Source organism: Panthera onca, chromosome A1 (assembly GCF_046562875.1).
Source record: "Panthera onca isolate mPanOnc1 chromosome A1, mPanOnc1 haplotype 2, whole genome shotgun sequence".
NCBI lineage: Eukaryota > Metazoa > Chordata > Mammalia > Carnivora > Felidae > Panthera > Panthera onca.
This window is the reverse complement of record NC_138339.1, coordinates 62,501,856-62,644,276: the sequence shown is the minus strand read 5'-3', so window position 1 is coordinate 62,644,276 and position 142,421 is coordinate 62,501,856. Positions and strand designations below refer to the sequence as shown.

The 142,421-nt window shown below is 51.5% G+C and overlaps 1 protein-coding gene and 1 long non-coding RNA gene across 2 annotated transcripts; one reads left to right on the top strand and one right to left on the bottom strand.

The window, feature by feature from the left end:
- The first annotated feature begins 3,411 nt into the window (after positions 1–3,411).
- LOC132681011 (uncharacterized) lies at positions 3,412–4,638 on the top strand. Its single transcript, XR_009610805.3, has 3 exons — positions 3,412–3,476; positions 3,642–3,902; positions 4,103–4,638. It is a non-coding gene; the product is annotated as an uncharacterized LOC132681011 (long non-coding RNA).
- A 34,588-nt stretch (positions 4,639–39,226) lies between these two features.
- NEURL1B (neuralized E3 ubiquitin protein ligase 1B) lies at positions 39,227–78,081 on the bottom strand. The gene is made up of 5 exons (XM_078446870.2): positions 77,876–78,081; positions 59,542–60,087; positions 46,885–47,604; positions 44,599–44,724; positions 39,227–44,213 (listed from the first exon to the last, which is right to left on the bottom strand). The coding sequence occupies exons 1-5, from the start codon at positions 77,904–77,906 to the stop codon at positions 43,969–43,971; spliced, it is 1,668 nt and encodes a 555-aa protein (XP_078302996.1). The 5' UTR covers positions 77,907–78,081; the 3' UTR covers positions 39,227–43,968.
- Positions 78,082–142,421: the final 64,340 nt, after the last annotated feature.

Genomic DNA, 142,421 nt, shown 5'->3' with positions numbered 1-142,421 from the left:
TAGATTTCTCTCTTCAGGACATAACATAAATGGAATCATCTTTGGTGACTGGCTTTTTTCACGTGGCATATTTTCCAGGTTCATCCGTGTCGTAATGATATAGCAGTACTTCACCGATGGCCAAAGAATCTTCCAGCGTGTGGATAGATCACATTATGCGCACTCTGTGTGTTCATTCATTGTTTACGGACACTTGGGCTGCTTCCGTTTTGGAGTATCCTGAATAATGCTGCTGTGAACATTCAACAGGTTTCATGTGGACGTATGTCTTCATTTCCCTTGGGTATATATCCAGGAGTGGAATCTACTTTCTTCTAAAAGGAAGGAAAAAAAAATCCCTCATGTCAAAATATGTATAGCATGGAGTAGGTTTAAAATGTCACTTGTAACTCTGACAGAACGAGTGAATCTCATGAGTGTGGGGACTGCAGCTGTACCTGGCACATACAGAAGAGCAGTGAATATTTTTGAAAGAATGCTCAACATATTACTCATTCCGATGCTCCCAGTGAAAAGGCCAGGGTGTGGAAATGTGATAAAAATCGGTCTTCATCCATTCCTTTATTCAGTAAATATCATAGCACATAGTAGTTCATTAAATGCTGCTTGAGTTTCATCAGCCATTTAGTTTCTTGGACAAAGATGGAGAAGCCCCAGTCTCTGGGTGAGGCACTCAGTCTAGAAGGGAAAACAGACAAGTAATCCCAGCACCATGGCATCGGAAGGGAAACAGGTCTCTTGTCTGTCCAAGACACTTTCCCTCCATTCCTGGCGTGAGATGCGCCTTGTCCCCAGGGCAGAAACAGCCGTGGGAAGAGAAGGCTCTGTCTTCAGGACCTTAGTTTGCCTTGAAGGCCTCGTCCCTGGGGTGCCCCTAGTCCTGTCTTTTTGTTTGATATTGAGGAGCTATCTTACTCTTCTATGGAGTAAAGAACATCTTGTTCTTATTGTTGACCTGCTTCTGCTGTACTCCTGAGAACAGCCAGCTGTGCTGGGCACCTTGGGTTCGGAAATGAACACGGACAGTTTCTGTCCACCTCGACCTCCTGTGTCCTGCCTGTCTCCTGGCAAGACACAGGGTCCACAAGCAACCCAGAGGGATAAGGACTCAGAGGGGGACCCTGGTGGTGAAAGTGCCCTTGGGGTTCCTGTCAGAGAAGACACACCCTGTGCGATTCATGAACTTCTCGGACACATTCTGACATCAGTTTCTGGTGTACTTTTTGTTCCCGGGTGTATTTTTATTTTTAGAGAAGATATTCACTTGTTCATTCATAAACATTTATTGAATACCTATTATGTGCCAGGTCTTCAGAGGGACACAGATACAACTTTCCCTTGGTGCTTGAGTGTCTCTTGATCCAGAAAGAGAGAAGGACAAGTACATTACAGAGAACCCTGAGTATGTGCTGTGGTGGGAGACTGCTCAGGAGAGAGAATATTGTTATTCTACCTCACCTATAATTTTCTCATCTAGAATATATAAACACACACATATTTATCTTACATATTAGTCACATATATTGTTTTTATTGTGTTTTTTTTTAATGTTTTTATTTATTTTTGAGACAGAGAGAGACAGAGCATGAGCAGGGGAGGGGCAGAGAGAGAGGGAGACACAGAATCCCAAGCAGGCTCCAGGCCCTGAGCTGTCAGCACAGAGCCCGACGCGGGGCTCGAACTCATTGACTGTGAGATCATGACCTGAGCTGAAGTCGGACGCCTAACCGACTGAGCCATCCAGGTGCCCGTGTTTTTATTGTTTTTTTTCTTTTCAAGTTTTTATTTATTTTTGAGAGAAAGAGAACAGGGGAGGGACAGAGAGAGAATTCCTGCACTGACGGTGCAGAGCCCAATGCAAGGCTCAAACTCACAAACCCTGAGATCATGACCTGAGTCCAAACCAAGAGTCAGACGCTTTACCAACTGAGCCACCCAGGCACCCCTGGGTTTTTTTTTTTTTTTAAGTTTACTTATTTGGAGGGACAGAGAGAGGGCACAAGGTAGTAGGGGAGGGGCAGAGAGAGGGAGAGAGAGAGAATCCCAAGCAGGCTCTGCTCTGTCAGTACGGAGCACAACATGGGGCTTGAACCCACGAACCGTGAGATCATGACCTGCGACGAAATCAAGCGTCGGATGCGTAACCGACTGAGCCACTCAGGTGCCTCATCACTGGTTTTTTTTTCCCCTCATGATTTTAATGATAGTGCATTTTCAATGGGAAAATTTTAGAAAATATAGAAACAAGAAATGCATAAATAAAAGTTGCACACACTCCCACACCACCCAGAGACAGGAATTGTCTACCGGTTGCAGTCTTTTCTTCTAGTCTCCTCCTAGGCTGTAGATAATGTGATGCATATTCTCATTAAGACACAGAGAGTTTCACGTGATATTTAATTCTAATGATACTGGTAAGGGCACAGGTGTCTATACTTCCCTTCCCAGAAGAAGCATCTACACCTCCCTTCCCAGAGAAAGTCCTTGATTTTCTTCCTCTCTGGGTCACCAGCTCACCCCATCGTGGTTACTGACTCCAGGAGCCCGGGGCGTAACCAGCCCATGGCTGTGAGGGTTTCTAGGTAAGCCCAGGACTAGGGTTCTGAGGCTGTGCCCAAGGTCGGGGAATCAGCCTGGCTCCAGAGCCAGAGCCCTTGTTCACCCCAAGGTGGGGGTGGTGGAGGGCAGGTGAATTACTGGGTGGGGGGGGGAGGGGAGTTGTTCGTGCCCCCTCCCCCAGCAAAGGTTCTAAATAAGGCCCTGGAATCTGCTGTGTCAGGAGACAGCTGAGAATCCATGTGGCCCAGGATCCTCTGCACCTGGCCCCAGACTGATTTGTGGGGGGTGGGGGTGCTGGAAAGCTAAGACCCGCTCTGCCACATTTTGCCACCCTCTAGCCTTTCTGAGAAAGAGACTTCTCAGAGAAAAGAACAGCGCGTGAAATACACGAAATGTTAAACCTGGCCCCGGGGAAATGAAAAGTCCTGGTTCTCTGTGCTGAGAGGCGGTGGCCACTTTTCCGCCAAGCTAGAAAAGAAAGGACAGTTGTCATGAGAGGTTTGGTGCCGTGGGTGGTCTCACAGAACCCTCCTGGTAGCCCTAGGAGGTGGCTGTCACTGACCCCTTCACAGCCAGCCAGAAACTGAGGCTGGCAGAGGTCGGGTGACTTTGTGGTCACACAGGGTTGGGGTGACTCTAAGACAGGCACTGTTCGCCCCTAAGCTCTCCTGCCCCAACCCCGGGGCCATCCAGGCCCTGTTTGTGGCTTCCTTCCCTCCAGGCACTGAGCATTCTGCAGGATTAAATTCCTCCTCCGACCCCCACCTCCCCTGCCCCTCCTTCCTCCATCCCTGCACAGGCAGGAAACATGGGCCCCCAGCCCTGGCCTTCGCATATAAATATTTGTCTAGCAAATTAATAAACACAGAGGGGAGGCCTGCAGTAAAACCAGGCAGGAGCCGCGTCCTCTACCACAGGTATCTCTATCGTGCACAGCTGCGCAGCACGGTGTGTGCGTGGGAGAAGGGGGTTGATGAGGGGGGTGATAAGCGTCAGATGGCGGGGTGCAGGGGTTTGACACACAGACTCTGGAGCCAGGCTGTCTGGATCTGAATCCCAGCTTTTCTGCTGTGTGACCTCAGGCAAGTTACTGCTCCTCTCTGCGCCTGTCCCCTTCTCGGTGAAACGGTAGAGTGGAACATAGTCCGTGCAACAAGACATTAGGGAAGCCGAGTCGAGATTCCAAGATGAAGTCACTTTGTGACTTCTCTGTGCAAGGAAGAGACCGCTTACTTGCACCAGGAGGATCCTCAGAGGGGGCTAATGCCTGAACTGTTCTGGAATTCTCCTGCCTGAAGCCCACCAATGACTTCTCTGAAGTCCTCAGAACTAACCCAGAGCAGGTTTGTTTATTGTCTCCGTGGCTCGCAAGGCTCCACGCGGTCTGGAACCCAGACTGACCTCTCAGTTTCACCCCCACAGACGTGCTCTGCTCACAGCTTCCCCACCACGGCCTCACTCTCCCCTCCTGCCTCCCAGCAGCCGCTCAGCCCCAAGCCCCAGAGCGTTTTTTGACTCATTCTCTTTCTCTCATACCCCACAGCCTGTATCCTTAAACCAACCTCCTCTTCCGGGAGCCACCACCGCTCGCCCCTCAGGCCTGGCCAGTCCTCTCTGCAGCAGGTGCCTCCTACCTTGAATCCTTGCTTCTGCCTGCACTCTTGGCTCACAGGCAGCCAGGAAGATCCTTTGAAAACACAACTGCGATAATGTCACCTCGGTGCACTCAACAAGCCAGTGGCTTCCCATTGTAGTTGCGGGAAAACCCTGAATCGTTATAGCTCACCAAGCTCCAGACCTCAGGGGCCAGTTCCCCTCAACCTCCTCTCCTCCTGCCTGGTCACTCACCTGCTTTAACCACACAGGCCTCTTTGCCTTTCCCCTCGGAGCCCGTGTACCTGCCGTTTCCTCCCCCCAAATGTCTTTCTCCAGATGCTTCTGTGGTGGATGCCTTCCCTTCCAGGTCTCTGCCCAAATACCACCTCCTTAGAGCTTCCCCGGACCCCCAGCTGCTGTGCCCTCAACTCTCTCTCACATGTACACCCTAATTCTCCTCTTTACCCCTTACCCACCTTAGTGCTTATTTCCACCCGAGATTATTTTACTTATAAAGTGTATAAATAATTTAAAAATGTTACAATACTGTCCATCTCTCTAAAGCCTAATCTCTAGAAGAGCATGAATAGTGAAGGAAAAGAAGAAAGGGTAAAGGAATTAGGGGCAGATCTGGCTGAGTGGAGGCAGGAAGGAGGGAGAGGTGAAACCTGGGCCCTAGGATCTCTGGGGGAATGGTGGGTCGAGCTCAGGGAGCCGGCACAAGGCCCTGTGGAATGAGGCTGAGGGTGACTTTCGGAACAAAATATATGGAGCTGTAAATACCAGCAGGGGAGCCGTGGAACCCAGAAGCAGAATTCAGTATTGGCCCTAAAGCCTCTTCCATCTCTCTGGAAGGCAAGTTATAACTTCTGGAAAGGACAGTGAGGGTCGGATCCTATAGATCGTATTCCAGGCTTGGCCTGAGCTGCTCTCCTGACCATCCTCTGAGCCCGGAGGGTGTGGACTCAAGATTTGGGGCCAAGGAGGAACTCGCAGCGTCACGCCCTCTGGAATGCTGTGGCTGCGATTAACGCGCTCCAGATTTGCACAGTTCCCGTCAGAACATGAAACCAGAGGAAAAAAAACCCATGAGGCCCAGATTGATCAGCGCAGAACTTAGCAACAGCACAACAAGCTGTAGCCAGCCCACTTCTGCAGCGAGGGGCTTTCCGCCAGGCCTGGGGCTTGGGAACTCCGAGCGGGCTCTGCTGTCTCTGGCTGGTTTGCAGGGCCCAGAGGCCCACCCCATTGGCCATTGCGGTGGTGGGTCTGCGACTTGTGCTGGAACCACAGGCATCCCAGAGATGGCCTACAATCCCTATGGGGAGCCTGAGAAAGGAAGGCTGGTGGGTGTCCCCACACTTGGCCACCTTGGGAACCCTGGTTCACTCTGCTGGTTGATGGGCTCACCAGGCCCACACCTTTGCCAGGAGCTGACAAGAGCGTGGGGGGACTTCTGAGTTTCAGAAACATCCAGATTACCCCAGCATTTCATGGTGAGTCACAGCCTCCGGTCTTCACCATGACATCTGGACGGCAAGGAACTTGGCCGGCTCCCGACCCAGTTCCTCAGTGCCTCCTCCCTCCCTCCACCAGGCCAGCTGCACACTCCCTGGGCCAGCATGATCGTGTTATAAAATATCTCAAGCATATGGAGGTTCATAAAATCGTACTGGGGACAAGCACCCCTCACTCCTGTTTAACTCAATGGTTTGCCTGATCTGCCTCATCCTTTCTCTTTCTCTCTCATAAGAAGTCAAATGTACAAAACCTGTGTGAGCATGGCCGTGGTAGGTAGCGCTGGTGGGGTATCCCCGGGCGTGTCTAGGGAGAGAGCAGACCCGCGGAGCTGGATTGCATCTATCGTGCTAATGATGGGGTGCCTGGCAGATATCTGACAATGGATCTGGCACATAGTAGGTGCTCAGGAAGTAGTGGCTTTCCTGCTATCGTTGCAACCCATCCACACGCAGCCTGTGAGCCAGGCGGTCTGCAAATGGGGAAAGAGATGCCAAGAGCAGGGCTCAGGGTCACTCGGCCAGGAAGGGGACCGGGACTATAAGTCTTGGGAGTAGAGAGAGGACAGCCACTGGTCTCCCAGTGCCCTCCCTTCTTGGGGGTGCAGGGAAGAGGGCCATGTCCAGGCTTGGGTCCCCCAAAGAGGTGCTGAAGGTAAGAGCCCACCGGAAAGTGACTGGAGGAAAGTTGCCTTGATTTCCCTAATGCAGCCATTTGGGGAATTCAAGGCAGGGCCAGGGGCTCCTCCAGGGATGGGGGTCTCCAGGCTCACCCTGACGGCCCCTTTCTCTCCCTCTGCAGCAGCCACAACCTGCCCTGGTTGGACGGCTCCTGGCCTCGCTGCAGTGGCAGGGGGTGAGGGCAGACTCGTTGCAGCTGGGGGTCCCCAGGTGATGTGAGAGGATCCAGCATCTGGGAATGCAGCAACCCTCACACCCATTTACCTGACTCACAGACTCTAGCTTAGTGACTGTGTAGTTTATGAAGGACAGGACCCAGTCCTGTACTCCAAGGACCCCATCTTAGGCCCCATCTCAGAGCGGGCCAGTGGTGGGGGATCCCTCTGGAGCCCCAAGTCCCCAGGATGGACTCCCTGCTCCAGCAGTGACCAGCTGTGTGTCCCCGTGTGGGTAGTTCTCCTCCCCAGGTGTCAGTGCTTCATCATCTGTGAGCTATGAGGATGGGCTGATCGATGTGGCCTGTTCCCAGTACCACATATATGACAGCCTTTATTCCAGTAAATACTTGGGTGCTCCTGCCACCCTCCACACCACTGTGTTCTAAACAGCGTTTTTTTCAGAGTGGAGGTCCCCACATCACCAGCAGCAGTGTCACCTGGGAACCTGTTAGAAATGAAAATTCCCCGGCCCCACCCCAGACCTACTGAATCAGGAACTCTGGGGTGGGGCCCAGCAGTCTGTGTTTAACAAGCCCTCCGGGGGATTCTGATGCCTGCCCGTGTCTGGGAACCACTTTTTTAGGGCATCAGCCTGACTGTATCGTGTTCTTGCTCTAGACCCTTCCATGGCTCCCCGTGGCCTTCTGGATAAAGTCCAAGGATCTGACCGGTGGTTGAAGCCCTCCCCTGATGGCCCTGACTGATGTGCTGTGGTCTATTTCCCCGATCAGATAGCAGGCTGCTGGAGGGCAGTGACTGTGACTCACGCCTCCGTCCTGTGTGCCTGGCCCCCAGCTGGGCTGGCAGGCTTCGCAAAGGGCGGGAGAAAATCGTGGCCTGCGCTGACTACATGTGTGGTGCCCAGTGGCAGTCTGAGGTTCAGATTCTGGCCTTCACTCTATGGCTGTGTGAACCGGGCACGTTGCTTCACCGTTTGGAGCCTCAGTGTTCCCATCTAGGGAATGGGCATAGTGATAGTGTCTGCTTCGGCGACTGAGAGGGGATTAACTACAATCACCCGTACAAAGTGCTGAGCCTGGTGCCTGGAAGGTGCCTTAGAGAATCGAGGATCCACACCCTTTTATCCCAAACCTGGGGCCAGAGGTTTCAGAATTCTGAGTGGTACCCACAGCCAGCTGAGCGCCACACACAGTCATTCGGACTTCATGGTAGTCATTGAGGAAGGTGTGGTCACTCTCCCATTTTACAGAACATTTTACAGAACACTGAGGCTCGGGGAGACGAAGTTACTTGGTTGGGGCCTCACAGCTCAGTGGAGGGCAGGGATTGGGACTTGCCGCATGACCTTTGGGGCCACATTTACAAAAATCTTTTGGTTTTCGGGAACGAACTGCCCTCATGCTGACTTCAGGGAGAAGCCCGTGACGGAGTGAAAGAACACAGGCTTGAGGACTCGAACCGGTTCTGCCATTTCCTCACGGTTGCGTCTCAGCCAGGTGACCTTGCCTCACTGAGCCTCAGTTTCCCCATCGGCAAATCGAGATCAGCAGTTGTTCTTTGGCAGGGCTGAGGGAGAAGGGGCTGGGATGAGGCGGGGCACTCTGCGGGCACTCAGGAGGGGCAGCGCTGGTGCTGACTCTGCTCTCCTCTGGGGTGTCAGGCTGAGCCCCAGAATTCCCCAGGCCCCACCCCCAGCCCACACTCCAACGTGCCTGGGCCTGGGCCCTGGAGCGAGGAGGAGCCCTCCTATCCTGTGTTGCCCAGATATTGTGGAGGCCTGTTGGTGTCTCTCCATGGTGACAGTGCCTTGAGCCGGATGGAGGTGACGTAGCTGCCTGTGTCGGGCCCCCGCGGGTGCGGTTGTGCCCCTGGGACACCGAGGGAAGCCGGCTGGCACGGCCAATGCCCTCTGAGTGACACTGCAGGGGCAAGCTGGGCCCTCGCTTCCTGGAATCCAGCAGACGGGTGCCCAAGTCCGTGTTCCGATGCTTCGCTTTCCCGCCAGCCTGGATCGGAAGCAGTCGCATTTCCAATCCGGGCACTGTCTCTACCTCCCTCTCTCGAAAACTCTTCTTTTAAGGTTTGGCATTCGCCAGGCACCACAGCGGGTTAGGGAGCTCCAAGTTCCAAAGCCAGAGGCCTGGGTTCAAGTCTCAGCTCGGCCAATGGCCGGCGGTGTGATCTGGGGCAGGTTAGTTGACTCTGTGCCTTCATTTCCTAATCTGTGAAGGAGCAGACACCTCCATCCTCCCAGGGGCTCAGATGAAAGCCCCGGAGACATCTTGGACTCTCCTCTGTCTCGCATGCCCGCATCTGATCTGACTCTCAGGAAGTCCGGTTGGCTCTGCTCTCAGATGTATCCAGATACCCAGATTCCAGGGACATCTTTCCCTCTCCAGCTCTACCCCGCTGCTCAGAGCCACCGTGTCTCTCAACTCCCTGTCCTTTCTGCTCCCATGCTGGCTCACCGATAGCTCACTCTCAGGGCCCTGCAACCAACGGGAGGACCAAAGTCTTCCCAGTGGCCCACGGGTCCACACCACGTGGCCTCACCTCCCCCACCTGTTGCGCCTCCCGCCTCTCCCCTGGCTCACCCTGCAGGACTCCCCTGGGCTCCCTCGAGTCCTGCCCTGATATGTTGCCCTGGCCATTCTGTCTATCTGGAATACTCTTCTCCAGGTACAGGCCTGGCTTGCTTTCTCACCTTCTTTGGGTCTTTGCTTGAATGTCACCTTATCTGACTCCAGTATTTAAAGGGCAGTCCCCCTCCCCCACTGCCCCGGTCCCCCAGATCCTTTGCATGCCCCTCCTTGCTTTATTTTTCCTCATAGCCCTAATCACTATTTAGTACGTCCTCTATTTTCCTTTAGTTGTCTGTAACTCATTCTACTAGAACATAAGCTGCAGAGGGCTGGGAGTTTTGCGTATTTTGTTCTCAGCTCTAGCGCCTGAACCTAGAATGGCATGTGGCCCACAGTAAGTATGTAATATTGTTGAATGAATGAATGCAGGTAGGAGTAGTGTAAACCATGGTTTTTGTTGTGAGGATTGAATGCGTTTAATGCAAAGCACTTAAAACATGCAGCACTCGCCAGAAGCACTCAATACGGTTGCTGTTGTTGTTGGGGCTGCAGGTCTCTGCACCAGAGAGCTCAGAGTGCAGCAGAGGGAGGGGCCGATCCTGCCCCTGCCAGGAAGATGTCCCGGAAGAAGGCTCAACAACACCTGCAGAGCCCCCCCCCCGCTGGGGCTGTGAAAGGGCCCAGGGCGCCCTGGAAATGGTGAGCAACCAGGTGAGCAGGAGTGGGGTGGTGGAGGGGCCCCAAACAAGGCCAGACTGTCTACGCAGCTCCCCCTCTTGAAGCATTTGGAATGCCAGGCCAAGGAGTTGGGGCTCTCTCTGGGGGCAATGGGGAGCCTCAGGGAGGCCTGGGTGGGGATGGGGTGGGGCCGGGTGGGGAAAGTGGGTGAAGACTCTGAAAACCAAGCCTTAAAGGGGAAGGTCATGGCCTGCAACTGAAAGCTTTGTTGTAGCAGTGAGGGGGTGGGAAGGACCAAGGACCTGAGCTCTCCCTACAAGGGCAGTCTCCATTCTGGCCCCTATGGGCAGGGGGGCCTTTCTGGTGAGCAAGAGGGTCCCCCAGTGACTCCACACTGTGCTGGCCCAGCATTAGGGAGGAAGCAAGTAGCCCATCTCTGGCAGTTTTCCAGCAGAATTCCTGGTGTGCTAGGGAGAAAGGGAGAGTGGCCGGACTGCGTGTCTCCCTTACCGGCAGGAGGGGCACAGACAGGTTCTCAGTGAGGGGCAGTGAAGTGGGTTCTGCAGGCTGGAGGCCTCTGGGGAGAGCCTCTTCGCCAGTGCCTCCAACCTGAGTTCAGTGAGCACCTACTATGGCCCAGGACAGTGCCAGGGACCAGATGTGCAGAGGACACAGTGCAAGCAAGGCCCCTGCCCTCCTGGGGCCAACAGGCTAGGGCAGGAGGCAGCAAACCAACTGCGGAGCAGATGAATGACATTGAATTGCAAATGTGAGGATTTGCCTTTCATGGGAGAGAGTGACGTGGGCTAGAGGCTCGGGGGGCTAGAGGCTCAGGGGAAGGCCTCTCAGGGAAGATGGCATTTGAGCCAATATGTGCAGGGTTAGCAGGAAGTCTTCTGCAAAGAGTGAGGGGAAGAACACTCCAGGCAGAGAGAACAGTTGGCCACTTCTCTAATGATATTCAAGGTGGGGTTGGGTTTTCCAGGGCTGGTCAGAATCTGCATTTGGGGAATCCATTTTTAGCAGCCAAACCATGATAAGTGAGGCCCAATGTCATGCTCATTGTGGTCTCCTCTGCCCTTCCAAAAAACAATGTTTATCACCTGTTCCGCCCTGGCATAGGAAAAAAGGGTTTGGCCAAGCAAGGATTCAAGGGGCAGAAAGGGAGAGTCAGCACTTTCTTCTTTGGAGGTGATAATAATCTTACCAAAGCACAGAAAGAAAACTAATTCAAGTATTTCATTCATTCAAGTACGTATTGAGCACCTACTATGTGCCAAGCATTGTTCTCATGCAGGGCACATGGCTGTGATTGGGGCAAAGTCTCTACCTTCACAAAGTTTACAGTCTAGCAAGAGACACAGACAACGAACAATCAAGTGAATAAAAATAACCATTTCAGGAGTGAGATGACAATGGCTACGAAGGAAATAAGGCCAGGGCAGAATGGTCTAGCATGCGGCTGGTGATCAGGTAGGGCCTCTTCGAGAGAGTGATATTTGAGCTGAATAAAGTGAGGGAGGAAGCATGAGAGGATGTGAGGTGGAGTATTCCATACAGAGGGAGTAGGAAGTGTGAAGGCCCTGAGACTAGGACCCAGTTTAATTGGCGCCAGGAGCCCCAAGGAGGCCAGCGTGGCAGCAGTAATATGAAGAAGCAGAGTGGTGGTAGGACAAGGGGTTAGACAGAGCTGTCGGGCTCCTCAGGGTGTGGGTAGCTCTGTCTTTGGGGCCCTAGGACTGCCATAGATGTCCTAGGATTCAAGCCAAGTGTCTGCTCTCAGGCACAGACCAGATAAGATCCACTCTCTGGGGAGTCGGTGGTCCCACAGCCCACCACACCTCCTCCTCCTTTTGTCCAAGTCTCTCCTTCTAGAACATTCCATTAGTGCAGTTTGGGTGGCAACGATGGCTGCAGAGGTGGAGGGCTGTAGCCAGGGATCTTGCTGCCTTTGGAGAGAGGGCTGCAGCTGGAGGCTTAAGGCCCTTCGTCTCAGGTATGGCCCTTCTATCCCCAGTCGATATACTGGCTGCTACTCTCTCCACTGTTGGCTCAGGATACCCCTCTCTGCTTGGGTTGATCAGAAGTCCCCACATCCCACACTGGGCCCGCTGGGAGCTCCAGGCCACATGCTGGTCTCTGGCCAGCCTTGTTCGAAGCCATCTTCTTGCACCTCTGTGAGCATCCAGCCCTCCTTCCTATCCTTTGCTCTCTGAGTCTGGGCTTCCACTTTCCACCTCATTTCAGCTGGCTCTTAGCTCTGGCCCCATCAGCTGGTGACATGCCCAACTGATGGCCAACTAGTTGATCCCCTGTTGTGGAGGACAATGTTGTGAGTTTGCCCAGTGTTGACACACATCGCTGTGGCCAGGCCATCAGTGGGGCGATGGGGAAGAAAAGACGTCTGCCCTCAGGGAGCTCGCAGCTGGCAGGGGCCATAGATATAAAGACTGGGCTGGAGGAGTAAATGGCCCTCTACCACCCACAGCCATCTTCTTCTGACGTGTGGTCTAGTGTTTGTTTTTTAATGCGGAAAAAATTGAAATCCATAGAAAAGTTGTAAGGATGGCTTAACAAACACCTCTCTGTCCTTTATCTGGAGCAGTGTTCTCAGGCAGGGATGCTTTTGCTCCCCAGAGGACAGGTCTGGAGGCCATGTCTAGAGATATTTTTGTTGTTACAACCGGGAGGTGCTCCCCGCATCTAGTGGGTAGAGGCCGGGGATGCTGCTAAGCAGGCTAGAATATGTACCATGCTGTGACTGTCCCTCGCACCAAAGAATTTTCTAGTTCTCGTTGCAAGCAGAAAAAAAAAAAGTGTGGTGATGGATGTTAACTAAACTGACTGTGGTGATCACTTCTCAATATACACATATATCACATCATTACCTTGTACACCGAAAACTAATGTAATGCTATATGTCGATAATATTTCAATAAAGAAAAAGAGGTACAATGAAATGAAATCACACTGAAAATCTGTGAATGAAAGCCTGGAAAAATGGATAATGTGCAAATAGTAGCCAAAGAAAACTAGTGTGGCCATATTAATATCGGACAAATAGATTTTAAGCAACTATATTAATAGGGATTAGGAGGGAAAATACATAGAATTAAAGAGAAAATTCTTGAAGAAGGCAAAACAATCATAAATGTACATGCGCCTAAAAGCAGAGCCTCTAAATATATAAAAGGAGAAATGTAAAAATCCGTAACTAATTTGGGATGTTTTTAATACACCTCTGTCAAGCAAAAGAGAAAGGTTATAGACTATCTCAGCAACAAAATGTATAATCTTCTATATATATGTATATAAATAAGTAAATATGTATGTCCCAGCAAAGGATGGGGGGCTTCCTCTTACACAGTATGGTACTAAATCTCATGATATTTGGACAGTTGTCCCCTAACAACCCTGGAGATGACATCATTAACGTCCAGCTCAACTCTTACAATGAAGTGACGAATTTGGAATTGCCATGTGCAACTCTGAAGAAAAAAAGAAAAAGAATTTTATGGTCCGAAATGTCAATAATGACAAGATTGAGAAATCCTGCTCTGAATCAACCAATAGTCAATGTTTGACTCATGGACTTTAATCTCTCTCTCTCTGTATATAGATTTATTTCTTCTTTTTCTGCTTCTCTTTCTTGTTCTTTTTCCTCTTCTTGCCTTCCTCCTTCTCCTCCTTTTTCTTCTTCTGCTTAACTCTTTCAGAATGAGTGGTAGACATCATGACTCTTTGCCCATAAATACTCCAGTGTCCCTCTGCATAAGTATAATACACATTTGATACGGAATGATTATCTTATACACAGTTTATATTCAGATGTTGCCAACTGTCCCAGTCATATCCTTGATTGCATTTCTTTTTCTCACCTGGAATCCAGCCCAGAGTTAGGCCTGTATTCAGTTGTCCTGTCCCCTTTCCCTCTTTTAATCTGGAACAGTTAGTTCTTCAGCCCTCTGTATCTTTCATGACCTTGACATTTCTGCAGAATACAGGCCCATTGTGTCGTAGCGCGGCCTTGTCCTTCAGTGTGGGTTTGTCAGGTTGTTTCCTCCTAATCAGATCCAGGTCCTGCATTTTTGGCAGGGATCCTCAACAGCGTTGCTGAGTCCTCAGTGAATCACATCAGGAGGCATGTGATGTCTGATGGTCCTCACTGATCTCTTGGCTGAACTGGTGTCTACCGGATTTCTCCCCTGCAAAGGCTTGCTTTCTCCTTTTGGAATTAACAAGCAATATGGAGGCTGATCTTTGGAGGCTGTGTCTATATCCTGCCCACCCCCAACAAACCACCGCCTGGGCTGATTCTTACCTAAATCCATTTTCACTCTTTTGGAGCCAAATGGTTTTCTCACTCCATTCTTCCTTGATGATTCTGACCTGATGATTCGCCAGCATCCGTTGATGATAAATGAGTTCATTTCTACTATGATGGCTGTCGGTTGGTGATCTTATAAACCCATCATTCCCTCTTCACTTATTAGTTGGCATTCTTCTATAAGGAAGAGTTTTCCCTCCCTGTCCCCCGCTCCTTCCTGTCTTTTTTTTCTTTGTTTTATATTCATCCGAGTGAATTCACAGACTCTTTTTTTATTCAATATGTTATCATCCATTGCCGTCCTTGTTCAATGCTCAGTCAGTGCTCAGGTTGTCCCAGAGTTGGCTGCACTGGTGTCTTCAAGCTGGCTCCTGCCCGCTTTTGGTGTCTCTCCATCATTCTTTGGTCATCTCAGTACCTTCTGCCAAAACCTGATGTTCCAGGCTCATCTTGTATCTTTCCTGTTTCAGCCTTGGAACCATCCGTTTCCCCAAATTGCCCTGCTTCCTTTTACTGGGGAATGATAGATATAAGCCAAGCTCTGTGTGCTTTCTGGGCTCACTGTTATCAGGGGTGTTTCCGATCCTGGGCCCTCTCAGCAGAAAGAACTAGAAACCCACATTCATTTGTGTTTTGATAAATTTACATCATGAGCTCATCCTTTTACCTCACACCCAGGCCCACACCACAGCCTTCTCCCTCATCATCTCCCTTCCATATCTGGATCTCCCCTGCTGAACTCCGCGACAGCCTCAACATTAATTAATGCGTTGCTCGTCTGCTCTGTGCTCCAATAACCACAAAATAGCTTCAGACCTGGTGAGCGACAGGTAACCCTATTAAGTAAAGTTCAGGCTGTCCGTCCATTTCAATTGCCTATAGGTTGAGGGTAACATAGTCTTTCAGCGGTGTTGAGAGGTCTCTTGGATTCGTTCTTTGTCCCCTCTCCGTAGCATCGTGCTATCGCGGGGATGTGATATCAGTTTGTTATACAGTTAGATTCATTTGCTTTGAGCTTAATTTTAGGTTTTACCTATCCTTATTGATGTCACTTCACACCTGGCTTAATTCCGCTTCGCCTCTGCTTCCTGAGATGTTGGACGACATCATGAGCTAACAATGCTGGGGTGCTGGTGGTGCTGCTGGGAGCCCTCTGTGCTTCGTTTCCCAAAGCGTGGGCTGCACACCGCTGGCTCTGGCAGAGAGGACTTTTATACAGACGTGGCATTACGTAGCAGTAAATCCCGCGGTGAGAAAAGCATTCTTTTTCCGGTTCCCCTTCATTCTCTGATGACTTCTGGAGGAACACTTCACACTGCTGCTCCCACAAGATGGAACCCTCAGACACAGCCCGCAGAGGGCAACGATATTTAGGCAGAAGACAACCTTGTTTTCTTTACCTCTTTGTTTCTGAGAGCCCGGCTGTCTGGTTTCTGTGGTAACCCCGCTGCTTTCCAGCGGTGGCCTTGGGCAAGTTACTTAAGGCCTGCGTGCCTCAGTTTCCCCATCTCTATGCTCGAGATATAATGGCACCCCGCCATAGGACTCTTATGAGGATGGATGGGTTAATGGGCCTAGTGGAGTGCCTGGCACGTGGTAAGCACCAGCTATATTCATTTAATTTTTAAATTTTTTTATTTTTAACAGAGAGAGAGAGAGACAGAGAGAGAGAGAGAGAGAGAGAGAGAGAGAGAGAGAGAGCATGAGTGGGGGAGGGGCAGAGAGAGGGAGACACAGAATCCGAAGCAGGCTCCAGGCTCTGAGCTGTCAGCACAGAGGGCTCGAACTCATAGACCTCGAGATCGTGACCTGAGGCAAAGTCGGACGCTTAACCGGCTGAGCCACCCGGGCGCCCCCAGCTATGTTCATTTTCATGCCAATCTTCCATTGATGGGAAGTGATTTGAGCTTTCCATTTGGGATAATGATGCAACATTTCCTTTTAAGATACATTTCGTTCAGTCAGTTGACGAAAAACAAAGATTTCGTTTGAAAACAAGCGGGCTGCAGATTTTGCAAAAAGTAGCAAAGCCCTGTGGTGTGACCTATGGACCTGTGGTGTCCTTGCCACTGAGGCTTTTCAATAAAGTAATGTGTGTGAAAGAACACTGGAAACCGTCAAGTGCTCTCCTCCCTCTTCCCTCCCTTCTCTCCCTCCTCCCTCCCTCCTTCCTTTCCTTCCTCCTCCCTTCCTCTTCCTTCCTCCCCTACCTCTACTCCTTCCTCCCTCTCTTTTCTTTCCCTCCTCCCTCCTTCCTTCCTCCCCTACCCCTCCTCCCCCCTCCTTCCCTCTCTCCCTCTTACCCCCCTCCCTTCTGTCTTCCTTCCTTCCCTCCTCCCTCCCATCCTCCTTCCTCCTCCCTCCCCGTCCTTTCTCCCTCCCTCCTTCCACAAATAATAACAAAGACTCCAGCTAGGTGCTGTGCCCGGTCCTGCCGCTCCAGAGGTGAATAAGTCATGAAGCGTCCTCCTGGAATTCACAGTCTAGTTGGGGAGGCAGACTGGTAACCAGATAATTGTTGCCCTGTGGTAATTGCCCCGACGGTAGATCTCAGCAGAGCATGTCATTGGAGCAGAGGGGAGTGGGATTGCCTCACCCAGCAGAGGTGTGAGCTGGGTCAGAAACAGTTGCTGAAGTCCGAATCTGTCTTGAAGACCGCAGGGGAACTATTGGGGTAAAGATTGGGAAGGTGTTTCCCGTAGAAAGCTCCACCTGTGTAAAGTCGTGTGGCCTTAGCAAGCACCTCGGGCTGGTGGGGTGCGGGGTGCAGGGCTTGGGGGTTGAGGCGCAGGGCTGGAGAGGTCCGCAGGGGTCAGTGATAAAGCCAAGACCTGTACTATCGTGGAACAACTGAAAGAGCAAAGCACAGCGGGACTCGGTCACACTGCATTTGGGGAAGGTCATTTGGGCTCTGGGCCGCCAGCTTGGAGGGGCAGGCCTGGAGTTTGCACTTGAGGACTCTCTCAAGCCTGACCCCATGGTCCCTGTACCCCCATGCCTCTGCTCCCTCCAGGCGCATTTGGCCCCACTCCCTCCTGAGCCTTTTGTAAGCCTGGCTCCTACAAGAGAGAGGCCCCATCCGGCATGGTAAGCAAAGACTGGGTCACCCTGATCCAGTACCCTAACCCAGTTCTGCCATTCTCTGTCTGGACGGTCTTGAACGAGTTACTTCCCCTCCAGAAGTCAGTTTCTCCATCGGCACCATGGGCAGAATCCCACCTGCCTCAAGGGCCACAGTGAAGCTCCGCCTTGGACCCACAAGCGAGAGTCCTTCATGGCGAGTGAGGGGCCGTGTGCGAGTGTGGTGTGGGTATTTGCACCCAGTGTCTCCCACTCCCGTCGTGCCTGGCTGACTCAGGGCCTTGACTCAGGTCTTTGTTGCTCTGCTCTCAGCTCAAAGCACTCCACCCGCTCCTGTCCTTTCCAGCAGATGCTCTGGGTCACGTCTCTGGGTTCACTCACCAATGCTCTGTGCACACAGGAGGTTGTCAGCCTGCGCTGATAGCCTATCCCCGGCACTGACCCCTGCCCCTACCCTGGAAGGCCCCTAGCGGAGGACCCTTTGACCCAAGTCACTGCTGCCATCTATGCTCTGACCACCTTCCTGTGAGTCGGGGGGACAACAGAGGCTCAGGTCAAACAGCCTTTCTCCCGTCCACCACGGTCGCAGAGCCCCTTCTCTGTGCCAGGCGCAGAGCTAAGCTCTGGGTCGAGAGGGATGGAAGAAATGGGTCACGCCTGCTCTCGTGCCTGGTGAGTTTGTTCACTCACGGTGTGTGTTCACATGAACATGTGAGTGTGAGGCGGTGTAGGGTTCAGAATTTGGGAGGTGGAAGCATGAAGCTGGAGAGGCCTGTAAAGTTCAGGGTACAGCTCGGTGGGGAGATGACCATACCCAGGCAAACAAGATCATGTCTGTCAGAGTATCAGGGAGGCAGGAAACAGGGCCCTCCAGGGAAAGATGGGAGGCTTTGTTGGAGCCCTAGCGGTGGAGGAGAGTGAGGCTCCGGGGGGCGTGTGGACCGGACTTGCTGATGGCTGGGACCCAGCAATCCTGATGAGCTGTCGCCGGAGAACTTGGCTGGCCCTCCAGGCGGCTCTGAGACTTCTGAGCCCGGGGAGCCATCTGCGCCAGTGTGGAGACCTGGGTTCCAGTCTTGGGTCTGCCCCTCCCTGACGGTGTGGCCTTGGACGAATCACCTTGGCTCCTGGACTCTCATTTCATTATCTCCAGAAGGGGAATCGTAACCGTACTGTCCTCTTGAGTGATGATGACAAATGCACATAAAATCACACCAAAGAACTCAGCAGGGTGCTGGCACCAGGAGGTGCTAAATAAATGTTAATTTTCACTGGCCATACTCTCTTCCTTCTCACCAGTGACCCTCAAGATTTCCAGGAACCCTGAAGACCCTGCTTGGGCTGTGGCTCCTTCTACAGTTTCCCCATCAGTAAAATCAGGTAATAACAGAACTTGGTACATAGTGAGTGTGCTTGCTCAGTGTTAGTGGCAGCTGGGATTGTCAGATGTCCCTTTCGCCTGTACCTGGCAGACCCCCTTCAGAATCTGGCCACTGAATCTGCCCCTGACCCCACTGGCACCTCTTGCCTCCTCCCCGTGACACCGTGGACTCTTATGCCTCAGGGCCTTTGCTCCAGCTGCTCCCTCTGCCTGGTTCACCCTTCCCTCTAGTTGACTCCCTGCTGCCCTCCTTACTCCCTGTCCTTAGGCACTCTGTCACATCACTCTTATATTTTCTCCAGATACTTGTCAGGATCTGAAAGGATCTTTCTTCTTCTATTTATCTGTTTATTATCTGCCCTTCTTAGTTTGGAAGTTCTAGGAGGCACAGCCTATATCCTGTCTCCTGCTCTGATCCCAGATCATAGTACAAGCCCAGCACCCAGTAGGCACCCAGTGCGTATTTGCTGGGAGAAGGAAGGAAGAAAGGAAGAGAAGGAGGAAGGAAGTAAAGAGATGAAGGAGAGGAAGAGGGCAGTGGAGCCTGTGGAAGGAGGCAAGGAGGAGTGGCTGGGGGTGGGGAGCCCCACACCCTCTCCACGCAGTCCTTTTTCAGGTTTCTGTGGTGACTTTCACCTGAGCTTGCTTGCTTTCAAATTTTTATTTTGTTGTGGTAAGAACATTTAAGGTGAGATCTATCTTCTTGACAGATGCTTAAGTGTATGATACAGTGTTGTTAACTACAGGCAGATCTCTAGAACTTACTCATCTTGTGCGACTGAAACTGTATACCTGTTGAAGGATAATTGTCCTTCCCCCTCCCCCCTGCCCCTGGCACCCACCATTCTTCTCTGCTTCTACGAGTTCGAGGCTTCATGTGGTAACCGGAATCATGCAGTATCTGTCCTTCTGTGACTGACTTGTTTCCCTCAGCACAATGTCCTCAGGGTTCATACATGTTGTTGCATATGGTAGGGTTTCCTTTTTTTAAAAAAAAAATTTTTTTTTAATGTTTTTATTTATTTTTGAGACAGAGAGAGACAGGGCATGAACGGGGGAGGGGCAGAGAGAGAGGGAGACACAGAATCGGAAGCAGGCTCCAGGCTCTGAGCCATCAGCCCAGAGCCTGACGCGGGGCTCGAACTCACGGACTGCGAGATCGTGACCTGAGCCGAAGTCGGATGCCCAACTGACTGAGCCACCCAGGCGCCCCAAGGGTTTCCTTTTTTTAGTTAGTGTTGTTATTGTTATTATTTATTATTGTATTTATTCATTTATTATTATATTATTTTTTTTTTTTTAGAGAAAGAGTGTGTGCACATGCGCACATGTGCAAGCAGGGGAGAGGGGCAGAGGGAGAGAGAGAATCTTAAGCAGGCTCCATGCCCAGGGCAGAACCCGATGCCAGGCTCAATCCCATGACCCTGGGATCATGATCTGAGCCGACATCAAGACTCGGAAGCTCAACCTACTGAGCCACCCCAGCGCACCAGGATTTCCTTTTTTAAAGGCTGATAATATTCGATTGTATGTCTATACCACATTTTCTTTACCCATTCATCTGTCCGTGAACACTTAGGTTGTCTCCACATCTTGGCTATTGTGACTAATGTTGCACTGAACATCAAACCAAAGCTTCTGCACAGCAAAGGAAACAGTAAACAGTGAAAAGGCGACCCATGGAATGGGAGGAACTATTCACAAGCCATATGTCAAGTAAGGGATATATATCCGGAATATTAAAAGAACTTCTGCAACTCAATAGCAAAAAACCAAATAACCCGATTAAAAAATGGACTAAGGACTTGAACAGATATCTCTGTTCAACACGTATATGAGAAGATGCTCAACGTCACTAGTCATCAGGAAGATGCAAATCAAAACCTCACTACTGTTAGGATGGCTACTGTTAAAAAAAACAAAGACAACAAGCGGTCGGTGAGGATGCTGAGAATTCAGACCCTTGCACACTGTTGGTGGGAATGCAAAATGGTGCAGCCACTATGGAAAACACAATATGGACGTTCTTTAAAACATTAAAAATCAATTCACTATATAATCCAGTGATCCCACTTCTGCATGTATGTACCCAAATGAATTGAAACCAAGCTCTCTTTTGAAGTGGTCAGTACTCTCCTTCCCCAGGTGTCTATTGGCCAGAGGTCACTGTCCTTCCCCCCAACAATTGCCTGGGTACCTTGTTGGGGTGCTCAGGAAACATCTGCTGACAGGATTAACAAGCCCAGAAATTTCTAAGTGTGGTTTATCCTTGAACAAGGGGCCTCTGCCGCCACCTACTGGGCATCTGTGAGAAAGAGCTCCTATATTCACCCAAGGAGCCCCTCTGGATATCTGGTCATTTATAAATAAATGCCAAGAACAAGAGCCAATAGCAACAGCCATGATTACTCTAGGTCAGACATTGCACTAGGTGCTTTAAAGACATGATGTCTTAATCTCCAACAACCTTGATATGTGGCTGGGGTTATCTTCATGTGACACAGAGAGATGAGGAAACACTCAGAGAGAAAGAATGGTCAAGGTCACACAGCTAGTGAATGGCCAAGTCTGGAGTCTCTCTGGCCCCAAAAGGGAGCTGAGAAGTGTCCTGGGGAAAGGCAGAGAGGGAATGAGAGGGCGGGCAGGAAAGATGGGAGAATGGAGAGGAGAGCCATAGAAGGCTCTAGAAACTACTCCCGGTGCCCTTCCCAAGAAGGTTCACTCACAGTCACTCTATGTCACGGCACCCATACTGTGACCCCCTCGGGACATCCTCCCAACTACCTTGAGCGCTAATGCTGGGAAGCCTCCTTTCAGCCACCTCCAGAAATGCTTAGTTCCTCTGTCTGCTTCTGGGCCTCCTCTATACCTGGCTACCTCCCCAGCCAGGGAAGGTTAACTAAAGGAGCCCACTGATCCGGGGCAGGCTCATCTCGAAATGTATATCTGATGAATGAGAGATGCTGCGAAATGCACATTTTTTAAAAAAAATTTTAACATTTTATTTATTTTTGAGACAGGGAGAGACAGAGCATGAACAGGGGAGGGTCAGAGAGAGGGAGACACAGAATCCAAAACAGGCTCCAGGCTCTGAGCTGTCAGCACAGAGCCCGACGCGGGGCTCGAACTCACGGACCGCGAGATCATGACCTGAGCTGAAGTTGGCTGCTTAACCGACTGAGCCACCCAGGCGCCCCGAAATGCGCATTTTTATCCCCACCTTACAGATGAGGGAACTGAGGCTTGGAAGGGGGAAGGCGATTTGCCCAGGGCCACACGGTTATGTTGGGGTAGGACCCTGACAGTAGTTCCCTGAGTCGCCTCCCAGAGGCATCCATCAGAGAAAGCGCTGGGTGGCTGGACCCCCTCAGGGCTCGCTTATGCCCCCAGCTCCCACCTGGGATCAAAGGCAGCACTGCAGGAAGCCCTTCCCATCCCTGACTTCCCCAGAACTGGGACAGGCTTTGACGTCAACATGTCCACATTCCTGCCCTCCAGTCCCAGGGCGGGGGCACTGATTTCCTCCCTCCAGCCTTGGCATCACAAACAGGAAGCCGGGTCATGTGGGTGGGTTGGGGTGGGACAGCAGCAGGAGGGGGGAGGGTGCCCTATCCAGGCATCAGCTCCCAGCCAGCACCTACCTGGCTGGGCTCCTGGGGAGGGCCAGGAGCTGGTGTTATAATGTGTCCCCAGGGTCACACTGTTCCCAAGGCACTTACAAAGGGCCCTCCGTGACTCCATCCCTGCTGGCCTCCACTTAGCTACTGCTCTGGCATTGACTGACTGAGCTCATTGTAATGGTCATCGCAGGTTGAGTACTTCACGTGAGTTCTCTCATTTAATTCTGGTAAACAATCCTCTATCTTCCTCTGACAGATGAAGAAACTGAGGACTGGCCGGTGACAGCCGATGCCCAAAGTGCCACAGCAGTGGGGAGTGGGGAGTGGGCAGGGTGGGGACCGGACCCTGGAGTGTCTGGCCCAGAGCGAGCACAAACAGCCCCACGAACCCAGCCCCTGCCACTGCAGTATTGGGAAAATGCAAATCTGCCTGTGTTCCCCCGGGCTAACCCCTCTGCCATCTGACTGTGTTCTGAGGATGGCATTCTATGCCCCTTATCTCGGCATTCTATGCCCCCTATCTCCTGTTGCCCTCACCTCCCCAGTCAGATTTCCTGCTTTAAATGTATTGAGCCACTGCTGATTCCGGAAAACGTCTCATTTTTTTTTTTTTTTTTCATAATGACCATCTTTTATAGAGGAGGGATCTGATGGTCAAAGAGGGGATGGAATTTGTATCAGGTCCATAAAACCAATGGAGGGGGCCCGAGTCAGACTCACTTAGGTGTGGCTCGTCCAACGCCTTCCATGCCCACGTTTCTCAAACGTTAGGAGGCTTGTTCAGATGACAGCTTCCTGGGCCCAACCTGGGAGATGCAGGGAGGGGCCCAGGAACCTGCATTGCCAGTGATTTCCACCCCCACCCCCCACCCTGTGAGTTTGAGTACCTCTGCTTCCCAACACTCTGTGGCCACCAGGGCTGCCTGATGGACTCCCAGTTGTCACAGAAGCTGTAAGACTTCACCTTGGGAGGCTCTTCCAGCCCGTGGGCCCTACCCACCCAGGGATCTTATCAGAGACCACCTTTCCCAAGGAACAGCCTGACTTCTCAATCCCCTTTTCCCGCAGGGCCCCGCAGGAACTACTCCATGCTTCCCTCCTCTTTGTCTCACCTTCCCAAGGGGCAGGTGCATTTCACATACTTGAGGAAGGGCTCGATACCCTATAGGATGCCCTGGAGGGGTGGTAGACACGGAAGGCTGGCCCTGCCCTGAATCTCCGGTTTGGGGGGGCCGGTGTCTCAGGTTCTTCTGCTGCTGCTTCAGGACCACACCTGGAGAACCACTGGTGTAGAGAATGTGAGATGCAGGGGTGGCTAGCCAGCAGGCAGGGGGTGGGTGGTGGGGGGGAGGTCACCATTTTCTACCAGGTACAGTTGTGCCTCAGTTTCCTCATCGACCAACGTGGAGAACAAGAATACCTACTTCTCCGAGTGGTGCTGAGGTTTGAATGGCACATGAGAGTAAGGGGCTAACTGGTATTTGTGTTTTCTTCCCACTCAGAAGTCCTTTTCCAGGCAGGTTCCTTCCACCAATGTTTCTGGGCATCTGTTTCTCCCCATGAGGCTCTCGGGCTCTGGTTCCCACAGGAGCAGGGAGGATTTTTGCCATCACTCTGATTTCTGCGGGACTTAAAGCTTTAGCTCCGTGGGGCAGGTGCTGCTGGTTCAACAACCCTATTTGACAGAGGGGGACACAAGCGGTGGCTGAGCCTCCTCTGTGCATACAGCTGGGAAATGGCAGGGGAGGGAATCAAACTGGGTCTCAAACTCGAGTTGCCTGCGGTGCTTCTCGGGGAGATCACCACGCCCACCCTAAAGGAGGAGACCCCAGGCACCCAGCTCCATTCCCACCCCCGCCCCCTGGACCCCATGGGTCTTAGGGCAGACTTGTCTGCAGGGCCATTTCTCAGGTTATGGCGCCCTCTAGTGGTCCGCGTGCAAAGACGAGGAAGGCCTAGAAAGGAGAGGCTTGAACAGGCATTAACTAAGAGAAGGGGGTAGGGCTGGAGGTGGGCATCTGGTGGAGTTTTAGGCGGAAGGCAGGGTGTATGCAAAGGTCTTGAGTTGGGAAGCAAGCCTGGTGCGTGAGCCGGCTGGATCTGGGCTGAGTGGGGCAGATGGGAGGGGGACAGTGACGGGAGACTCTGGAAGGGGCAGGCCCAACCTCACAGGACCTCCTGGGTCTCAGTGGGAAATTTGCTCATTTCCTCCAGTGCATCAGGTGTCAGGGTTAAGGTGTGGGCTCTGGCCACAGGCCTATGTGGATTTGAATCCTGTCTCTGTGTTATGCCAGCTGTGTGGCCTCTGGCAAGTTGCTGAAGCCCTTTGTGTCTCAGTTTCCTTCCTTGGGTGATTGGGATCTTAATGAGCTGCCCCTGTAGGGCCCCCGTGAGGAGTGAGTCTGCACAGGTAACAGAACGGGAACAGTGCAGGGCCCTTGGGCGTGCCTGTGACTGCTGGCCGATACTATGCTGCTGTTCTAGTTCTTGGAGAGTTCTGGGCGGAATCCCAGTGGCAGAAGGACTGTGGCCTCTGAGGAGGATGGCTTGAAGGAGAGCAAGGAGAGCAGGGAGGGGCTGTTGTAGCCCATCTGCGGAGAGATGACGGGCACAAGGACCAGGGTGCTGGTGGGGAGGAGAGGACACGTTCCGCATAAAGTGAGGAGGTGAAATCAGCGGGGCTTGGTTGATGGATTGGATATGGTGGGGTGGGGGGTGTGAGGGAGAGAGCGGGTCCCCCATGACTCCCGAGACCCAGCCCTGCACCGCTGGGTGGAACTCGAGACCCGGGGGTTGTTATTTGATCAACTGGGATTGAGTAAGTGACTGGTTGGGGGAGAGCTGGAGTATGCAGGAGGTCCGGGGTTCGTTTGCAATCCGGGGTTGGGTGATGGCCCTGAGGAGCTTTCTGGAAGAGGATGGCTGTAAGCACAGCACTCCAGGTGAGAAAGGGATTCTGGATCACCTGCCCCAAGGCCGTCATTGAAGCCAAAGTCGGGGAGGCCATGATGAGGGAGAGGACGCAGATGTGAAGGAGGCCAGGCCTGGTTCTGAGCACCAAGGAGAGCCCACCGGCAATGGCTGGTTAGGGAAGGGTGAGCTGGAGAAGACTCCTGGACCTACCGGCAACTGGCCCAGGAAGGCACATCTCTGTCTGCCAGGCCTGAGCTCCATCCGCCATGTGCATCCTCCCTGTTTCTTTCAAATGCCCCTCCCCTGCTCCCTGTCCTGCACCACGAGGTCATTCCAGGAATGCTTTCTACTCCCTTGCCTCCCCCTCTCTTTCCATACCCGTCCTCTGTGCGGCCCCAATAGCCCACATAGTGAGGGTCTCACCAAATGCCCTCACGCTCAGCTCCTCTCATTGCTTCCCATTATCATTTCAGTCATTTTTCTTTTTCTTGAAAAAACATTTTTTTAATGTCTATTTATTTTTGAGAGAGAGAGAGAGAGAGAGAGAGAGTGTGTGTGTGTGTGTGTGTCAAGCGAGGGAGGGGCGGAGAGAGGGAGACACAGAAACTAAGGCAGGCTCCAGACTCTGAGCTGTCAGCACGGAGTCTGATGCGGGGCTCCAACTCACAAACCGTAAGATTATGACCCCAGCCGAAGTTGGACGCCTAACCGACTGAGCCACCCAGGCGCCCCTTCGGGTTATTTTTCTACAGTGTGCTCGGTGAGTTTTTATTTGGATTTGGTTAGCTTGGAGGTTGTTAGCATTTCTTAAAACTGTGTCTGGAGGTCTTTCATAACCTTTGTAACATTTTTAGCCACCATCCCTTTGAACATTGCTTCCACTTTTCTCAGTATTCTCTCCTTTTCGAGAACAGATCTCATGTATGTGCTGAACTGTGCCCCTCTCTCACAGATTCATAGGGGGAGTCCTAACCCTGAGTACCTCAGAATGGGACTGTGTTTGGAGAGAGAGCCTTTAGAGAAGAAACTAAGGTAACCTGAGGTCCATAAATGGAGATTCTGCCTTCCTGGGGCCCCCCAGGCAGGTTCCCAGATAACTCCCAAGCAGAGGCAAGAATGGGGATGGTATACAGTAAGTGCTCAGTAAATGGTTACTGGGCAAGTGGTGACAGGCAGCAGAGGGAGCATTGGGGAGGGGGGCGTGTAACAATCACCTTGAAAGGTAAAGTGAGATGTGTACTTCAAGAGTTTTTTTTTTTTTTGTAACGTTTATTTATTATTGAGAGATAGAGAGACACAGAGCGTGAGCAGGGGAGGAGCAGAGAGAGGGGGAGACACAGAATCTGAAGCAGGCTCCAGGCTCCGAGCTATCAGCACAGAGCCAGGTGCCGGGCTCAAACTCACAAACCGCGAGATCATGACCTGAGCCCAAGTCAGACGCTTAACCGACTGAGCCACCCAGGCACCCCGAGACGTGTACTTCAAGAGTTTAAGCGAAATAAATTCTAGATGACTCTATTACCCAAATGTTTGTTACAACCACATAAATGTCCTAGAAAATAACAGGTGGACACTTATATAATCTTTGGATTGAAAAGTTATTTTAAAGATTCACACCAAAGGCAAAAAAACAAAGGAAAGGATTGATAGCTTTGGCTAACAAATTATAATTTTTCTCTTTACCTATGAAACATCCAAATAAAATTGAAAGTCAAATCATAAAGTAGGAGAAATATTTTCAACATATCTGGCCAACAAAAGATTGTCATTTTTACTAGCATTCTTACGATGTGGCAATAACTCCTGTCAAAAAATCAGCAAAGGACAAGGAAAAGCAATTCACAATAAGATAGGCAATACTCAAACAATAAAATGTAGTGGTTGCCAATAATAAGAAACGGTAATTGCGACATCAGTGAGATGCCTTATATTTTAAGTATCCCACGGATTGAAGATGAAAAGTAAATCATACCCAGGGTTAGGTTATAGGGAAGTAGATATTCCCACGTTGCTGGGGAAGTTGTAAATTGTTTCAGTGTTTTTGGAGAGCCGTTTGGCAGCAGAAGTCTAAAGCCTTAGATCTTTGCATATTTTTTGACTTAACTTTCCTCTTTAAGGAATTTCTTCTATAGAAATTGTGAGATGAGCAAAAAGAGCTTCAAGGATTGCATGATAGTGCTGTTAATAACTGGGAAATTTTGCATACAATTAACATGTTTATTAATAAGGGAACGATGGAGGCACCTGGGTGGCTCAGTCAGTTAAGCTTCCAACTCCTTGATATCCGCTCAGGTCATGATCCTGGGGTCATGGGATCGAACCCCGCGGTGGGCTCTGTGCTGAGTGTGGAGCCTGCTTGGGATTCTCTCTCTCCCTTCCTCTGCCACTCTTCTTCATTTGTGCTCTCTCTAAAATAAAAAAAAAAAGGGGGGGGAGGTGAATAAATTGTGGATCATCCAATCAACGGAATACTGTTCCATTCTTAGAATTGCTGATAAAAATACATGGTAGCAATTCAGAAAACGGCAAAACGTGGTATGAACCCTGGGTAGCAATTGGCCTAGAGGCCACCACTCAGCTGAGGGAGCCTCAGGGCCACAGGAGCTGAGCAGGGTGACCGCCCATCTCCCTGGCAGACCTTCGGTGATCCCGCCATGCTTCCCAGCCCTCCCTCCCAGCCTTCCGGGCCTTCCTTCTGCTTCCAGACTTTCACTGGGGCCTGTAGCACCAGTAAAACCCCTCAGCTGGCCCGATCCTGCCCACCCCCCTCTTCTCTCTCCTTCCCTCCCTGCCCCCTGTCGCTCGCACAACACACACTCCCGCCTCCACTCACCCACCCACACACCAACCCTCTCTTGCACACCTCACACTCACCCACCCACATTCACATACTCAACACTCCCAGAACCTCACACCCACAAACACATTCACGCTCACACGCAGGGACACTCAGCTACCCATATATTCAAACGCACTCGCACACTAACATGCACACACACTTTCGTGCCCGCACTCAGCACATCCTTACACCACCCATACACACGCACATCACTCCCACCCACATAGTTGCACACTCACACTCACCCCCCCACATATTCGCACATGCTCACACTAATGCCCTTTCACATACGCTCCTGCACTCACGCTGGACACAGGCACTCACGTGCACACTCACGCACCTCCCAGCCCCCGTTCTGTTCTATCTGAGATCAGGGGCTGCTGCTCTGAGCAGTTGCTTCCTCTTCTCCCTGCACTGGAGCCGGGATGCCCCTGAGGTCACGCTCCTACTTTTCCACACTTCCACCGGGTTCCCGGGGGGCCAGGGATGGGATGGATCTGTAGATTCCCAGCAGGTGCCCCCCTCTCCTTGAGATTCTGTCATCTGGCTACACTGCCGTCTCTCCCACCTCACGGCTGCCATCTGCCACCCCCCTGGATGCCCCCTAATTCACAGAAGACGGGACCTCACGTGGGGGGAATTGGAGGCTCACAGGAGTGGCTCACCCAGGCCCTGAGCGTCACCACCCCCCACCTCCCTTCTCTTCCTCTGCCCCTCAGCCGCCTGACCCCACTGCACTGTAGGGACCCTGTTGTCCTCAGACACTGCTGCCTTGCAATCCTCCCGTGGTTCTCTAGGTTTTCTGTCCAGTTCTGAGAACACAGTTTCCTCCTAGCTGTCTTTTCTCAAGCCCGACTTCTTTCCTCGCAGCTGATGATCTCAGCTCATTCTTCGTGGAGTAAAAGAGGTCTCTAGGGGCAAAGCACACATTCCCACCACCAAACCTACCACCTTCCCTCATCGTAGACACCTTCTCGCTCCTGCCACACAGTAGATGTCCTTCTCCCCACCACGGCCGCCTTGCCTTTTGGGCTCTGGATCCCCTCTGGCTTTCTCAGGAGTCTTGCTTATTTGATTTTTCCTCCATTCAACATCATTGACGTCTTCCTTTTTGGCCGATCCACCCACAGCATGGTGGGGCAGGGGGCCACCAACTGTGACCCATGGGCCAAATCTGGCCTGCCAACCTCCGGAGTGCAGACCACCGCCATTTTGCCCTGGACCCCTGCGGTGGCCGGGCACATCTGCCTGGCCTCTCCCCAGCCCCGGGTCATTGCCCACAGCTTCTGCAAAGATCGATTGAGCTCTTACTGTGTGCCAGGTGCTGGGGATAAAAAGTGAGGACGATAGACCCGTCTCTGCTTCCGCCCAGCATCCAATGGGGTGAGAGAGAAAGCAAACCGACAAAAGGTGATAAATGCTCTGAACAACATGTGCTGAAACAGACATCTGCAGAGTGTGGTCTTGAAGGGTATTTCTAAGTAAGTGACATTTACGCTGAAACTTCGACGTGGCAAGGCCTTGCGGCCCTGGTTAGGAACTTTGGGCTGGATGGCAGACTCTTTGGAGGGTTTTAAGCAGAGGGATTCTATAATTTGGTTAATGTTTCGAGAAAGTCCCTGCAGCTGCTGTGTGGATGATGGAGGAGGTGGGGGGAGGTCAGGAGGAGGTGGGAAGCGCTGATTGGCCAGGCTGGGTGCACAGCTCGCAGCCAAGGGAATGAGACCAGCTGGCAGGATCCACAGGGGTGGAACTGGGTAGGATTTTTTCCCCCCGAGGAAAATTGAGGTGCTGTTTCCAAAAGAAGGGGAATGAAGCCTAGACCAGAAAAAATAATAACTGTCCGAAGTCAGCAACCAGAGTGGAATGGATCAAAGGGAATATCATGGACGTGAAAAGCATAAGGAAGTAAAGGGCCGTTTACACCTGGGACGTGTGGAGGCTCAGTAAAAGTTTATTGAATGAAGAGTTAACATAGGTAGAAAACAGGGAGGGCCGTGCACTCTGGAAGGAGAGATCTCTTTTCCCTGCTGCTGATTCAGGTGGAGATGGCAGAAGGCTTAGCAACATTCTATGCGGTTTCTTGAGGGTGATCAACCTTATAAAGGTCCACCAGGTCCAGTCTGAGGGAAGCCAATCTCGGCAGCTATCAGAAATAACTCCCTCTTGGACCCCTTCGCCCCGTCTGTCTTCCTCACCCACCGGGTAGTCATGTCTTTAAGTGGAGAGACATCTGGGGGTGCCTACGAAGAGGTGGGCACCGCTCTGGGCACCAGGGATACGAGAGTGGATTCGATCCCATCCCTGCCCTTGAGGAGCTAATGGTTCACCAAAGGAGGCAGAGACGTCAGCAAATTAGTACAGATTAACCCAGCCTGGCAGTGCAGGGGGGAGGGGTGGGGTCTGCCAGGGAAGGCTTTCTGGGGCAGGTCACGTGGAAACTGTGAGGTTTGAATGGAGAGCAGGCGAATAGGCATGACCCAGGTGCAATGTGTGTGAGTGGATGTGCGTGGAGTGGGGGCGGGGGGACCATTCCAGTGGGGGAGGGAAGCTTGTATACAGTGGGCATGAATCCCAATCCGTAAACCCAGGCGAGCATGAAATGAGCTTATTTTCCTCACAACTTCATTTCTGTTTTGAGACCCCATTCCACTGGGGTGCTATCCCTTTCCCCCAAAGTCATGGCCAAGTGGCAGGGGCTGGTATCATGCCAAGATGTGGATGCGGGGTGGGCGTAGGACTCAGGAGCCGTCCACACAGTGACCCAGACTGGCCCTCGAGCATCTGTTACATGCTGACTGCTTGCACCCTATCTGCTTTTCGCCCTGTGACATCTTTCCAGTGAGTACGGAGGGGAGGGGAGGAGAGGTCCCAGGTAAGGGAGGGAAGTGCCAGGGGTCAGGGAGACTCAGTTAATATTTAAAACCTAAGTAAGAGCCTTCCACTTTTGTAAAGGTGGCTTACTCTGGCTGGGGCACAGAGTGCCCCAAAGTGCAGAGTGGGAGTGATGAGGGTGGGAACTGTAGGGGGACAACAGAGGGGCAGAATTGGGGTGGACCCACATATCCTCTCTCTTTTCTCTATGAAGGAGGGGGTGGCCTGAGCCTGATAGGGTTACTGTTCTCTCTAGCAGAGGTGGGTGGGTTCTCGAAGGCCACCGGTGGGGTGGGGGGGGCGTTCATAGTTTCACTCTTCCCAGATCCTGCAGTGAGAGGTCTAGGTGGTTTGGGGCTATTGCATGACTATTATGTTACTATAGAAACCAAGGGTAACAAGTGCCAATCACTTTGTTGGGGTCATGGAGTTAACAGAGGCCACATCTCAGCCCCCCCCCAGAACACAACTCCCTTTTCCCTTGCAAACCAGTAGAGAATGATAAACAGCCCTTGCAGACTCACTGTCCTGATTTAATCTGATTTAACTGCTTAGCAGTAGTTGGGCAGTTTTGCAATTTATCAGTTTTGCAACTGCCACTCTGGGGAGGTGCTTAACAGGTGAATCAGGGCTTCGGTGTTTTCTATTTTATGTAAAGGAAGAAGGGAAAATAGCAAGGATTATTTAAAAAGAAATATTCAAAAGCTATCCTCAAGGTGGAGAATATATCCTCTCCAAACCAGCTCCTTGATATACTTTTTTTGTTGTTGTTATTATTAGCCTAATGAGTCACCGAGGCCAGAATTAAGCTGCCTCAGGGCCTTTGCACCCACTTTTCCAGCTACCTAGAAAACCTTTCTTTTTCTGCTCCACCCAGAGACCATCTACTCCCCCTTCAAGATGCTCCTCAGGAGTTGCCTCCTCCCAGAAACTTCCCTTGATTCTCTCAGTCTAGATCAGGGTGCCCACATTGTCCTGGGTTTACCCTGGCCCCTCTCTTGTAACATCAACATCCATTTCTGCCCCATTCCCTGGTGGCAAGTTTGGTGAAGCAGAGAGCGTGCGGTGTTAGATAAACTTGCTCCCTGGACTGGGCTCTCCTTGGCCAACTCTCTAGACGGCCACCTTGCCTTGTCAGATCTCTTTTCCCACTCTCCAGCCCCTTCCTGCATTAAACAATAATAACGATATTTCCAGGATTCGTATGTTGAAATCCTGATCCCTTAGTGTGACTGCATTTGGAAATGGGGCCTTCGGGGAGATAATTAAGGTTAAATGAGGTCACAAGGGGGAGCTCATCCAGTAGGACTGCCGTCCTCACAAGAAGAAGAGACACCTGAGATCACTCGCTCTGCGTGTGCACAGTGGTAAGGCCACGCCAGGACACGTTGCCACGGCAGGAAGAGAGTCACCACCCACCCGCCCTGCCAGCACCCTAACTTTGGACTTGCAGCCTCCAGAACTGTGAGAGGATACGTTTCTGTTGTTTAAGCCCCCCAGTCTGTCATATTGTATGGTGGCCCCAGCAGACTGGGACACAAGTGTATGGGAGTCACCCCCCGATGGCCACAGAGGAAGTTTTAGCAGTATTCCCATTCCTCTTCTATATTTGGGGATTTTTTTCCAATTAAAAAAAAATTATGGTAAAACACGCATTAACCATTTTTGAGTTGTACAGGTTTGTGGCATGAAGTACATCTTCATTGTGCAGCCATCATGACCATCCATCTCCTGAACATTTTTCATCTTCCCAGACAGAAACTCTGTGCCCGTTAAACTCTAACTGCCCCCTCCCTCGGCCCCCCGTAGCTTCCATTTGGCTTTCTCTCTCTATGAATTTGTTTTTTTTTTTTAATTTTTTTTTAACGTTTATTTATTTTTGAGACAGAGAGAGACAGAGCATGAACGGGGGAGGGTCAGAGAGAGGGAGACACAGAATCCGAAACAGGCTCCAGGCTCCGAGATGTCAGCACAGAGCCCGACGCAGGGCTCGAACTCACGGACCGCAAGATCATGACCTGAGCCGAAGTCGGCCGCTTAACCGACTGAGCCACCCAGGCGCCCCTTTCTCTCTATGAATTTGACTGCTCTAGAGACTGCATGTAAGTGGAATCGTATGGTAGTTGTCTTTTGTGACTGGCTTATTTCACTTAGCATAATGTCTTGAGGGTTCCTTTTTATTGCATTTCCTCCTACTTGTTTAATTTCAGTGTGCCTGACACACGGTTTTGTGTAGGGCTTAGACTGGGCCAGTCAGCTCAGTGGCCTGAGATATGGACCAGAGTTAGGGGCCAGCTAGCACCCTCCTAGGACTGCAGGGTCTGGGGGAGAAACTTGTCAGGGTCCCAGCCCCAGTCCATCCCCACCAAAGCTTCAGCCCAACCACAGGCTCTGATGTAACCTCAGCCGGGCCGCAGTGTCACCCTAGCTTGTCCTCCTCAAGCTTACCTGGATCCACAAGGCCATTCGCAGGAGTCTGGATTCTCAGGTCATCTGGTGACATCTCAAGGATCTGCTAAAGGTGGGGTGAGGGCAGCAGGCTTAACCAGCGCTTGAACCTTGACGGCCTGTCCGGCAGTTTCTTTCTCTTCAAGTCTTTGCACCCTCTCCCAAGACCACTAGAGGACGACAGTGCTCCATCTTCTGCAAAGAAACTGCCAGACCCTCCCAAGGAGGAGCCCAGGGAGCCCTCTTCTCTGGACCTGGGGACTTGGGCCTTAAGGTGAGAATAGGGAAAAGTTAGTTCCAACGGAATGGGGCCCTCACAAGATCATCCTGCTTCCTGACCCTCTGCCCAGGCAACTCCACTGCCCTGTGCCCTATCTGGGGCTCCGGAGTAAGCCTGCCTAGGGGTCACTACCCAGCAGAGTCCTGGGAACCTCTTGGAGGAAAAGAGGTTGGTTGTAGCAGAAGGAAAATGTCTCCTGGGGACCTCTGCCCGGGGCCCTGGTCTGCTTTTCCAGCACAACTGCCCTGAATCCTCTGTGTTGGGGCAGCTCCCTTCTGCACAGTGTGCTTGGGCCGGTCTCTGCTGGCCGACTGCTATCCACCCCCCAAGGCCCAGTTCTCGTGTGACCTCCTCAGGGAAGCCTTGTTCAGTAGCCTGGCCTCTGTTAAGAACAACTCCAACTGAACCCCTCCCAGGGTGGAAAGAAAGACTTGGCCAGGAGGGATGGCCCTGGAGTCAAATCTAGATGGCCCTGGGACTACCTGGGACCATCTCTCAGAGAGGGCAGAAACTGAAGGAAGATTAGAATTGCTCAGAATAATGGAGAGGGTTCTTTTTTTCTTTTTTTTTTTTTTGAAGGGTGGGGGTGGGGGAGGTGGCACCAGAAAAGGGAGAAGAGCGTTAGCTAGTAAGGGAGACCGGGGTGGATGGGGAAGGCCAGAGACATCGCACCGGGAAATTTCTTACATTTCTGTCCTGGGGTGGCAGGGGGCATCTTCTATGCCCCACCCCCTTCCTCCAATCCTCCATCGTGGGGCAGATCCCCCTGGGGGGTATGGACGTGGGCATGGTCAGTGCTGAGGCTATGAGCGTGGCCAGGCTGCAGGCAGCTCCCCACTCAGCTTAGCTAGGGCAAGGCCTGGCCCTTCCCACGCCCCTCCTGGAATGTAGGGCTGCTCCTGGGAGTTGAGCAAAAGTGTGACTTTCCCTCTGGAGTCCGAGGTCAGTCAGCCTCCCAGGCCTGGGCCAGCATTCTTGATGGGGAGCCAAAACAAGCAAGGGGCGAGGGGCCGGGGCAAGCTCAGGGGCCTGGCAAGCCCCCGCCATCTGATTGCCCCTTGCTTTCATTCCTTGTGGGAAGGAGGTGTGCTAACGCCAGAAATTGCACCCTGGGGGCGGGGGATATAAATACCGCGGTTCTACTATTTGGTAGACCCCGTGCTGGTCACCTGTAGATGCTGCTGACAGTGTCGCGGGGCCACCTCCTGAGGCAGTACAGGACCTGAAGGAACACCCAGCCGGGGTGGGGGCGGGTAATGGGATGAGGAAGCGAAATGGCCTCTAACACTGGTAACAACAATAACCACCATTACTGAGCACCCCCTAAGTGCCAGTCACTTTCTGACTCAGTTGGTTCATCTTGACAAGCCACGAGGGGGCTGAGATCCTCTCAACTCAGAGATCCAGAAACTGAGGCTTAGACAGGGTCAGTGACTTGCTCGTGATCCCACGGAAGAGGCAGGCCTGGACCCCAGGCTCGTCTGTCTTCTGTGCTGTACCTCATCCCCTCACCTCCACCCCACCTCCCTGTTAGGCACCAACACACTGGAAACAGCTGCTCCAAGCTGGGATGCCAGGATGCTGCCTCCCTGGGCGAAGGTCCCCAGGGGACATTTTCTTTCTGCCACAATCAGCCGCTCTTCCTCCCTCTGCGGGCTTGAGGGGATAGTCCTGCAGGCCCCACCTAGAGGCAGGGAAGTGAGACCTACGGGAGGTAGCTCCTCATTGCACAACTCCAGGGGCCACATCCACACAAGCTTTGGGATGAACAGCACCTCTGGAGGCCCCTTGGGGAGGCCAAGTGGCCTTGCTTGTTGGGGCAGAGTGTGGACATGAACTCAGGCCTGTCCTGCGGGCTCCGAAGCAGGCCCTTTGGATTCCTCAGAGGATGGCTAAAGCCTTTCCCCTGGCAGCTGGGAAGAGGCAGGAGAGGGCAGTCTGAGGCTCTCTACCCAGGAAGAAAGGTTTACACCTGGGCAGGCCCCAGCCAGGAGGGGAGAGGGCTGAGGACAGAAGACTAGGCTGCCCCAGGCACTTTGTATTGATGTAGCAGCCCCTGGGCTTCTGGAAGCTTCCCCTGGGTGCATTTAACAGCCAAGGTCGGGGCTCTGTTCCTATTGTGGATGCCTGGAATAGTCATGTTTTCCACGTCCTTGTGTGGGAGCCAAAACCAGTTTCCAAGAGCCAGGAGAATTGAGCCTGAAGGGAGAGGGGAAGATTCCCTGGCCCTAGAATTAGACTAATGGTCATTATGTAAGTCAAGGACCCTGATGGGCGGCTTTCTCTCTTTGTCCTTCTAGACGCACAGCCTGATTCCCTCCCCCCTCTCCCAACCTTTCATCTCTTTTCTCCTCCCCCTCCTCTTACTCCTTCCCCCCACAGCCTCCTTCTGACAATTTACCCACAAACAGTGATGCTGTGGAAAGCGTCAGACCTGGTCAAATTCTGACTCCACAGCTCACACCTGTGTGATTTGGGGCAGGTCACTGCCCTCTCTGAGCCTCTTTCCCCTTGTCTGTAAAATGGGACTATAATATCTACCTCACGGGTGGTCTGTGGGATCAACGAAATCACAGTGTCTATGTTCCGGGACCCTTTGTCCCTGGAAACCACTGGGTCTCGATCCTGGGAACTAAGAACAAAAAGAAAGAGACGAAATCCTTTTGTGTTTGAGAGGCCATATGGAATGGCATGAAGTTGCCTAATCTGAAGTCTTGGTTTCCCCTCCTGCAAGATGGAAGTAATGATACTTCAAAGAGCTGTCGTGAGGATTCAGAGATGTAATGGAAGTCCTCACCACATAGTATGTGCTCATCAGATGATATTATCTCTGTGGAGGATTGCTTGTCCACAGGAACCCAGGGAAAGGGGGAAAGAAAAGTCTCCGTACAGAACTCCTCTGAGGCTGGCTGTGCTTCAGGCAGCAGGATGGCAACGGTCAGGTGGTGGTGAGGGTCAGGGCACAGGCTTCGTACATTGAAACCTTAGAGAAATATGATGTGCCAGGAAGCATGACCCAGGCATCAGTGAAAGCCTGAACAGCCAGGAGAAAGAAGGATGCTTAAATTATATCCCTGAATGATCTACAGCCTTTATGTCTTGAATTTGATCTGTCCTGGCAGCCTCAGAACCACATGGGTCTGAGCACTCTGTTTATGAGTGTTCCCCTCTGGATTGGTTGGTCTTTGAGGGCAAGGGTCATGTCATACTTGGTTTTGTGTCAAGCGTGCGTATGTGACAGAAAGTGATTTAGGGGTTGGGCTTTTGATTCAAGGGGTCAAAAGAAAGACACCCTGGGACTTTTCCTGAAAGGTTTTTAAAGGGTCACTAAGCTGGTATGATATGAGTGAGGAGCCACTGGAGACCATCTTGGTTCACAAAGGGAGAGCCTGCCTGAGAGTGATGTCAACTCAGAGGAAAGCAGAACTGAGAGGCAGATGCCTGATGATATCATGTGGACACCTAGATCCAGCCATTCCTGAAGCCAGAAGTTGACCTGTTTAGTTGTGTGAATTGTTTCTTAAGATGCCTTTTTTAAAAAATTAAAAAAAAATGTTTATTTATTTTTGAGAGAGACAGAGACAGGATACAAGTGGGTTAGGGGCAGAGAGAGAGAGGGAGACACAGAATTCGAAGCAGGCTCCAGGTTCTGAGCTGTCAGCACAGAGCCTGACGTGGGGCTCGAACTCACGAGCTGTGAGATCGTGACCTGAGCCGAAGCCGGACGCTCAACCGACTCAGCCACCCAGGCGCCCCAAGATGTCCTTCTTGAGTTGAGTTTCAGTCTCTTACAACCCAAAGTCTAGATTAGTATGGCCTTTCCCCCCCTTTATTAAAAAGAAATCTTGACGGCACCTATGAAAATGTCCCCTGGCCTAGTAGAAATGGGTGAGATCTTTCAGAGGCACATTTTGCCTTAGCTCTGGAACGGGCCCACCTAGGGTCCAATCCTTCTTTCACCTTGGAGGGACCCTGGTTCCCTCACCTATAAAATGAGAGGAGACTGACATTGTTGTGAAGATTCATTGAGAGAAGTACGAACATCCTGGTTTCTTCTGCTTCATAAATGCAACTTAATTTCTCTTACCCCATTGCTCCCAAAACTCAGTGTCACCAACCCAGGCTGTTTTGGCAAGCCGGGAAAAGCAGATCTGGGCAGCTCCACCTTCTCCCTCCCCCTCCCCCCCCCCCCCCCCCCCCCATGCCCCAATCCTGATATCACTGCAAGGCTCCACCTCCAGAAATCTGGGCCCTGCAGCCCCGCCTGGAGGAAGCCCAACCAAACTGGTCAGCCTGGCCTGGCCTCCACTGGAAGCTTGTAGGCCTTTATCTCCACTGTGACTAAATTTGGATCTCAAACTCCAGACAATCAGCCTGGGAATTCCTGAAGAATTCCAGCAAGGGCTAGCTGTTTTCATCGGTTTTTGCAGAGAAGGGAGATAATTTTTCCGGGTAACAAGTTTAAATTAAAAGTCATAATTCGTCGTTAGAGAGAATTTAGAAAACCCGGTGGGGGAAAGTCAAATAATACCATTATCCAGACACAGCCCCCCTGGAGATTTTGCTTCTTTCCTGTTGGTCATTCCAATGCACAGTCAGGTTTGGGGGCTGTTGGTTGCTGTTTTTAATTCCATGAGATCAGAGTGTATGCACAACTTTATATCTTGATTTTCCCACCATATTTTGACATAACACGTTCCCGTGTTATAAACTCCTTGCCGAGTGCCAGATGCTGTGCCTAGCATATCACCAGCGTGATCTCAATAGCTCACACCCATCCTCAAATCAGGAGCTCTTCTTATTCTTGCTTTGCAGATAAGGAAACTGAGGCACAGAGACCTTAAGTGTCTTGCCCAATGTCATGGTGAGGACGAGGCTGTCTAGCTGCACATGTATACTAGTAACTGGATCCACGTGTGTATCATGGTTCATTCAACGTTTCTCAGAGAAAAGCTGGGTTGTTCCTGCCTGCCCCACACTCAGTCCTCACTGTGCAAATTTCCCACAGAGACTGTGATTCCCAATTCAGTTCTAGGGTAGCAGCAAGGGAGTTGAGCGCATGTCCTAGGTGGCCAATCAGACCGCTGTATTTCCCTGGCCTCTGTGATTGGCTCAGGAAGGGACACGTGATCCAGGTGGGCCCACGCAGGGGAGGATAGGGACTGGGTCAGCGCTGTGGCTAGCTGCGTAGAGAGCCTGCCTGAGAGTGGCTCTGGAGGGCAGAGCGAGAAGGGGGAGAGACCTGCTCCGGCGTTTTAGATTCTGGATCCAGTTGTACCTGAAGTGGGTTCTTGGGTTCATGATACTGGACTTTTGAGTTAGCTGAGCTTTTTAATCCCTTTAAACCAGTTCGAGTTTGGGTTTTGTCACTTGCAACCAAGAGTTCTGGCGAGTTCACTCTGGCTGTTGGAAGTTAGGGTGGCTTATGTAATTTTTTATCATTATAAATACTGCTGCAATGAGTATCTTTACATACAGAGCTTATCCTTGATTAGAATTCTTTCCTTGTGATATTTTCACAAAATTAGGTGGCAAAAGGATCAAACATTTTCAGGACTCTATGGGCATTGTGCAAGATGTTTCCTCAAGGTTGGCAATGCTTTGTATCCCTCACCTTCACTCCCCAACGGTATGTGCAGTTGTGATTTTTAAAATTGAGTACTGAAGAAACTTTCTTTTTTAACAAGCCAAAGTTGTATTTGTTTTTTAAACAGAAAAATTATGTTAATATAAAACAGATAAAAATAGACAAAAACCAAAACACACAACAGGCAAAGCACAACACACAGGACCAGTGCAAACCCTTTCCCAACCACACCCCCAAGTTTTAAAACCTTTATTACAGATTCCCAAAGATTAGATTGTATTGGAGAAGTCACAGTATTGAATCAGAAAAATAAGAATAAGAGACATTTTTAAAAAGGCCTGTACACAGGTAGTGGGGGGATGGGATGAGAGACGTATACTTTATCACTCCTACATCAAAAACATAATGCAGAAGGGTTTAAGTGATTAGCACATATTTCTAGAACACTACCATGTATGCTAGTCCCTTGCCCACTTTTTAACGTTGCTTTTAAAAAGGATAAAAAGTGCACAGACACTTTCATAAGGCACAGACAGATTGTTGTACAAGTCATTTCATTAGGGCTTGGAAAAGACACACAGTTAAATACTGAGAAATGCCAGGAGGCCACGTGTTCCTGAGCGGGCGTCCCTCTGCCAAAACTGGGGCAGAGATGGGATCGAGCAGGGGGAGGTTATTGCCTCTCATTCTCCACGATTTTGTGCAAGCCCATTCTCAACTGGAACTGACGGGGTTGTCTGGGGACTCGGGGATTGATTCCAGCATCCCGTCCCGCCTGAAAGGAGCAGGTAGGCCTCTCCCCACATGTCTCCCTGGTGGGACTTGAAGGTAATCATCAAGCAGTGGAACCTTTGAGGGTTCTGCCCAAGGCCATTTTGGCGGCAGCTCACTGACTGCAAGGTGCCTGGCATTTCTAATGCGGAGGAGGCTTCTGGAAGCATGCAGGAGGCTCTGGGTCAGGAGAGCAGTCGTGGGCACTCACCAGGATAAATCCCCAAAGGCAACAGAATGGCCAAGAAACCCCAAAGGATTGTGTCCCGTGTCTTATTATCCTGTTAATGCCTCTCCTTCTGAAGGTAGAGCTAGGGCTATCCTCTCAGCTCTTCATTCCCAGCACCCCACACCTCGTAGGCGCTCAGCAGATGTTTGTTGAATGACTGTGTGTGTGTGTGTGTGTGTGTGTGAGTGTGATGTTTTACCAACCCCCTGAGCACTCATAACTTGATTTCTGATTCCTTCAGTAACCTTTAATGAGTACCTACTACGTGCTAGTATAGGCCCCAACACCAGAGGGATCAAATAAAAGTTTACACATCTGTCCATCTCCTGCTCTAGACAATCTGCTTCCTGCAGGCTTTGTCTTTAGTCCCAATTCCCAACACTGTGTCCAGAAGAGGCCATGCTGATGAGTGGGTGTTGAGCAAAGTGTTGCTGCACTTAGGGGAGCAGCTGCCCTGTGAGGCTAAATCCCAGAAGACTCCCAGTTCTGGGAATGGACTAGAAAAAGGAGGTTGTTTTGACTTGGAAATGGCCCAGCTTCTCTGATGGCTCAAAATAGGCACAAGACCACAACAAAGGAGTGTCTTCTGGTCTCCCCCTTCTTACCCCTGGAATCCCTGCTTGAGGGGGTGGTGGTGCTGAGGCCCAGGAAGGTGGTGGAACAAGGCGCTCGTTTGCTCCCCCAAGCTGCCTCATGTGTGTGCTCCTGTGTAACAAAAGGAGGCCTTCAGGTTGGACTCGGGACCTCACGGAGCTCAGCTCTGCCAGCAAAAGGTGGGCAGTGGGAAGATGAGCCTGAAAGGAAGGACATGTGTCCTTCCAGAGTATGGGTGGCAGAGGGACCACAGCCTAGAGCTGGAACTCTTCATACAGGTGCGGGTGCCCGGGCTCTCCCCAGGAACTGCCCAGAGAAGTTTCAAAAAAGAAAACTCAAGGCAGTCTCAAGCTTTCGGGGGCTGGGGCCAGGCAGTGGAGAGTGTGGGAGTCAGCACCAGATACTCCTACGTTTGAGTCCCAGCCCCGCCACCTAGTGAGTTTGATCCTAAGTCACTTCATTCATAGGGCCTTGGCTCCCTTACCCATCAGGTGGGCATAACCCCGCGTTTCATCAGTCCTAAGTTGCACGGTTTTTCCACATTTCAAGTCTCTGATTAGAATGAATTGTATAGCTGTGATATCTTGCAGTTAGAATTGGCAGCCTTTTTTTTTTCCCTTAGCAGTACATAAAATGGTGTATTTTATAAACAGTGGTGTTTTTGATATGCCTCAATGGGGTAACAAGACCTGCCTCACAGAATTAGCGCATGAAGATGCCTCGCTAGCCCAATGCCAAGGCACATAATGATGTGAAAGAAAAAAGTGGGGTTCCCTTTCCTCTTTCTTCTGCCATGTGAGGGCCATGTGAGCAGCTAGTTCCTTTATAGCACTGAATAAAACAGTTTAGAGCATCAGGAAATGTCTGGTTTTTAGAAGATAAACACCCCCTTAATTCCTCTTGGAAACAGGGAGTCTATTTATAGCAGCTGCAGAGCAAGTTAAACAGGCCACTAGCTCTCCTTTTGTTCCAGGTAACAGGTCACCAGGAGCATGGCCTGCTCCACCTCAGGTCCAGGCCCTCGGTCACTGGTTTCCTGACGGTGGCTGTACATGACCCTGGCTGGAACCCAGGGGAGATAGTCAGGAAAGGCAAGTGGCAGGAAAGACAAGCTGCCTCCTGCTAGCTTCTGAGACCACCAGAGCTTGTGAATGGCTCAATCCAGTCAGGGGCACTGCTGCCTGGAGAACCAGTCCCGTAGGGGAGGTCATGAGTCCTCTCCCACATGGCCTGTGCCCACATCACCCATGGGGGAAATGGAAGGCTCCTGCAGGCCAAATTCAGCTGGGCATTGAGTGCTGCCTAGTCTTCCCAGCTCTTACACTGGCAAACTCTGGGGTTCCAGTAGCTCCCCCAAAACTTTCATCACAAAAGTAAAATGTGGGCATGTTTCCCAGACTCACTAGGGGAAGATAACCAATTAGGGGTTCTTGCAGGAGTAAGAGTGGGCGTTCTGAAGTTGAGATCAGGTCAGAACACTATGACCACTTCTGGGCAGAGAAGCAGGGGGCCCAAGACCTAGAGCATCACGGAGACCACCTGGGCTTATAGGATTTGATTTGACAAGGGCCCAACTGGGGTGGGCTCTGGGTCCCCAGAGGCCCAGCAAACATGTGTCATATGAATGCAAAAACTCTCTGGATGTTCTTTCCCAGCCATCATCTGTTCAGCAGATGAACAGATTAGGAATTGTCATAAAAATGATACCCATTCTTTGCAGGGTGTCTTGGACTTTTTACATGTTATACTGGGCCTCCCAGGGGTTCTGCAGTGGGCAGGTACTGGGCTTCATCTTGGACGGATCGGTAACTGAGAATCGGAGACGCCCAGGGGCTTCCTAAAAGATACAGCACGAGACCGGGCAGAGGTTGGGCCCAGAACTGGGGACAAAAAGGGAAGAGAGGGCTCGGGCCGGCCCATCAGCCCAGAGATGGTCTGGGAGTCTGCAGAGATGGGCCTAGGCAGGGTGAGGAGGGTGGGGGACAGGGGAAATGCCTGCAAAGAGTCCTGGGAAGGGGGAAGAGTCTCGATGTCAGCATTTCAATATCTAAGCTATTAGTTAACATCTTAATGGTCAACTAACATCTTAGTAATCAGCAGCAAAAGAGAAGCTGAGAGTCAGAACCGGTTGCAAGTCTTTTCCTCCTCCCACTTCACCAGCAGGTTGCCCTGGTGATGCCAACAGCTGCTGGTGAATGCCAGGCCCGGGGAATCACAGCAGGAAATGTGGAGAGCTGTCTGGGAGATGGAGTGGCCTTTCCAATTCCAGGTGAGTCCTCTGCCTCCAGGATTCTTTCCCTCCCCCAGGCAAAGAGAACCTGCTGCTTGTCTTCTCCTTGGTGACAGCAAGGGGTGGACCAGGTGAAAAGCATCTAGGGACCAAGTCAAGGTGCACTGTGCTTATTATTAGGCTGTCCAGGGTGAAGGGGGTGAAGAGGGTGAAAAGGCTTCTGGGGATGACACCACCCGGAGCTCTCAGTGGGCCGTAGCACCCATCAAAACTCCCCTCCAGGACTGAGGAAGAAACTAAAAAAGCAAATTGTTCTTTTATGTTCTTCACCCACCTTCCCCCCTAGGCGTTGCTGCTTTGGAGCTGTAAACAATGAGCTATTTTTGCCTTCCTTTAGAAAATCTGAGTGTCCCTTTTCTATACCATCCAAGGGAGTTCTGTTTAGGTGCAGGCTTCATACATTCAAAACCAGCTGACGTGACAGCCCCAGAAAGTGAACAATTTCTAGTCACGCTACTGTCTGGGCTCTGGATTGCACATTCCTTAGTGTTAAATAACCTCCTAAAGCCAGGATCCCTGGATAAATACCTACGCGTTCTCTCTCACTCATTCTCTCACACATCCCTCTCTTCTCTGTCCACTCCCTCCCCTCACCCTCTCTCACACACACTCAGCCCAACCCCAGCAAAAAGCATTGCACAGAGAATGCTGCTTCCCAGCTGAGAGGTCACCGAGGGACAGGGTGGTCTGCTAGGCAGTTCCTGAGCTTGCTCTTGGGACGGCCTTTTTGGGGGCAAAGCACTTTTGAGCCAGAAGCAGCCCTTGCCTGGGCTCAGACCCCCAGGGCCTCATCTCCATGACTGTCACGCCTTGCCCACTATTGGAGAGTGGCAGACGGGATGGCCACTGCCCTTGGATTCCTTGGCGGCCATGGTGGTTGCCTGGCCCAGGGGCCTTCAGAAAGGTGACCTTGCTCTGGCCAAGGCCCACTGGCAGGCCAGGCTACGGCCTGTAGATCTTAATGACATCCTTGATGGGCCTCCGGCAGATGGGACAGCAGGCCCGGGCCTGCCTCTTGAGCCGCAGGCCGCAGCTGTGGCATAGGCACATATGTCCACACGTGTAGATGACTGTGTCCACTTCACCGTCAAAGCACACTGTGCATTCGCCATTCTTGCTGCCTGCCGGCTCTGGTGGGGAGAACACGGGAGACACTGGGGGGCTCAGCGGGGAGCTGGGTGCCGTCACTGTAGAAAGGGAGAACAAGACAGACCTCAATAATGTGGTTTTCAGGTGGGCTCTGCTGGGGTAACCCCAGGAAGGCAGCGCTTATATGGCCGAACTTGTGGGGAAACAATTTTGTGAGACACCAATTTGGGGTTTTTCTTCTGGGCTTTGTTCCCATTCCTTCCTTCCTTCCACCAGGAAGCAAGCCCCATCATTAGCCTTTGGGATACCAGAGCTCGATTTCTCCTCCCTCCAGGTGAATGTACAGCTGAGACAGGAGAGGATGCAGGGAAGAGGAGGGGGAAAGGTGGCCATCCTTGCTTAGCCTCAAGAAGGCTCTGGCCCAGCTGAAGGAGCCGGGCCGGCTGCCAGCCCCTACCCCCTCTAGGGCTTATACCTCCTTACCCAGGGATGACTCAGATGCTGAGGAGGACTGGTTGACACTGAAGGCCATATCAGAATCACTATCATCCTGGGAGCCGCTGAGGGACCCTGATGGAGACGTGGTCGCAGGGCTGGACTGCAGGGTGCCTGAGACCAAAGAGACTCCATCAGGGGCAGTGTGCGTGTGGGGGGGGTGAGCCCTGTTCTGCTAGTCCCCAGCTCCTCACTCTTGCACCTTACCTTCCCCATCTGTCTAATGGGGGGATAAGAGTTACCTCCCAGGGTTCTGCTAAGGACTAATGGAATCATACATGTGTGGTGGACATCTGTTCTTTGCCTGCCCAGCCTCCATTCCTGTCTATTTCAGAAACAGTACCAGGATTTTATTTTGAAGCACTTACTTCACCCTCACTCACATGATTCAGGCCAGGCCAATAAGATCTTCCACCCCTGCGTCTCAATGATGGTTCAGTTAAGGCTACCTAACCCAACTAAGGTCAAAGAGGCCTTCACTAAAACACTACAGGTGTTGGGAAGGAAGGCACCCACCCATTGGGAGGTAAGCCTGGCACTGTAGAGAGCCTGCCTGAGAGTGAAGCCAAGAGAGGAAAGTGAGCTTTGGGATGGGATCCCGATTACATGCTTTCAACACCTACATCCGTCTGTTCCTGAATCCATCCAATACATTCCCAGACTTTTGAGGTATGTGTAACCATACATTTCCCTTCTGGTACAGGGCACATTGGGGTTTTGTCACTTGCAACTACAAGATTTCTGCCTAGTAGTGTTCGACACAAATGAGTTTTCTTCCTTGCATTCACAGCTATTGAATGCAATAGCTATTATTCAGATAATAATGGGTTATTTTTTAGGTGAGACAGATGTTCCTTCCCTTACCCTGAGGATGAATGGACAGATAATGCAGTCCTGGGGCTGCTGTCAGGTAGAAATCAGGAGGGCAAATCCCTGGCCTCCAAAAGCAGTTGCCTCCATTCTACCTTCTCTTCCTGACCACTTAGGGGCTCATCCTGGTTCCTCTGGAGGTGCTGGGGAGGAGGGCAAGAAAGACTGACTCTAGGCTTAGTTCTTGCCAAAGCCCCAGTGGGAACTTAGGCAAACTCATCTCAGGGTAAATGATGACTATGGTCATCCCTTAAACCAACAAATGATGACCACTGTTTCCTCATTCTTCCTCTTCCTGCAAACAGCAGTCATTGTTAATACAACTTATTAAACATGCTGTAGGTGGCAGGCACCTGCTGAAAGCATTATATACAACTCATCATTTCATCCTCATGACAATGCCAGGATGCAGGTAACTACTCCCTCCCTACACAGAAGGAAATCGAGGCTCAGAGAGGGTCTGTGATTTGCCCAACATCTTCATGGCTGACCAACTATGTGCCTGGGAGAGTCAGTTAATCTCTTTGTGCTTCAATTTTCTTATCTGGAGATGGGATAATGATATTGGTTTCATAGAAGCATCAGGAGTGTAAAACTGAACGAGATGACACGAAATGTTCACCGTTTCTGTACCCTTTGGACCTACTTCTTGAATCATGAAAACGGAGCTGTGCTCTCTGGGAACCTTCCCTTGGCCACCACCCGTTTCACCAAGTGGGAGAAAAGCCACTCAGCGGTGGCACACATCACACAGTGCAGCTCTCCATTCAGCTGTGTCTCTAAGCTCCTCCTATGCATGGCCTGCGTCCTGTCCTCTGCCATGCCCCATCCTGGAGCCCAGGGCCTGGCCCACAGCTGGTGGGTGCTCGGTGTCCATTTGTGGCATGAATGAAGGCAAGAATCATTTTAAAATAAGATGGCTCAAGCCTCCATTCCATTTTCTGTGGGCAGTGTTATTCTTATATCCCCTTTTAAGTATAGTTGTATTCACTTTTTCTCCTACACTTAATATGCATTACATATTAATTTTATGTAATTGTAAAAGACAAATAAGTGATATAATAGAACAACAGAAATAAAAATTGTACTGGTCATTTACCGACTGCACAAAGCCTTCCAGGCCCTGACCCCAGCGGGAACTTAGGTCGGTGGGGGCAGAGTGGGGACTGGGGCCGGGGACTGGGGCCGGGGGGGGGGGGGGGGGGAGGGCAGCCACATGGACATCCCTGGCGCACTGTCAGAACCGCATTTCGGGGCCGCCCTACTGAATCAAGAGACTAGGTGGAGGCAGGAGGGCGCTAATGCGCGCTCCAGGCTGGGCTCCTGCGGTGGCTAGAGCTGCCCAGCGATACCCTCGGGCTCCCGGGGAAACCCCGCGCACGCGCGGTCGGTCGGGAAACTCACCGAGGAGGCGCAGCTGGCCCGCGGCGCCGCCGCGCACGGCGAAGAAGGCCCAGAGCGCCTGCGTGGTGTCGACGCACAGCAGGCGGCCGCGCGGGCGCCCGTTGACGCCCAGGAGCACGTCGCCGCCGGGCCGCAGCGTGAAGCTGAGTGCGTCGCCGCCGTTCGGTACGGGCCCGGCGCGCGCCACGACCCAGTACTCCTTTCGGTCGAGCAGCGCGTCGGGGTCGGCCGGCAGCTCGGCGGGCCGGAGCCCGCCCGGGTCGCACGACGTGATGCCGAAGGCTACCGCGCCGGGCGCCGCCAGCCCCGGGCGGCCCACCTCCACGAAGAGGCTCTCGCCGGGTCGCAGCGGGCGCTCGGAGAAGACGAGCGTGCGGCCGCCGTCGGGCCGCGGGGCGCAGGCCACTTTGCGGTCGGCGGACAGGCTCACGTCGGGTCCGCGCGTCGCGTGGAAGCGCAGGTCAGCCTCGAGCAGCGCCGGCGACGACGCGGGCCGCGGGCGCTCGCGGGGCCCGCACGGGATGGCGGCGGCCGAGGCGTCGGCGGGCGGCGGGCCCGGGGCGCGGCCCAGCGCCAGGTGGCCCAGCTTGGCCACCACTTGGTTGTTCTCGAGCTCGTTGTTGTCGAAGTTGGCGGCGTCGTGGCTGCTGGGCGGCAGGCAGGCGCTGAAGCGGGCCTGGTTGAGGCGCGCGGGCGTCAGCGTGTCGGCGAATGCGCTCTCTGCGCCGGGGCGGAAGGGGGGCGGTGAGGGTGCGGGCAGTCAGCGGGGGAGTCTCCCCCCCCACGCCGCCCACAGGCCTCGGTCCCCTTCCCCCCCCCCCCTCCCGCACAGCCCCTCACTTTTCTAGTTCACGTGTGTACTGACTTAAGAACCACAGGTGCACGGAATCTGATTAAGCATAACCCTTTGACTTTGGGATGGGCAGATACAGCCCTTCCTCCGTTTTTCCCTTCTTTCCTCCTCCCTTTTTTCTCCCTCCCTTCTTCGCTCTTTTTTATTCCTCCCTCCTTCCTTGCCGCATTCCAGAGGTTTTCACGTTTTGGAAAATCTGAAAACCCTATATTGTCGGCCTCCCCAACTAGAACATAAGCTCCAAGAAAAAGTGAATGCTTTTGCTCTTTATTTCTGGCCTTTTGTGACAGGTGCTACTTTAAGCTCCTTTCATGTGTTATCTCAGTCCTCATACAGCCTGTGAGGTATGTTCCGTTATTACCAGCCATCTAGCAAAGAAGGGAGGTGAGGCACAGAGGGGTTAAGGAATGTGACCAAGGGTCACACAGCAACTGTGGCAAAGCCACAACAAGAACCCTGGCTCTTCAGCACATGCTGACTCTGAAAGAAGGCAGCGCGGAGCCCAATGCCTAGGTGGTGCACAAACATGGAATGTGTAAGAGATGGCCTCATTTTATAGGACAGAAAACTTAAGAGTTTTAAGTCAAAGTCCTGAAAATATTTTTGAATAATTTTTAGTGATAGGGAAAAATGTTCACGATACTACATATTATATAGTTAAGTAAAAGGAACAAAAGTAGTGTTTCATTTAGGTAATACAGGTCTTTATACTTTGGTAAATTACTTGTTGATTGTCTCCCCAACTAGAATGGGAGCCCTTGCCTGTCCACCAACACGTTGTCAGGGCTTAGCAGATTGCTGGGCAAAGAACCTTCACTGTTTATTGGATGAATAAATGAATGAATGAGGTCTCTGAAAGACACTGATGACCACTCTGAATAACAAATCAGGAGAAGAAACAAATAGTCATTAAAGTATTGTGAAGTTCTTGTTTTAGAACTTCATACTTAGAAAAATATTCTCATTAACCATAATAGGTAAAGCAAGAAAAAGTGTTTTTCAAACTTCTCTAACCAGCCCCCTCTGGCTAAGATTTGTTAAATGTTACCATTCTGTGGTTTATATCATGGAAAAAAGGATTTCTTTCTCTTTAGTTTTCCAAATATAAAATTAAGTCATAATAATGAAGATGATTTTTCAAAAAGCATGCCATAGCCCCTAGTGAGAATCTGTTATGTTACTCCCTACCCCACCTGTAAAAATCTACAGGTTTTATAAACTAGCCATCCAAGTTCAGACCATGGTTCATAGACCTGTTTGTGTAGCCTACTGGTGTGTTAACTAATACTTCTACGATAAATATGTATACCACAAAGTCTTATCACCAGAAAACCTATATTTTAAAAAATCGTTTTCAATTATTAATGTGGCAAAACACCCATTATATAACATTAAGTGAACAAAAGAAGATCTAAAAGTGAATATATTATTTGATTCTAACTGTGTGGGAAATGTATGTATAGGGTGCATAGAAAAAGTACAGAAAGGATATACATAACAATCTGATGCTGGTTATCTCTGGATGGAAATTTGCTTTTTATAAAGTTTTTAGATTTTTCATTTTTCTCTAATGAACATGTATTGGTTTTGTAATCAGTAAAACAAAGGCATGTGTGAAAATCTAAAGTATTTTTTTGAAAAGGTATTTTAGATAGTGGATGTTTCTGGTGTAGACGTCAACTTCTGGCAAGAGCCTCTGGGTGTGGGATGTGATACACTTTCCCAGGACTCTGCCCCACCCATCCTGCTAGGCTAAGCCTAAAGGCATTGGCTGTGGCAGGCCCTGGGCCTGTGTCCTTGCCAGTGTTTGCTTCGTCCTCCACTCCAGTGCTCCTCCTCCTTGCCCCTGACAGCTCCACATAGGAGCCCATCCTTCAGTGCAGTATGATTAAGAGCATGGCCTGTGGAGATGGTTCAAGTCCTGGCTTCAGCCTTTCCTGGCTATGTGACTTGAGGTAAGTCACAACCTCTCAGAGCCTCAGCTTCTTCATTTTAAAATGGATTAATCCTGGTCTCTGTTGTTACAGAGATTAAAGCAGATGCTTTTATAAGGAGTGTAGCACAGGGGCGCCTGGGTGGCTCAGTCGGTTAAGCAGCCGACTTTGGCTCAGGTCATGATCTCACAGTTTGTGGGTTCGAGCCCTGGGTTGGGCTCTGTGCTGCCAGCTCAGAGCCTGGAGCCTGCTTCGGACTCTGTGTTTCATTCTCTCTCTGCCTCTCTCCTGCTTGTACCCTCAGTCTGTGTCTCAAAAAAATGAATAAACATTAAAAAAATTTTTTTTAAATAAAGGGTGTAGCACAGAACATGGCACAAAGTAAGTGCTCAAAACATGTTAATTATTATCATTATTTCTTCAACATTTTTTGATCAAAACGTATAGAGTACTTGCCATGTGCCAGATGCTGTGCTGGGCACTGAGTGAAGAGCAGTGAAGAAGCAGACATGGCTCCTGTGCCGGTGGAGCTGCTAGTCCAGTGGGAAGGACAGACTTTAGGCACGAAACCGTGTAAGTACAAACTGTGATGAATGCTACTAAGAGCCACTGTCCTCCATGGCTCTGTAAAATGGGCATGTTTCAGTGGGGGAAAGTCAGACTCTGAGATGCAGAGTGAGCTACCCCACGTCATGCAACCAGGGAGTGTCAGAACTGGGGTTCTTTGAGACTGTGTAAAAGGTGGACTTGATCAGAAGTGAGGCCTGAGAAAGGGTCAGAACAGGCCTCCCTGACGGTGACGATGGAGTGAAGGTCTGAAGGCCAAGGAAGTGGTGCCTAGGAAGTGGGGTGTAGCCATTGCAGACAGAAGGAATAGATTGTGTGAAGGAACAGCATCTCTGAGGTGAAAGCTTAGTCTGTGAGGCTGGGGTGACAACATACGTGACAGCATTCAGCCTGGTACCTGGCACACAGCAGCCCTTCAGAAAAGGTTGGGTCTCCTCACTGTATGCAAGGAGCTTTGTCCCCACGAGGCGTCTCTGAGTGAGACAGTCCCAAGATAGCACAGTGCTGGCCTAGGCCTGACACTTGACAATCCATCTCTCAAGAGATTCTCTGTGGAGAACCAGCTGGTGACAGGCAGAAATGCCACGATATCTAAAGGCCACCAAGGGAGCTTATCAAGATTTCTAACCTGTGACCCGCTCTCTGGGCCTGATGAAAATATACACAGCCATTTTTTTGAGACACAATCTACCAGATGCAACTCCATGCATTATCCTCATCAATCCTCCCCATTATCCCACACAGCTCTATAAGATGGGCACTTTTCACAGTGGGAGGCTCTGAGAGGTGGAGTGAATTAGTCAAGGTCACACAGCCAGGGGTGATCCCAATAATGAGATTCCCTCTCAGGCTACGTGACTCCGAAACCGACCCCACGACCACTAGCAGTACTGCTTCCAAAGTTCAGCTGTCCTTGTTTAGCTCTTTGAGCTGCCAGCATGTGGACTCAGCCTCAGGACAAGTGGCTCTTGGAGTTGCAGTCCCCAGGGGGCCTAATGTGACCCCCGAGGGGAAGAGTCCAACCGTTCTGCCCCTTCCCCAAACATCTACGGAGCAGCAGTCCCAGGCCAGGCACAGGGAGACTGGGGTGACTCGGATTGGCTCCCCAACCTCCCACTCTCCCTGGACCTGGGAGAAAGCTGGGTTCTTGCCTTTCTTTTCTTTCCCTAGCTCTCTCAGGTCAAATATGTCTGGGGCTGGACGTAAAGCAGAATTTATGTCCCAAGAGAAACCCCATCTTTGTGTGAAGATGAAAATGAAGGAAGGCTAGAAGAGTTAAGAGACAGAAGGAACCATCCATCAGTCACTTCATTGTCTCCAAAGGACTGATTCAGGACATGCACTAGAGGCAGAAGAGCCAGGACATGCTGACAGAATGGATGCAGGGCAAGGAAAAGAGGAATCAAGGATGACTCATGAGGTTTTGAACCAATCAACCGAGTGGGTGGTGCCCTTCACTGACAGTGGGGATGGCTGCCTGAATGTGTTCAGTGTGGGATGCCTTTTGGATGCCAGGAGGAGATGTGAGTAGGTAGAAGGAAGTCCGGACTTCAGGGGAGGCGTCAGGACTGGGAATATGGACCTGGGCACCAGCAGCCTAAAGACGGGATTCAAGGCCCCAGTGATGGGCTCAGATCATTGGAGAAAGAGGGTAGGTGGAGAAATGGTCTTGCTTTAGGATGGTTTGTTAAACTCCACAGACGTTTTGTACACTTTTCTACATGCGTGTTGTATTACATGATGGAGAAGAAAGCTGATGATAGAACCCTGGGGCTCTCAGCATATGGAGACAAGCAAGGAAGGAGCCAGAAAGGAAGCCAAGGAGGAGCAGCCAGGGAGGCAGGAGTAAAACTGGGGGCTTGTGAAGCCAGGAGGCACAAGCAGGTGAGAGAGGCTGGGAGAGATCACCTGTGCTGAAAGTGAAAGGCCGGGAAAGAGGACGGGGCTGAGCTGTGGATCTGGCAGCGTGGAGCCGTCAGAGAGCTTGCAGGCTGAAGTGTGGTGAAATGGTGAGGACAGCTTGGTAGCAGCCAGATTTCAGTGCATGAGGGAGGAATTGGATAAAATCGTTGTGAGGTGGTACCTGAGCACCAGCCACCCCACTTGCCACTGTTACAGTTGGGAGCAACCTTCTTCAAAGTGTCTGGTGGTGAACTTAACCCAGAAGATGACATTGAAGGACTAAAATGCTGACAGAGATACTGGTCATCAAGATGGAGTCCTGCCAGATTGGGTGATTGCTGACTGCATTGGTAACTGGTAGAGACCAAATTTTGAACCTCCTCAGCATCGACTTTTTTCCTGTACCTATTAGAGCCTGCAGAACCTAAGTTGGTTTTGGTTCAACTTCAAGAGAAAGCCTTGTTTGCAGTGCCTAAAAATTACAAGCTGGTAGCTGTACCATCGTCTGAATTGTATGACAGTGCATCAGGCTATCGACCCATCATTTCTTGTCTCCTTCAGCTTCTGATTGGTTCAGTTTTATACACAACTGAATTCTGTGCAGTGGAGAAGTGAGCACACAGCCATACACAGCGTAGAATAAACATGGTATAAAAGTCTTTCTGAGGTTTATCCCTTTCATACTTCCTAAATTGCTACCCACTTTCTATTGTTTGAATAGTAAAGTTAATGTGGAAAACTCTATTATATCTGACCATATGTATATATGTAAATGGTGTAAACAAATGTATAATTTACTACTGGTTCTCCTCATACTTTGTACATTAAAGAAAGTGGACCTCTATTTGCATTTTAAATTTCACCCTAAACCTTTAAAATTAAATACAGATCACTGGGATGAGCTGAAGAGGGAAGTGGAGAGGGTGGCATATAGATATTTTTAAGAAAATTTTGCTCTGAAGAGCAATGAGAAAGTAGCTGGTGGAAGAGAGTGTCAAGGGCGTTTTTTTGTTTTGTTTTTAATGGAAATTACTGGACCTCTTTTGTGTGCTCATGGGAATAATCCTGTGGCGAGAGAGAAAGTGAGGCTGGAGAAAGGGAGAAATGATAGGAGCAATGTCCCCAAACAGGCAGGAGGATACAGGAGCAGAGCTCTTTCAGTCTTGGCCACAGGAGGGCAGGCAGCAAGGCAGGGGTGTTGGGGTTTAACAAAAAAGGGTGTGAATGCCAGGTGTGTGGGCCATTGAACTCATGCTTTTCCAAGCAAAGAAGACTGAACCAGGAGAGACAGACCTGTTGGACCCTGGCCAGTCCTGGATGTGACCTCAGTTTCCATCTGCAATGTAAGGACCCTCACCCCTGTCTCATAGACCTGTGGGGAAAGTTAATGGTAGATCTGTGGTATAACAGTGTGCTTGGCACTGTGCCTGGCACAGAGTAGACTTTCAGGAGTCCCTAATAGGATATGCCAGTGGCCACAGACTGAAGATCTCACCCCAGACTCGGAAAGGAGACAATCCTTCAGGCCACCTTGCCAGGCAAATGCCTTACTATTGGGGCAGGGAGGTGGGTGCTGGCCTGGACTGTTTGGAAAGAAAATATTAACTGTAAAAGCCAATTACTTTGTGCTGTTCCCCAGTGAGGCTCTGGATGTAGCCACCTGTAGCCATTCCCCCTCTGCATGATGTGGGGTGCTCACAGGTCCCGTGCTGAGGCAACTCCCAGGGTCTTGAGCCCAACCCCCTTCCCTATCATGACCACTTATCAGCCGGGTGACCTCAGGCAAGTCCCTGCCTGCCTCTCTCTAGGCCTCAGTTTCCTCACTTGAAGCATGGGGTGGTACAGTTGATCTCTAGGCCCTGCATCTGGATCCATAAATGCAAGTCCTTGTCAAACACTTTGTTCATAACACTAATACACAATAAACACCAACTCTAGTACCACCAACTGTTAGGTGACATTAGCCAAATTATCCATCCATGCTGATCTGCAAATGGGGGGTGATGCTATTTCCTGCCTCATACTGTTCTTATGAGGACTGGAAGATAACACCCAGGTAAAGCTGGCAGACGGGGCTCAAGGCTTTCAAGGGTAAATTACTCCCCTGCAAGGCCTATACAGAGCTGTTGTTTCTGGTTGCATGGCATCTGACCCCTTTTCTGGTTCCAGCACCCAGCTTTTCTTCTGAGGGAACTGCCTCACACCCACCTCCCACTTCCACAGATTACCTTGAGAAGGAGGCCTTGGCCACTCTATCCCATCCTTCTGGCAATGGAGAGCAAGGAGTCTAAACCTTGAACTTTAGCTAGACCTTGTGGGAGAGCAGCTCTCCTGCTGGATTTATTATGGTGGGACATGGTACTGAAGCTGCTGGTGTCCAGCCCATCCCCCCCCCCCCCCCCTCCGGTCCCCAAAGGAGAGCTCAGCTGAGAATGATGCTAACAAAGATGATAGGAGGGTAAGAAATAAAGGCAGGTCAGTATTTCAGGTGCTGTTCATTGGGTTCCTGCATCAAGCCAGACTTACAGGCAGGTGTTTCCCTGCATTTTCAGTCATGAGACATCTTGTTTTCCTTAAGCAAGATTGAACCGGTTTTTGCCACTTACAACTAAGGTTTCTGACAACACAGCCTTCAATGCCATGGCTTTAGACTGGTGTTGCTTATTTGGTCTGCCACAGCCTTCCACCACTGGGCAGAGGAAGGACAAAGGGGCTGTGACAGTGACCACTACTGAGGTGTCTAAAAGAGGGACAGAGCTGCCTCAGGACAGCATGGGGCCTAATTCCAGAGCTCCAGGAAAGAGCTTCTCAGAGGAGCCAGGGAAGGGAGGGGGAAACCTGGCCAAACCTTCCTCTCATGGGTCTAAGAACTACTAAATTCAACAGAAAGTCACTTGCCTGGGCTCAGCCCCTTCTCTTTGGCTCGGAGGAGTAGAGAAATCACAGGTTCTCAGGATGGGACTGCTCCAGGTCCAGCAAGGCCATCCTGGTCTGTCCCCCGGGGAATTTTGGTAAACGCTAGGGCCACAATGCAGCCCTGTGGGAGAAGGCACTGCAGTGTAGTTTGCTTGGGGGTGGGGAGGGATGCGGGTACCTGGTGGCACCTAGTCCATTAGTGTGGAAGCTGCTAGGGAACAAGGGACCAGACAGATACACAGCAGCACAGATAAATCTGAAAATGGGGCAAGTGGAAAAAAAAAGAGTAAGATTCTTAGTACAGTCCCATCCATATATACATATGAAACTATACATATTTTTTAAAGATACATCCAAGGACTTATACTGAACACCAGAGTGGTGCCTATCTGGGCAGGGGATGGGGTGAACGGGAGTATAGAATGGCAGCTGGGCATGAAGCAGAAAAGAAACGAGAAGGGGCTTTCGTGGTCCAGTGATGACACCATGCCTTGAACTGGCATGTCTGAAGAACTCAGCTTGGCACCCAGCCGGGAAGAGGAATAGGCACCAGTGCAAAGGGGACTCTCGTGATCACAACCAGAGCCTTAAGAAATCTAGATGCCTGGGGGCCACTCCCACAGGTTCTGATTGAACTGGTCTGGTGCACGCTGATAGGTGGGGTTTTCAGAGTGCCCCTGGTGACCACCATGTGCAGCCACAGCTGAGAACCCCTGAACCACAGAGATGGATGCACCTGGGTTCTAATCCTGGCTCTGCTACTCACAAGCTTGGTTGTTTTAGGCAAGTCACTTCCCTTCTCTGAGTCCTGAATTCTTTATCTAAAAGGACTAAATCACCCTGCTTTGAGGAAAGAGAATGTCAAGAGAGTAGGCACACCAGGGTCTGGTCACATAGATGTAGCTTTTCTCTGCTGCAGTTGGACCCTCCCCGCTCCCCACCCCCCATCCTTGCAGGAAGAAGCTGGGCTAGGAACATAATTCCATCAAGTAAGAGAACTATGTGAAGCCTTTGAAGGTTTTTATTTCTCAGACTTCACTTTAGGTCAAGTTCCAGGGCAAATAAAGGGTCCTCCTACCTCACAAGACCGGGAGGATGCTTCTCAGATGAGGGCTGCCAGATAAAATACAGGATGCCCAGGGACATTCAAATTTCAGAAAAACATTCTTTTTAAAGTATATCCCAAATATTGCACAGGACATACTTGCACTAAAAAATTATTGTTCTGAAATTCAAATGTAATGAGGTGTCCTGTATTTTTATTTGCTCAATTTGACAACCTTACTCAGTGACACTTTCATTTGTTGGTTTTCAATCTTGTGAGGGAGGGGTGAGGGGATCTCTATTCTGGAGTTTTACAGCTGACAGTCTCTAAAGGAACTATGTCACCTCCTTATTCCTTGTGAGGAAAAGGAAATCAGAGAGTTCTGGATTACACAAACACTGGCTCCCTTGTGTTTATCTACTTGTTACCTTAGACACCACCATTAGAAAGCTCAGTTCACCCAAGAATTGGGAGAGGGAGATCCCATTTATGGTGGAATTTCTGTGGTTCTCATGCTGCCTTTCCTCATGCTGGCAACAGTAGGGTACCTGTTGCCTGAGCTCAAGCCATAAAAAATCATGAAAGCTTAGCTTATTTTCATTATAACTTTTTTTTTCTGATCATGAATCATTGGTAACTTTGGTGGTGGTGGGGGGAGGGAATCACCCATAATCCCTTTACCCAGATGTACCCAATGTCAATTTGCTCTTCCCCTGGGAAGGAAACATTCAGCCTTGATCACATGCTAGAAACTTCCCCATTATCTCCTATAACCTTCCGAAAGAAAAAGAACTTTATTTCCCTTTCTGATTGTAAAAGCACCATAAGCTCTTCACACACGTATATATATATATTTTTAAAGGTAACTCATAGAGGTATAAAGACATGAAATCCACCTGGACTCCTATCACTCAGAGATGGAATTCCTTTGAATCTCACTTGTGAACCTGGTCCTGGGGCACCTGTACTACAGGTGCTTCCTATCAACCAGCACATCTCAGGCCCTACCTGAAGATAAGGAAACTGACTCACGTCTGCCACATTATACCAGTGTTCCAGGGGGGGCTCTCTCCTTTTCCTCCATGGGGCTTGAGGCATTGGAGGTGCTCAATAAGAGTTTGCTAGGCGAATGGGGGAAGAGTCCATGACTCCTCACAGGTTTATTCAGATTCACTAAGTCACCAAAGGCTGCTTCCAGTTTGTATTTTCAAAAAACCCCAAGCCATTTGCATTGGTTATTGGGTGACTGTGATTTCTTGGCTGTTACCTCAACACATGGGCTATGTGAGGGAGCAGGTGAATGAGGAGTGATTGTTTCTCTGCTCTGTAGGAATAAAGAACTCCAAAAAAGAGTGACAGGAGATCTAGGAGGCTTTAGAAATCTACGTCTCCTGGAGGTGAAATGCAGAACCTTCCATGGAAAAGAGTGTGGGGGAATATGGTTAAAATGCCCAAGTAAGGTCCCAGCTTACAGGGTGGTTAGCTATTCATAGTCTGGTCTGCCTAAGCATGGAATTCAGACATGTGCTTCCTCCTACATGCAAATGGGCAGAGATTCTGATTTCTTAGATGTTATTTCTTAAGTATCTTCTATGTGCCAGGCACTGAGCTGTATCCCTTTCATATATCGTGTCACCCTGCCAACAATGCCATGAGGTGGTGCTACCATGAACCCATTTTATGGATGAAACTGAGGTACATAGAGGTTCAGTCACTTGGCCAAGCCCACACAGCTGGCAAGTTGAGAGCCAGGTATAAAACAGAGGTCTGTGTGACTCCCAACCCTCTCTTTTTTTTTTTTTCCTTTAAGGTTATTTATTTATTTTGAGAGAGAGAAAGAGCGCTCATGCACACACAAGCAGGTGAAGAGCAGAGAGAGAGAGAATCCCAAGCAGACTCCTTGCTATCAGCAGAGCCCGATGTGGGGCTTCATCTCACGAACCATGAGATCATGACCTGAGCTGAAATCAATGGTCGGACACAACCAACTGAGCCACCCAGGTACCCCTCAACCCTATCCTCAGAAGTTCTGCTGCCTTCCTTCTTCTTTGGGAGGAGGGCACAGCCGGGATGCATGCATTTTCCCTCCTTGCCCAGTGGTGGTATGGGTGGCAGTGGTGGCCAAGGAGCCCGGGCTGGAGTGTTCGTTCCTTCAAGGTGCAAGGCAGAAAACCCAGAAACAGCCCAGACATTCAGATATACCAACCAGGGTACATCTATACCCCAGAATACTACTCAGCACTTAAAAAGGAACAAACTACTGATTTACATGGCAACAACATAGATGATTCTCAAAAATACTGTGCTTTGATGAAGAAGCCAGGCAGAAATGCATATATACTGTATGATTCCATTTATATGAAGTTCCAGAATAAGTGCAACTAATCTGTGGTAAAAAATCAGAACACAGGCTGCTTCCAAAAGAGGGGAACTTTCTTGGGTTATGGGCAGGTGTATAAGTCTCTCAAAACTCAAACTTGAGATCTGTGTATTCCCTGCAAGTAAATGACACATAGGGCTACGTCCAGATTCTCTGAGCAAACTGATCTCCCTTTACTGCCCCAGAAATCCAGGCTGGGCTGGCTCACATGTAACCTGTGAGTTCAAGAGCTGAGGTCACAAATAGCAGGTCAGTGGTCTCCAGGGGCTGGAGGTAGGGGAGAATGAGGATATGGGTCTCCTTTGGGGTGATGAAAATGTTTTGGAACTAGAGGTGATGGTTACCAACTGAATGCCACTGAATTGTACACTTTAAAATGGTTACTTTGACATTATGTGACTTTTAAATCATTTTAAAAGAAAAAAAAAAAGTTTCAAGGTAAGGGTTTCTATGCCCAGGAATTCTCACCACCAGATTTCAGCATTAGTGGCTGTCTCCTCTGTTAGAGTCAGGCCTAGCCTGTCTTGTCTGCCTGCCTCCCGGGTGGACCTTGAGCCCCTGGCAGTGGACACTGTAGATGTGCGAGGACTGGGCCATAAATTTGATTGCTGAGTAAGTGGATGTGTTAATGACTGAATGCATGAGTGAGCGAGCAAACACATGCATAAGTGAGTGAATGACTGAGTGAGCAAATGAACAGGGAGAGAAGGAATCAGCAAAGGAATGGGTAAAAAAAAAAAAAATGAGTAAATGCGCAAGTACCTAATGAAGGGGTCTGAATGAACCTGGGCCAGGACATGGACTCTGGACCCAACCCGTGTGGGTTCCAGTCCTGGCTTTGCAACTCAAGTTATTTAACCTCTCCGTGCCTCAGTTTTCCCATATGTAAAATGAGGATGGTGGGTTGTGGTAAAAAAAATAAAAGTAAAAAAAATAAGAGTGAAAATGCGTCAACCGGTTAGAACAAGGCTTGGCAAAGTAAGCCCTTCCTGTTTGTGAGTATGAAAGAAATACACATCCATGCACACAGAATTACTGCTTGGTCCAGACCGTGACCTACCGAGGAGCTGCACCTCATCCGTGATGCCATAGACGTCGATGAGCGCCCAGAGCGGGCCGCCCACGGCCACGCCACAGTGAAAGAGCACCGGCTCACCGTCGTTGACGCTGTAGAACACGCGGCCGTGACGGTCTGCCCAGTAGGCCAGCACGGTGTCACGCAGCGCCAGGTTCTCGGGCAGTGCCTTGGCCCAGTAGCCAGGTCGCGTGACAAGGTCGGGGCAGGCGTACTTGGGGATGTCCTGGGCGCTCATGAGCGACGGGTCGTGCGCCGTGAAGCCAAAGCGCAGTGCACCGCTCCAACCCGGGCGCACTGCCACCAGGCGCAGCCGCACCTGCTCATACAGTCGGATGGGCCGCTGCGTGAACGTGACGCCGTTGCAGAAGCTGTTGCGCCGGGTGGCCCGCCGCGAGTGGCCATCTAGTCGCACGTTCTTGCCCTTGGCCTGCGCGTGGAAGCGCGGCGCTTCGCCTAGGACCGGGCGCCGTTCCGGCCCTGGGCCACAGCATGGGCGGGTGGCCAGGAGGCGTGCCGGCGGGCTCGGGTCTGCGGGAAGAGACAGGCAGCAGAGTTAGGGCCTCTCAGAACTTTCACGGCCCCAATTCTACTTTTAATAATCATTGCCATTTTAAAGTCTATCTTCATTAGACTGGTAATTGATAAACTTTGGGAAGGTTCCAGCTACCGCCAGCCTACCTATGACTATCACACAATGTCACAATACCCACTCCACAGATGAGCAAACTGAGGCTTAGTGTGTGTGTGTGTGTGTGTAGTGAAAACCTTTTCAGAGCTGTTTCATTCCCAGTAGGGCCAACACCAATGAATTTGTCACAACAACCAGACTGGGGTCAAGTGACTTCTCTGTCCCTATCAAATCTCCAAATCTAGAAGCTTCCTCCAAGGGCCACTTTTGGGCTGTAGAGTCCTTCCAAAGGCAACTGGGGCCTTGGGTTCTTAGGGGAGTAGTGGGGGTCTGGCTGATTTTCTCTGTGCAAATTTTGTTCAAAAGCAAGGCAGAAAAGGCAATAGAAAGAAGGCAGTCTTGGGATCATTCCCCTGACAATAGAATAAAAGGCAATATAGAGTGCAGCCTGGAATCCCAGCTCTCTAAGCACTTCTTGGCTGTGTGACATGCACTAGATCTTGTCACTTCTTTAGCCTGTTTCCTTGCCTGTAAAATGGGAACATTGTTTAACCCACACAGCTGCTAAAAGGTCATGAGGATGAAGTTCCTAGAATACTGCCTGGCACAGTGTGATAATATGATCAGAATACTGAGGTTCCAAAGGAAACCCAAGCCAGGATGCTGTGACTTCCCCTCCCATTCACCCACAGAAAATGAAGGCATTCTTTATAAACAAGGTTAGCTTTTCTAGAACATGCACCTTTCAAGATTCATCTCTAAGGGAATTTTGCCCAGGGGACCTGGAGAATCTTGGGAAGGTCTCTTTTCAAAGGAGCTGGTTGCTGGCCACAGACCCAGGTGGCTTAGTATTGAGGTGGGAGCTTCATCCCTCCCACCTGTCCTCCATCCCAGGGGCAGTTCCTGCGAGGCTCTGGAAGCCTGGGAGATGGTGGGGTGGGTAATTACTGCACGAGTCTCTGCTTCTCATTCACAACAGCAGCTGAGTACAATTTTCATGGCAAGTGCTTATAAATTGCAGGCAACCCCTAGCACACAATGGTCTGTAGACGTGGGAGAAGAACAGCCATTCCGGGGAACGAGAATCCACTGCAGGGACTAGTCGTCCCACACCCACCCACGGGGTTCACTGTGCTCTGGGCACGTTGCTGGGCTTTCATTAATGTTGAGCCTAGTGGGAGTGAGGACTGGGGAAAATGAAGAGGGAGAGGCGATGATGAGGCAGGCAAGCCGTGGCTCCCCTCCCCAAGCCTGTGGGGAGGGACACCCCAGTCACGGAGGTAGACAGCCATGCTGGGAAGCTGGAGGCCCCCCTCCAAACAGAAGCCACAGATCCACAGAAGAAAGTATAAGAAATGAAGCCAAGGTCCTGCATAAGAAAAAAAAAAAAAACTTAAGGGACTTAAATCATTCGTTCACTCAACAAATGTTCAGTGAGCACCTCGTATATGCTAGGCACTGGAAATACAACCAGTTACCATGGGGGATGAAGCTCCCACTCTGATGGAATGGGCATTCCGGGGGCGGGGGGGGGGGGGGAAGCAAAGTTAGGCAACAAGGAAAACCTACTCTACCTGGTGGGATGCATTACAGAGAAAAACGTAGTCAAAGAAGCAGGGAAGAACGAAGCATTAGCACTTCCACGGAGGGCCTCTTTGATGAGTGACTTCTGAGTCGAGGCGAAGGGAGTGAGCCACAAGGGTATCTCGTTCCAGGCAGGAAGAGCATTCCAGGCAGGGGTAACGACAAGTGCAAAGACCCCGAGGTGGGAATGTGCTGGCGTGGCTGAGAAACAGCAAGGAAGCCAGCTGGGATGGTGTGAGCAAGTAGGGGAGGTGGAAGCAAATGAGAGCAGAGCTGGAGCCGCGAGGGGGTGGCAGGTGGGGAGGAGATCCCATGGTTGCTGCTTGTTTCTTCCTTAACTAATTTACTCCGAGGGAGAGGGACATTACTGGAGGTTTAGAGCAGAGAGGTGAGACTGCTAGGCTGTTGTGTGAAGAGGGGACTGCTCGAGGGGCAGGCAAGGAAGCTGGGGAGGACAAAGGCTACTGGATTATTCCAGGCAGAGATGATGATGGCTGACATCGGGAGGTGGGGAGGACCTGTAAAGGTGGTGAGAAGGGGTCAGATTCTGGTCCTAGAGATTTGGAGTTTTGAGGTTTTAATGAGACACATTCAATATACTTGCCTTGGGTGTATAAAATATATGCAATAAATAAGACAAATAATGGATACTTAAAGGGGAGGCGGAGAGGTGGTAAGGAAGGAGAGGAAGACACCAGGGCTGGATCCTGGAGGGCGGGGGCTTTTCCATTTCATCTTTGATTTCCCCCCCATGCTCAACAGAGGCCTGACACTTACCAGGCACCTGATAAATGCCAACTGTTGCCTCTATTATGTTAGAGCTAGAGCAGACCTCAGAAATCCTCTCTGAGAAGCCCATTTTACGGGTGGGGAAATGGGCCCAAAGAGGGAGAGGGGCCTGCCAAGTTGAAGTTCAGTAGGGGTTTGGGGAGGCCACCTCTGATAAAGGAGACAATGTCATGGTTACTTCCACCCGAGGAGGATAAGGAGAGCCCTCTTTTGTTTATAAGCCGGGTTGGCTTGGTTTCTCATATTTGCAGCCCAAACTTCCTTGATTGATAGGAGTTCCTCCGTAACCTTGAATGAGACATGAAGGAAAGGGAGACCTGAAGGAAAGGGAGCCACGAAGGGCTTTTGGCAGAGCAGGCCAGCACAGCCTGCCAGGGAGGGGCCCCCAAGGCAGTGAGGAGGGTGAACCCAGAGCCAGACTGTGGGTCATCTCCAGAACCACAAGGATAAGAGCAAGGGCCCACTGGAGAGCTTTTTGGAAGACAAAAATGAGATAAGTAAGGGAAGTACCAGGTGTAAACCGTCAGGAGAGGCAGCTCAGGGACCACAGAGCCTGCATCCTCCATGCAGGCCGTAGCCTTGTGCGAGCCGCTCAGCTTCTCTGGGTTGCAGCTTCCTCCAGTGCCCACAGGCCGAATTCTCCCCAAGGTCCCCATAGCTGGCAAACACTCCAGGAAACATTAAATAGGACCACAGATCAAAAGCCCTTCTGAGCACCAAAGACCACAAGCCACTGTTATGTGATTATTTTTCTCTCCCCTGCCATCGCTGTTGTTTTCCCAGCCTTGTCTCTCAATCCGAGAGTTTCTTTGCAAAACAGCTTGGGAATCCTTACGTAGATAATCAGTCAGAGTGGCCTGGCGGTTGAAATGAACGCTGGCTGGGGAGACACACAAGGGGAAGTTTCCTGTAAAACCAACTATATGTTAGGACAAAATCTAGCCAAGTGACCAGCGGAGTTTACAGACTCGTTTAGCCTCGATTAAATGATCCAGCTTCCTTCGGGGAGTGAGGGATAAACACTGTTTCTACCCCCTCAGAGGCCAGCGCCCTGACGTGAGGCAGAAAGACCAGACTGAAAAAGTGTCTAAAGAGGATGTGTTATTTATGCAAATAGAAAATGCTTAAGGTGAAAGAACAGTAATAAGCAATCTCCAAATTGTACACCAACGTCCGCTTTTAGCTTGGCTCGGGGAAAGTGGCTTCTCCAAGAAAGAGAAAAAATGTCAGTGTGGATGGGCCCCAGGGGCCCTGCAGAACATCCTAGTTCAGAGAGGTCGACGGAAAAACTGAAGTTTATCACTTAAATTACTGCAGTAAACACCACAGCCACATTATGGAAAGTTTGGCAAGGATGAGAAAAATCCCTCCCTTCTCCCTGCCTTCACACCCTAACTCCCACGGCATTTTTCATCGGCCCTGCCCGGCCCTTATCCACGTAAGGACCATTGGCTGTGCCCTCGCTGTGTGCTGTGGCCTGGGCCAGATGTTCTCCATTTGGGGTTGTGGCTAATTCTCCAAATGAATCTTCACCTGCAGAATTGTTGAGGTGAAAAACAAAGCTCCAGGCAGTGGAGACACTTCCCTTGGCTGCAAGAAACAGTGTTGAGACGTAAACCCAGCAATGTCTGACTCCAAACCAGCGTTCCTTCCTCCTGTCCCAGCTTTCTTCCATAAGCGGTGCGGAAGTACTGAGCACCTTTTCCAAGTTTGTTGCAATCAGAGCCCCCATCCAGTTTTGCTTCCTGCCTTCTCTTTTCTAACTCAGCATTACATAAAAAGCATTCCTCCCCCCCGCCCCCCATGGCTCTTGAGCATTCACAGTGCTTGTGTTTCATGGCTGCAGAATATTCCATCGAGGGCCAAAATGTCCCCCACCGTTCCCCTCCTGGGGATCACTTCAGCTGTTCCCCCAAATGGCTAAGTCTGTGGGCACAGAGGTTCCTAGCTGCCAGGACCAGATTCAAATGGGCATGCTGTAACTGGTGAAAAAACCTTCTGCCAGGACGAGGCCCCATGCCCCCTTCCTTCCATGGAAGGATGAGTACCCGCCGGCTTGTGAGGGGGGCCACCTATGGCCAGTGAGCCCCCTCTTCTTCTGGCCAGGAATCGGACCTGGGGACTCTAAGGACAAGGCAGGGCAGAGGGAGTCTTGTGAAGTAGGAGACCTCTGTAGCAGCCCATCCCGGGAGTAGGAGGGAGCAGGAAACAGTCCTGGCCCAGCCTCACAGTTGACCAAAGGCTGCTCCAGCCCCGCCAAGGTCAGAGGGGAGGGTCTTTCCAGCATTTCATCAAGGAAGCAATGCCTGGACTTTAAACGCATGGGCCAGAGATTTGGGTGTGGGGTGAGCACTGAGTGGCTGTGGATGGTTAGGGAGGACGGGACTCTATTCTGATTAAATGTTGCAACCCCCCAGCTTTGCATGAGTCCTTTGGTGAGACAGGTGGACAGAAGAGCAGTTCTGGTGGTGGCTCTGTGGTCCTCCCACATCAGTGCCTTAGAACACCCCTCCTGGGCTCTGAGTTCGAGCCTGTGCTTTGCTGCTCGTTTGCCTTGGGTCCCTGGGCAGTCAGGTCACTTCCCAGGGCTGCAAGTTTTCATCTGGAATGGTGTGTGATCTTAGACCCCTGTCTTGGGCTGCTGAGGGGCCATGAGAGCATAGAGAGAGCCTGGCACAAATCCTGGCACACAGTAGATGATCACTAAACATTTCCTTCCCAGTGGGAGGCAGCAGACCCAACTCCTAGGTGAGCCCTCACCTCCAGCTCTCCCAGAGTTTTTTTCTAAATCTCAGTTTGAGAGGCAGTGAAAAAGAACACAGGCTTGCAGGCAGACAGATGTGGGTTTAAATTCTGTTTTGTCATTTCATAGCTGCGTGATGATTGTAAGGTCCATGCTTAATTTCTCTGGGTCTCCCCAACCAGGCCTAGAAAACTGGTGAGAGTCCTTACTGCCCTGCAGGACTGCTGTGAGGAGTTTTGAATTGGTGAGGTAAATTCATCAGACAGTGCCTGGCACTCAGTAGGTGTTCACTAAACACCTGATCCCCCCAGCCACCTTCGTTCCTTTGACAAGGAAGGGTTTCCGATGTCCTCTGACACCAGAGACATCTACTTGTGGGTCTGGGGGAAAACATCCGGACATGTTTGTCCATGGCGGGCTAGTGGTGATCCTGGCCAGGAGAGGCCTCTTGAAAACCCTGGGGTCACCTTCCCTTGGTGACCAAGGGCAGAGGCCCATTTTTAAGCCATCCCAGCAGCGTCCCCAATATGCACTGTGCCACCCCCTGAATGTTCCCCGCTCATCACCCCAGCCCAGTCCCTCCATTGATCTAAAAAGAGCCGGAGAAAATGGCATTTACCGCCAAGAGGACAGCAGGAAGCAACACTCCAGCTTCTCTGGCCGCCGAGATGACAGCTTCCAGCATTGGCAGCTTCCAGCAGATGGCATTCTGGCTGAAATTGTCAGCAGATTCCGCTCCACAGGGAAAGGGAGAGCGGTCTATTCTGTGCCCCTCCTTTCACAAGCAGCCTTTTACTGAGCCCCTGTTACGTGCCGGCACGTGCCTCTGTTTATTTGATTTAGTCTGTGGGACAACCATGGTTTTACCACCTTCATTTTCCAGTGGAGGAAATCGAAGCCGCCAAGCTGGGCAGTGGCATCCGAGGGCCAGGCTTGGGCCCTTCTTCCCACAGCCCACCCCTTCTCCAAGGTAGTCCCTTGTGACCGTCGGGAGCAGGGGTCATGGTCCTTGTTAAGGGTGATGAAAGCTATATGCGCCTCTGTCCCCCCCAAAATACCCACCCTCCATGCACATAATTTGGCATTCAATTTCAGAGGCTTCCTGGGTGCACATAACCTCTAACCTTAGACTGTGTGCCTCCAGCAAGAAGTTTCTGGTTCCAGTGACATTTGCCCAAGTCCACAATGTAAACCAACGCTGTTGGCTGTCGGAAGCAACGTGGTGCGTGTGTGTGTGTTAACGTGTGCTTTAGAGAGGAAAAGGCAAGGCTGGTATTTGGCAAGGCTTTCCTCCACCCAAGGCAGGATGAGAATATCAGGCAACTTTGGCAACAGGAAGTACCTTTGCCATTGGTGGGTTTGAAAGTGGGGTAGAGAAAAAAACAACCAACCTCCCCTCACTTCTGCCAAATGGGGCAGTGACATGCTCCCAGGAGACAGACGCCAGCGTAATGGGACTTTGTTCTCTGTTTCAGCGGCCTGGGAGGCCAGCGCCCAGGATGGAAGGGGGCCAGCCCACATGGGAAACCGCCACCCTGCTCCTCCCCTCCCCTCTTCTTTGCAAACAAAACTTCCTCCCCTCTTCTTTGCAAACAAAACTCGGTCACCCCAGTGCAGCCGGGAAGGTCCCACACTCCTGTCAGCAGCTGCAAGGAGCCTGGGGAGGGGAGGGAGGCCAGAGGTCAGGCGACACCGCTTGTTGGGAGAAAAGCCTGCTCCTTCCAGGCCTAAGTGGCAGCCCTCTTTGCTCAAGTGGGCTCAGATGCGGCAAGTTCCCAGGGGGTGAGGTCATCCCAACTCCCCCTCGCGTGCTCACTGGAGTCAAGATTTCCTGGTCCATTCTGACCCTCTGCTGGGCCCCTGCGCTGGGGTCTCTTCTTGATAAACTGCCCCAGGAAACTCTGACCTTAGAGGTGCCAGCTCCCACAGTTAGGGCCTGGAGTGGGGGATGTGCCCTCATTCTTTCTCAAGTACATCACTTCCTCCTTCATCTGACATTTATGGAGCATGCGCCCCATGCCAGGGCCTGCATTGGCTGCAGGGACACGTGCACTGACAAGCAACCGCAGTCCCTGCCCTGCCCTGCCCTGCCCTGCCCTGTAACTGAGAGACCAGCAGGGGGACGGACGCAGACACCAGGACAGCAGAGGAGCCACTCTGCAGACTGAGGCAGAAATGGCTGGAAGGAGGGTAGGGATGAGAAAGTGTGTTTGATGCAGGGGGAATAGCACAGGCAAAGGCCTGGAGGTGAGAATGAATGGAATGCACTTAAGGAACTATAAGGAATATAGGGCAGAAGGGAGCAGGGAGGCTGGAGGAGGGAGTCAGGGGCTGCATCACAAAAGGTCTTAAAGGCCGCGCTGAGGGGGTTAAATTCCTCAGGGGACCACTGAAGTGTTTGGAGCTGGTAGGAACCCTGAAGGATCCACCTCTCCCAAGATCCACCTCTTCAAGCCCAGTTTCTTCCCATGGAAACTGTCCCTGTCTCTCTTCCTGCCTATCAGAATGACCTAGCATGGCGGGAGTAAGAAAACAGTCCAGGTTTCAAATGTTGCTGCCAACTGCTGGTACAGTCTTGCCCCTCAGCACCTGCTTCTCCTCCAGGCAGCCCCTGGCACCTGCCTGCTGATAAGCTGGCTGAGTCTGCCAACTTTCTCCTCTGCCTTGAGGGCAGCCACTCTTCTGGCCTGGGTGGAGCCCAGAAGCCTGACTGCTCACTAACCTGTAGGGCCCCATCCTGACTTTGTGGAACAGTAGATCCACTGGTCCTGCTTCTCAGGGTCAAAGCGATGCTGGAGAAGGAGGAGACTCTCCTTGAACCATGCTGTCCTGGCTCCTAGAGCTGAGGAAATGTTCCTCGTGAGCCCCACCGCTGGGCAATGTTTGCTGGCCCTGAGGGGCGGGGAGCCCAGCTCTGGCACAGTGAACGTGCTTGCCATGTGGTCCATTCACCCCTCACCACCTCCTGCTGGGTGGCTTCCAGAGGAGGAAACCGAGGCCCAGAGAGGTGGACATCCTCATGAGGGCCACCAGCCTGTGAGGGCAGGGTCTGTTTTCAGATCTGGTCCTGACTCCAAAGGCTACATCTTTCCTGTTTTATGCCTCATTCCACGCCAAGGTCTCTTGCTTCCCTCTGGATATGCCAGAAAAAAACTAGATTATGTACAAGCAGCTTAAGCCACCTTCTGGGAAAGAAGTGTAGTGATGCCCTGACTTGGTTTCAGGGAGGGATGGGGGGGGTGGTGGTATCATCAATCAGCTTGTTTTGAGCGGCTCAAAGGCCACAGTTTGGCGGAACTTGAGATGAACAATAAGCAGCATCTAAAAAAGGAAAGCGGGTGACTGATTACAGCAGGGCAGGGAGGGAGCCCCAGTGCCTAATGTCCCCAAGGCCTCAAAAAGGAACTGGGGGTGGGACCTGATGAGGGAGACAGACCTCCCAGGGGGCAATGCAGAGACTAAAACTTGGCCTACATTCACCAGACCTCCTGTGATCCTTCTGGGTGAGGTAACTGCTACCAGACCCATTGCCAGTGAGGCAGGGAGGCTCAGGGAGGTTGGGAGAGCTGCCCAAGGCCACACAGCCAGGAAGTGGTGGAGTTAGCATTTGAACCCCTACTAGCCTGGCTCCACAAAGCTAGGAAGAAGAGGCTATGGCTGCTTCAGGCAAAGCGTAGAAGTCGTCCCTGCGGGGAAGGAACAGAGCACGGTGCCCCGCACACAGTGTGGGTCCTCAGCTAAAGTTTCCTTCCCTGCCATGTTGGACTCTGAGGCTCGCCAAGAAGTGACTCTGGAGGGTGCCTCTGCCACTCTGCTTCCTTCTCTGAAGATCCAGCTTTCTCCTTTCCCTCCACCTCCTCCATCATGCTGACCGTCCTCCGAATCCCCGAGGGCTCATGGGAATAGGTGAGTGAGGACTGAGGATGCCGCAGGAAGCCTATGTGGCTCCGGAAAGACCTGGCTCAGGATTCCACTCAGATGGGAAGCCAAAATCCATGCATGCCCTTGACCATTATGCAGAACTGCTTCTCTAGCCAACCAGTGGGTACTTCAGTGATCTATCACGGGGACCTGAGAGGAACAGGACTAATGGTCCTACCGTTCCTCCCCACCCCAGCCCCCTCAACCCTGTCAATTTCAGGAGCGCAGACCCCTTTGCCTTCAGGGAGACTTCTGGAGCCCTTGTCTTGTGTTGGGCTCAGACTTCTCACGCAGTTCCCTATCTGTACCTCATTGCCTGACCACAAAGGAGGTAGCATCATTATCCCCATCTTAGAGACAAGAAAGTGGAGGCTCAGAGAGGGAAATGACTTGCCCAGAGTGACACGGGTTAGATACAGTAGAACTATTTGAACTCAAGACTGCCTCCAAAACCGTGCTCTTTCCATCACCTCTCTTGGGATTCCAGTCAAAGACCTCATCTGTAACTGCTGTGTGACCCTGCACTCTGGTCCCGGTGTCCCTATCTGCCAAATAGGAAGTAGGTTCCAAGCTCCCTCCGGTCCTAGGAACAGAGTCCCTGGGGGACTTCTCTGCAGGGATGAAGGTCTGGGCCATCCTCAGAGTCAGGGAAATTCCGCTGTCCCATCTCCTGACCTTGAATTGCCCCCAAACCTTGAGGGGAAGGGAAGCTCTTGGGTGGAGTGGAAAGTTACCAGGCAGACCCAGCTTTGAAGATACAGGGTATGCATGTGCCCACCCAGCTCTTAAATCCATCATCCTTGGGGGGAAAAGGAAAGAAAACACGTGCCCAAGGGATATAACTGTAATATAAACAACGTGTAATGTTGAAGGCATAAACAGAATACACTTGTTAATAGTTGTGGGCATCCTGCCAAGTGCCAATCCTGCCCCAGATACCCCCACTCACCCATTTCCCCAAATGGCTTACTCATAAAAGAACTTTCTCCCCACTGCCCAGAGGTGAGGCAAGAGGCCAGCTGAGTCCCAGTAGTAAGAATGCAGAGAGAAAAAGAAACAAGGGTGAGCTGAGACTGATGTCCAAGGACGACTGTCCCAAACCCCCTCAGAAATATCTGTCACCGAGTCTGCAAAAATGCTGAGGCTGGGAGACTAGGGGTGCGGAACAGACCCAGGCGAGGGCAGGTGGCTTCATCTGTCTGTGCCTTACTTCCTGAGCTATAAAATGGGCCCAAGACCTTCCAAGCCACAGAACTGTCAGGAGGATTATATAAATGAAAGATTGTGAAGGGGCCTGCAGGCGTTCAGCAGATGAACAGTGGATAGCACACCCCATAAGACCCCAAGGTCAAAGGGCACCTTCATGAACAATTCATCCTGGATCCATGTGATGCTCAGTTGCTTCTACAACGTCCATCTCAAGTCCCAGCTGGGCTAAACACCAGTGCCACTCCAGCAAAGGGCACTTGTTCCTCACTGCTCTCATTCCACCTGCAGACTGCTTCCACAGTTAGAAAGTTCTTCCTTTGACTCAGCTGATACCTGCCTCCACATGATGTCCACACACTGGTCATGTCTACATTTGATCCACAGTACCGTTTCCCATCAGGTCTGCTCTCTGACCTCAGGCTATGTTGCCAGGGATTCTTTGCTCTCCCCAGATGACCTGGCCCTTGCTTTGTTGTCTAGAAAGCCCTCAGGACATCACCTGTCCCCTGACCTGCTTTGAAAGGGGGTTGGAGATCTACACAACAGACGTCAGGGAATATCAGCTGGGATCGTCTCAGTAAACCCACAGGCCACCTGGAGACTGTCCCCACCCTGCCACGCCTAGAGGCAGGATGTGAGACAGACAACTACAGAAGTAGGTGAACGCACTAACAACCGACCTGCAGGATTTATAAATGCTTACAGATTTCTGCTCAATACTATGAAGGCTTCTAGTGCGAATATGAACCGCCTCCCACCTGACCCCCCACCCTGACTCAGCAGTCACCCTTCCCACACAAACATCCTCTCCTTCTAGCAGGAATCCTGTCAGACTACCCTTGCTGTGTGCCCTTGGGCAAGTTATTTCCCTCTCTGTCCTCTGTTCCCTCAACAGTTGTAAGGGACTAACAGTAATAGCTCTCTCATGGGGCTTGTTCGGAGGGTCAAGTGCAGGCACCTACTTAGAACTGTGTCTGGCACAGACGGGCTGTGTGATACAAGTTAGCGGTCATTGTTCTTCTGAGTCTGTCTCCCTCAGGAGCACAGGGCTCAGCATAGAGGAGGGGCTTGTGTCCCCAGGAAGCCCATAATCCTAACAGGCACCCCATGTGAGCACTTCCTATCTGCCAGACGCTTTGCATGCCTGGGGCTACGATTAAGACGAGGACAGGGGACCAGGACCACAGCCTGTGCTGTTACCAACTCTGCTGTGGGTGGATGACAGCACAGCAGGGAGACAGCATGCTTGCTCCTCACCTGCAGGAAAGCCTGGGTGCTGGACGAGGAAGGGTTCTCGCCCTAGCCCCGTGCCCTTGCTGACTGATTGGTGGGGATGCCTCTGGGCGGGAAGGGCCTGTGAATAGCCGGACTCAGGGGAGAGGGTGTGGGTGCACCGTGACCCCTGCCGATGGCAGGTGGGAGTGGCCGACTGCAGGCCAGTTTTTACCAGGCAGAAATATCAGGAGCCTAAGCCTGGGGGAAAGGGTGCGGAGCTCAGATTCCCCCTCCTCCAGGGCAGGATTCCCAGAGGTCAGCTTTTGAGTCTCCAGGCCTGGAGGGAGGGAGGGAGGGAGGGAGAGGTGAGGGGGATGGACCTTTTCCACGGGCAGCTTCATTCTGTCCACGGGAAGGACAGCTTGAGAGGGGTGGGGCTCAGGATGAGGACAAAGGGCAGCAGCCCCAAGATGCCTCGAGGGGCAGTGCCCCTTGGTGATGGAGGAGAAGGAGCTTTGGAACTGGGCAGGCCTGCGGTCAAATTCCACTCTGCCAACTTCCTGGCTGCCTGTCCCAAGGCAGGTCTCGTTTCTCCTCTGAGCTCAGTTTCCTCATCTGTGAAATGGGAAACTACTTCTGGAAGGCTGGTCCTGACAGCTGAAATAGGAATGAAATAGATAAAGGGCCCGGTATGGGGCAAGCATGCTGAAGATCTGAGCGCTCTACTATAGCCCAGGTGAGCGCTTACTACCTACAGGGCTGCACCCAGGCCTCCTTCCTTTCCCCTCTCTGCTTGAAGCACAGCCCTGGCTTCTGGGCTTCTATTTTAAGCCCTCATAGAGCACCACTAAATACAGAAAACGCTTTGGTCCAAAAGAGGGCAGAGCTGACCCTTCTTGTCTGCAAGGAAGATTAAACAGTCCTTCCAGCCAAGCCCAGTGAAAATGCTATGCCCCTGCTGGCAAACTCAGCACATCATCCCGGCAGGGAGCGTGGCAGCTAAGAAATCTAAGCCTCCTGACTGCGGGCTGGCCTGCAAGAAACCATCCCCTCCTCTCACATCGCCTCTGCCCGCCCCTGACTCCACATACCACCCCGGCTTGCACTGGGACCCCCAGAGTGCCACAGTTCCCCCCATATGCCCTGCTCTCCCTTGACTCGGGCCTCTGTCTTAAACAGCTTTCCTTCCCTTGACTAACTTCTCTGCTTTCTGGTCTCACTGGACAGTACCTCCTCCAGGAAGCCTTCCTGCCTCCTGTTCTGGGCTATCACGGCCCCCAGGGTCCCCCTCCCCCACTTACTATAACTGCTCCGTCCTTGTTGGTCTTTCCCACTAGACCTCGAGTCCCTAAATCCAGACTGTGACCCCAGGCTCAGCACAGAGCCCAGCCTGGAGGTCTGGTGAACAAACGAAAATGGCAAAATACAAACTGCCAAGAAGATTCTTCTCGTCAGAAATCTGGTGTCCTGGACAGAGCTGAAGAACGCTTAGGAATTGCTGCTGTCAGTACGCATGAAAGGGACGCCTCCTAATCGGGCCCCTGGATTCAAGGCTGGTGGTCACCTGGGACAGAGCTTTCAAGGCAGGAAGTGAAGGGCAGCAATAACCATGATAGCAAAAGCCCCAGGCATTGTGCCAAGACTACCTGCCATATTCCATTTAATTATTGCCGCCGCCAATTACAAGGGAGCTACTACCCCCGTCGTCCCCGTCTCGCAGTGAGGAAACTGAGGCACAGAGAGAGACCTTGCCTGAAGTCACTCCCCTAAGAAATGGCTGAGCTTAGATTTGAAACCAGGCATCCTGACTCCAAGATCTGTGTTCTAGACCCAGCACCAGACCTCCCACTGCTGTAGACCAGTGAATGGTCTCATCACAACTCTTAATCACTGCAGCCCACGGAGCCCAACACACACACATACATACACACACACACACACACACGCACACACACACGCACACACAACTGAAACAAAGTTCATGAAGCAAAAACACTCCTTACTACCTCAATGCACTTGATATGTTATTTTTTATTCTGTTCTATTTTTAAAGCTGGTCAGACATGACCCCCAGTAGACAGAGCACTTGGTCTGGTGGCCAGGCCTCATTTGGGGGCACTGGGCACCACCCCTCCCCCTCTGAGGCACAGGGTAGCAACAGCTTGTGCTCTCCATCGAGACAACCAGCTACTTGTCCTATTCTGTTAGTGCATCCTGTATCCTCTTCCACTAGAGGCCAGCTCGATGGGGACCTCCAGGGGCTGTCCATCCCATTCAAGCTGAAACCCCAGGGCCTGGCACGTGACAGGTGGCTAAAAGATGTCAGCTGAATCAGTGAAGGTGCACACTCCGGAAAATGCAGAGCAGGACAGACCCCAGAGTCCCTCCAGCTTGGGCACATGGAGAGATGTTGCCTCCCTGTAAAATGGGGTAACTATAGCCCCTCTAAAGGGTTGTTACAAGGGTTTAAGATAGATAACGTGGGTAAAGGCCCTGACTCAGAGTTTGGCACAGAACAAGGTCAACACACGTCCTTCACTCCAAGCTCTAGGATGCCTAACAATTGAACTAACACTAAAAAGGTCCATTGACTTGGTCAAGCACAGACCAACTTAATGATTAAACCCAACTGGCAGTTTGAATTCAGTCTCTTCTCCAACCAGAACTATGAGTGAGCTCCAGAGGCGAGCTGAGGGAGGGGTTGCAATGAACTGGTAGAAGAAGGGGGAAGAGCCCCCCGCCCCGAAATTCTAGTCTCCTCTAACCCCACTTGTTTATACTCTTATTATTTTTCTTTACAAAACCCAGATTAAGGGAAACGGAATCCAGAGAAAGGGGCCAGGTGGTATTAGGAATAAGACAGACCTGGGTCTTCTAACCCCAGCTTTGCCACTGCCTAACTGTGTGAGTTGCATCGAGTGTTGGTAACCTCTCTGTGCCTCAGTCTCCCCATCTATAAAATGGAGACGAATGGCATCTTACTTTGCAGTACTGAACTGCAACTAGTAAGAGAACGGGTAACGCACACAGTAGGAACTTAGCAAATGTGAATTCCCTTGCTGACTCCTGGACCGTTCTATTTATAGGGCATTCCTCTGAATGTGCCCTTTGTGAAGATTACCAAGGGGCTTCCCTACAGCAATCATAAACGACCTTCCCTTTCTTTGGCTTGTCATCACTGCACACAATAACATACCATAATTACTCGGGGGGCCCCAACCAATGTCTGAACCATGGGTTGGGGGGATACTGCATGTCAGAGGAAGAATGCAGCCCTTTGGAGCTAAATAAACCTGGATTCCAGTCCTGGTTCTACCAACTGGATGAGCCATGTGAACTGGGGTGAGTCATTTTATCTCCCTGAGCCTTAGTTTCCTTATCTGTAGATGGAGATGATGATCTCTACCTTGCAGGGCTGTTGCAAGAATTAAATTCATCGACTCATTCAACAGATATTTACCGAACAGCTATGCACTAGCCACTGCTCCAGGTGCTGAATATACAGCGGTACATAAAACACACAAAATCCTCCCTGGGGAGACAGATGATGAAACAGCTAACTACACATACAGTGTAGCACATGGTGGTCATGCTATGTAGAAACACAGAGTGGGGGAAAGTAAGTGGGGCGTGCTGGGGGCAGGGGCAATGCCAGGACCCACATGGGAGCAGGGACCTAAAAGAAGCAAGGGGGAAACCATGTGGAGGTCTGGGGGAAGAATGTTCCAGGCAGAAGGATCAGCAAGTGCAGGAGCCTTAAGGAGGAGCATGCTTGGCATGTAAATGAAGCCACATATGCAGGAAGCCTGGCATGGAATCCAGGTGCTTAGCAAATGCCAGCTCTCTATTTCAAGTCCCATAGAAGGAACCCCACGCATGTGTCCTTTTCCTGAGAACGAAAGCACCAGGATTTCTACAGGGCAGGACTGAGCCAAGCATTCTTTCAGCCTAGGATGCAGGCAACATGTGAGCTCTACCACCGGTTTTTGAGCCCCTGCCAGCCACTAGGCTCTGGGTTGGGCAACCAGGGATCCAAGATAATCAAGACATGGTTTCTGTCCTCAGGCAGCCTCAAGGCAAGTTGTGGAGAGGGGCGACGGCAATGCAACGTGGTCAGATGGACAAGCAGAGACTTAAGAAGGTATCTAGGTAGCCTAGCGAAGGGTGGGATTGGGTGTGGGTGTTCAAGGAAGGCTTCCTGGACACGGTGACAAGTAAGCTGAATTGTAAGAGATGGACTAGACAAGAAAGGCTATTCCAAGTGTGCGGAGCGGCATGTACTGATCACAGAGTTGTAAAGAATGGCCCGGTGTATGTGAGAAACTAATTACAGAACAGGTTGGAAAACAATTAATGGCCCTTCATATTCTCAGCGCCAGCAACCAGGAATTCCAGTTCGCTCCCCTTCCTCCAACTCGGTGCAAGCTTCAGCCCCGTGGGGAGTTTTAATTTTTCACACTTAGCTACTGCAGCAGGTAATAACCTCAACCCCCCCAGCTCCTTGCCCAGGATGGCCCAGTCCACACAGCAAGAGCCCAGTGGGATGGAGAATATATAAATCTCAAGCTATTTTTAGCCTGCCTGGCTGTGTCTGTCCCTTCACCCACCCTAAAGCTGACCCACAGGTGGCACAATGTTTTTTTTGTTTTTATGTGACTAGAACAGCATCAGTATTTTTTGTTAAGAAATCCTACAAAGGGGCCCATGATGCAGCCAGGTGTCTTTGTGGCCAGGAGAATATCTGCTGCCACCTTTGTCGGCATCCCTGCGTACCTCCGGACTAGGTGGGTGGACTCTCCCATCCCCATCCAGCCAACATCCCTGCTCATAGGAGATCGAGGCCACCCTCCAGTAAGTGGACCTGGGTTCAAACCCCACCTCTGCCTCTGGCTAGCTGACGACCCCCTGCTGGTGACTTCACCTGGCTGAAAATCGTGGGGGTTTTGAGCACAATGGCCCTCACGCTGCCCAGAAGCTTAGAAAGTAGGAGTTGGCTCTTCTTCCATAAAGCAACCTTGGGAATCCCGAGCACAGCACCACCCATTTCAATCCCCTCCAGGGGAGGAAACAATTATGTTTTGATATAAAGCCTAGAAAGGGGGGCTATATGAGAGTGTTAGAGCACAAACCAGTGACATGTCTCTGCTCCTAAAACCTCACACTAAATTTGCCCCACAGTCAGATGATTTGCTACCCCACTGAGCTGGGCCTTTGTACTTTAAAAATACACATCTCTCTCACTTTGTGCCTAAAGGATGCTACCAATGCCCAGCCTTAAGCCAAAATAAGGGCTTTTTCTAAAGACTTGGGGTGGGGGGATGGCAGGGCAAGCAGAATGGGTTCAATCCAGATTACCCCCTCTTAGCGGTATGACCTTGGGTGAGTCATTTCTCCTCCTCTGAGCCTCAATTTCTTTATTTGTAAATTTGGGATAAATATCTTTATAATGAAAAGCTACTTTGTATGCCGAGCTGGGGTATGCAAAGCGCTGGACACAGAGCCTCCTGGCACAGTGATCTGCTTCCCAAATTACCAGGTATTCTCTAGTAAGGCCCCCTCTGCTCCCCATCTCCCACCCTCCCACCCCCCTCCCCATCCCCTTACTCTGGCCCGGAGATTCTGTGGTGATGTTAACTAGGGGGCGATGCGCTTTGCAGCGGTGACTCTGAGGGACTAGAGAGCCCCCAGCTGAGCGGACACCAGAGGGGGGCGCAGCCGGGGTGCGCGTGGGAACGTGGCCAAACCAAGGCAGCATGTGCCGCGGGGGCGCTGGCGGCTGGAAATTGGGGTACCCCTGCAAGCGCCCCCCACTTTCAGCAGCTGCAGTCTCGGCACAAGGGCTGGCTTCTGGCCGTCGGAAGCCCTGGGGATCCCTACTCCAGTCACCCCCCAAGGCGCCCCGGGCTCCCTCCTCAGCGCCCTCGGGCTGAAACAAAGGCGAGGGGGCGCGCGGCATCGCCCCAGCGGCCCCTTCGCGCCTCTGGCCAAGCAGAGCGATCGAGGACTGGGGTCCCCAAGGTAACCAGGACGCGGTACCCGTCCTCCCGGAGCGCAGAACCCCGCCGAGGGGCGCGCGCCAGCCGGGGTGCAGGAGGCACCGGAGACTCCAGCCCGCTGCGCGCCGAGGGCTCCGAGGGGTGGGGTGGCTCTCCGGAAGTCACCCAGCGGGTACCCTAGGGAGAAGAGAACCCCAGCGCCCGCCTCCCGGGCAGGGCTCCCCGGCGTACCTGGCAGGGTCCGGTGCACCGTGTTGCCCATCGCTGCGTCGGGGCGCTGCGTCGGCGGCGGCGCGCTCGGGGCGCACGGAGGCTAATAAAGCGGTGGGCCGGGCACCCGGGCCGGGGTCGGGCTCCGGGGCATCGCGGCTGCACCGGCGAGCCGGCGGGCTGCAGCTGGGGCGGGCGCCTGAAGGGAGGCGGCGGCAGCGGGAGGAGGCGGAGCCAACCGGCCCGAGCCCGCCGGCTCCGCCTCCGCCTCCCGCCGCCTCCAACCAAGCAGGGAGGGGCGGGGCCGCCGCCGCCGCATCTTTTGAAAGTTTGGACCGGGCGGCGGGAGCAGAACCGCCGAGCCTCCCGCTCGCGCGGCTCCCGCGCCCTGGGCGGGAAGACGCGCTGGCAGCCGGGTGCCTTCGGGGTGCCAGGCCCGTCATCGTGCTGGCCTGTCACTCGTTTATTCCAACACTTCGAAAAGGCCTAGTGTATGCCAGGCCTCTTCCATGCTCTGGGCCATAGGGAGCCAAGCTCTCACCCTGGCGGTGCACTAATGCGGGGTTCGGGGGTGGAGAAGTACAGGCAGGCAGAGGAGGTCGCTTAAGGCAGTGTAAAGATAACCCAGTCGGGGTGGCCGCGGTGGGGGTAGGATCACGGACCTACGAATAAGAGACACCTAGGCAGTATCCAAAGGTTGGGAGGAGGGAACATAGTAGAACACGTATTAAGTATATGCCAGGCGCTGTGCTGGGCACTGTAGATACAGACAAGGCATGCAAATGGTGAAAACAGAAATAACAAGCAATTTAGATCACACAATATTATGATCAGAGTCAGCAGGGAAATAAGATAACTGTGACATTGTAACTTTGTTTGAGGGGCTTAGGGAGAACCTAGTGGCATGCCTGTTCCATCTGATGAAACAGCAAGGAATCAGCCATGGGAAGAGCTGGGGAGAGTGTTCTTGGCAGAGGGAGTAACAGGCATTCCTCATTCATTCATTCATTCATTCACCCCCACAGGTATTTTCTGAGCAGCTCTCCTATGCAAGAACCCAGACCAAACTCAATGGGAAGTGAAGCCTGCTAGTTCCTGCCCTCACTGGGCTCCATTTTGCAGATTGGAACACTGAGGCTCAGGAGATGCAATGACTTACCCAAGAAAACCCAATACTAAACCAGGTTGTCTCCCCCACCCCCCCAGCTCTACTTCCCATGCTCTAGTATCCTTTATGAAATATGTATTATTACCCCACTTCACAGATAGGGAAATTGAGGCTCAGGGAACAGAAAAGAGGTGCCCAAAGTCTCCCAGCTGGCAAGGGGCAAAGGTGGCCTGGAGCTATGTGAATGAAATGGGGGTATCCAGGGGAGAGCCCCCTGGCTCTGTTTCTCCAGTGCCTTCTGCCTAGGGTTCCTGACCCATCCCAGAGGGTTCTCATTCTTCAAGTTAGCTCAAAGCCTCCGCCTCTGGGAAGCTTCTCCGTACCCCACCCACCCTGACTCCTATATATCTGGACATAAGGTTGCCTTGTATTCAAGTTGCTAGTTTCTCATATTATAGGTGCTCTCTCAGTTACTTAATTTGTAAACACAAGTCCTGTTTGGGAAAGGTACATTAGTTCAAAACACCCTCAATCCATGTGGGTTTGGGATGCATATAGAGGTCAGCCTTATTATAAAAGGAGTCAAGGAAACGTTACTCACGTAAAGCAATGCAGTGTGAATGGGACTTTGGGACTACGAAGGGAAGGTCACAAAGGGTGACTGCCAGGGAGATTAGTGTCAACAGACCTTTTAAAGGTACTTTCAGAGCATCCAACTAGGAGGCTGTGTTGTGTAGACCACAAATGCTTACCTGCAGCAAATGAAGCCTCAGCTGCCCTAATGTTTTGCAGATGGTACCCGCGGAGGGGACACAGTGTCCAGGGGCCACTGACCTGTGTATCTAAAAGGGCTGTGTTTTAGCATCTTGATCCCTGTGAATGAGATGTGCTGTGGAAAACTAAAAAAGAACCCACACCCCACCCCCCCCCCCGCCCACCACACACACACACACCAGATGATGGGGACACTGACATCAAAGCCACACACAAAGAATTTGAACCAAATAGTTTCTTGAAATTTGAGAGTGGACAAAGGCAGTCTTTCCAAATTAATATTTCATGTAACAATTATTCAAAATACGTAGGTCACACTAAAAAACTAAACATTGCAAGTAGATATCTATTTCAACTCCACCCTTTAAAGGTTAGACTATTCAGCTCTATGGTGCATCTTCTCATTGGGGGAATAGAGGTTGCCGTTGACCTTTATTTGGGTTGCCTTATATTTGTGCACGTACGGTAGCTGCTCACCCCTCCGAGGTACCTCTGCACTTTGTTCTGTCCCTCAATTATACCCTTAGGGCAGGTGCCGTAGCTGTTAGCCTTACATCCACTCCACTGGCAGATGGGAAGCCACCTGTGGGCAGGACCCTGGTAGTATTCATTTATACATCTTATACATCTTCAGTGCTCAGAACAGGACTGGCTATAAGCAGATGCTCAATACACCTTTGAATAAACTGGCCGCAGAGATGCATTGCCCTGAACTGGGAGAAGAAAGGGAAGAAGGAGGGAAGGAAGGGAGGAAGGGGCAGGAAAGAGTTGTGAAGGAATGAGAATTAGTTGATAGTAGCCCTGGACTCTGGTGTGATCAATAGTGATATGTGTGGGGAGAAACAAACAAAATAGGGATGCATTAACAGAAGTGTAGCCTTAGGACAAAGGAGGGGCTTGCTGCTCCAGTGCATGCTGATTAGACCATTCGAGGAGAAGGCGCTTTGACTCTGAGCACCGTACTTGAAAAGCAGGCAAAAGTGATCCACAAAGGTGGGGACGGTGGCTCTGGGAGCGAGAAAGATCCCTGTCACAGGAGACGTGCGAACAGAAGCAGGGGCTAGGGGAGCATCCTTGGGCCAGGGTAGCAGCCTCTGGCCATAACCTCCCCTGGGGTTTGAATTTCACACCTCACCCCCCCAACCCGTTCCCTTAACCACGCCCAGAATCCCACAGACTAAGCCACCCTCCCTTAGCACCAAGACCTGTCTTGGGCTGCAGGGGCCCCTGGGTGGGGCTGGCTCTCTTGATGTGCAGTGTTGGCACAGTCTCCTAGGGCAGTGGGGAGAGGGAAGGCCCTGGCCAGGCTCGTGGGCACTGCTCCCTCAGGGCAGGCCCTGGCAGGCCCTGCGCCATGCAATCACAGGCAGTCAGGTGCACCTCGTAAAAAGGGCACACACTGAGCTGGGGGTGGGGGGGCGGTGTGTGTGTGAAAAGACCTCTTCTTCCAGGGAGCTGGAGGGTGTTTGCCTACACTCCTCCCCGCAACTCACTCAGGAACAGAAAATCCAGGTTGCAATCAAACCACAAAGCTGGGTTTTTAAATTGCTACAGGAGGGCTCTACTTTCCAGTGAACTCCGCCTATCAAACCCTCAATTTCCAGACCTAGCGGGTCTTCACCCACAAAAGCGACATTTTTCAGTTCCCGGTGACAAAGCGCCTCCCGGGTAGTGGGCACCAGGCTGTGCCCTGTGAGCGACCCTCCTCACAATCAAACAGCGTGGTTAGTAACACAATTCCCATCTTGCAGGAGAGGAAACTGCGGCAGGGAGAGAGGAGGGAACTGCCCCGTTCACAGGACCAGGAGGAGGCAGAACCCCGAAGGTTCTCTGTTCTCCCTTTTTACAGAGGAGGAAGCAGGCTCAGAGCACTGAAGCCACTTGGTGAGCAAATCATGTTTGTGTGGATCCGAATCTGCTGCACATTCCTTGGCAGCTAAGGCAAAAAGGGCAAGGGACTCATCCCGTGGCCTTCCTTGTCCTGGTTTTTCCAGGATGCACTTTTGGTGCTGGAGCAAGGGCCAAAGGGGAGCTCATCCTTGGTGCATGGGAAGTCTGAGTGGGTGGAATCTTCCTCCGAGTTTGCCCCAAGACACATCAACAACGTTCTGATGGATGGATCCCATGCTGGCCATCAGAAAAGATCAAGGGCTGACAGTTTTCCTGGAATCCAGCGGAGGCAGCTGTGTTAGAGGCTGGGGTCATAGGGGCCCAGAGCTCAGCTTTCTCGCAACACAGGGACAGAGCTGAGATACTCTGGAACACGTGGTCATTATGGTTATGTCACAGAAGCCCGCGGCAGGGGCTGAGCTGAGATTAATTTGTGCTCCCGATAACTTGCATTTACTGTGCAGTTACAATGAAAGTTATGACACAGTAACAGCTAACATTTATTGAGTGTCAGATGCCGTTCTAAGTCCTTTGGATGTATTAAGCTCACAGCAGCCCTAGGTGGTAGTGCTATTAAGAGGCCCATTTTATAGATGGGGAAACCAAAGCCCATAGAGTGCAGGGGCCACCACCACACAGGCAGAGAGCAGCCTGAGTGAACATATGAGGTCCATTTACTTAATCCTCATAACAACCCCATGAGCTAGGAAGGGAGTTAAGGGTTAAGGTGTTGCCTCCCAGCCCTTGTATTGGTTTCTTTTTAAGACCTTCATCTCCATTCTGTGGGGCATGTCAGTGAGGCTCAGAGACGTGACGTGGTTTGCCCAGGCCTCACAGCCAAGAGGGTAGGATCAGGTTGGAGACCCGCCCCGCTCTGACCTCACCGTCTGCACACCCCTCCTCTTGGCCCCTGAGGTGGCCGAGAGCTTGGCGAGCCCAGCCCATCCTACCTACAGCGACCTGCTCCAGTTCTGATCCATTTTCAGAATCCAGTGCCCAGCCATGGCCTGGCCCTCGGAGAGCCTAACGTTCCCTGCTGACTTCCTGGAGCTGTGGAGACCCCACCCCAGGGGAACAGGGACTTTGAAAGAAAAACTGGAATCATGGACTGTGAAGCACTTAAGAGCCCAGCTTCAAATCCTAGCTCGGTTCTTACTACCTAGGCCACCTTGGGCAGTTTCCATTTCCTCTCTGTGCCTCAGTTTCTGCATCTGTAAAATGGAGCTAATAGGAGTCCATATTTCATAGGGTATTTGGAAGAGTAGATGGTGTCAGTCAAAGTGGCCTGGCATATCGTAAATGGTCAGGCTAGGTGAGCTGGGGAAGGGCCCATCTTTCTCCCTGCTCTCCCACTCCTAAACTCACCCATCAGGCCCACAAGCTGGTTGAAGCCCTTCTTGGCCTCAAACCATTTCTACTGCAGAGAGGGTCCAGATAGGGCCAGAGCGGGCTGAGTTCAAGTCCTGGTTCTGCCTCTTCCTGGCTGGGTGGCTCCAGGCAGGTCATTTCACACCCGTGGAGCTTCACCTCCTCCTCTGTAAGGTGGAGAGATCATCTGTAAGCGGGCCAGACCTGGCTGGACACACCAGGTGCACTGCCTCCTGGCCTGGCCTGCCTGCTCACGTTAAGCATGCTCCAGTGCTACTGAGCCTCTCATCTTGCGGGCTGTGTGTCTTTGCAGTCACCTGCAGAACCTCTCTGAACATCAGTTGCCTGATCTCGAAGTGGGGAGGGTAATAATGCTGACCTAATACTAGGTGATATAAACTTGCAGTGGGATGGTCTTCGGAATGTGCTTGGCACAGAACAGATGCCCAATAAATGTTTAATGATGGGGCAGATGGGCGGCTCAGTTGGTTAAGCATCCGATTCGTGACTCGGGCTCGGGTCGTGATCTCAACGGTTTGTGAGTTCGAGCCCTGCGTCGGGCTCTGGGCTGACGGTGCAGAGCCTGCTTGGGATGTTGTCTCCCTGTCTCTCTGTCCCTCCCCTGCTTGCTCTCCGTCTCTCTCAAAATAAATAAAAAGAAACTTTTAAAATAAAAAAAAATAAATAAATGTACGTATGTATGTATGTTTAATGAATGAATGGATTGATGAATGGATGGACAGATGAGTCCCAGGGGCAGGAACTGGGTCTCACTCACAGATCATGAGGTATTGGCTAGGGGCTCAGGCCCTGGAGCCAGGGGCCTGGGTTCATTGTCTGGCTTCCCTCTCATCTAGTTGTGTGACCTTGAGCATCTTACTCAACTTCTTTGTGCCTCACTTTCTTCATGCATAAAATGGACCAATAGTACTAGCCTCGTAAGATTTCTTTGAAGATTAAATCCTTACCTGTCAAATGCTTAGAACAGCACCTGGCCTGTGGTAAATACTCAGTGAAAGGAAGCCATGATTATTAGTTATTGATTATTGTTCTTCCTGGGGTCAGGTACTCAGCAAAGAGGCACGTTTTGCTAGAGGAGGGGAACAGAGTGCAGAACTCTGGCTGGGCGCGGTGGGAGAAGCCTCCTCTCTTGGCTCTGAAGACTGCAGTATGTCTTTATGTCTTGGGGCAGCTCCTCTGGGCCAGGCCAGGAGCAGTCACATCTGGGGAGCCTGCGCAGGGGACCAGAGGCGTCACGCCAGCCTGGGGCTGATGCGAGGAGCGGGTCATGCCTGGCACGCTGGGACCCTTGGATGCCTGTTGTCCTGTGGTCTTTCTAGCAGTCTCAGTTGCCCCCAGCCAGCCCTGAACTGGCCCAGAGCATCAAGGGAGTCACAGAGGCACCAGGGCAGTGTGAGCTCAGCAGGAGCCTGAGTTGGGGGATCCCAGGTTGGCCAGGATTTGAAGCAGCCTGGGGTCCCAGGCAGGTGGGGACATACGTGTCCTCCTAGACCACACCTTAATGTGCTGGGTCATATTTGTTCAGAGGGCAGGGCCACTTGTACCACGGACACGTTGGGTTCAGGTGGGCTCCAGAGTGGGGGGCAGGCACAGGGCTTCCCCCAGCTCTGGCAGGTGATGCTACAGAGGGGAGAGTCCAGCTCTGGGCCCCTGGCTTAGGTGCATATCCAGCCTGCTACTGACCAGCCTGGGGAGCGGGGGGGGGGGGGGGGGGGTCCCTGAGCATGTCACGTGCCCACTCTGAGCCTCACCTTCCCCATCTATAGAATGGGGACAACGATACCTGGTGTGGGAATGCGATGAGAAGCAGCCTGGAAAGGGGTCAGTGCAGAGTGGAGGCTCAGGCCCACTGCCTGAGGTTAGAATAGCCTCACATTTAGAATAACATCCAGTATAAAGCACACCGTTCCTCCAAAACACACGTGTAGTGTAAAGCAAGATCCGGCTGCATTTCTCAAGGCCTTGCCAGGAGCCAGGGTGAGGCTGTTAAAAGGCCAGAGAACGGAGGCATACCTCAGTGGGACAAGCTGACTCAGGGGAAGGATGTGAGCCAGTGGGCCACAGCAGGTGCAGCCGTGTTTGGTTTGGGCCCTGGGGCTAGCTGGCTTGGGTTCAAAACCCCCACTCTGCCCTTCCCCGGCCATGTGGCCTCTGGCAAGAGACTTCCTTCTCTGAGTCTCTGTTTCTCCCCCTGAAAAATGAGAAGAGTGGCAGGGTCTGTCTCCCTGGGTATTAGGAAAAGTAAATGAGGCCAGGTGGCCCTTATGTTGCCTCAGGGCCTGGCATGGAGCCTGGCACAGAGTAAGCCTTTCAGCTTCAGGAACCACCGTTACTGTCCCAGGAGGAGAAAGGCTGGGGCCTCCGTCTGCTTTCTGTGCTGAGGGACCGCACTTCTCTTTAGGGACCTGAGAACCCCCCCTTGCCCGTGCTGGAGCCCTCTCACCGCTGCCTGGCTCACGCTCAGAGGTTTCTGTCCTTCATCCCTGCCTGTGTGGCTCAAGGAGAGATGTCTGTGCTGTGTGGCTAGGAGAGCTCAGGCACTGACTGGGACATGGGAAGCCCAGGATCAGCTCGGGGCTGCAGCACTTACCCATGAGGGGCCTCAGGCAGGCCTCAGTGTCCTCGTCTGTAAAATGGGCAAGAAAAAAAATCAGAGTTGTAGGGGTTGTTATGGGGATCAGCTGGGATTCGACGGGGACCATGACATACAAGCTATGGGTGTCTTAACCCCACAGTTGGATGTACAGGGCCAAGTAGGCAGTCCAGGTTTTGGTCACAAAGACCTGGGTTCAAATCCTGACTTTCCTTCTTAACTGCCCCGTGACTTCTGTCTTATGTGCGTTCGTGTCTCAGAGCGACGAGGACTCAGTGACAAGCCAAACTTTTGCAAAACTGGGACCTTCTATAAATGAGGGCCATGAATGCTCACAGAGATCTAGAAAGAGAACTGCCCTCTTCTCTCCCACCTCTCCCTGACGATTTCCGGTCCCTGCTTGCTCTGCCGCCACTGGGTGAAGTCTTGGGAGGGCTCTTTAAAACTCTATCCCGTGAGCATCCTGGGGTACCTGTTCTGTGCCAGGCCTACTGTCAGACCCTGGGGACCACAGGATGAGTGGCCGCTCCTGCTGAGCCACCAGCAAGGATTGCCCATTGCACCCCAGCTGGTTCCAGAGAATCAGTCGGTCAGTCAAGGTGGGGTGGAAAGAGCTGAGGTCCTGGGCTAGTGGGGGGTGGGTGCCTGGGAAGGAGCCGCCTTCCTCCTCCAGCCCCCAGAGCTCATGCAGACAAACCCTCTGTGGAAACCCAACCCTGCGAGTGCTTTCTGGTTCACAGAATCATTTCCCTTTCATGGTCTCTCCGCCCATTTCACGATGAAGAAAATGAAGCTTGGAGGAGTGAAGGATTCACCTGAGGTCGCGTAGCTGGATGTGGTGGACTCAGGCCCATCCCCGGGACCCTACAGCTGGGTGCCTCCCTCTCTCTGACCCCTCACTTCGAGAAGGAAGAGCCTCTTTTGGTCAAAAGAAAGGAGCCCATGAGAAGTGGCAAGAGCGCCTCCAAGAGCCAACAGTATCCCCCAGCTTGGGCGCTCGCAGGCTGTGCCGTAGAGCTAGTGACGTGACCTCTCTGTGCCTCAGGTTCTGTATCTGTAAAATGAAGTAAATACCAGAATCTCCCTAAGAGGGTTATGAGGATAAAGGAGTTAACAGGCCTGAAGCATTTACACTGGTATCTAGCAATAATTAGCCCTCAAGAAATACGCGCCCGAGCAGCCACAGTTGCGGATTCTAACTCTTGCCTTAAACTACTCAAAAGCTTCTATCTACACTCTCCCTGTCTGGAATCCACTTCTAAGACTCTATCCCGAGGATGTAATCCTAGACGGATAGAGACTAAGCTACTAAATGCCCAGAGATGTTCACTGCCCGCTCCGTGCACCTGCACAAAGTTACAAAATGATTTCTCCTACCGGAGCGTAGGAGTAAATAGGCCTCGCTCAACAGAAACTTACAGAGCTTCTGGCCGTGGTGTTTCCAAAGAGTTTATGGAGTCACAGGGAAGAAGGATTGTATGTTAACGTTAAGTAAGAAAGGCTGAACACACAGAACTGTAAACTCAGAATGATGCCAAGCTTGTAAAAACAAAATAAGCAAATACACAATGTGTATAGAAACAGGATGAAAGGAAATGCATCAAAATATGAGCAGCGATTATCTGGTAATAGGTAATACGGGCGGTGTTTTGTCCTTGTTCTACCTGCTGGCGATTTCTAAATGTTCTCTAATAAGCATGTATAACACTTTAACAGGGGCGAATTCAATAAACTGCTTTTCAAGAACAGGGTTTTATCTGGGAGCCGAAACACTGCCTGATCTGTTCTTGGCATGTTGGCGTGGATTGGATGATCAGCTTTCTAGCAGCGAGTTGAACGCTGTGGGATGGGAGTATGACAGGTAGTGTTCACTGCGTCCATATTCCTTAGGCCCCAGCTCTGGGCCTGCTTTGGAGTGTGCACAGGAAGTGGGTGTGGGCAGAGGGCCAGACATGGGCACAGCTTGAAGTATTTTTGATACTAAGTTGGCTGGGGGTACAAAGAAAACATTCTGGGAACATTGCTGTCTTCATGATTTTGCCATATCCAAATGTTGCCTGCACTATTACTCACTTTATAGTTAAAAAAAAAAATCGGTTGACCTAAAAATACTCAGAAAGCTATAAAATATTATTGAGAGGAATCTCAAAAGGCTACACTAAATGGAGGGGCATACCATATGCATGGATGGCAAGACTCAATATGGTAAAAAATCTAGTTCTCTGCAAACTGATTTGTAGATTCAGCGTATACAACCCAAATCACAATCTTCACAGGCGTGTGCGTGTGTGTTTGTCTGTGTGTTGTGTGCGTGTGTGAGAGAGTATAACTTAGAAAATGGATTATAAAATCTATGTGGAAACGCAATGGGTGAAGGATAGTTTTTTGAAAAAGAAGAACAAAGTGGGAGCATTTGCTTTACTGGAGACCAATACCTACTATAAAGCTTGGTAAGCAAGACAGCATGGCATTTTTGCAAGGATAGACAAATAGACCAATGGACTAGAAGAGAAATGCCAGACATATATACGGACACATATTTTATGACAAATGTGACATCACAGAGCAGTGGGGGAAGGACGATCTTTTCAATGACTAATGTTGAGTCAATTGGAAATCTATATAGAACAGACGTAAAACTTGATTCCTACCTCACATCATTCGCAGCATCAATTTTAGGCGGATTATAGATCTAAATGTTAAAGGCAAAATATTGAACTTCTAGAAAGTAACCTAGGAGAACATCTTCATGAACTCAGAGTGGGAGAAAGATTCTTTAACAAGATACACAAAGTGCTGGCCATAAAAAGGATTGATAAAATCACTAGATTAAATTTTTTTCAAAAGACACTACTAGGACAATAAAAAAGGAAGTTACCTAGTGGGCAAAGAGATATCATACACACATCCCACCAAAGGACTTAACTTGTTTCCAGGATAAACACAACTACAAATCGGTATGAAAAAGACTAACAACTCAATATAAAAATGAGCGAAAAACAGGTGCTTCACAACAAGCATGTTCCAATGACCAAGTAATATCCAAAAGGGCACTGAATCTCATCAATAATCAAAGAAATGAAAAAGTAAAGTCACAACGAGACAACACGGCACCCCAGCCAGACTGGCTAAAATGAAACATTTTGACAATGCAAAGATGTGGAGCAGGTGATGCTGATGGGAACATAGTGTGCAACAATCACTTTGGAGAAGTATTTGGCAGGATCTTTTATGGTTAAACCTATATCTATCCCCATGATCCGGCAAAACCACTTCTAGATATATGCCCAAAGAAACACGTGTTCACATGAACTTAGATACTGTTTGTGATTGTTCAGAGCAGTTTTGTTCAACATAGCCCCAAACTGAGAACACTCCAAATGTCCACCAACAGTGGGATGGATCAGTAACTCGGGCTATACTCCTACAATGGAACACCCTACAGTAATGAGAATGAACAGAGCAGACCTGCCTGCTCGGTGACTGGCACCTGGATGCCTCGCCAACTCGATGGTCTAGGAAAGAAGCCAGGCACCGAAGAGTACCTACTATGTGACTCCATCCATGTGACGTTCAAACACAGACACGTACAGGTGTTAAAACTGTGCAGAAAGCAAGGAACGGCCGTCCTAAGACTCAGGAGAGAGGTCCCCTTTGAAGAGGAAGGAGGGGTACGAATCAGGATGGACCCAGGGCTTCTGAGGAGCTGCAAATGTTCTATTTCTTGACCTAGGTGTTTGGTTTTTGATAAGTTATCGAACTGCACATTTTAGTTTTGATGTGAGCTTTAGCCACACACAATGAGTTCTCTCTCTGTGTTATGGTTCTCAATAAAAAGGTTGAAAGGAAAAAAAAAAAAAAAAAAAAACCTTCCAGGGCACCAAAGGGAAGGGAATGTGGAAGAGTCTAGCTCCTGAGGGAGCACCCCTGAGGCAGGGAAGCAAGATGGTGTTAGTCAGAAACAAGAAGCCACCAAAGCCTCATTTCATCCAGGAGTCACATGTCTTATCCATTTTCCAGTAGAAATAGAATTTAAAAGAGAGGGTTCACACGTACATCAGCGTGTTTACAAACTGAAAAATAAACTCCTAGAGTGTATTGACTAAAAGTCAGGCTGACCTGGCTTCGTGGTTTGGCAGAGAAGGTTGACTTTGCTATTCAGTCTGCATGATGGAGTCTTCTGGAAAATGAATGAGCAGAAGCTTTGGATGAGATTTTATTTAAAGCTCTTGTTCAGTGTACAGCATGCTGGCAATTATATCCTTTGCAACTGTTTACATTTACGGTAAACACATTTAGATGCCAATGAACAAATGCGCGATGTGTGTAGCTTTGAAAATTCTTGTGAGGGGCTATGGGGGGCCCAAATTTGAAGACCCCTGTCTTCATAGATGTTCTGAGTGGACTGTCAGAGAGAGAGGGGCAGGAAGGGCCCTTTGGAGGCCTTGGGCATAGGAAAAGGCCTGGAAGCCAGACTAAGCCGGGAAGGATACAGGGGAGGAAGGAGAGAGGGTCTCTGGCCTGCCAGGGAGCCCTGAAGGGTCCCGCTGGAGGCCTGTAAAGGGAAGGGGAAGAGGCCCAGGACCTGGGGAAGTGTAGCCCACGGGGGCTGGCCAAAAAAAAAAAAAAAAAAAAAAAGCGAGGGGCTGGGAGCCTTCTGAGGAACAGGTGGTAGAGCAGGTGTAAAAGAAGAAAGCAAAGAAAGGAGGGCATCCATGGCCCCCCATTGTGTGTGGCCACAGCTCCTGAAAAGACCCAACAAAGTAGGCCCCCTATTCTGGCAGCTGCCTTGAAAAGGCCTTGTGCCCACCCATCTGCCACCAGCTCCCATCCCCCACCATTGCCAGGGTCTCCCAGCAACATTGGCCCCATCCTCCCCAGATGAGGGGTGGGGAGGGAGGTGGAATGCCACCCTGCCACCTGGCCCTCTGCCTGGGGACAGAGACTGCTGGGGGCCACCCTGTCCTTCACATCTCTCTTCAGAACATTGTCAATACCAAAGATAGTAGCTATAATAAAGATAAAAGGTGCAAATAGTGCCCAAGTGGCAGAAAGATCTAAGTGAAATTGCTCTGTCTAGAAGTCTCCACTGTAGGCAGTTTGCTGTGTATTCTGGTCCTCTTGGTATCTCTTGTCAAATACTCCCCAAGAGAAAATAGCCAGGGCTTCAGAGTCCGCCAGCTGGCTGCATCCTAGATCTGTCACTGCTGTGTGACCTCAGACAAGTTCTTTACTTCTCTGAGCCTTACTGCTTTATCTGCTAAATAGGGTAGGACTGCCACCAATCCTAGAGTATGGATGCAAGGGCTCAGGGTCCACCACAGAGGGAATTGCCTTCGCCTATCCCTCCTCCAGCAAATTTGAAGGTGGTAGGGAGGTCCCCACATTGGGGAGGACAGCAGGACACTTTTAGTACTGTCCTCCTGCATCACCACCCCCCACTATGCGCGCGCGCGCGCACACACACACACACACACACACACACACACTCAGAGGCAGCTGAGGTCCCTGCCCTAAGGAAGGTCCAGCCTGGTGGGCGAGACAGACAGGAAACCAGATGTCGAGTATAATGTCGGGGTGATGCGTGGAATGAGGGAAAATAAATCAGCAGTGTGTAGGGGGGAGGCCTTTCTGAGGAGGGATCTGTGAGGAGGGAGGCAGGAAGGAAGCCAGGTGGACGGCTGGGGAAGGTGCACCGGGCAAAGGGACTGCGTGGCGGGGTGAGCTGGGAGGCAGCTCCGTGTACTGCAGATGACAAAGGTCTTCCCTGAGGGAAGGGTGGCCCAGAGGAAGAAAAGCGAAGACGCTGGTTCAAGGCTACCGAGTTGGTAAGTCGCTGAGCTGAGAGGTTTCAACCCCCGTCTTTCTGACCCCAAAGTTCTTGACCCTGAGGGTTGCACAGCTGAACACCTGCCTGATGCTCTTCATGGTACCAAAAGGTAACATGCTCCCCCCCTCCCTGGGAGACTGGGGGTGGGGTGAGGGAGGCTTCCGAAAGAGGACTTCTGCTCAGCCTGCCTTGGCAGGGCCCAGGGGCCCTCCCTTCCTCCAGATTCCTGTCTGTCTCTAGCTGCCCCAGAGCTGCACCCCAGGGGATGGGCTCCAGGACCAGGCGTCCCTCTGACCTACCCCAGCCGCCCCGGGCTACTCTGTCAGAGAGCGGGGTCCCTGCCCAGCCCAGCCCAGCTGGGGGCCCTCAGACAGCTGAAGGGGTGAATGGCCCCGGCCTGGGCCTCCTGCCAGCACCGGCCTCTCTCTGGCCTCGGACACCACAGCTGAGGACTTGAACCAGGGCCTGAGACGGTCCAAGAGCCGTTGCCGAGTACTAACGAGTGAATGAATGAATGAAAGAGGGGGCGGCTGTCTGAATGAAAGGGATGGCCAAGAAGACAGGTGACATGGGGGAGCGAGGGCTGCCAGGCCCCGGGAGGAGGTCAGAGGAGGGTGCCGCAAAGGGCCAGACTCAGGTGGGCCTCCTTCACCCCTGCCTCTCAGGCTGACGCGTCCTCTGTGAAATGGACCCACGGCAGACTCTGCGGGCAGTAAACGCCTCTCCCACCCTCCAGTTCGGTTCTGGCCTCTGGCCAAAGGCAGTCAGGCTCGGAGAGCTGCTGACCCCACCTGAACCCCTCTGCACACGAGAGCGGAGCCCCCGCGATGAGCCTGCAGTGCAGATCCCGGCCCCGTGGGCTCTGCCAGTATTTCGGGACCCATCACATGAGAACAGGCTGAGGATCCCCCTATTTTTAGCAACCAAGCTTCACATACCTGTTCCTCCCCGCCCCCCACCCCCCACTGGGAACCAAATCTCGGATAAACATCCGCTCACACCCACCAAATAATTCCTTAAATAAAATAGCTGCATTTTGGCATCCCCTGTGCTCAAAATATATGCTCCTTGGATTTTTAATATCACACGTGGTCCGCATAATTTTAACCCAAGTGCATCAGCTATTGACTGCCTTATTACTCGAGTTGCTGTTTGGGGGCGTCAGGATAACAAGGGCACATTGGCAGGCTCGGTGGGTGTGGGGGGTCCTGGTGCGCAATCCTGGTGGTCTGTGTGAGGGATCTGGCTCTCCCGATCCTGCAGGGAAGGGCCAGTAATCATAGTCAGGTCTACCAGCTACTGAGCTGGGCTTCCTATATCCATTCTGCTCATAGCAGCAAGTCTCACTCTGTGACATGACTGTGGCTGAACCCTTCCAGTGGTGTCCCCTCCAGTGGATAAAAGCCCACTTCCTGATGCCCACAAGGCCTACCCGGATGTGGCTCCTATGGACCTTTCCCACCCCCCTTCCCACCAGTCAGGCCTGTGCTGATCCTGGTCCCCGCCACACTAGCCGCCTTCTGCTTTTTAAGCGCACCGAACTTCATTGAGCCTCAGGGCCTTTGCACATGCTGTTTACCCTGCCTGGAATGTTTTTTCCTTTAGGTGTCCTAAGTGGCTTCACCTCATCACTCAGGTCTCAGCTCAAGTGTCATCTCCTCAGAGAGACTCTCTAGGTCCTCCCCACCCTGACTAGTTGGACTTAACTTTCCTACTCCTCCTCCCTCAGGCACGGGTTATCTTAGCACTCCGTTTTCTTTTTTTCAAAGACCTTCTGAAACCATCATGATAGGCCTACTCATTTATTGTCTTCCTTCCCGCTGGATGGTCTGCAGCATGAGAGCAAGAATCTCGTCTGCCTTGTTCACTGCTGTATCTTCAGAGTTCATGCTCACATAGTAGATGCTTAACAAACATCTGGTAAGTGAATGACTAAATGATTTCTCACAACAGCCCCCAGCAATTCTATTGCTATTTCTCCAATTGTAAAGGTGAGAAAACTGAGACCCAGAGAGGCTATTGCGGGGCCTAAGGCAAGACCCAGAGAGATTTGCCCAAGGCCACCCAATCTGTATGTGGGGATCCTCCCAGTGGGCCTGGGGTTTGGAATCCAGCACCGAGCCCAAACTTTCCTTCACTCCTCAGTGAATAAAACTTGAGGGGCATGAGTTGTAAGGCTGAGCAAAGCTTGCCTAAATCCACCAGAGCCAGGCCGCCGTGCAGAGAGGACGGGCCTTTGACCACAGCCCACAGGTGACAGGACAGGACCTGCACCCACAAGACGATCGTGTCATTCAGGTTAGCTTGTTGTCATAAAATCAGGTTATTGAAGGACATTACTGTCACCGTAAAGGGCCCCGGGATGAAGGTGAGAGGGAGGAGCCTTTTCAGAAACTTTCATGCCAACCTCCCAAATCTTTCACCAGTTCAGAGAGAAAGGAACTCACACTTACTGGACTCCTACTGTGTGTCAAATGCCACACTAGGTGCTCTCCTTACATTCTCCCATCCAGTCTCCCCCGGGACTGTGGGAGGCAGGAGCTGTTGTGTTATGTCAAACCTAGGACGCCATCCACCGTAAAATGCCTTCTGATTTCAGACGCACCCAAAATGTGAATGAATACGCCTTGTGGAATCAACGAAACCTGGAGTTATCTTCCTCTTACAAGGATGCTCGGGCTCAGAGAGGAGCCGCGATGATCCCTGACGGTGGCCCTCGTTCCAGTTCTCTGAACTGGTTCCAAATCTCTGTCCCAGAACTGCCTCATTCCAGTTCTCACCCTCTCCATGGGGCTTCCCGTCACCAAGCCATCCTTGCTTTCTTGCTGTTTCTTCTGCCTGGAATGCCCTTCCCTGTCACTGCCCCGCTTCAACCTGGTGAGCTCCTGTCCACCTTGCCCCTACCCAGCCCAGATGTGACCCTCTCTTTGGCCCTCCCTGGCTTCTGCGGTCTGTGGACCAGTCTCTGGTTGGCAGCTTGTGAAAAGGGGGTTGTCACTTCTTCATGGGTCGTGACTGAGTCTTGTTCCCTCCCGTCTGTCAGCAGCAACAGAGATGGAATCACCTGAAGGTGATTCTTTCCTCTGTGTCTGGGACCCTCAGACCACAGTGGGTACAAGAATCATGAGGAGCAGTGTGTTTGAAATACAGAGTCCTGGCCTTGCCCTGGAGTTCCTGATTTGACCGGTCTGGGTGAGACCCCGGAATCCGCACTTTGACAACCCCACCCTGTGACTCTGTCGGGGGAGACTTTGCAAACCACTGCTCTAAGCTTTAGTCTGAGGTCATCTTGACCAGCAGGATGGTCCCAAGGGAGCCGCTGCCCCGTGAAATGCGTAATCAGTGCCCTCCTGTTTATAAGGTGGGAAAGCGATACAGTAATGAACAGCCAATGTTTTGTGAGTATCGTTCGTCTTATTTTATTATATGGTCTTATTATTATTATTGCCCCGAAAGTTCATTACTATGTTGCGCGGTCCCATCCAGGCTGACCTACCTGTTTATTCCCACGTGAGTCAAAACCTAACCCTCCTGTTCCTTGATCCCTTAGGGTTCTGTGTGTTGCTGGCTGACAGCCGGCTCCCAGCCATCGCCGGGTGCCAGTTCAGAGGTGTGCTGTGTAGTTGTGGCTGTCTGTCTGCTGCCCGTTCATGAAAGTTCTCAGGACATAACAGTCTCATGCAAAAGAGTGACGCTGGTGGCAGAGTTCTGGGCATGGCTACAAGCCGCCGATGGTAGGTGCAGGGACTTACGTGTAAGTTCCTGCCACTTGCTAGGTGGTCTACCAGTAGTTTCTAGAAAAACTGAAGGGCCTAGACTTTACTCCTGAGACCTCCTGTTTACAGCCTTACTCGACGCTCTTACAGCTTTTCCAACATCACTTTCCCCAGACACGAGGCTGGAGGGGTGAGTGGGAGCCTGGCCGATGACAGCCCCAGGCCCGAAGGGTTGGCCACTCATCTGAGGATAGTGGGAGCCACGGAGGGATTCTGAGCAAGCGGCAAAGGGGTTGGAGGACAGAGAGTTTGGGGACATGTACCCCAGTCAGGAGGCTGTTGCAATATTTCATCCATCCAGCATTTGCGGAAGGCCTCCTGGTGAATAAGGGAGGTCGCTGCCGTCACGAGCCCACAGCCCAGCCACTCACGGGCACGTACACATGCAGTTCCTTCAGGCTTTTGCAGGAAACACTAGTTCATTTTACAAGTGATGACGAGGCTGGAAGAATCTGCCCACAGAACTCCCCCTACTCTTTTTCTCCCTCTTAGAGGCCAATGACCTGGGACAATTTGATTCTCTGCTTCAAACCTCAATTCCTACCTCTACAAAATGGGCACCAGAATAAAACCTACCTCATAGTCTTAGTCTGAGGAGGGAACAGATACGTGGCCATGCCTGGAATATGAAGTAAGTGTCCTATATGGATTGGGGGGGGGGGAGGGGACAAGGCCAGAGGGCACACTGGTAGAATGAGAGGAGCAGACGTTTCTACCAAGTCTGTCAATAAGTAGGAGGTGCAGACAGAGCAGAGGGACATTTGAGAAGGAGGCGGATTTTCCTCAAGACTGTACTGTGTGGTTGTTGTCCCTATCCTTCTGCCTTCCCATCCAGCCTGATCAAAGCTGTACCTTCAAACTTAGAGATAACCCTGTGCACACTAAAACTCTCGCCTGCAGTAACCTTTTCTTTCCAATACACCGAGAGTCTCTCCTACACAAACCGGATCATGTCACACTCCCACTTAAGTGGTTTCCTATCCTTTTGGGACCAGAGACAGCTCCCCTCTGTGGTCCACTGAGCTTTGCACGGCCTAACCCCTGCCATCTTCTGACTTTATCTCCCTCTTCTTGGTTCCACCCATGAGACCTGCTCCCTCCAGGCACCTGCTCTTCGTCCATTCTGTTTCCTTTGCCTTTGGAATGATGTCCATCACCACCCCCTTCCCTAAGTACCTCCCTCAAACCTCAGGGGAGCCTTGTCTTTACCCCTCCTCTCTCTCACTTTGCTGTGAGTTCATGGATCCCCCCCACTTTTCCTTTGTGGCACCTCTCATGGGTACCAGTGTGCATTTATTCACAGCATTTAGTTACTGCCTTTCCTCGTAGTCTGTGAGCTCATGCAGGCAGCAGCCATAATAGTAATCCATTCACGACTGTGTTCCTGCCTCCTGGCACAGGGCCAGCACGTAGTAGGTGCTCAATAAATGCTGGCTGGATGGACAAAGGAGAGAAGTCATTGGGAAAGAAGGACCTACCATGTGTACAGAGCTCAGACGAGCAGGGGGGGTGTGGATGGGTGTGGCAAGAATGGGGAGAGACCGACATTGGCTTCCTATTACCCCCAAAGCAGGGGACGCTTCCCCATGTCTGAGTCAGAGAGGTCTGGACCCACTTGCTTGGCCCACTCATAACTTGGCTGTGTGACCTGGCAAGTCCCTTGGCCTCTCTGGGCCTCAGATCCCTCATCTTGGAAATCATCATAGCTGTCCTCTGCATTGTTGGAGGTTGAAGTGAGTGATTAGAGACAGAATGTCAGGCCCCGTGCCTGGCACACAGTAAGTGCTCGATAAACGTTCATTCCCTTCACATTGCAAATAAACATGTAATGTAGTCAGTCCATCAGGAGAACATGTTTAGATCTCTCTGCATCGGCGAGCAGGCCTTAAAAAACCACATCAACACCATATTTGATAAGCTGTGCGCTTGAGAAAAGGAAGGGAAGGGAAGACGTTTCTTTGTGAATTCAATTTCATGGGAGACAATGTTTGAGTCAGAAGATTCCTGTCTGGGGCCCGGTAGTATTAACTGTGGGGAAGGCATGATGGGAGTGGCCAGTGGGTGAGGGCCAGCTCGAGCAGCTCAGGGCACCGGGACGCAGCCAGTGTGCCCGCTGCGCCTACAGTTCCACTGTTAGCATCGGCCCTTTGCATTAACTGTGCTCAGTCTCTGAAAAACTAGCTCTCTGGTCACAATGGGTCCCTGTGGGAGCGGGGCAGGGGGTGGGAGCCGCGTCTGGGGGGGGGACGTTACATGTATGAAGTGTAAACCTCCTCTACCTGAAAGAAGCTGATAGAGAAGCAGGGGAGGGACCCACACACAGAGAAAACAATGAGGGTTTGTTTTTCCACAGCTTGAGTGAGACCGTGAGTCAGCGGGCGGATCAGGAGGGGGAAGGTTCCAGCTGGAGACACTCAAAGCAGCCCTCGGTTCTCTGAGGGAGACTCACGGGGGCTGTGCGTCCCTCTGCGCTCCTCCCACGCCCCAGCCTGACCAAAGCTGTACCTTCAAACTTAGCACTGCAGGAAGCACTGACCCCCTCCCCCTACACCATTCGTGTCATACAAAGGGAGCACCTATTGCATGCCATCCAATGTGACATGCTAAACACTTGCCCGGGCGATGTCTCATTTAATCCTCACAAAAGCCCTGAGAGGTACGGAATATTGTACCTCTTTCACAGGGGAGGACACCGAGGCTCAGAGAGGTGGAGTCACTTGCCCCAGGCAGCACAGGAAGTCAGCGGGAAGCCCTCCGGAGGAGTCTACAACCTTCCCTCAGACAATTTGATAATGATCTGCGGCCAAAGGCCTCAAAATGCACCTGCTTTTGACCTAGTCGCTCAACTTTAGAACCTGAGCATTATAATAAGACAAGACTCTCAGCAGTTCAGCCCTATGCAAATCCAAGCAGCATCCGCCACCGTGGTGAGAAGCTGGAAGCCACAGTTCAACCGCAGGGAGTTTGTTAAATACACTCTGGCAACGGAATACGATGCAACCATTAAAAAGAATGTTTGGAAGCTTTTTGCCGGTGTTGAAAACGCTCACAAACGGCAGGGCCAAGATTTGACCCGTCTCTGAAATCCCTGAATTGCACTTTGGGCTCAGTCCCTCATCAGCGGTGTGACCTTGGACGATCGGCTATCTCTCTGTGTCTCTGTTCCTTCATTTTAACCCGGGGATAAGGAATTATAAGAGGTAGATGATTTAATATGTATAAGCACTGGGAACAGCACCTAGCATGCAGCAAACAACCTGGAAGCGTGAGCTATTATTAGATCTGTGGGTTGGGAAATTTGGAGCCATTATTTCTTCAAACATTTTTCTGTCCTGCAGAATCACACATATATTAAGCTGCTTGAAAGCTGTTCCACAGCTTGCTGATGCTCTTCTTTTTTTAATTCTCTTCTCTTTGTGTTTCATTCTGGGTAGTTTCTATTGTTACAGCTGTACATTTACTAATCTTCCGCCGTTAATCCCACCCCGTGTGGCTTCTCATACGTTGTAGTCTCCATGTCTAGAAGTTTGTTTTCTATCTTCCAAGTCTCTTGTTGACTTTTTAAACGTAGGGAATGCAGTGAAAATAACTGTCTTAATGTCCTTGTCTCCTAATTCTAACACCTGTGTCAGTTCTGGGTCAGCTTTCACTGACTGCTTTTCTCCTAATTATGGGTCCTATTTTCTTGCCTCTTTGGATGCCTGGAAATTTTTTATTGGATGCCAGAGATTGTGACTTTTGCCTTGTTGGGGACTGGATATTTTTGTGTTCCTGTGTTCTAGGGTGAAATCGAGTTACTTAGAAACAGTTAAATCCAGGGGCATCTGGGTGGCTCAGTTGGTTAAGCATCCGACTTCGGTTCAGGTCATGATCTCACAGTTTGTGGGTTCGAGCCCTGTGCCAGGCTCTGGGCTAACAGCTCAGAGCCTGGAGCCTCCTTCAGATTCTGTGTCTCCCTCTCTCTGCCCCTCCCCCACTCACTCTCTGTCTCTGTCTCTCTCTCTCTCTCTCTCTCAAAAATAACATGAAAAAAAGTTTTAAGAAACAGTTAAATCCTTGCAAGTCCTGCTTTTAAGGTTTGTTAGGCTGGACTAAAGCAATGCATAGGAATTAATTCATTAGGGCTAATTATTTTCCACTATGGAAGGTTAAGAGCCTTCTGTGTATCCTACCTGATGCTCTGTGAATCGTGAGCTTTCCACTGTGGCTGGTGAGAGGAGGCACTCACGCATCCGGCACTGTGGTGTCTAATCCTTCCAGGTGGTTCTTTCCCTCGCTCAGATAGTTTGCACACATGTGCACACTGGTGACTATGGGGCTGAATACTCAAGGGGGCCCTCTGAGTTTCCTGGGAGCTCTCTCTCTCTGTGCAGCTCTCTCCAGTCCAATACTCTGTTCAGGAATCGCCAGCCACGTTGGCCTCCCTGGATTCTCAATCCAGCTCTTCAACTCAGAGAAGCCATTGGGGTCTGCCTGGTCCCTTCCCCTCCGTGCACCCTGCACTGTGGCCCGGGAACTCCCTCGAGGCAGTAATCTTGGCCACATTTGTTTTCTGACTCTTGGAGATCACTCTTCTTCCATTGCTTCATGTCCAGTGTCTTAAAAACTATTATGGGGGCACCTGGGTGGCTCAGTCGGTTAAGCGGCCGACTTCAGTTCAGGTCATGATCTCGCAGTCTGTGGGTTTGAGCCCTGAGTCGGGCTCTGTGCTGACAGCTCAGAGCCTGGAGCCTGTTTCGGATTCTGTGTCTCCCTCTCTCTGACCCTCCCCTGTTCATGCTCTGTCTCTCTCTGTCTCAAAAAAAATAAACGTTAAAAAAAAAATTTAAAAAAAACCTATTATGTTGTATGTTGTGTCCATTTTTTGTTTGTTTCAGGCAAGAGGGTCGATCCAGATCCCATCACTCCATTGCGGTCTGAAGCAGAAGTCCCTGCACCAGCTGTGACTCATGGCCATCATGAAGCTTCATGCTCTAGTCCTTTCTCAGGGCCCGTGATCTTTGGAAAGGCAAGACAGAGCAAAAAAGTGACTTGCCCGAGGTTGCACAGCTAGTAAGTGGTAGAGCCAGGATTAGCACTGGGCTTGGCTGATCCAAAGTCCCTTCTCTCTATTCGAACTGTTGCCTCTGGGCAGAGAGCTGGCCTGATCCGGGGCTGGCTGAAAAGAAGGAGGCAGGAGGGCAGGGTGCTTCACGTCCTGAGACTCCTGTTCACCAGTGCAGGGTGGGCTGGGACCGAAGGCCAAGCTGAGGCACGACGAGGACTTTGCAGGTCCTGGAGTCCGGGTTAGTTGTTCTGCCCCCTTACTCCATTCCCTGGACCCTGGTGGTGTGGAGGGTCAGCATTTGGTGTGGGGCTGCCCCATGCAGGTAATAGGCAGAGGCAGCGGCAGTGGGAGGGCTGGGTGACAGCTGCCCTCGCCCGCACCTCTGGGGTAGGATCCCTCTGGGCCCAGCGAGGCTGGGGGGCGGGACGAGGGAGACGGGCCCTGGGTCTCCTCATTCACCTGACCCATTGAGGCAACAGTGAACCTGTCTAAGAGACCCTTTCAGGTGCCTCCTGTGCTTTGGTCTCGGTGAGGCCGAAGCTACCCTTCTTCCCGTGGGATGCTACCATGTTTGCCACCGAAAAGAGAACAGAGAAGGGCAAGAAGGGTGAAATTCCAAAGCCGGTGATTATCGCTCAGCCCCGACACCCTGCGGGAGTCTCTCAAGCCTAGAAGGAAGTCACGTTAGGGAATCTGCCTCTGTAGATACACCTGGGCAAATGATTTCTTCTCCCTGGACATCAGTTTCCTCAAATGTTAAGTAGGAGTAATTCCCAGGGCGATTGTGAGGATTAGATAGAACAGTTTACATCGAGTTTTTAACCTGGGTCTGCCCGGAAGGGGGTGCCCAGGAACTACCTGTTGAAGGAATAAAGCAAGGAAGGAATGTATTTGATCACAGAGCTGTGTCCTTCCTGTTCACCCCCCAGGCTTGCCAATCCCAATTCTTCCCCAAGGGAGGCTACGCTTCCCTGAGACTGCTTCTCCCACCCAGTATCTGCCCTTCTGCCCTCCCCCCGCCACTCTCCATCCACAGGAGGCTGGTCGCTAAGTTCCCTGACTTCAAATCTATCCTGAAAACCCCAACAGAGCCAGGAGGCACCAGCCTCTATTTCAACTCGGCAGTTTTTAACCAGCTCCCCCTTGGGACTCTGGGAGCCAGAAGGCCACTTTTTACATCACCACCATAAAATGTTGTTTTGTTCCAAGGGACACCACTGATCATCTAGAACTGTGACCCTAATTCTTGCAACAGCCTCTGGTCCCTATCAAAAAAGGACGTAGCACGTGAATCAGGTTGCTATTTTCTGAAATATAGTATCATAGTCATATGCAGAAAACTCAGAAAAGCATGAAGAAAAGGAAACTAAAAGATAGTTAGATAGATATATAAATAAAACATTAAAAAGTCCTCCTTAGGGGCGCCTGGGTGGCTCAGTCTGTTAAGCGACCGACTTCGGCTCAGGGCATGATCTCGCGGTCCAGGAGTCTGAGCCCCGCTTCGGCTCTGTGCTGTGCTGATAGCTCAGAGCCTGGAGCCTGCTTCAGATGCTGCGTCTCTGTCTCTTTCTCTGACCCGCCCCCACTCATTCTCTCTCTCTCTCCCTCTCAAAAAATAAGTAAACATGAAAAAAAAATACTTCTTAGTTTCAGAGACACTCCCCGCTAACATTTTAGTGTATATACATCCAGTCTTTTTTTTTTTCTTCTTTTTTCCTGTGCTGGAGTTAGAAAGGGGCAGAGTTACATTTTAAAGAAGGTGTTTTTTAAAGGTTTAAGGAAAGCAGGCTCCTAATCAAATCTCTACAGTGAAGAGCTGATAGTGCAGAATGAGTTTATCTCCCACCCCTGCCCCGGTCTCCCTGTTTGCACTCCCTAGAGGTAACAGATGCCATATCCTCTTGTGGAGACATCCCGACAGTCTGTGCTTATTATGAGCGCGCGTGTGTGCACGCGTGTGTGATTGATATCACAATGTACCTACCATTCTGTACGAGCCATCTTAGCACCCTCAGGGGTGGGTTCCCGTGTCAATCAATGCACTCTCCTCCCCACATTGTTCTGGTGGATGGATCGCCTTCACTGATTGAACCAATTTCCAGTTGTTGGACATTTCAGCTTACAAATTACAAATGATCTTGACCATCTAATGTTGTGAAGCGGACAAACGTTAGGTTCTTTGAGGGGGAAACGGCCCTGATTGGGGGTGTTTGCCACTCCTGTGGTGTAAACATTCCCACCATGGTTGACTTTAAGCTCCTGGAACATAAAGTCACTGAGTGAGCGCTTTCCCTGAAGGCCCGTGCGAGCGTGTCCAGCACAGTGAAACCCCACTGATGGCCTTTGGGGCCGTGGTACACATCCCTAACTCTTTGCAAAGTGAACTGGCTGCCAGAGCATATGCGTGTTCCCAAGGCTTTTGATGAGAACCCTAGATTGCCCTCCAGAGAGATGTTATCAGTTAATACTCCCTCAGTTTAGGTGCTGCCTGTTTATCTCACCCCACCCCTCCAACAATGGCTTTTTATCGGGCCTTTTAATCTCACCCATCTGCTAGATAGGGTACTGGCAGTTCATTGCTATTTTCATCTGCGTTGCTTTTAGTGGGGGAACGTAAAGACAATTTTAGAGTGCAGCGAAATTTTACTTGGGCCGCCGTGAAGGGGCACACGGGAGGGGTCCAGGAATCATGGCTTTGGCGCGTTGCTTCGCTCATTTGTGCGCTCAAACAGGAGATCCACTCCCTCACCAAACAGCATCAAAGCTTTCCCCGGAAGTCACCCTGTTGTGTCGCTCACCCCCCATCTCGTTCCCATCCCCTACCCCCCTTGCCACCATCACCCTCCGACCTTTGTTTCAGGCAGACGCATCTGGAAATGCCAGAGCGTTCCCTTAGCCTGCTGCAGGAACTGCCGCTAAGAACCGTGCTTAGAAAAAGTCGAGTTGGGCGGTAGGGAAGACCCGAGGTGCTCTACAGATAAAGGGTACAGGAGGTGTCCTGGCGGTGGCTATGTGGCCGTAGACAAGTGACTTCATCTTTCTGAGCCTCGGTGTCCTCATTTGCAAAGTGGGGGTGGGAGGTGAGGTCATAATAGTACACAATCCGTGCGAGATTGTGTAGGAATTAAATGAACAAAAGCATCTTGAGTGTTTGGCACAGGGCCTGGCGCATAGTAGGTGTGTAACGAGTGACAATCCTCCTCCTCCTCTACATCACATTCCAAAGTGCTGTGTAAACCACAGGGGTCTGTATGAACGTGAAGTAGCCACATCATGAGCCTCCATGTTTCCTCTAGCCCCTCTGCTCTGGACCAAGAAGGTCACTGGAGACCTCACTTGTTCAGCTCAAAAGCCAGTCTTACCTGAAGTGGGATGGACCCCGTTTGGGTTCCTGAATTCAGCACCTCATTTGACCAAACACCACTTTTCTTAGAGTGGGGTGAAAGACTTCTTCTAGGAGTTTCCTTCAACAGGTTCTTCCTGACTTTGCCTGGGTGGGGACAGAAGTACCCTAATGGGACTCCTGCCTCCTGTCTCCTATATCTACCCTGACCCCCAGCCAATTGTTCTGCCCGAGAGAGCCTCAACAGTGTTTTAGGACACAACCTCTCACCAATCCATCCATCCATCCATCCATCCATCCACCCATCCATGTCATTCATTCAATAAATTGGTTGCTTAGGTCCATTCTCAGCTATAACAAATAATCACAGAAGTCATGCGCTTGCTAGGGAGTCTAGTTCCAAGCAAGCTTGAAAATAAAATCCTTACCCTGACTTCGCCATCTGACCCTTGCCCCTTCTCTCTGATCTCATGTTACCATTCTCCCCTCACCTACTGTTCTGGCAATGCAGTCAACTGCACTTCCTTGTACCCCTAAGCTATTTCCCCACTCAGGGCCTTCTTCCATGCTGTTCCCTCAGCATGGAGGGTTCTTGTCTCTCCTCCTTGTCTAGCCTATTCCTTTTTATCATTAAGTTTCCAGATTAAATGGCATTTCCTCCAAGAGGACTTACCTTGCCCCACCTCAACTGAAATTATGCCCTCTTCATTATGCTTCTTTCACAAGCTCATCATAGCATGTAAAGATGTGTTTCCTTTGTGTTCTTACTCGTTTAATGTTTGTCTTTTCTGCAAGATTGTAAGTTTCATGAGGGTGGGGACCCTGCCTCCTGGGTTCATGGTGGTGGGGCCAGAGCTTAGAACTATGCCGGGCAGCAGATATCCTCAAGATAAATTTGTGGAATGAGTGAGGCAGTATTTAGCCAAAGCTCAGTGAGAGAACCAGCATGAAGCTGGGATTCCTTAGAAGACAGATTATCCATCTTCCTTTCCAGATATTCTCGAATCTATCCTGGAGGCAGCCACATGGCAGCTGGTTGGGCAGGGAGGCTCACTGTTGGGACTTGGGTTGTAGACCTGAGACGTATATTGGCAGCAAAGAATAAATGTGTGGAAGGGTGGGATAAAACGTGAAGCCCCTGCTATGTCTACTGCAAGAATGCTGGTTATGACACAGTGTCCACACTTGTGAGAACTCTTGGGGGAGATTCTTGTCTTAGAACAGTTACCAGATGAATTGGAACCAAGGCTCTGAATTTGGATGTTCTGTATTCCAGTCCTTGTGCCACCAGCTGTATGACCGTGGGCAAGGTGTGAACTTTTCTTTCCCCTTTCATGAAGATAATAACAGTGCCTCCCTTGTATAGGTGCATGAGGAGTAGGAAACACCCAGCAGATGCAAACTATTATCGTAATTCTCCTGAGCGGCTGGTTTGTTCGGCAGCACGATCATTGTGGTTTATGTCACGGACCAAGTTTCCCTTTTCTCGCTGGCTGCTAGGAAGGTCAACATCAATCTTGTGAACCAGCCACAGCAAATTTCAAGTCTGCTTTTTTGTGACTAGGCTGTATTCGTGGATCCATTTGTGATCATTTGTTTCTCGCTCTACTATCTACGTGTGTGGCACACAATCTACCTTGTCCTTGAAACTGCCTTTTATCCTTCCAGTGAGACACCTGGTGCCTTGTACGAGTAGCTTCTGCTCATCTGTGGCTTTCAGCTCTTTTTTTTTTTTTTAAATTTTTTTAAATGTTTATTTTTGAGACAGAGAGAGACAGAGCATGAATGGGGGCGGGGCAGAGAGAGAGGGAGACACAGAATGGGAAGCAGGCTCCAGACTCTGAGCCATCAGCCCAGAGCCCGACGCGGGGCTCGAACTCATAGACTGCGTGATCGTGACCTGAGCTGAAGTGGGACGCTTAACCGACTGAGCCACCCAGGCGCCCCTCAGCTCTTAATGAAAATGGTAGGTCCCTCAAAAGCAGGGACTATCTTCGAGGTACTTTTTGACCCTCCCCTCCCCTCCCAGTAAGTAGTGCATTCTAAGCTGAATGGATGAGTTGATGAAATGTTAGAAGGCACGGAACTCAAAGAAGCTCCCTGCCTTAGCCATGAGAGAGGAAATAGCTGACCCAAGAGATCTCTGCTCTCTCAAGTGTACATAAAACTAAAAACAACTCCGTGTGGGAAAGGTCAATGACCAATGCACACATTTCCTGTCCTTCTCGATGTCTGGAAGAGGGATGTCTGGAAGAGGAGTGGACAAGCAAGGGGGAGGCTCTGGTCCGGGAGACGCCTCACTGGTTGGCCAACAGGAGGAATCAAGCTCCGTTTTCTGGAGTCACAGAGATCGCACTGGCTTCCCCACCAACATCTGTATCATCCTCTTCTTTTTGGATGCACAAAACACAGATCACGTATTTCATATGTTCTCAGGAAAAATTGCACGTGTGGGTAACTCGGGGCCCACTGTCCCACATGGGAACCATCGGTGCACTCTTCTGATGGGCATAAAGTCTTGAGTGCTGTGCCGATCCCAATGCCTGGACTACCTCACCTACCTCTGCCTGCCTCTTTGGACATCTGAGGCTGAACCCTGATTGATGGTGATGCTGATGATTCTGGGACCCAGGCAGCCTTTCTTGCCTCCTTGGAGACCCTCTGCCATCTTGTGCAAACATGGCGGGCCCTCGTGCTCTTAGGGACCCTGTTTTCTGATTTGTAACCTGCAGTCCCTTCTGTGGCAACTCCACTCCCCTCACGCACCCATCCCTTCCTCACCCCATTCACCCGAATCTTTCCCATTCTTTAGACTTGAGCCATCTCATCACCTCTGGAAGGGCGGCCAGGTTCCCCAGGCCGCCCTGCTCACATGCCCTCATGTTGCTCTGTAATTATCTACCCATGGTCCTGCCACATACCCACAGACCACACACTAGGGGCTCAGAACACGCTTGCTGAATGAATGAGTGAGACAGGGAATGAACCAATACATAAGCAAGTGGATTCGAGTTGCCTGAGTTGACACGGGCCCAAGAAGCAGAACCCAGGTTTGAATGCAGAACGGAGAAGCCTGTGCTCGCCTAGCCTATCACTCTGGCCAGGGCCTGGGCCACCTACTGTCCTGTCTCTCCAGTGCTAGGCTGTGGCCACAAAGCCACTGTGAGCCCGGCCACCCTCCATGGGAGGAAGATGTCATGGCACTAGACAGTCACACAGGGCCACTGAATCATCAGATGCTTTGACCGAGAGAAGCAGCCTCGACAAGGAGGCTTTCTTTTCTCCTCTCCCGCAGCCCCTCCTGCGGCCGTCCCCTCCCTGCTGCACGCCCCCCTCACCCAAGCCTCTCTCTTTAATTGCTGTTCCAGGGAGCAGGAAGAATGTCACATTTGTTGCATCTGTTTCTCTGGAAGACTGTGAAGCCGCATTAAAATGTGTGCTCTGTGGGCGTTTGGTAGGCTGGGGCCTCTCTAGCAGCTTAATAATTGGGGGAAAGAGCCAAGAAAGGAAGAAATGGGAGGGACGGACTGACAGACAAGGAGACACTCAGAGGGAAATGGAGAGACAGAACACGGAGAGTGACAGAGATTCAGAGAGATCTAGAAAGAGAGAAACAGAGGTAGAGGAAGAAGCTGGAGAGAGAGGAAGAGGGAAAGAGAGGGAAACTGAGTCTGCAGCCATCGCCACCTTCCTCCAATTTCCAGCATTTCTCTAATTGGCCCGGCACAGAGATTTACGAGGGTTTATCCTACACATTTGCAGCGCCAGGCTGACAAGATACACACTGGGGTTATTTTCGGGAGCAGTGGCAAAGTGCTTGTGGAAACCTTGCTGGCCAAGGGCCCTGAGGGCCTGCTGCCCCCCTCCCTCGTCCCTCCCGTTTCCCCGATTTCTCCAAGGAGCCACCAGGGCTCACTCATCCCCGAGTGGCCTTGGCTGGGGCCAAGGTTGGCGGGCTGGTTGGCGGGGGCAGCCTGTCCTGCTGAGCAGGGCGCTGGGCATAAGCCAGGGGTGGCAGGGGTGGGGACACATGTGAGGTCGAGAAGCCTAGAGGTGGAGGCAGGAGGTTGGGAAAGTCGAGGTGCAGCCCAGGGGCTCTGGGATGGAATGTTCAGTGAATGCACTCTGTTATCACCACTGCCCCATGAGGTGAGAGTTCTCAATCCCCCCATTTCACAGGGAAGGGGTTTGCCTGAGGGCACCACAGCCAGGGAGCTTTGGAAGAAGCAGAATGGATATTTGACAACTGGCCCCTCAGCAGCCATCTTCCAGCTCCCTCTCCTTGCAACCCCTGTTTCCGTTTAGGAATCTGTGTAGTTTGGGATGCCAACTCCATGCAGGGTGCGGGATGATCCAGTCTAAGCATGGGGACTCATTCTTCCCTTCTGGCGACAGTGGCTAGTGCAGTGGGCAGGAGACCGAGCCCCAAGGATCATGATGCCTGGCCAAGGGACTCGGACTGGGTCCTATGGGGGCAAAGGTGTCTCAGAAGATTCTAAGCAGGGACTAGAGAGGGGCAGGGGGCCAGGCCAGTGTTGAGGAAACAAAAGGGAGCCTCTCCCAGAGCATCTACAGCAGACAGTGTGTTGGCGACATCTATGCTGTGATACTTAATATCCAGACAAGCATACACATATACGCCCTTTTCTTATACATAGAGAATTGTACTTCTACAACTTTTTTTTTTTAAGTAGGCTCCACGCCCAGCACGGAGCCCAACACAGCACGCAAACTTGACCCTTAGACCAAGACCCGAGCTGACATCAAGAGTCAGAATACCTAACCGACGGGTCCACCCAGGCGCCCTACAACTTTTTTTTTAAAAACAGTTTTATTGGGGCGCCTGGGTGGCTCAGTCGGTGAAGCGTCCGACTTCGGCTCAGGTCGTGATCTCGCGGTCTGTGAGTTCGAGCCCCGCGTCGGGCTCTGTGCTGACAGCTCGGAGCCTGGAGCCTGTTTCAGATTCTGTGTCTCCCTCTCTCTCTGACCCTCCCCCGTTCATGCTCTGTCTCTCTCTGTCTCAAAAATAAATAAACGTTAAAAATAAATAAATAAATAAATAAATAAATAAATAAAAAACAGTTTTATTGAAATAGAATTCCCATACCATAAGATCCACCCGTTTTCAAGTGTATAATTCAATGGTTTTTAGCATAGAGTTGTGTAACCATCGCCTCAATCAATATTTCCAGTGCTCTAATATTTCCAGTGCTCTAAATATTTCCAGTGCTCTAAAAACCCCTGCACCCCTCAGCCATCAGCCCCTCTGTAGCCCAGTCCTGCACAAGTGCTGATCTGCTTCCCATGTCTATAGATTTGCCTATTCTGGGCCTTTCGTGTAGATGGAATCATATGATTCCATATGGTCCTTCGTGACTGGTTTCTTTCACTTAGCCTTGCGTGTTCAAGGTTCATCCATGCAGTAATATGGAGAAATACTTCTTTCCTTTGTAGGATTGATTAATAGTTCATTGCATGGCTATACCACGTTTTTTAATCCATTCTTCATTTGGTGGGCATTTGGGTTCTTTCTACCTCTGGTTCTTATGAATAAAGCTGCTAGGAACATTCAGGTGCAAGTTTTGGTGTGGCCACAGGCTCTCATTCCCCACGGGGAATATACTTAGGAGTGGAATTGCTGGGTCCTACGGTAACTCTCCATTTAACTGTGTCGTTGCCAAATTGTTTTCCACGGCAGCTGCACCATTTTACGTCCCCATCAGCCACATATGAGGGCTCCATACGTTCCTCATCCACGCTTATTATTATCTTTTTGGTTATAGCCATCCTAGGTGTGGTGGTATCTCATTGTGGTTCTGATTAGCAACGGACTTTTTTGGGGCGGGGGATGAACACCTCTAGGGCAGGGGAGGACTCCTGATCAGGTTCTGCTGTGGCCGCTAGGGAGGTATTTGGAAGAGACCTCCCAGCCCCTGGCTAGTATCCCCTCAGTGGCATGGAGGGGGCTCCCTCCCAAGTTCTAGCCCCAGTTCTGCCCCTGATATGCTGTGTGACCTTAGGGCAAGGCACAGAACTTCTCTGGGCCTCCTTCTCCACACCTGGAAAACCCGAGGCTTGGACTAAGTTCCCTGCACACTGCTTTCCTATCCCATCCCGTCCTTACTCGATAATCACCCTTCTCCCCTTAGCAGCTGCACTAAAACCCTTTTTCCTTGCCATCCCCATTACAGACCCTTTGCTCTATTTCATGACCTCATTTACTTCTCCCAGAAATCTTGGGATGTAGGCCCAGCTGGGTTTATGGTCTGATTGGAAGGTCAGAAAGGGTAAGGCACCAGCCCACGGGTGCCCAGAAGGTATGCTATGTGGTCAGCCAGAGCCAGGCTTCAACTCTGGTTCTGCACCCTCCTGGGCAAGTGACCTTGGGCAGGGGACATCATTTCACGCAACCTCAGGTTCCCCTCCATAAAGACAAGATGATAAGTGTTGTGGGAAATCCGCCTGCCCCTCCAGGCCCACTGCCCACCCCGCTCTGAGCCCCAGCATGACTTCCATCGAGGTATGGCCCAGGCCCCGGTACACTCTGACTCCTGCTTGGGTTGGCCAATAAGAGGCTTCGGTGGTGCTCAGAGGATGGGAGGAGAGAATATTTATTCCCCTGGCTTCCTCCTTGCTCGGTCGGCAGGGGGTGGCGGTGGCCACTCTCCTTTAAGGAAGGCTACAGCTCCTTTTACCTCCCACCTTGCCTTGCCAGGCCTGCGGAGGGAACAGTTCTCCACAGTTGGCAGGCCCAGCGGTCCCTCTTCCATCTCCCCTCTGTTGGGTCCCTGACAGATTCAGGGACCCCCTTCCCACAGAGCTAAGAAGTAGCGTGAATGAGAAAATGATCCCCCTTGGTTGGTCCCATTCCCTGTATCCAGAGCGCCCTCCCCACCTGACACCTGCCTCTCCTGGTGGCCTTGAGGAAGGTGCTCCTATTGTGGAGCTGGCTACAAGAAAGTTCCAGAACCCGAGGATCCTGCCAGCCTTGAATTTTGGCACCAGACTGATCTCAGCAATTGAAAAGAAACTGGATTGAAGGGCTTGGTTCCAGGGGATGAAACTGCTCCTGGGACTGGGCAGACTGCCCACACAGTGTGTCCCCCGCAACAGCCTGCTCATAAATGACACACACCCTCACACCCACAAACAGCACACATGCCACACCCCATAACCATCAAACATCACACACACCGAACCCGGCATACGCACCTCTCACGTTCTCAATAACATCGCACAAAACACACCTCTGTCTGTGACACACACACCCGGGGAATCATCCACCCTCACCCCCACACAGGTAGACACCCAACCCTGGCCTCCTGCCAAGGACACCGCAATGGAATAGGCAGGGGAAAGTCCGGTCTAGATGTCTGGAAAATCAGGCTCAGGGAGATCAGCCTAGGCCACAGGGCTGGTGTGTATTTGTGTGCGTGTGTGTGTGTGTGTGTGTGTGTCTGGGCATGTGTGGGTCTGAGATGTGTGTGTACCTTATACCCTACCTGGCAGGGGAGAGGAAGGCCACGGTGAACCCTGAGGCTCAGAATAACTGAGGCAACCTGCCTTCAACCCACCCAGGACAGACCCTCCAGTGCTGTGAGGGAATAAAAGCCTTACCCCCAAGAGGCCGCGGTTTCCTCACCTGAGTGCTCCTGTCCCTAGAAGAGAAGCAGAGGGGGCAGTGGACCTGTGTCTGAAATGCTTCGGGCCATCTATTGTGAAGGCTCCCCTCCTCCTGGCTGACAGGTAGCCCGAAGCACACAGCTCGGTCAAAGAGTGTGAGTTGGGTGCAAGTCCCATGGGGCCTTGTGCCCAGGCGACACCGTGGCCCTGACAGCCCCTGCTGGCTGAGTGAGCCTGAGCAAGCCCCTTCATCCTGAGCCACAGTTTCTCCATCTATAAAATGGGGAGATTCACAGAGATGAAGTGAAAAGATGTAAGGCCTGTGGAAGCCCAGGCCCACAGCAGGTACTCAGGAATTTAGGGTTTCTCCGGAACCCCTCGGAGCTATCCAGAGCACAAAAGTGGAAAGAGGTGGCTGTGAAAGGAGTAAATCTTGCAGTCAGAGTGAAGGTGTCAAGGATGTGGCCTACAAGCTGGGGACTATGGGCCTAAGCAGCGGAAGCTTCACCCAGGGGCTCCGGCCTCCCTGTTTGGCATTCCCGTCAGCACCCTGGAAAGGGGGCAGAAAGAGCCAACCGTGTGCCAGACGTCTACTGGCACTTGGGCACCATCAGTCACTTCACAAGTGACCTTTCCCTGGGGAAAAGGTATTATCACTCCCGTCTTACAACTGAGGAGGTTGAGCCAAAGAGAAGGCAAGTCACGTCTGGCCACACAGCTTGCAACTTACCAAGCGGGGATCCGGAGCTGGTTGTGTTAACCAGGTGTTTCTGATGCTTTGATATCTGGGGCCTTTGCCATCTTGACCCTGGAGAGATCGCCCCTAGCCAATTCCTAGGATGTAGGAAACCCCTCACCTCTACTATGCCCTCCATATATATCTAAGCCCGCCAAGCCAGCACCCACCCCTCCCCCACCTCTCACACTCAGGGCCTCTAACCACCCCCCCCACAGATCCCAGGCACCTAACGCAGCCCCTACACCCAAGGCTTAATCAAAGCAATCCTTATTCTAGCCAGTCCTAAGCCTGCTTACTCGCTTTGCCCATTCCTTCCTGCCGAAACCCCCAGAGAGGCTCTTGCCCACCTTTTCTCGCTCCTCTCTGCCCCACGACAGGCCCTGTGCTCACCCTGCGTGGCACGGCGTGCCCTCTCCTCTTGGGGGCTGTGAGTGACCACCTATCTTTTCAGTGGCGGTCATCTCCTGATGTTGCTATACCCAAAGAGTAAGAAAACCTATATTTTAAAACACTGATAATAGCTGATTCCCATGTGATCGTCTTACCACACCGCCTGAGTTCCTCTCCCAGGGGCAGTGCCCCTTGACTTTGCCTCTGTGTGAGGTGTGAATGGCTTCCTGCGTCTCTGTCTTGTGTCCTAATTCACCGTGGTTTGGACGGCTGTGTCCCCTGACACTGTCCCCAGAGCCCCGCTCTGGGCATATCTGCCTAATGTCTACCCCCTCCACAGATCATAAACCCCATGCGGGCGGGGGACATAGTAGGTGCTTAAGAAGCATCTGTGCTATTGCCCAAGTCCATTTCCTCGTCCCACCCTCCTAGCCACTCTCTTGAGGCAGCTGGGAATGGATTTTTTGTACCCATTTTACAGAGTTGGAAACAGAAGCCTAGAGAAGTGACAAGGCGTTCCCATGGCCACGCAGCAGGCCAGAGGCAGAACAGGGATTCGGATCTAGGCCTGAGCCTCTGAAGTCTGTGGATGTTTTCTTGGCAAGTGTGCCTTCACGATCTTTTTTCCAGCCTGCTCACTGCAGGGGACAGGCTTGTACTCAGCCATTCTAAGAACGATAAAAGGGAGAGGCCAGTCAGGCCACAGGGAGGGGACAGGATCAGGAGCCAGGGCTGGAGCACTGGGGAAAGATGGCCTTTGAAATAAAGTTGAAAAGAAGACCTGATTTATACATTTATAAATAGAAAAATAATCCCGAGTAAAACAACAGCTGTCCTGCTTTTTTTTTTTTTTTTTTTTTTTTTTGGTAGTGTTTGGTGATTCCCAAAAGCAAGCTCTTGGGGGATGCTGTTAGCTTTGGAGTTTCCCTACTCTACCCCCCCACTTCCCTGGCCAGGGGCCTGGTCCCCTCTTCTCCTTAGACTCACCCTCAGAGAATGTATGCCCCTGGTAGGTCCCAGGGTGAGTTCTGCAGCGGCCTCCTTAGCTGCCCCTCCCTGGACATTGCTGCATATATCAGTGGAAGGATGGATGGACGCAAGGACAAACGGACAGGTTTTTCCCAAGTCTCCTTTCCAGTGAGATCCTCCCTGGCCTCCCCATGTAGGATGACCACCCCTCCTCTAGCCTGGCAGCCCCCTCCCCACTGCCCCCGCCTCTGCCCTCTTCTCTCTCTAGAACCTTCCACATGCCGATAGACTCAGACATTTTCTGTCCACGATTGCTGGTCTCCCACATTTGCACCGAGCCTCGCTGAGGGCAGTGCTCTTGGTCTATTTCACCCACTGGCTAAGCCACAATGTGAATGACAGAATCTGCTTTTGAGTCTGTCCTCCAGGGCATCAGATGGTCATTCCCGCCGAATGTCCTCAGCCACCCCATTCGCCAGGCTGTCTGCCTCTCTCCGAAGCTGCTTTCGCATGCCCCGCCTGGAGAAGGAAGCTGACTGCCACCTGTCTTGCCTTCCTCTCTCTCTCATCCCACCTCCAAGCCACCATTTGGCCTCCAGGACCTTCCTCTGACAACTTCCTCTCTCCATCCCCACTCACCTCCTCACTAGCCTCCCTCCCTCCAGCCCACCCTCAGCATCCTCTCTGCAGCCAGAGTGCCATTTGGAAGATGCAGATCTGACCTTATCAGTCCTCTGACTAAAACCTTTCTCCCTGCCCAGAAGGAAGCCCAGGTTCCTTAACATCTTTGCAAAGACCTCTGTGGCTGTCCCCCATCCCAAGTTCCAGCCACCGTTCACTCCTGGCTTTGTCTCACTGCTGAGCCTTTGCCCGTGTTGTTCCCCTTCCGAGGGTCTCTGACTCCTTCTTATTCTTGAGTCCAGACGGCTCCTGCTTCAGGAAGTCTCTTCCCCCACCACGGCTCCTCCGTGGTAAGGACATACCTCCTTAGCCCCAGAAATTTACAACCTGTTCATTTTCCTTGGTCCAGCTGTGGGTGCCGTGGGGGCAGGGACCCCACCTTTTCTGCTTCTTCTAAAGCCACTGACCTATCTTGGGCCTGGTGCATCAAAGGGACTCTGGTCTTAGTTACTGATCTACACCAAGGTGAAATAAACCGAACTGAACTGAATGAATCCAATCTAAGTGATGGATTCAACCAGGAATTCAAGATACAGCAGCGGAAGACAGTTTTTAATCATTTTGGAACATCGTGGCAACCAAGACCCTCATTTATAGATGGAGAAACTGAGGCCCAGAGATAGGAAATGTCAGAATTCAGACTACACTTTCAAACTCATTTCTCCCGATACAGGACTTTTTCTTTCTTACTTTGAGACTATGGCTGTAAGGATCTGCTGTTCCTCCAAGTCTTCTGGCTGTAGGAAGACTTCAAGGCAGCATAAGGGAGCAGAGAAAAGCTCAGAGAAGCAAAGTAACTCAACTAACGTCACACAGCTAGGAGGCAGTGCAGCTGGGATTGAAACCGAGATCCATTTGACCAGAGTCCCTCCATGGGTTGTAAAACAACGGTCATATCAAGGGGCAGGAGATTGACCTAAAATAGTATTATTCTGAAATTCTGCCTTCAGTCTGTGTATCCTTTCCAGCTCAAGTCATGTCCAGGTACAGCTAATGGAGTGACAGACTACTCACCTGCTTGCCCATCTGTCAGTTCCTGCTCCTTAACTGTGGGGCTCAGACAACTTCAGAAGCCTCCTGGGTATGCCCGAGGCAGCCAATATTTGTCTGATGTCCCAGTCAGGCTAATTTAGGCCAGAGATGCTTTTTTCTTTTAGCTTTAAATAGATAAAGAGCTCTTACAGACAACCCAAAAGAAAACAGAGCAAAGAACATGAACAGGCAAGTCACAGAATAAGACACCCCAAATGGCTAATAAAAGCATGAAGACAGCATCCATTACACTAATAATTTTGTAGACGTAAATTAAAATTTCAACCAGATGTCATTGTAAAGCCATCAAATCAGCAGAGATTAAGATCAGAGCTTGCAAACTCGGAATCTACAAAAGCAGGCAGGTCTCACAAATGGAGCAAGAGCCAGGAAAGATCACAAGGAACCAGCTTCTAGAAGGAGCAGGCCTCTGGCAGCTGTGATCATCCCCGGGAAGACCCTGGGCAGCCAGATTGCTTTAGTTGTCAACCACAGTCAGAAATCAAATTTTTATGAGGATGTGATTTTTTTTTATTGTTGGCCATTGCTTCAAAGTTAGACACAGTAAATTCTACTTTTAGAAATAATCGGATAAATGCATAAAATTGCATCTGTAAGACAATTTATAGTAGCACTAACTATAACAGTGAAAGACCAGAATCAACTAACGTCGAGAGAGAGAGAGGGAGAGAATCCCAAGCAGCCTTGGGACTGTCAGTCAGTGCAGAACGAATGTGGGGCTCGAATTCACAAACCGTGAGATCGTGACCTGAGCTGAAGTCAGGTGCTTGACTGACTGAGTCACCCAGGTGCCCGAAAGAAACTATTTCTAAGTGGCCTCGATACCAGTGTTTAGAATTAACACGTGCATAGATGAGTTTTGTCAGGCCATCTACTAGTAATAAGACAAGGTGGGGGGGCACCTGGGTGGCTCAGATGGTTAAGCCTCTGACTTTGGCTCACGTCATGATTTCACGGTTCGTGAGTTCAAACCCCACATGGGGCTCTCTGCTGTCAGCACGGCACCTGCTTGGGATCCTCTATTCCCCCTCTCCCTGCCCTTCCCCCACTCTCTCTCAAAAATAAACATTAAAATTTTTTTCAAAAGATAATGTGAACAAATATCCCTTTGAGAAAAAGATTAAAATCGTCTTTAAAAAAGTCTAAATGAATCAGGTTCGTTGGGGGCAATGACGGGGACACTTCTTAATGCAACGGATGGAGTAGATAAGAAATCCTATCTCGCATTTCCTTTGCCCAGTAAATGATGGGCACCTAGGCTGTTTCTATATCTTGACCATTGTGAGTGATGCTGCAGTGAACATGGGTGTGGGGTATCTCTTTGAGATCGTGATTGCATTTCCTTTGGATGTATACCCAGAAGTGGGATTCCTGGCTCATATAGTGGTTCTATTTTTAATTTTTTTGAAGAAACTCCACACTGCTTTCCATGGTGGCTACACCACCAGCTTACATTCCCACCAACAGCGTGCAAGCGTCCCCTATTCTCCACATCCTCACCAACACTTGTTATTCTTGTCTTTTAGGTCATGGCCACTGTAACAGGTGTGAGGTGATAGCTCATTGTGGTTTTGATTTGTATTTCCCAGTAGTAAGCACCTTTCCCTATACCTGTTGACTATTTGTATGTCTTCTTTGGAAAAGTTGTCTATTCGGGTCCTTTGGCCAATTTTAAAATTGTTTTTGGCCTCCCCCCCCCCCCCCTTATTGAGTTGTGTGATTTCCTTACATATTTTGGATATTAACCCCTTATCAGATACATGGTTTGCAAGCATCTTCCCTTATTCCATAGGTTGTCTTTTCAGTCTGTTGACTGTTTCCTTTCTGTGCATAAACGTCTAGCTTTAGCTGCCTATGCATTTCATTTCATATCCAACAAATCATTGTCCAGACCAATGTCAGCAAGCTTTTCCCTATGTTTTCTTCTACTATGTTTTCTTCTAGTGTTTTTATGGTTTCAGTTCTTTAAGTTGTCGGATTTTTTCCCTTTTTTTTTTTTTTAGTGTTTATTTTTGAGAGAGAGACACACACAGAGTGTGAGCAGGGGAAGGGGAGAGAGAGAGGGAGACACAGAATCTGAAACAGGTTCCAGGCTCTCAGCTGTCAGCACAGAGCCCAACGCAGGGCCCAAACTCACTAGCCGTGAGATCACGACCTGAGCTGAAGTCGGATGCTTAACCAACTCAGCCACCCAGGCTCCCCGTTTTTTAAAAATGTTTATTTTGAGGGGGTGAGGAGCATAAAGAGAGGGAGCAAGAGAATCTCAAGCAGGCTCCCCACTGCCAGCATGGAGCCTGATGCAGGGCTTGATTCCATGAACCATGACATCATGACCTGAGCTGAAATCAAAAGTCAGATGCTCAACTGACCAAGCCACCCAGGTGCCCCTGGTTCTTTAAGTTTTTAAGCCATTCTGAATTGATTTGTGTAGGTGGTATAAGGGCCAAATTTCATTCTTCTGAATATGGATATCCAGTTTTCCCCCAGTACCATTTATTGGGTTGTCTTTCCCCATTGTATGTTCATGGCACTCTTGCCAAAGATCAGTTGAATGTAGATGTGTGGATCCATTTCTGGGCTTTTATTCCATTACTTGTTATTCTATGTAGTTGATTTTAATGCCAGTGCCGTACTGTTTATCAGAGCTTTGTAATATAGTTTGAAATCAAGAAGTATGGTATGTCCAGCTTTGTTCTTCTTGCTCAAGTTGCTTTGACGATCTGAGGTCTTTTGCGGTTCATATGAATTTTATAATTCTTTTTATATTTCTGTCAAAATGACATTGGGATTTTGATAGGGACTGCATTCACTCTGTACATCACCGTGGGCAGTAGGGACACTTCACCAACATTAGATCTTTCCAATCTGTGAACGTGGGATGTCTTTTACTTACCTGTGTCTTTTTTTTCATTTCCTTCATCATCGTTTTGGAGTTTTTCCATGTATAGGTATTTCGTCTTTTTGGTTAACTTTATTCCTAAGCATTTTATTCTTTTTGCTGCTTTTCATTTCAGATAGTTTGTTGTTTTTATATAGAAACATAACTGATTTTTGTATGTTAGTTTTGTGTCCTGCAACTTTACCAGCTTATCAGCTCTAGCAGGTTTTTCTGATTGAGTCTTTAGAGTTTTCTACATACATGGTCATGTCATCAGCAACATGAGATAATTTAACTTATTCTGTTCCTATTTGAATACATTTTATTTCTTTTTCTTGTCTGATTGCCCTGGCTAGGACTTCCAGTACTATGTTGAATAGAGGTGGTGAGAGTGAGCATCCTTGCCTTATACTTGACCTTAGAGGAAAGGTTTCAACCTTCTCCCACTGGTTATGATGTTAGCTGTGGGCTTTTAATACATGGCCTTTATTGTGTTGAGGTAAGTTCCTTCTATACTTACTCTGTTGAGGGTTTTTATCATGAATGGGTGTTGAATTTTTTCATCTGCTGAGACAATTATGTAGTTTTTATTTTCTTTCATCCTGTTAGAATGGCTATTATCAAAAAAGACAAAAGATAACAGTATTGGTAAGAATGTGGAGAAAAGGAAACCCCTGTGTCCTGTTGGTTGGAATATAAATGGGTAAAGCCATTATGGAAAACAGTATGGAGCTTCCTAAAAGAATTAAACATAGAAGGACCTTATGATGCAGCAATCCTACTTCTGGGTATATATCTGAAGGAAATAAAATCAATATCTCATAGAGATCTAGGCACCCATCATGGTAGCATTATTCACAACAGCCAAGATGTGGAAACAACCTAAATGTCCATCAGGATGAATGGATAAAGTACGATATATATTTATAGCATGGAATATTAGCCTTTACAAAGAGGGAAATCTTGCCATTTGCAACAACATGGATGAACTTGGAGGATGTAATGCTAAGTGAAATAAGCCAGCCCGAAAGCCAGATACTACACGATCTCGCTCATATGTGAAATCTAAAATTGTCCAACTCATGGAAGCAGAGAGTAGAATGCGGTTGCCAGGGGATGGAGGGAGTAGAAATGAGAAGGTGTTGGTCAAGGGGTATAAAGTTTCAAGTATGCAGGGTAGGTAAGTGCAGGAGAGAGAACGTGCAGCATGGTGACTATAGTTAACGATAGCATATAGTTGAAATTTGCTATGAGCAGGTCTTAAGCAGAGATCACACCAGAAGATACCTATGTGAGAAAATGAATATGTTAACTAGATTGTAGCGATTATTGCACAATGTATGTCTATCAAAATCATCAAGCTGTAAATTAACTATCCAATATTTATTTGTAATTATACCTCAGTCAAGATGAAGGAAAAAAAAAACAAAAAACCTCCAAAGGGCCACACCCTTTGAACAAGCCATCACACCTCCAGGATATGCAAACAAAACAGTCATGAGTTGATTCTCATTATTCACAGTAGTTGATGTTCTATGAAGTCTCCATGAACACTGGGTTAGTGAATGCTGAACCAGTCCTCTTAGGGGAAACGCAGGGGTAAGGGTCCTGGGAGCCTCTGGTCACAATGTTTTTTAAGACCCATTAATACATAACCTTACTTTATGGATGTTTCCGTTTAAAGACACCTTATTTAATGTATGTTGATAATTCGTTAACTTCAAGCACAGGGCTGACTGCACTTTAATTCATTCCCGAACGAAGCTTATCCAACACGTGTATTTTCTCCATAAGGCACATCCCAGCCTCCTTGCACTTTGGAGCCGTAGACGGCACTCCAGCACCGTGCTGAGGGGCCATTTCAGACAGCAAAAGCACAAACAAAAAGCATAAAAAGGTGGAAAACTTGGCACGAAATAAACCGCAAACACGACACCTGTTCATAGGCTAAGAGCCGAAAACAGGACAGCAGTGTCACTTTGCCCTCAGCTGGGAACATGTGTGTCCAGCGGCTAACATTTTTGCGGCTCCGGGCGTGTCCTCGGACCATGCAAGTGCCACGGGCCTTGATTTTGAGGTTAGTAGTAAATGTCAGTGAGCAGGTGAATTCGAAAACACGGAATCTGTGAATAATAAGGATCAGTTGTACGTCAAAAGGATGTTGATGGCAACATTGTAATAAAACCGCTGGATGTGACCTAAATACTACTTGGTAGAGATTGGTTAGGCCAAAGGTTCTCAACCTCACCACTACTGGCCTTCAGGAACAGAAAATTCTCCGTTACGATGGGGGAGGGGGTGCTGTTCCCGTGCATTGTGAGATATTTGGCGACGTCCCTGACGTTTACTCAGTAGTTCCCGGTGGGAGTACCCCACTCCCTCCACGTTGTGACAACTTGGCACTGTCCCCAGACGCTGCCAAATGACCACCTCCAGGTTACATACAATAAGAGGCAGCCACACAATGATATGCTGTGTGGCCTTTAACAAAGATGGTGTATTAAACGCCTTGGGAAAACTTCCATGACATTTCTGAGTGGAGAAAAAAAAAAAAAAAGACAGGTGCCCACTGGACGTATACTAAAATTGCATTTTTACATCTGTGTGTGTTCGGATGCACACACACGTAGAGGAAAGAGAGAATGAGGGAGGAAGAGTGAACAATGTTCTGTTTTTCTGCTGGACAAGCATGTTTGAAGCCTTTGCATCCATAGAGTCTTGAGCCTGAATTTCAGCGTCGACTGGAGACACAGATCTGAGGGCCATGGGGACGTGCTGCCCTAGACTGAGGCTCCTGTCAAGGGTGGTTTGGGATCTGGAGTCAAGGCCTCACCTCCTCCTGGCAGCTGTCAATTAGCCCTTAGCCTGGCACCTAGGTCCCCTCTGTCCTGGCCCGCTCCCTACCCTCTCCCTCAAACCTTCAACCTGCCCCCCCACTGCACGCCCTCAGTCAGGGGGTTCCTGATTCCTGCTTAGCTGCAACCCTGGCCTTCTGCTCAGCTGGGGCCAGTGCCCTCCCCTGGGGGACAGGATCCTGGCCCATACTGCCAGCCCCTAATTGGGGTTACCCTCAATAGGTCAGAAGCCCCGACATCATGCCATGCTCCCTCGCCTCCCAAGCCGAGCCCTGCCCCCGAGGCCGGATGCCCTTGTTTATCTAGACAGTTGCCCAGCATAGCACAGCTCCTCATGACCATCTCTGGGGCTTGTGTCTGAATCAGTCCAGCCGCACCCCCAGAGAACAGAGCTGGCAGCTGACTAGCTGTCCCACCTGTCCCCTCATGTGTCAACACCTTTCCATCTGCTCCCCCTTTGTGGTGAGCTCCGGAGCTCCACAAACCTGCCTCGGGCGCGTATCACCCGTGTGGCTTTGGGCAACTTACTGGGCCTCATTTTCCTCATCTGTAAAATGGGTTCCTCTCAAAGGCACGAGGAGGATTAGCTGAGCTAATAAGTGTGAAGCCCATAGTAGGCCCTCAATCAGTAGCGGCTTATGGGGTTTCCATTTGGCATTACGAAAAGCTCCGGGACTAGACAGTGGTGATGGTCACACAACACTGCACGTGGACTTATTGCCGCTGAATTGCACGCTTTAAAATGGTTAAACGGCAATTTTCTTGTTGTTTTGCATATTTTACCACAACCAATCCGTCAACGTCCCTAGTTAGTTGCGCACTGGCCTGTCCAGGTTTAATATTTGCCTTCGTCTCCTCTTCCACCTTAGAACACTACCCTGACCTTGGAGCTGACTAAGACATCTTGTTTTTTCCTCTTCCTGGAAGGCCCAGCCCCCCAGAGGCCTTCCACAGGGCAGTCCGGCAAGGGGATGCAGCGGAGGAGGCCTGCTGGCCGTCCAACCGTACTTCAAACCCCGTGGCTACAATTGGCAGCCTGAGAGGGAAGGACCCCACCCAGCCCAGGAGTTTGGAACGAATCCTTTGTTTCTCTGGGGTGGTGCTTGTCAGCAGCCGGGGGTCCCTCTCGGGGCCTGTAGCTAAGCCTGGTCTGGTGAACTCCACTCGATCCCGCCCCGGAGCCTCCCCCATCCACAAACAAGCCCCTCAGGACAACCTGCCTAAACCAAGCTCGTCATTCGTCACTTCCCCCGACCTGACGGCCTCTTCCTTTGTCCCAGATTCCTACACCCAGGAGCGGCACTGTCCTTTCAGCTGGCCAAGCCAGAAACCCAGAGCTCACAGCCGTCCTTATGAGCCCACTCGGATACCTGGCACCCCAGACCTCTCTGCCACCCTTCCAGGGCCTACACGGACGGCCCGCGTCCATCCTCCCAAGGGTGGACGGTCCCATTGGCGGGTGTGTGCACTTCCAAGCCTAAGAGGTAGGCAAGGGCAGGTGTTTGTGGCGGGGTGGGACGTCGGAAGAACTACGTAGGGGGACAGATTGAGGGGTGCCAGGAGAAGAGGGACAGACCCTGGGCAGCAGCCTGCTTAAGGGATAGGGGTGAGCCTGCTTGCAGCACCCTGAGGAGTGGGTGTTTCCTCCATTCCCGGCTTCCTGAGCGGAAGGCAGAGCCTGATCCCAGTCTCCCAGCTTCCAAAGGGCAGCTTTATGTCAGGTCCTAAGTGTTTAATCCTGTGTTTTCAGTACACCCCCCCACACCACTTAGCTCTCTGCTTTCCTGTGGCCAAGGGCCGGGCTTATCACCAATGGGGCCTGAGGCTTAGCCTGATGCCCCCTGGGAGGTCTCCTGCCAAGAAAAAGAAAGGATGGCAGGAGATCCCCACTGGGCGGCTGTGGGCAGGGTCTCCCTGGCTCCCCCACCCCCTCCCCCCACCGAAGGCCCAGCTCACACCTCAGCTTCCTCCAAAGACTCAAGGAGCTTCTGTTGATCCTCTAGGCCTGACTCTGCCTTCTCCACCCCTGCTTCCCCTCTTCCCCCTGCCCCCTTTCTCCCTGGCCGAGGTCCCGGCCCGCCTTTCCCATCCCTCCTCCACCCTGCAGCCAGAATGAACTCTCAAAAGCACAGGCTGCCTCCCCGCTGACACATTTTCAGGGGCTCCCTGTTGCTCTCTGGACAAGGCCCAGATGACCTCTCCCTGCCACGCCCTGCCCTTCAGGCCACACCACAGCAAACAGCACATCTTTTCCCTCCTGCGACGAGTGGGTCAGGCTTTTACGTCCTGGCATCTACCATATCCTCCACTGCTTCTTTGCCTGGCCAATTCTCCCTCGGGCACGTCCCTCAAGACGTGCAAGCACCCCTGACATCATAACGCCTAAAAGCTCCGTTGAAAGAGGCAACTTCAAATATCAGCGTGTCAGATAGGCCTGGGTGCAAAACCCAGGTGGACTGGTCACTGGCCGCGTGGACCTGAGGCAAGGTAGTCAACCGCATGGAAATAATTTCTTCATCTCCAAGGCGGGCCAATAATACTGACCTCACAGAGTGGTCATGAGATTCACGTTAACATGAGAGGCGTGTGGACCTGCCCGGCTGTTGCGGTGACCCCACAAACTCTACAGCTGCAGCTGTGACCGTGTCATTATTATTTTCTGCATCCGGAAGGAAACGTAGGCAGTAGATTCCCAGCTGTAACAGGGCAGGTCTAATCCAGGACAAGACAAACAGTGATTAGAACAGGCACCGTCAGATGAAATGAGCACATCCCCACGGTGCCTGCAGGACAACTACGTTTTTGCAAAACCGGTAACGTGTTTTTGATAGAGGGAAGAACATCTCGAAGGAGACAGCCCAAGATGTCAGATGCGATGCAAATTTTTAATGATGTTATCTATTTATTTATCACTTACCTCTATTTCCTTTTTTTTTTTTCTCTTCCTGTAATGAGTGCTGTGGGTTGGCTTGATATGTTGACATCCTAACCCCTTGGTACCTGGTATTGCGATCTTATTTGGAAACAATGATCTTTTCAGAAGGAATCGAGTTAAGATGAGGTCGTGTTCGCTTAGGGTGAGGCCTAATCCAATGTGACTGGTGTCCTTATAAGAAGAAAGAAGACGCAGAAACGCATGCAGGAAGAATGCCATGTGACTGGAGGCAGACGTTAGAGCAATACATTGACAAGCCGCGGAGTTCCAAGGATTGCCAGCAGCAACAGAGGCTAAGAGAAAGGCAAGGAAGAAGGCTCTCCTAGAGCCTTCAGAGAGGGCACGGCCCTGTGGACACGTTGACCTCAGATTTCTGGCCTCTGGGATTGTGACAGAATGAACTTTCATTGTTGTCAGGCACCTGGTTTTTGGCAATTTGTTACGGCAGCTTTTGGACTTGTCTTACTTGAGTATTAGAAAGGGCTGAATGTCTTCTCTTTTTTTTTTTAAGTAATCTCGACCTGCAACATGGGGCTCGAACTCATGACCCTGAGATTGAGAATCATATGCTCCACTGACTAAGCCAGCCAGATGCCCCCAGGTTTTTAAAGGAGGAGAAAGAGAAGGAGCGGGAGGAGAAGGAGGAAAGGCTGAAGCTTGAAGTGAATCTGCTAAGGGCTCAGCCCCGATGTGCAGGGAGTATTTGTTGAAGGAATAAATATGTCTCTGTCATACAAAGTCATTCTTCTCTGTGTCCTATCTGGCTTCTTGCTCCTTGTGACCCAACCACCCCTTGTCATTGGTCATCCTTCACTCTGCTTCCAGCATAATCTCCCTAAAACACAAGTCACACTGTGCCACATCCCCCTTCAAGACTGTCAGTGGTTCCCAACTCCGTGGCCCAGCATCCAAGGCCACTGTCTATTCCAAGCCATTTTCTGAGTCCCCTCCCCTGACCACCCTGCACAACGACATCCGGGGATCTTGCTGCCCTGGCCTCACCACTCCAGCACTGTCACACCCCTGTGCCACCCAGCTAGCCGTCTCCACCTCTCCAAGCACCAACACTGCTCAGGCCTCTCAGGGCCGGAAAGCTGGTCAGAGGGCCAGTCGAGGGCACAGCCTCATCAGCTCTCCCTCCAGGAAAAGGGAACAGAGGGGGGCTTTTCTGGAATGTTTCCAGGCTTCTCTTTAGCTGGATAGGGACTTAGTCTCCAGCAGGGGAAGAAACAGCAGATGTCTTCTGCTCCCACGAGTGACCCTGTCAGCCTTGAAGAATCACAGGAAGCAGTTCTGGGGACCTGCTAATTAGCCACCAATTCCCTCAGGTCTGGCAGGGGACTGGGAGGGAAGGGCCTTTGGATCCCCCTTGATTACACACTCTGGCCTCTTCTACCTTCCAAATGTCTTCTTCCTTTTCCTTCTCGAAGAGCGGGGATGACAGGGTTCCAAGCAGAGAGGGGAGGCCAGGCAAAGAGAGCCCCACGTGTTCCCCAGTTTGGGTTGGCTGTAAACAAACTCTCCTCTTCCCTGACTGGCCACGTTCTTGAGCAGGATTTTCAAGACACTTTAGCTGGGTCAGGGGTTGCTTGCTTCTCAGGAACCAAATACCAGTCAGAATGATGGGAATTAGTCGGAAGCTGAGGGACAACAGGGGACACAGGACCAGGGGCCACCAAGCTGCAGAGGAAGGTTGTCAGATACGAAGGTGGCCACTGTCTTTGTTCTCTCATTTCAGCTCACGTCTCTCAGCCCATCTGCAGCAGTTCTCTGATTCGCCTTGGGGATTAGCTCCCTCTGTTCTCTCCTCAGGGTCCCAAGTGGCACCTTTTGTTCCTAAACCGTACAGGGCGCCCAGGCCCAGCCAATGAATCCATTCTCTTCATACTTGGAAGCAGGAATTTGCACCCAACAGCAAACATGGTGTCCCAGTTGTGTGCTGGGCACTGACTGGTCTAAGGCCTTTAAGTGGGCTTTCTCATTTAATTTTTAAAATAACGCTACAAGGTGAGTTGTATTATTATCTTCATCATGGAAGGGAATAGAAGCTCAGAGTGGTTAAGTAACTTGCCTAGGGTCTCTCAGCATTTGAATGAGGGAAGTCAGTATTTGAACCCAGGCAATCTCATTCCGAGGTCTGTGTCCTGAAAATGATTGGCCCCACTCAGCTTCTGGATTCATTCTCCTGCATCAGGTGTCCCTTCCTGGCCCAATCGGCAATGGCCACAAGGACAGGGTGGGTCACATAGCACTCGGCTGTAGAAGGAGGAGGGAACAGGGCTCTCCCCAAGAATGGAAGTTCCTCCAGGACAGAAACTTTCGTCTGTTTTGTGCCCTGATGTACCCAGTGCCTAGAACAGTGCTTGGCACACAGTAGGTGCTCATAAATTGTTTGCTGAGTGAATGAGCACGAAGCAGCTTGGACTTGTTTCTGGCTAATGTGGAGGCAGAGTTAGATGTAGCCTTACTTGGACTACATGTGACTGCCTCACCCTTAACTACAAGAAAGAAATCCTTCCTCTTTTGCCTCCTTGTCACCGTTTCAATCCAGGAACACCAACCCAAGAGTTCTGCCCAAGGCTGTGCAGTGGGATGTGAGTAGCCACAGAAAAAGCAGCAGGCTCTGTGCTCCGTGCAGAACAGTCCAGGTTAAATAAAGTGGGTCCTGCGTCTCCCAGAGTCGTCATTAGCTTGAGCCCCATGACTTGCACGCATTTCTTCCCAACGTTCTTTGACCACAAAGCCTTTTCTGAAGGCATCTCGGGGGGCTAGTAGGATGAACAATACATTATAAGAGCTGAAATTTCAATCAATTTTGTCGGGCTGATTTCATTTGATTCAGTCTCTGGCTCTGCCCGGCTCCCCCGGGATGTGAAGGGCCTCAGAGGGAGCCCCTCCGCGGCGGTCACTCTCAGCCCACTCTCATTTAGCCTCACTTGTTGGGAATCTCGTCTGGGAAACCCACGTGCCTCCAGACCTTCTTCTTAGGCTCTGGTTGGTCTGGGAGAGGGAGCTTCTCTTCCCACACTTGAGCTGTCTGGCCTCAACCCCTTCTTTCATGTTGTGGTTTCAAACGCAGTTATATTTCCCTCCGCAGGTTCTAGGCAGAATATGAAGCTGGTAAACAATTGCGGTAGATTGCACTAATTATTTCCATTTCATTTGATGAGCCTGAAGGTTGGGACCTTAGATCAGGATATGAAAATGAAAATTAGGCAACATCTTGTCAGTTAATGGGTTTCTTCAGCGCCGCATAGGCGGCTCCGTGCTCTGAAGACGTGCGTCCTCGAAGCCCTTTCTGGGCTTGCCAGACAGACATGCATCAATCACCCGCCGTGCCCCTCATATGCACAAGGCACTGGGGATCTGAGGCTGCCTGGGGATGCAGCTCTGCCTCTTGGCCCAAGGGCGTTCGCCTCCTGAGCCTTTCATTTCCTCATCTGCAAAGTGGACATAATACTTCACTAAACAAGGAAAGCACCTGGTACATGGTAGGTCCTCAGTGAATGTTCTCTTTTCTTTGACCCCCTTACCAAGTTCTTTCTTGTGCAATACAGGTATTGTATTGGGGTGATGGAAAGAGCATGGGCCGGGGCGCCTGGGTGGCTCAGTCGGTTAGACGACCGACTCTTGATTTCGGCTCAGGTCATGATCTCACAGTTCGGGAGATTGAGCCCTGTGTCAGGCTCCACGCTGATGGTGCAGAGCCTGCCTGGAATTCTGTCTCTCCTTCTCTCTCTCTCTGCCCCTTCCACATGCACACGCACTCTCTCAAGATAAATAAATAAACTTAAAAAAAATTTTTTTTTTAAAGAAAGAGCATAGGCTTATGGACTCTTAGCTAGCTGGACGATCTTGGACAGGTCACTTAATCTCCCTGAATCTGACTCCCCCTCTGTGGAGTGGGGATTACAATACCATGTGGATAAAATGAGATATTACTCGCAGAGCCCCCAAAAGAGTATTGTTTAAACTTCCCCTTAACAACTCTACTTCTCAGAACCAAAGCCGACTCTCTGTAGCTTCCTCTCAGGGCCAGGCTTGGGTAGAGCAGGGCAGCACGGAGGGAGGCCGCCCCTCCTGGGATCGGGTCTTCCTCTCTGTTCTTTCTCTCTCGTAGTTCAAAGTTCTCTCCCACACATGCCAGCCCCCGGGTCTCCACCCCAAGCTCTCAGCCGCAGCCGGTCACAGAGAAGGCAGAGAACCCCCAACGGCCCAGCCAAAAGCTGCACCTCAGCCCCCAAACCTCCTTGGCTGCTTCACCATTACGCCTCCTTCTCTGTCCAGCGCCTTCCTGAACCCCTCTTCGGGTGTCACTTTCAGATGACAGTCTTTCTTTATCTGTCCTGCCCTCCTGGGAGGAGGTCTTGCCGTGTCCTGACTTTAGAACCATCGAGGCCCCGTAAAGTCACCAGGACTGTGAACCCATGAGCGCAGGCCTCCCGGACCCGGTGGCTCCAAGAGCTTCTGCTCCCCTTTGCCCTGCGACGTCATTGGAAGTGAGCTCTCCGAGCTTGTGGGCCTCTCAGATCCCCTTCTAACAACCTTTGTTCAGTTTATTCTGCACGTCACGGACGACAAGGCAGAAGGGTCACCTCACGTCCTCGAGCCCAGGCACTGTTTCCAGCACTTGGGTTCTGGTCAGGAAATGTTCGTGAAAAGGTCAGAGGGAGGTCTTGGACCGGTGGCCTTTGCACAACAGCCAGCCTCTTCTTGTCGCCGGCTGATGTTTCTTTGCGAGGGGCTCCCTGGGGCGGCACTATCTGGACAGTTCCAGAAACGCATGTGGGGAGGCAGCCTGTGCTCCGGCTGGGAGAAGCATCGTTTGTGAGGCCGGTGTGGAATCCCCGCCCCAGGCACGTGTGCACAGCACTCCAGTGTCCCAGGGCATTGCCGGGTAACAGGCTGGGAACATAGCCCCAGTGGGCAGAGGCCAGTGCCACAGGCTGGCCCGGCGGATGCATCGTAGCAGCTGCCGCCTCGGCAACATGCCAGGCCCAGGACCCACGGCCCAAAGCACAGAGAGGTGAGGAGACTGCTCCAGGTCACACAGCACTAAGTGCTGAGGATCTGAGCTCGCCTCTGCCTGACTCTCATGTCTGCCCTCCTGACCACACGCTTTGCAGCAAATAGGGCCGACAGAGAAGGGACATAGGACTTCCCACGATGCACGGAGCACAGTTAGGGGTTGGCACACCGTGCTGTTGGCACGGCCAAATCAGAAGAGGGAAAGCCACTGGGAGAGCAAGGCTGAACAAGGCCACAGTGACCCAAGGCCCACCCGATGTGTGTAGGCCCAGCCACAGAGGGGAGGGGAGCAGGAAGGGGAGGAGAGTCTTGGGGCTCGGGCTCAGGACGGGCTCAAGCCGGTGCTCTGGGTCCCAGGTGCACCTCTTGCTGGCTGTGTGACGTAGGCGTGTTCCCTCGCCTCTCTGAGCCTCTGTCCCAACATCTGCACAGCAGCGAGGTGATGGAAAGGGAGGAGCCCTCTGTTCAAAAGCGCCTGGCATGGCCCGGCGCAGCACCCAGCACCCAGCACCCAAAAGCTGATGGGCAAAGAGAGGGAGAGTCACCCAGCACACCTTTGCTCCCCTCTCTGCACGCTTCATTCCCTCCCCGTGTCCTTCCCTCCTTCCTTCCCTCCTTCCTTGCCTCCCTTCCCCTCTCCTTCCTACCTTCCCTCTTTCCTTCCCTCCCTTCCTCCCTCCCTTCTTCTCCTTTCCCTCCTTTCTTCCTTCCCTCCTTCCTTCCCTATACCTCTCTCTCTTCCCGCTTTGATTTTCTCCCTCTCCACACCCCTTGTTGGAAACTTCTCTTTAGAGGCTCTGAACAGCCCCAGTCCCCCTTCCAGGGCGGATCCCAAAGGCACCAACACACAGAGGCCTTGACTTCCAGGCCACCATTAGCCGGGACTGGGGTGGGAGCGATGCCCCGGGGCCCCTCCTGGGTGCTCTGCCGCCCTCAAAGGCCACCTTCCAGCAGGGCCAGAAAAAGCAGGGCTCCCAATCCCCCACAGACTAAACCTAGCAACAGTCAGGGTTCCTATGGCAACCCAAGATTTATTTTTAGTCCTACTTTAACATTAACATGATGTGAGGGGATCTGAGACTTACATTACTCTCTTTTAAACAGTACCCAAAAAAAGGAAAGAAAGAAAAGAAAGAACTCCTCTTTGTAAGGCAGTATGAACCACTGGGATGAAACAAGACGAAGGTGTTTGCAGGCACTCATCTTGGGGAAAGTCAGCGGCCCCTGCCTCCTGTGTTGGAGGAGGGGGGTGGTTCCGGGATGGGGTGTGGAGGACGAGGGGTTGTCAGCCTAACCGGGTGGAGATAGCTGTGGCCCTTTGTGCCCTGAGCAGCCCAGTCACTTTGTGAAGGGTCTCAGCGCCTCCAATGTAGCAAGTGAGGGAAAAAAGGAAAAGCAGAATCAGGCAAACTAAATGGCCGTGCGACCTGGGATGCCAGCTCCTGGGGGTTGCAGCCAGATCTTGGGGGTCTCAGAAGGAAGCAAAAGGCTGGGGTCTTCCCCCCAGAAGAGAGGGGATCCACATCCCCAGGGGAAGTCAGACCCAGCTGGGCAGAGAGCAGGGGTGAGTTCAGATGGAGGCCGTGGAGAAGACGCCGGATGCTGGTGTGAGATGTGGGTTCAAAACCTTGCTGGGCATCAGGCCACAGAGGTGGGGAGCCCAGTCCTGCCTGGAGGAGCTCACAGGTGCAGCAGACCAAGCGTGGAAGGTGCTGTACGAGGTGCTCCTCCAAGAGGAGGAGTACCTGGGCTGGTTCTAGAAGGAGAATTGGGGATGCATAGCTACAGAGAACAGGGAAGGCCTTCCTCGGCCTTTAGCTGTATGGCTTGGGCTCCTCTCTCATAAAATTATCCTATATTGGTTGCTTTTTTTCTGTCCAGTGAGGGCTCCTTATCCCTCTGGTCATGGACAGTGGCCCCTGCTTCAACCCACTGTAGGCATGGCCACTTGAAATACTCCATCCCTGGCCCGTGTGATTAGTCCAAGACATGGGCACATGACCCCAGCACCGCCAATCAGAGTCCTTCCCTGGGACTGAGCTACGGTCACCAGAAGAAAGCCTCTCTCTATTGGGGTGCTGAGCTGAAACTTCTGAGAGCCTCAGCCTTGGCCTCCTGGAGACAGCACAGCTGCAGAGGAGAGAATAAAGCTGATGGGCAAAGAGAGGAAGAGACAGAATGTTCGTTGGCCAGCGCCCATATTGCTTCCTTTGGTGCTGAGCCCTTTGGAGTAGCCTCTTCAATTCCCCCTTAAGCCAATTCAAACTGGCTTCTGTCTCTGACAGTTGGGCCAGCCTGACTAGTTCGAATGGTCCCCGTAATTTTGTTAACCCAAGGGGATACAAGCACCTTGTGAACAGAGAGAGAAAGGAATGACGTTTCTTGTGCTTTCTATGTGCCAGGCACCACGTCGGAGGATATTTTCAGAGTCTCATAGCCATCTTGGAAATTAAATATGGGTTATTACTAGCAAGGTGCCTGAGCCCCAGAGAGGCAAAGAAACTTGCCCAAGGGCACACAGCCAGCAAATGCCAGACCTGGATTGGCACTGAGGTCTTTCTGGCTCCTTGTTGAGCTACCCGATCTTTCTTTCCCAGTCCTAGGGCAATGGCCCCAGGGCTCATTGTGTATATATAGCCTGTGGTTCCCAAAGTGTAAATGACGAACAACCTGCACGGGAAACACACGGGTGGTGATTGCAAACAGATTCCTGAGCTCTCAATCCCAGACTTCCTGGATCAGAAGCCAGTCTCTCCAGACTCCTTTCTGACCCCAGCACCCCCACATCTCCCAACCTCTACCCACGTCCCAGCAGCCTGTGCTCTGGCCACATATCCCGTGCCCCACCCCCCACCCCCGAAGCACACCGTGGACTCTGTGGTTGCTGTGCCTTTGCTCATGCGGCTCTCCTGTCTGCAGTGCCCTCCCCTCTCTGGCCGCCAACTCAGCTGACATGTTGCCTTTCTCGCCATAGCTTTCCATGGCTCCCAACACGCCTCTAACCCAACACACACATGCCTGGCTCTGACCCAGGCAGAATTTGTGGCTCCCCGCCCTGGCTTCCTGCAGCTGCCCCTCACACCCCATCCTGTGCCTCTCTGCCCCCAGCACTTACCTCCCAGGCTGCTATTGTCTCCCTCTGGCTCCCCCACCCCACTGGGAGCTCCTGAAGGGCAGGTGTTAGCACAGCGCCTGGCTGATAGCAACATCTATATGTGACTGGCCTGCCTGGGACTCTGCCTTTGGAAAGGGCCGGAATTCTCTACTCTTGATGCTGTGCTTTTTAAGAGATTAACTTCCTTTGCAGTTTCTTATGATGAATCCCACTGGGGGCCAAAAGAAAGCTTTGCACGGGGTTAAAGACATAGGAAAACCAGGCTTCTGCCTCGTATGAGCTATGTGACCTTTAGGCAAACGGCTCTCCCTCTCTGTGCCTCAGTTGTCTCATCTGTGCAATGGAGAGAACAACAGCACCTCATAGGGTTGTGGTGGGGCTGAAGTAGAGATGGTCCCTGTAGGATGTCTGCGTTCATCACCATCACCTGATGCGAGCTGAGACAGAGACAACCGTCAGTCCCCTGCAGCCGCACTGGGACACCCCTTTAGACACTACCTCATTTGATCCTCTTGACAGACTTAAAAGGCAGAAATATTACTATAATTACTTAACAGATGAAGAAACAAAGGCTCAGAGGGGCCAAGTGACTTGCCCAAGGCCACACAGCATATAAGGGGACAAAACTGTGATTTGAATACAGGCTTATTGTTGAGCACAAACTGATATTACACAGATGTGACTTCAGAACCCAGCTCTGTTCTTCGCTGGCTTTGTGACTGCAGGCAACTCATTTTACTTAATTGAGATTAATTGAGATCTGCAAAAGGCGGATTATTATCTCTAACTTGAGTGAGATTCGTGGCTCAACGATGATTGCTTTTCCCTCTAACAAGCTACCCTCTCAGCTGGCAGACATGCAGGAATAGATTGTTCCCCATCTCCTGGGCCCCCCGACGGGTCCCAGTTCCCAGGCTTCCTTCTCAGGAGTTGGGCTGGGAAGAGAGAGAGAGGGCTTCCTCTTTCTGAGCCTTGGCCTCCTCATCTGTAGAATGCAGATGGTGATGGCTTCCTCTTGGCAGCCATGTTGTTCCATGAGATGACTTAGCCCAGCGTCACCCAACCCAGTGAGATACCTGAGGGCACTGTGTCCAAAAGCCAGGCCACCGAGTAGGAACACAGACTGCACCCAGAAACACAGCCCGGGATGCATTTTGCTCTGAAAAGAGAGAAAGGGAAATGACAGCGAAGGAATAGAGAGAAAGACATAGAGGGAGGGGAGCCAGAAAGAAGGATGCATGGGGAGCAGGGTTGAAGGGCTGCACTGCCCAGCAATGAGCTGGCTGCAGATCACCGTCGGGCGGACCCCAATGTTTATTGTGTCTGCATTTCTACAAATAAATCCCTCCTCATATCTGCTCCACAAATTCTTAGGAAGTGTCCCTCACTCACAAATGTTCAGACATGACCCCCCCACACACACACTCTGCTTCGACCACATGGCTCTTCCTCCTTCTGCTTCCTGTCAGGTTGGGTCACTCTCTTCTCAATCCTCCTCCTTCCCTATTGGACCCCTGCCCTCTGCCTTTCCTATGAGCCAAGGCACACTGGTGAGGGATGCTTCTGATTTCCTCCCCAAAACCTTCATTTGCATTTGAAAGACCAGGAGAATCAGAGGGACTTTTGGCCATACAAGCGGAGAAGTGGCAAAGCTAGGACCCTGACCCGGGTCGGCCCCTATCCTTAAGTGCTCTGTTCTGCCGCCTCCCTGGACAGGATGGGTCAAGGAGACCACACTAAAGGGCCATATAGGGCTAAGGCAGGATTTACGTCTCCCGTCCCCCTCCCCCTTAGACCCAGAACCTCAGCGTCCCCACGCTGCCCAGGCACTTGGCCACAGTGAAAGATGATCTGACACACTCATTCACTTCTTTGCCTTTAAAGGAAATGCCCAGTAGACAGCCTTTCTGCTCGGAATCGAGCGCAAATGGTAGGATTTTAGGCACTCAAGAGAGAGATGTCTTCAGGTCAGGGTGCCTCTGAGAAGTCTCCCCATCGCATATGATGAGCGCCTACCCTTGAATGGACACAGCTAGCTCACCCCCACTCCAGAAGTGGGGAGAGGGCCTGGCCTCTCGACTGGCTCCAGCTGCTCTGACAGGACAGGTGGGTGGCGCTGGGTGGGGGCCGGAGAGAAAGCAGATCTCTGAACCCGGGGGAGTGTTTTCAGCAGGGCTTGGGCTATAGTATGCCTGCCTCCAGCAGTTCCCTGAGCAAGGAGCTTTCTAGCCAAAAACCAGGGGACTTTTCCATCTGGACAATGTCAGACTCTTGTCTAATTCAAGCTCAACGTAAACGAGAGGGAGCGGGAATGGGGGAGCTCTGGGTGATAAATTGGCAGCTGGGGGAGGGCTAGGCTCCATCCAACCCACCATGAGCAGCACTCCCCAGGCTGAGTCTCAGGGCCCCACCTTGAAGGGGAGCCAGTGGACCAGACCTCGGGAATGTCCCTCTCAGCTCTGCACATTAGGACACCCCTGGTTTAAAGGGCAAGTTTACTGTGGCAGTGGTGGGGGCGGGGGGCGGCACAGGAAGGATGGAGAATGTCTAGCAAATTTCTGATCCTTGGAACCAGGAAATCTGAGGTCTCAATGAAGACTGGAATATGGAGGTATGATAGATGACCCAAAGAAGGCTATCAATCAACAAACAAGGAATTTAGAGGCCAGGGTATCCTCTCTTCAAATCCCATCAGCCAGTTGCCATGTGACCTTGGGCCACCCAGTTCTGATCCTCAGTTTCTATCTCCTCCCCGACAGCTTGCCCTGCCATTCCAGTCGTCAGGGTCCCGCTGTGACTTGTGTGCACCCAGGGGACTTTTGTCTTCACGGTCATGGCTCTATAAAAATTTATTAAAAATCATATTTTATGACTGCATTGGCATAAAGATGAAAGTATCCAGAGTAGATTATATTGATTATTTTTATGACTTTATAAGAAAAGAGCACATTTTCTTTGGCCCCTTGAGGCCTTGTGTGCCCCAGGTGCTATATCTATGGCGCCTGGTGGACGTCAGTCCTGGGTCCTGTGACGTTTCTAACATACAATTATGAAATTTCATATCAGCTATTAAATCAAGCTTAGCACACCAGGAGAATCCCTCTCCTTTGAGTATTTTGGGGAAAGCCCTTTTGGGATCCACATGTCCTACAGCAGGATGGGGCTTGGAGGCTGAGGGTCTCTGGGAGTGTGGATGGGGCTGGATTAGATTGAGTAAGGCAGGGGCCTGCTGAATTGTAGCCCAGTCAGATCCAGGAAGCCAGGCAGCCTGAGTTCCCAAAAACCACACGTCTGATCTGGGCACATGTGGAGATGGGCCGAGGACCCAAGGTCCTGCATGTCTGGAGTGACACCAGGTCTCAGCCTTCACAGGTCAAGTCTATCTATGCTACCAAGTGCCTCATGTATATGACCTATATGTTTGAGGGCAGGACTGATATCCCAATTTCCAGATAAGGAAGCTGAGGCTCAGGAAGAGCTTACCCTCTCCTTCCAACTTTATCTCCCTGGTTTCTCTTTTAATCTGATAGGTCCCGGTACATCCTGGCAGTCTTGCTTCTGGGCCTTTGCACATGCCATTGTCCCTGCCAGGAATTCCCTCACTCATCCCTTCCATCCCCTACTTCAAGGCCAAGGTCCAATCCCACCTTCTCCAGGAAGCCTTCCCTGGTTGCTTTCGCTCCTTGTGATCGTCCTCTCCTTTGAACTACCTGGACACTTTCCAGCTATACACTCATGCGACCTAATAAATGTTTACCATGCATCCACCCTGGGCCAGACCCCTTGTTGTGCTCAAGGTGCACAAGAGTAACTCGGTGGTCGGCTGCAGTAGAAGGAACTCCCATCCTATCCCGTTGTGGGGGGTGAGAGCCACAGGCTGTGATAATGCAGGGATGCAGGATTCAGGTGGGGACATCCTGATGTCGTGAGGGCTCAGGGGGAGAGAGAGCCCCTCCGCCCCCATCTCTCAGGGGGCTGACATCTGAGCTGGGTATGAAAGGATCAGCAGGCATTCACCTGGCCTGAAGGAAAGGAAAGATGAGCGTTCAGCTGAGGCAAGGGGGGGAGGGAGGAAGTGGTGATGGAAGGTAGAGTAACAGACAGGATCCACAAGGTAACCTAAGGTACGCTCAAGCTGGGTCATTTGAAGGTGTTTGCAAAGGTGTGGGCAGGGTGTGGGGAAACCAGCACACTGCCGGTCACTGGGAAAGCCAGTTAAACCTCTAGGCAGCTCAAGGGCTAAGGAGACAAGATAACCTGGGTGCAGGGGGCTGTCTGGATGGAAGGCCTGCAGAGAAGCAGTGCCCTGACTCCTGCCAGGCTCCTGCCAACTAGCCTCAGCTGGAAAAACCATTTCATAGGAAAGCTGCTGATGGAGACCATGCAGGCCAGCCTTTTTGGGGTCCAGTCCAGGGAACAAGGGTGGAGAGCAAATCCAGAGAGACAAGGAACAAGTGGAGAGCAGTGGGCTCGGCTGCCGAGACCACCGGGGCCCCTCTGGAGACCCCAGTCCCCTATTGTTCAGCGAAAACCCAGCTCAGGGCTACCCTGGGGTCGGGGACACCTCCCTCCCTGCCCATCAAGGCTCAGATCCTTGGTAGGAAATAGCTGTTTCACTGGGTCCTATCTCGTTCCAGCATATTGTTAAGATGTCACTGAGTGTCACCTGAAAATAGAAACACCGCCCAGGCCTACCATGGAAACGCTTTTGCCTCCCCGACTCCCCACCCGCCTGCGGATGGAAGCTGCTGTCACCCGAACGCCTGTTCAGCCACCAAGAGAGAGCTGGTGCTTCCTGAGAGTGCCCGTGCACCAAGCACCGGGTCCCGCTCGTTACAGACGTGATCACATCATTTTATGATCACCAACTCTTGGGAGCAGCGGGACGCTGAGGGTCAGGGTGATGGTAATTTGCTCAGTGTCACAGGCTAATAAGTGAGGGGGCTGGTGTCCGCATCTGACTCCAGGAGCCGGTTTCATGAGTTCTCCAGGGAGCGCTTGACCAGGAAGCCGATGAACTCACGAGCCCTTACTTTTTCTTCCTCCATCTCTTCATCTGATCAAATAATCAAGTATAGGAAGAGCCAACATTATTTGAGCTGCCATTGTACGCCCAGCTCTGTGCTGAGCTTTCTTACACGTTCAGGTCCTACCTCCATTTTATCAGTCACGAAACCGAGGTTCAGAGAGGTTAAGCAACTTGCCCAAAGCCACACAGCGATGAAGAAGTTGGAGGACTCCAGGGCCGGAGGTCCCCATGCTCACCAGCCAGGCCGTATGCCAGGCTGTGTCAGACAGCCTTGACCGATGTCTAGGTCCAGGGCTCAAGGTGCTCCTAGGGAGAATTTGGTAGTCTTTTTCTTGGAAAGCTGTTTCAGAAAACTCAAGCCTGGTCACCCCTTTCTTCAAAAGAGGCCAAGCCAAGTGGCAGTGGAGTGTCCTCATCTCACTGTGCTCTCATGATGGGCCAGCTCACCTGGCCTCTGTGAGGGCCTCTCCTCCCACTTCAGTGGGGAGAGGGGCCCTCAGGGGATGGAGCTGCTGAGGTGCCCAGCCTTGCTGTCAGTTCCTGGGGAGACTGGATGGAAGAGGCTGGCCTGGTTCCTTCCCTCCCTGGTTGTCCTGGGTTGACCTGTGTCCCCTTGAAATTCATATGTTGACATCCTATCCCTCAGTACCTCAAAATGTGACCTTGTTTGGAGATGGGGTCTTTACAGAGGTAATCAAGTTAAAGTGAAATCATTAGGGTGGGTCTCCATTAGGGTAGGGAAATTGGGACCGACAGACATTTTCAGAGGGAGGACACACACGTATGACACCCCCCCACACACACACACAAACACACACACTCACACACAGAGAACACCAGGAAGATTCTGGGGAAGCACCCACCAGAAGTTAGGGGAGCGGCAGGAACACATTCTCCCTCGTGGACCTTGGAAGGCATGAATTCCCTCTCCCCCCCCCCCCCCCCCACACACACACACCTGGATCTCAGACTCCCGGCTGCAGAGCTGTGAGACACTACATTTCTGCTGCTGGAATGACTCCGTTTGTCACGCACATCTAGCAAACCAAGGCATCAGCCTTCTCTGCGAGGGGAGGCCTTTGCTTGCCAGCAGTCTGCGGCCCCCGGCCCCCGGCAGATAAACCACCGAATAAGTGACATCCCCATTCTGTCCTCCTGCCGACCGCTGAGGGTTACTTTGGCGACTGCCCTCATTTCTCAGGTGGGGAAGCAGGAAGAGGGGCCATCTGCCAGGGTGTGGCAGGCCTAGGATGTAGACCCAATTCGCTCCTCTTTGGGGCTCAAATACATCACTGCCACCGACCTCTGCTTTCCAGGAGGAACAAAAGTGGCGACCGAGGCACGGGTGCCTTCACTGTCTGGACAGCCACTGGCCACTGGTGCACCAAGCCTTTGTGGAGCCCTCGCCGGCTGCCATGCCAGGGCCCGCTGGGCTCAGGCCGGCCACGAGCCCCACACCCTGGAGTTTCACTTCCTACAAGGCGCCTGAGCCACAGGTGAGGTGTGCCCTGACCCCCTATAGAGCAGGAAGCCTCCAGAGAGCCTTCAGCCCAGTCTGCACCCCTCTCCCCATCACAGCCTCCTGCTTCTCATCCCCCCCATCCCAGGGCGGGAGGAGCAAAGGAGACAACGCGTACAATCCGTTTAGTGCAGTGCTGAACATACAATCCATGCTCAGTAAGTGGAGACTACCATTATTATTGTTATTATGGTTATTCGTGATTATCACACGCCCACATGGCAAGGACGGAGAAGGACAAGATCGCAACCCTGGGTTCAATGCCCGGCTCTGTCTCTTCCGGCTGTGTGACTCTGGACAAGTACCCCACCCCTCGGAGCCTCAGTGCCCTCATCCGTACAGTGGGGATAACAGCCCTCACCTCAAAGAACTGTCAGAAGAAGTGGATGAGGAAGCATGTATGGAGCTGCCTGGTAGCTGGTTGGAATGAAAAAGCAAACAAACAAAGACCATCTCCTGCTGCCAAGCTGCTCCCCTCCTCCCGGGGAGCATATCGAACAGAACGATGCAGGTGAAGGCCCCTGGCACAGAGCGGCTGTTCAGTAGTGTTCGAACCTGAACAGACAAGCCGAGTGTTTGTGGAAGATCTGTGTTGGTGTTGCACGGGCGCGTGTGTGTCCCTGTGACGCCATCCTCTGGCCCAGCTCCTCTGGTTCACCCACGTGTATGGCGTATTATGCTTCTGCTCAGGGGACAGATTAGGAAAGAGATCTGGCTTATCTTTCAGGGGTGACAAGGCCTGTCCCAGGCCCTGCCTTGCAGAGGATCCACTTGCCAACAGCAACCCCCAAGACAAACCTCCGGGGAACCCCTGGGTGCCGTTCTGGGTGGGGTGAAAAGCGGGTTGGTGTTCTCCTTGCTTGTTTGTTGGGTGTGTAACCTCCCAGGATGGTCATCTGCTGCTTCTGCTGCCCCGCCCGGTGGGTGATAAGCACAGGAGAGGGGAAGATGTTTGTCATCACTCTGTCTCTGCCCCTGGTCCTCGGGGCCCTCCCCTAGAAGGGAGCTGGCCCCCTGTCTGATGGGAGCTGGGAGGAGGGGGTGTCCTTAGTGTGATAGATGGTGATACTGAGCCCACAAAGGAGGCACAGTTCATAAGAAGCTAAAGCAGCAAACGGACCCAGGACCTCTGATTCCTGTGCAGCTGGCTTTCTGCTAAACTCCCCTCTGCACAGGGAGGACCAACTGGAGGCCGGAGCTGGGGGTTACGTGCTGTCCTCCCTCAGTTACTACGGGGCAGCAGTCCCACTGCCCCCTGTGGCGGAAACGCCAACCATCTGCGTCTCCTTAGCACCTGAGTCCCTGCCATCAGGGCCGAACACCCTGATGGGGGTGCTGAGGGCCAGAAGTTGCTGGCCGGGTGCTCTTTGCCCCAGCCAATCAAATGGGTGACCGTGGACTTTAATCATGAGGGATCCAGAGTCCGGCCCCTCCTTCCGCCCATATCCCCCCGCTACTGGCACCCCGCTCTTGCCTGGATGGCTGCCAGAGCCTCCACGCTGGTCTCCCTGCTGCCTGCCCTGAAAATCCATTCTCTGCCCAGCAGCCAGTGGGGCCCTTCCTTCAGAAACATAAGGCAGAGCAGGTCTCTCCCGGCTCAGAGGCCTGCGATGGCCCCACCAGGGCAGAGTAAAGGCCCTGTGGTGGTCTGCAAGGCCCCTCTCAGACCTCTTAACCCCCACGCCTCACCCCACTCTGCTCTGGCCCCGCTGGCCCCTCTGCTGCTCCGTCAGCCACCAGCTACATCCTCCGCTATGGCTGGGCCCTGAGCCTGGATCTTTCTCTTCCCGGCTGCAGGCCCGACTCCTCCCTTCCCTCTTCCAGGATGCCAGGATCATCCACGGCCCCCACCGTCTCCTTATTTCATTTGGCAACTGCTCCCTGATCCCTTGCAAGCCGGATCCCTTTATCCTGTTTTTCTGTTGGCGATTTGCTTTGGCTTGGTTTCGCCCGTAGCCCTTATCACCTAACACAGCACGTAACTTCTTTATCATCGTTACTGTTTGTTGCCCGTCTCTGCCAACCCTGCCTCTGCTGCAGTGCCAGCTGCTGGAGGGCAGGGGTCTCTGTCCCGTTCACTCATGTATCCCCAGCACCTAAAATGGTGCCTAGACCCTAGGAAGGAACTCGTGAATATTTGCCGAAGCAGTCAGCGAATGGCCACAAGAGACGATGTGGCTGGGTGGAAAGAAGGACTTACTAGGAGAGCCCCAAGGCGAGGTGTGACAGAGGCCTCTAGGGGAGTCACTACAGGGTTCCCTCGTGGCTGGAGGCCCAGTCCCACAGTCTCTCCAGAGCTGTCTGCTGCCTGTGATGAGACCACCGCCCCCTCGAGAGGGAGAACCTCTGGAGATATTGGTCTGAGAGACGGCACGTGGAAGGAAAAGAACGGACTCTGGAATCGGCGGGACCTGGGCGAGGACCTCGGCTTCTGGACTGCTTGCTGTTGTTGCCTCACTGTTCCTCATCTATGAAGTGGGGTGATGGCTCTAGCTCAGGGAGGTGTCAGAGTCGGCCCACCCGTTATTGCCCCAGTCTTTGGCAGCCCGGCATATGCGTAATCTCACTCGGCAGCTCAGGGGGAGTGGGGGACTCCTGTCGTTTCCATTTTACAGTTGAGGAAACCAAGGATCCGAGGGGCGGAGTCACTTGTCCAAGATCACGCGGCAATGGAGCACACAGGGATGGAGCTGGGATCGGAACCCAAGCCCGTCAGATTCCAGGGCACCCCCAGTGGTAACGTACCTGGTTAGTGAGCGTAACTTGGCCGGTTCCGCACATACACCATGTCCTCTAAAATCCTCCTCAACCATTCTGAGGTGTTAAGTAATATCATCATCCCATTTTATAGGTGAGAAAATGGAGGGTGAGAGGCGGGGCAACTTGCCCATCATCCCAGAACTGCCAAGAGGTGGGAGCAGAGGCTTGAAGGCAAATCTTTCCTGAACAGCAACTATATAAGTCGGATTTCCCTGGGATGTGATGCCATGAGGGGCACTGCTAGGCTAGCTAGCTGCTCTCCTCTCTGTCCCTCGTGGGGTCAAGCGTAGGCCTGTGTGGCTGGCTGGGTGGGGCCGTGGTGGTGGAACTCACGCCCAGCCTCACCTGGTCTAGGTGGCCAGCCCCTTCCTAGCGGCCTTCTCTATTGCCCCTGGAGCTCCCTTGCTGCATTCCTAGTCTATTCTTTATCTTTCTGGTTCCTTGGACCAAACCAGGACGTGAAGGCCACTCCCCTTCTCCCACCAACACTAGCTTAGGCTCACCACCATCTCCTCAGGATGAAGGCTGCCCTACCTTCTCTCTCTTACTGCCTGTTCCGTAGATCCATTTTAACCAGCTTATGGCAGACCAGCAGACTTCTTTGTCGCCGTGGCAGAAGAGGGGGAATGTAGCTGGCACAGTGCTTGGCACTCAGTAGGCGCTAAATAAATGTCTGGCCCTGCCAACCTCTACGCCTTTCTTTCCTATCTGCCTCTCCTGGGTTCTCCTTTTAGCCTCACTGTCCTTTTCCCTATTCCTGGGCAACACTAAGCTTGTTCCTACCCCCCAGGGCCTTTGCATTACTGTTTCCTCTGCCTGGCATGCGTGTCCCTAAGATCTCCAACCTCATTGTCTCCTTTCTGTCATTTAGGACTCTGCTCAAATATCACCTCCTCAAAGACGCTTTCTCTGACCTCCCAGTCTAAGGTTGTGACCCACCCCCAGCCCTGGTAGCTCTCTACCACCTGTTTGATTTTCTTCATAGTATTTACCATTTTCTTTTTTTTTTTTTTTTTTAATTTTTTTTTCAACGTTTTTTATTTATTTTTGGGACAGAGAGAGACAGAGCATGAACGGGGGAGGGGCAGAGAGAGAGGGAGACACAGAATCGGAAACAGGCTCCAGGCTCCGAGCCATCAGCCCAGAGCCTGACGCGGGGCTCGAACTCACGGACCACGAGATCGTGACCTGGCTGAAGTCGGACGCTTAACCGACTGCGCCACCCAGGCGCCCCAGTATTTAC

Coding starts and splice junctions, on each gene's coding strand:
- NEURL1B (XM_078446870.2), bottom strand. CDS start 77,906: ATGGGCAACACGGTGCACCGGACCCTGCCAG. Junction 60,088..77,875: donor GGTGCACCGGACCCTGCCAG/GTACGCCGGGGA, acceptor CTCTTCCCGCAG/ACCCGAGCCCGCCGGCACGC. Junction 44,214..44,598: donor AGCATCTGAGTCATCCCTGG/GTAAGGAGGTAT, acceptor CCCTTTCTACAG/TGACGGCACCCAGCTCCCCG.